Below are 144179 nucleotides of genomic sequence, written 5' to 3'. Positions count from 1 at the left end.
TTCAAATCTGCTCTCAGACACATACTAGTTTCATGACCCTGAGTCACTTAAGCCTGTTTGCCTCAGTTTGGGGTTGAAGATGACTAAAAACTGAAGATCAAGTATTAAAACAGGGACCATGAGGGATTAGTACTTATATATGTATATATAGAAGGGTTTAAAAGTCTTCTAAATTCAGAAAGAAATGAGGCTAAGGAAATAGGGAGAGGGGAAAGAATAAGGGAAGGATTTTAGAAGAAACACTACTCACATTAGATCTGAGCTAAAGAGAGAACAACAAATAAATTTAGAAGAGAATAAAAACTTCTAAATTTATAAAGAAATAAGAGGGTAAGGGAACAGGATGGGAGTGGTATAGAAGGATATATAGATTAACAGGAATGGGATAAAGAGGAAACTATATATATACATATATGTGTATGTGTGTGTGTGTGTTTGAAAGGCAAGTCTTCTAAATTCTAATATAAATAAGAAGACAAAGGGTAAGAAAGAGTCAGAGGAGAAGATAAGGGAGATGTTTGGAAAAGGTGTAATTTAAGTAATAGGTCAAAGTAATGGGTAAAATAAAGTAAAGCAGAGGAGTGGAAAGGGATAGGAAATAAGAAATACACACAAACATAAAATAAAGACCTGTAGTAGAATTTATTAATTAAAAAGAAGTAGAAGTAATAATTATGATCTCAAAGTGAGAAACCGCTATATGTCAGCCATAATTATCAATATATAAGATTGGAATATTGCTGTGGTGTAAAAAATAATGAGTTGGTGGATTTAGAAAAATATGAAAAAGACTTAGGCTTATGAAGAAAGATGCTATCCACCTTCAGAGAAACAGAGGACAAATAAGCATAGTATAATCTTATGTGCATTTATATGTGTATATGATTATAGATATCTATATGTATGTGTATAGTACACATATATGTATATACACATGTGTATGTATACCTGTTACATAGATATTCATACACCTATACATGGAGGGAGTATCTACACTTAATTGTAGCCTTCTTGAAGAGGTAGGGAGGAAAGAGGGGGAATAAAATGGACATTAGAGAACAAAGTAATGAATGTATAGTATTTATTATATAGGTTTTCTTGAAATAGAAATTATTGCTTTATATTTTAAATTCTGTCATGTTCTCTCATGCATGTGGCATCTTTTTCTCTTTCTATTTTGTATTTAAGTTTCAAATCAATTTTTTTTAAAAAAGAAAAATATTGCAGGGACTGTGAAAAGTAGACTTGGTGATATTAAAGCTGTGGATTGGTACACCCATTTTGGAAGTCAACTTGGAACTATACTAAAAGAAAAGGTAATAAAAATGTTTATTCCCTTTGACCCAGAGGTCCCACAGTTTGGCTATATATACCAAAAAGGCCAAAGATAGAAAATAAAGGTCCTATCAACACCAAGATATGCATAGCAGTTCTTTCTATAATAACAAAGAGAGAAAGTAAGAGCTCATCCATTAGGGAATTAGCTAGGGAATAGTTAAGCAAATTATGGTACATGAACAAAATGAACCTATATAAGGAACTACAAATATAAAGATTCACAGAAATATAGAGTAACTTCCATGAATTGATACTCAGGGAAGTATACATAAAAAAGGAAAAGTGAAACATGATTTATATAATCATGTAAATGAAAAGAACAAAATTAATGAAAGAATGAACAAGTATTTGTTGAATACTTGCATGCAAAGCACTGTGCGAAGCACTAAAAATACATATAGAAAAGCAACACAGTTGTTCACTCCAAAGAAACATATGTTCTAAAGACAGAAGGGAAAAAAACAATTCATAAAGGAGGTTTCAGATGCAATTCAAATGGAAATGCCCAGTGGCCCTGACAGTGCAGCAGCAAATAGATGATAATATATCTTCTTAAGTGTTATTTCCATTAATAAAACTATAACCATTTCTGATGTTGAACTATTTTTTATGAACTATTGTCTTGCCTAAAATCATAGTTATTAGATATTTGAAACAAGATTCAAACTCATATCTTTCTAACAGTGTCTAGCACTTCATTCACTGCACTACTCAATAACTAGTATTTATTTAGCATTTTAAGGTTTATAGCTTTACATATCTCACTTTGACCTCGAAACAATCTTGAATAGTAGACACTTATTATCCCTATTTTACAGACAAGGAAACTGTGGCTGAGAGAGGTTAAATAATTTGCCCTGGATTATATATAAATATTAACTTTAATAAAAGAATATCTAAACTACCCTATTTGTTTCCATGCATCCTCTAATATTTTTCTTCTATTCATTTTCCCCAGATTTTCCCCAGTCATTTTTATATAGCCTTAATGTATATATGGTAGTCTAATCCTGCTTTCTTCACTCTGCATCACTTCCCATATTTCTTTGTATTTTTCATATTTGTTATTTCTTATACACAATTCCAATAACTAATATATGCAAATATTCAGCCATACCTCAATCACTGGGGTCCAGTTGTTAGTTTTTTTTCTAAACCAGTGGATTAAAGCCTTTGGAGATGATGACCATCTGATCACTACCACTTTCTATAGAGCTAATTGCACTAGCTGCACCTTTCCTCTATCATTTCTTGGCTTCTTGGGGCTGATTCCTTTCTGGACCTTTAAAATTATTCTTTCCTATTTATCATAGCTAAATGTAATCTCTGAAAAATGAGCAAAGTAAGCCCAGCTGAATTTCTTGGTAGAGGAATTATGTATAACAAGACGGTTGGCAAGGTTATATCACTCTGTGAAAGCTGTAATTTCTCCCTCCCCCCCAACTCCGCAATTGATTTCCTAAAGATAACTCACTGTTTGCGTGCAGTGAAAGCTAATTTAGCAAGAAAGATGAGTCTCTTCAGTATACCTTGATTGGCAATTGTGATAAATTCCTTTAATTACTATTGACTCACAGAAGGGTTTTCATTTGTTAAGATGTTGCTGAAATGACAGCCCAGTGATGAATTTTAAAAGAGGCACACGCCACTCCCATTTTACCATAAAATACCTGGGAGTTTGGCATGATTACAGATATTTTTGAAATAGAAAAGATGGAGTCTAATCTTGAAAGGGTCTTCCCTTGCTTATTAGTTAGATAACAGCTAAATAACAGATGGAAGTTTCCCAAATGTGCTAAATAATCTTGTTCTCTTAAGGTTCATTTTTCTAACATTGAACTGCAGATACTTATGGGCAGTGTGGGATAGTCTTCACATAATAGAAAGGTGAAAAAACAAAAGGGGTAAAATGTATCATATTCTAATCTAATTTTTATAGTAATTTTGGAGTTTGAAGCTTTATTCTAAGAGTAATTTTTGAATTTAAGAAAAGATCTATTCTAATTTACTACTTTAGTCCAGTACTTCAAAAAGCAGAAGCTTCAACCCATACATACCAATGAATGAGTAGAGCTTTTAATAATATACAACTCCCAGGGGTACACATATACACCCAAGAAAAAGTATACAAGGATACATGTGCTGATCCTTTCTACCACTCCAAGCCATCTTCTTTCTGGAGGTCTAGGAGACGAAGAAGCATACATTATTGTACTAGGAACACAGGTTTGACCAGAGCTGTGTACTTATTCCAAATAACCCATGACTGTTAGGAAAAGCATCATTATGTCTAGGAATATAAAGAGAAGTGAAACCCTTAACAAATGTCACAATCTTCAATAGACCCCAAGGAGTTTCGACTATACTAATTATAAAGAAACTACATAAGGATTTAACGAAGGGGTTGGAAATATTTGTTTAACTTCACATGTGCCTTGTCAATGAAGGAGGAGAGAGAGGAAGGGAGAGAATCTGAAACTCAAAGTTTTAAAACCAAGTGTTAAAAATGGTTTTACATGTAATTGGGAAAAATAAAATATCAAATAAAAAAATAAAATCCTACAAAAATAACAAAGGAGTTGGTAAAATATATGGGCTGTTACAGGGCTGCATTTATGAATTCATCAGTCTTTGTAGGTATTTCCATTTCTGTATCCTTCCTCTCTCTAGTGGAAAGGTGCTCATCCTATGAGAAAACATCAACTAGGAAAATATACATAGTGCTAATTCAAGATATTTTGAAAATGGCTATTTCTTTTTCTCATCCTCCTCAAATCCTTATTCCTTCAAAAATTCATTTATGTAGTAATACTATAGCATTTTTACATTACTTCTCACTTGGACTATTATAATATTTTCTTAATTGGTCTCTGAGCCTTAAGTCTTCTTCTGTACACAAATGACAAAATAAAAATTTTTCTTCAACCACAAGTCTGACCGTGTCACTATCCTGCTCAGTAAATGCCAATGTTTCCCTATTACTGGTAGGATAAAATATAAACTCCTCTTTTCAGTGTTTAAAGCCTTTGACAATCTGGCCCCAAGATACCTTTGAAGATCTTACTACACAGATTCTCCTTCACACTTGCACCTTCTACAATTCAGTGAATCAGACTTTCTTACTGTTCTTCACACATGAACTCTATCTATGATCTACATGCCCTTACATTGTCAGGAGTATTCTTGTTCTTCACTTCTGTACCTTAGAACCCATAATTTCCTTTAAAACTCATCCCAAGACTGTCAGGACTGAATGTGGATCACAACATAGCATTTTCACATTTTTTTTATTATTGTTTGCTTTTTTTTTTTTGTTTCTGTTCTCATTTTTTTCCTTTTTGATCTGATTTTTCTTGTGTAGCATGATAAATGTGGAAATATTTATAGAAGAATTGTATATTTACTGGATTTTAGTTTACTGGATTTACTGGATACACATGATATTCATAAAACTTCTCTCCAGTATGAAGTCTTTTATGTCGGGTAGATTGTGAGTCCCAACAAAATGTCTTTCCACATTCTTTAGGTTTCTCTGCAGTATGTAGGATCTGCTGTTGGATAAAGAATTGTATATTTATTGGATTACTTGCTATTAAAGGGAGAGTTTGGGAGAGGAAAGGAAGAAAAAATTTTGCAAGGGTGAATGTTGCAAACTATCTTTGCATATATTTTGAAAATAAAAAACTATCATTGTTTTTTAAAAAACTCATCTGAAATACTAATTTATTCCTTAACTCTTTACTGATCATCACCACAGTCACTTGTGTCCTTTGCTTTTTTGTTGACTAATTTTTCATTTGTATCCAATTCTCCATGACCTTATTTGAAGTTTTCTTGACAGAGATATTAGAGTGGTTTGATATTTCCTTCTCCCACTCATTTTACAGATCAGGAAATTGAGATAAACAGTTAAGTAACCTACCTGGAGTCATACCACTAGTAAATGTCTGAGAACAGATTTGAACTCAGTCTTCCTGACTTCAGACCCAGAACTCTGTTCACTGTGCCATCTAGATGACCTTACATTCTACTCTCCCCTCCCCATCCAAAAAAAAAAAACCTGTTTATTTTATGTATAACTTGTGTGTATCCATATGTTTTACATGTTGTATATATAAACAGAATGTAAGTTCCTTAAGACCATATACAATTTGTTTACTTTGTATACAAAGGAAGGAAAGGAAAGAAAAAGAGAGGAGAGGAGAGGAGAAGAGAGGAGAGGAGAGGAGAGAGGAGAGGAGAGGAGGAGACAGAGGGAGGGAAGAGGAGCTAAAGAGGGAGGGAGGGAAGGAGAGAGAAAAGAAGAAAGAAACAAAGAAACTATACCTGCTATCAGTGAGCTTAAATGTTCCTAAAAGGAACAAAAACTAATAAACTGTGCTGTGTTGACACAACTCCCTTTAATCTAAAGTTTGTTTTTTGTTCAACTGTTATGTCCTAGCATTGGAGTGGCTCCTTGTACAAAGTAGTATATATAAATGTCTGTCGAATTGAATTAAATTGCATTGAGTTGAATTAAAATTTACTAGAATATCACATTGATGAATTTTTTAAAAACCTAATCTTGAAAATGAAAGTATAATAAACATATGCACAATTTATGATTTGTCCAGCTTTCTAAATGCTATTTGTATAAGCTAAAAAGCTCCTAGTATAAAATCTTTATTATCACACCTTTTGCAAGGTATAACTTAAACAACTTCTAACAATGAGAAAATTATTTTTAAAAAAAAATGTCATTTAAATATGGCCTTTAGTAATATTCCTAGAATTTATTTTAGAGCATCAGGAGTAAATTAGTGACTAAAGTATAAGAATGTCAAATCTTAAAGCTATCAACTAATGATAAGGATCCAGAATTTGGTATCTGAAGACTTAAATTCAAATCTGGGTATGTCCCTTACTACCTGGATGGACTTTGGACAAATCCCTTCCTCACTCTTTGCCTTAGTTTTTTCCTTTTTAAAATGGAGGTGAGATGAGATAACCTCTAAGGTTTCTTCCAGCTTGAAACATTATGATTATCTGATATTCTTTCTTATGCCCAATATACTGTACATCATAGGAACACATGAAACAATGACAGATTAAGACAGCTGACCACATCTGGGTTATTGAATAACAGAATTTAAAATATCTAAAAAATAACTTCTCCAACTGAAACTAAAGGGAATTAAAAACCAACCAGTAGAAAACAAGACTTGATAATTACTATTTTTTTTTTTTTGAAAATAGGCATTTAGTTTTATTTGCATTGTGAACAAGAATCAGGGGAAATGTCATGCTTTGGGATAACATGATATTATATATTTTGTATTGTTTTGTATATTTTGAACTATTTTCCATAAATGGAAATTCACTAAGGATTTCACTGCTCCAGTGGTTCTCTGCACTAGAGACATATGGTAGAAATAAAATGATCATAATGGCAGTGAAGCAGAGAGGCCTTTCTATTCTTAATGAAGCTCTCAAAGGCTATGGAGATGCAAATAAGGGTTTCTACTTGAGCACATGAATCACATATACTTTATCAGTCATGGCTGGACAGAGGGTAATGCAAATAAGGGTTTCTACTTGAGCACATGAATCACATATACTTTATCAGTCAGGGCTGGACAGAGGGTACCAACCAACAATGTTGCTACTTACAAGTCAGAAGCAGGACAAATCTCAGAAAAGCATTGAAAAAAAGAATTAAAGTCAAGAACTCCACTCTGTAGGTAAGAAACTCACCTGTATCAGATAAATTATCCCATCATACAGGTCACTAGCTTCAGTATTAAGTATCTCATCCCACTCTTTAAATTGGGCTAACTGACTTCTAAGAGCTTTTTTGAAATTCTAAGATCTTGACTTTCTGTAACCTATCTCATTGTTACAATTGATTAAGTGACTTATGAGAAGCAATATAGAAAGAACACTAGATTAGCAGTTGTCACAAGAACTGGGTATGAATTTTGTCTGTTATTTCTTCCCTGTGTGATCTTGGGAAAATCATTTAAGTTCTTTGAGTTTCAATTTCCTCATTTATAAAATGAGGGGATTAGACCTAATAGTCCCTAAGGTCCCATCCAGCTCTAAATCCATAATGGCTTTGAATTGCATTCTATGATTTAAATAACCCCTTCATCTCCATTTTTTTTCACTTCACTTTTGCATTTTTTAATAATTTTATTCCATTTGTCTTTACATCACTGTCATTTCTAGGAATAAAATATTCTCCATAACCCTCCCCCCCTCAAATTGAATTCTCCCTTCTGACAAAGAAAATCAACTAATCAAAAGCGTCTACTATCTGGTGATTACAACTAAGTGTATAGCACTCTGCCCCAAGTATTCCTCAGACTCTCTGCCTTAACAGGGAAAATGCTTAGAGTTGGGCTGGATCTATATCTGCCTCAGAAATCAGGGGTTGACTTTGCCACTTTGTTGATCATCTAGATTTAAGAAAGGGATGGCGAAAATGTCAATAATGTAGATAAAACATTAAAAATGTGTTACATGTATATTTTTGAAGAGCTGGATGTTAAATATTTACCAGCACTCCCATAGAAATATATATCATTTATTAAATATCTATTCCCTGGAACCTTCAGTGTTTTTTTTAAATTAACCTAGAATTCAATTTGCTTCTAGTAATCTTTTCATTAAAAAGTCATTGTAGTTATTGTATACATTGTCCTTCTGGTTCTGTTTAATTCTTTTGATATCCATTCATACAAATCTTCTACTGTTACTCAAAATTCTTCATATTTACCATTTCTTCTTGTACAATAATGCTGCACTACATGCATATGTCATGCTTTTTTTTCAGCCATTCCCTAAAAGATGAACATCCACTTTGTTTCAAGTTCTTTGCAAAGAAGATTGCTATCAATATTTTGGTATCATAGGAACTTTGTTTCTGTCTTTAACTTCCAAAGGGTATATGTATGTGTTCAGTGATATATAAAATCATATGGACAATATAGTCACTTTTCTTTAATAATTCCAAATTGACATTAAATAGTTGAACTAATTCATACTTCCACCAACAATGTATAGTGGGAGAATAACTGATAAAAGTTCTGTCCTTCAAGCACTTAAAGAAATTGTTATGCTATATTCCCATGTGTGGAAGCTGAGTAAGCCTGCATCCAGACATGAAATGGAGGGCTCTGTTCTCTTCTTCAGAGCATGCACAAAGATGCCATGACAACTGCACTGTTTACTTCCCTGATGATGATCAAGGAGGATGAAATGCTGTGGATCTTCGTTAGGAGCAGAAAAAAGAGTGAGGGGATTATGGTGAACCAAGACTCCATCTTGTGATCTTTTGAACAACAATGATTAATAACACTCTTCTATAAGTGTCCTTTGGGTGTCTCTGTTCCCATAGAGAAAGTTACAAAGAAAATATAGATGATATATTGGGGAGAAAGTGAGGCACAGAGCTTATTAAGAATTAATTATGTATTTTTTCATTTTTGATTTTATTCAGTAAATATACTCTTGCCTATTATATTAGGGAGTAATCCTTTTGAAACACATGAAATTGGGGGAAAGATTAGAATCTCAATGGGATAGAGGTACACATGAAACAAATTTTGATTATTATTGAGAACATATCTCTACCTTTTTTAAGGTCAAACACAACATTTATTGATTATTTGCTGTTTTGTATGGACATAGTTTGGAATGCTCCACAACAATTACAATAATAATATCAAAGATTACTGGTCACAGATAGCGTAAAAAATATAATGATGATGATGATGATGATGATGATGATGATGATGAAAACATTTTAAATATTCCAAGAATCATCAAAATGTGATGCAGACATGCAAAAAAAGTATTATCTATGAATCTCAATAAAGTGGAAAGCAATAAAATGAGGTATGCCTGTATAGATTCTGTGTATATTGATTTATATGTATTTTGTCTTCCTTAAAAGGATTTAAACTTCTTGAGGACAATAAGGTCAACATACTCTTAGGAGGCATCTGCTATGTGCCAGTCACTATTCTAAGCTCTGAGAATACAAAGCAAAAAAAACAAAACAAAACAAAATAAAACAAAAAAGCCAACACAAAAAAGCCCAAGTCTCTGCTCTGAAGGAACTCACTGTCTAGTGGGGGAGAATGTTTTTTGCTGTTGTTAAATAATGTCCTTCATATCTGACTCTTTATGACCCTAATTTTCTTGGCAGAGATTCTGGAGTGGTTTGGTATTTTCTTCTCTAGCTCATTTTACAGATGAGGAAACTGAAGTAAAGAGGGTTATGTGATGTGCCCAGGATCACAGCTGCTAAGTATCAGAGTCCAGATTTTAACTCGGGAAGAGAAATCTTCATAACTTGAGGCTTGACACTATACCCATAGGGCCACCTAGCTGCCCAATGTGGAAGACTGGATTCAAGTAAATATGCTATATCTTTTAATGAATGAATTTAGACTGATGCCCTTAGAAGGAAAATGAAAATTTCATCCATACATGCACAGAGAGACTAAAAGGGACACCAAATCAGTCAAGGTCCTGATAACACCTGCATAGAGAAAGGAGGCTCTAATAGTAGGAGCTTATAACATCATCTGGTGATTTAGAGATTATATCCTGGATTGTTATTCAGGGCCCATCTCTGCTTCACTGTCAATATAAAGTACTCTTGTGAATGGAAGAAACCTGCCTTTACACAAAGAAAATTATTCATTGAAATTCTGATTTTGCCATTTTGTGAATTACTTGAGTTTAATGATATTTCTTTTTGGATTTTTTTCCACTCACTGAAAAAATATCTTTGATTTTAATGTTTTTCTCCTTTTTCTTTTACTTCATATATTTTCCCTCCCAGTCAAGGATCTGATCTTTGTTTTTCCCATTGGAATTCTCTCTTCTGACCAACCCAAAGTGTCCCATAGTTTGCCAAATATATTGTGCATTTTACAGCCAATGTGTTATTGCCTGCAGTAGTACTTCCTGCTACTAATTAGTATTACTTGGAGTTATGTGTTTTTGATGGCACTGTTGCTTAATTGCATGTGGCATTTATTTCATTGCTATTTCATGCTTTATAGTATTTTATTGCTTATATGAATGATACCAACTTCCCATATATTATATAGTTTATCATTGCATGCTACATACATTAATTGTTTGAACTGGTGTTACTGTTTTTCTGAGTACAGTTTTAATTAACTAGAACCTCAACTAAATGAAGTCTAAAACTTTAAAAATGTTATGTGCAGTAATACACCTAGGATGATACAGAATTTATTTAATTTAAATAAATTTAAATTTGAAAAATTTAAATTAGGATTAGATCTTAAGAATAAGAATAAGGACATTGTGGAGCAGCTGGGTGATGCAGTAGATAGAGCACCAGCCCTGAAGTCAGGAGGACCTGAGTTCAAATGTGGTCTCAGACACTTAATACTTGTTAGCTGTGTGATCCTAAGCAAGTCACTTAATACCAATTACCTTAACGAAGAAGAAGAAGAAGAAGAAAACATTGTAAAGGATAGTAAAGAGCAATATAAATCATTTGAGATGATGTGAACTGATAATACATTTGAAAAGTCAAATAAGACCCTATTTGTTTTTTATACTTTGGAAAATAGAAGAATTCAGAAAATATCTGAAAGAACTGTTTGTCAGAACAAACATCATGGAGTTCAGTAGGCTATACATATTTTCTGTAGAGGTAGTATGGAAAAAGAACAGAAAATATAAGTGTATTATTACTAGCCTTTAAATAAGAGAACTGAAGGGGGATAGTACATTGAACCAATAATTTAAGATGCTATGGTTATCTGCTGGGCAGATAGTGCCAAATCCCTATGGCAAAAGAAGATGAGAGGGTTCACCTGCCTAATAAGATTTCATCAGTTTGAGCACATGCTCCAAGGCTCATTGAGAAGGCAATGTGAGACATGAACTCCATGAAAGTGTTGGTATAACTCAGTGACCTCATTGTCTTTATAAAGGCAGTTGAGGAATATCAGGGAAGACTGATGAAAATGTTGGAGAGATTAAAGGAAGCTTCTCTGCTTCCTTTAACAAACTGACAAATATCAGTTCTACATAGCCTCTATTACCATGTGAGTCACAAAATATGTCAACAAAGTATGAATAATGTCCAAGAAAACAGACATGTGTTTAAGGTCTCCCAAAACCTTCATGACTTAAGGACTGTTCTAGGTCCAAATGGGGATTATCTCAAATTTGTACATACAGTGCTGTAATAATCAAGTCACTCTGATCTCATTCATGGATATTTGATTAAGGAGAACAGCAAGAAAGGTCAGTTTGGTCTGAACTCTCTGAAAGCATTAGAGATTGTTGAGATTAGGAACAGAGCTTCCAAACATTTGCAAATTCCTTCATCCTGTACCATTGCTCCAGAAGACCAGAACAAGCTCTTTGGTCTTCTTGGTAGCAATCTTAAATCAAAAGGGTATTTTCCTAAAGCCTATTTGTTTTAAATGAGAGTCATTACTCCCTAAGTAAAATGGAGTTATTGATTTTGAAATGGGCTGCCTCTAAGAAGTTTAAAGGCTGTCTTTGGTGCAAAATCTACAAATTGAGAACTATCCACTAATTGATATTTGCAAAGTTCCGCTAGTATAAATAAGGGAACTGGAACAGTTTGAGGTTAGGGTGCCATCTGGTGACCTTTTCAAAGATTGCATTTTTAATAGTTATTCCAAAGTCCTATCTACAACCTCTTGGTGCCAGTGTAAAGCAAGTGTTTCTGTCCATTGGAATAACCCCTCATGATGATGGAGATGAAGATGATGGTAATGGTAGTAGGGATGCTTGCATTTTCTAAGTACCAGTTTACTAACATGTTTGTAAACAACAAAGTACTATGTAAATCTTATTTAAAGGGTATTCCCTTCACTAATGGAGTCAATCAATTGACAGGCATTTATTTAAGTGTCTATTATTGCTGTCATTCAGCCATTAAGCATTTATGAAACATCTACTATGTATCAATCACATAGTAGATACAAAAAAAGTCAAAAGACAATCCAATCAGAGATTTTAAAAAATGAAAGAGAACTTGTCCTCAAGGAACTTACATTGTACAGGGAAGGCAGCATGTAGACATATAAATGTATGCAAAGTGTATGGAAAATAAATACAAAATAATTTCATGGGGAAGAGACATTAACAGATAAGGGAAAAAAGATCTCATATAGAAGGACACATTGGAGCTGAGCTTTTGAAGAAAATTAAGGATTCTAAAAGGCAGAGATATGAAGGAAATAAATTCCAGGTATGAAGGAGGTACAAAAGCACATAAAAGGAGCTACAGAAAAACAAGAAAGCCCATTGTTTGACAAGATAGAATGTGTGGAATAATACATAATAAGTGGCAAGATAAGTTTGAGTCAAGAGAGAAAGGTCTTTATATGCCAAATAAAAGAGTTTTGCTTTGATTCTAGAGGATATAGAGAGTCACTGTAATTTACTGAACAGTGAAGTGCTATGTCAGACAGATGCAGATACTAATCCATTCATGCCTTTTCATCCTAAGCAAGTCCTGTCTTGATCCTCCCAGAAATCTTTCACCAAACCTTCCTCTTCATTCATTCTTATTTTTTTAGGTCATGGACCTCTTCCCAAAATAACGTTTTAAAATATATAAAATTATACATATGTGGGGGGGGGGTATAGTATTAGAAAGGAAACCAATAATATTGGAAAAATTATATGTGTGTGTGTGTGTGTGTGTGTGTTTGTGTGTGTGTGTGTGTGTGTGTATAGGTCAATGACTACTTTTGAACAAGAAGTTGCATGAAAAACATCATCCCAGAATGTTAGGATTCTTACAAGGTGCTAAGTAAGAATTGAGGCGACAATGCTTAAATCTAGTTTAGCATTGATTTAATCCTACAAATAATGGTTTCCCAGTGATATAATGATTGATGTATACTCAGTGTACAGCATATGAGCAAGAAGCTCTCAGGGCCAGAAACAGAAGCCCACTAGAAGCTCTGAGCCTCAGCCAGGATTCAGTCAAGGAGATTCATAAGCCAGAGAAGGCAGGCCTCTCAGAACCAAGGAGGGAGATAGGCCTCTAAGAAAGCTAACCAGGCCCTAGGAAAAGAAACAAGACTTTGAAGGAAATAATAAAGGATTTGGACTTTAATCCCTGGCTGCACTTGCAGTGATTACTGGCTGCCTCCAGAAGCCCCCCAAGAAACCTGCTCCCAGAGAATATTATATGTTGAAAAAGAACATTACACCAGAACTACATAATTATATGTATAAATAAATGCACACACATGCATGTATGCAAGTATGTATACATATATGTATGTATGTATAAATACACTAATTCATAGATCCCAAGTTAGGAACCTATACACTAGATCTTCACCTTCCATGGCTTCCAGCATTTTCTCTTCCCTTTCCATCTCAATATGTGACCAGTCCATATTTTATGTAACTTCTTGTATAAAAGTAGTCAATGACTGTAGAGAACCGGAACTTTAGAGAAGTATACTTGAAACAAGATGTTAACTCAGGGGGATTGATGAGATAATGGTTCTCTATTTAGTACGAGATATAATCACTCTAGTTTGATATGATATAATCACTCTAGATTGGCTTATACTCAGTACACTGTAATGATGCAATTGTATTTAAACTGGGGACAAAGTCAGACTCAGAGGGAGACTAGTTGAGACTGGCAGACTGGCAGACTGCTGGATGAGACTGGGTCAGACTGAGACTGGGTCAGACTATGCCAGACACAGACTGTGTAAGAGACAATAAAGACTTTGGACTCTATTCTTTTCTGTTCTCATGATGTCTATTCTTTGAGACCAAGGCCCCTCCAGAGGACCTCCAGAAAGCTAGCCCCAACATTACAATTGTCAATGTGGTTTAACAGGATTTCATCTGTAGCCTCTTGGATCATCCATAATTTTAATTTTTTCAGAGATTGTAGTTTTCCATGATTTTCCAAAAATAAATAAATAAAAGATTTTATGTCAGAAAATAGCTAAAGGATTACTGAAAGCACTGAACAATTTACCAAATACAACCCTACTTAGTTTCTTCCTTCTATTTCATTCTAGGTCCAATTCAATGTCCAAAATATAAGTATTAATGAGATTGCATTTCATAATCTGCATTCTTTGTCCATTTGATTTTCCTTGGGGAATTGTTTATCTGAACTTTTGGGATAGTTGTGGATCTTATTTAGGATATCCTATGCTATTCTTGGGCTTAATACTCTAGGTACAGAAGTAGATATCTGGAGGAGCTAGAATCAAATCCTTCTCTGATACTTACTGTGTGATTATGGCTAAGTCTGATTCATTATCTGAAAAAAAAAAAAGAAAGAAAGAAAATAACAATACCTGGAGCTCTTAACTCATTGGATTATAGTAAGGATCAAATGAGATCTTGTGTTTAAAGTTCTTTATAAACCTTAAAATGCTATGTAAATGTCAGCTCCTCTATTTTTTTTCTTTAGATGGAATTCCTCTCCCATTTAGAATTTTCCCAGAACATCCTCAGTAATGGTTGTGAACAACTTTTTACAAGCAACTCCTCACTGTTTTATACCTCACTTGATACTGATAATCAGAGGATCATTAAACAAGAGTTATATGATTGTTTCTACCAAAAATGCAACCACAGAGTCCTATTCAGAGGAATCAGAATTCTGATTTTTCTGAATCCTCCACAAAGTCCCAATCTGAGGTTTCAGAGTGACCTGAAGATAACTCTGGCTTCAAGAGATTTATTGTATTGTTCATTCATTTTTTCAGGCATGTCTGACGCCATTTTATAGTTTTTTTAATAGAGATACAATAGTTTGTTTTTTTTTTTTTTAACAGATACAGGTCATTTCTCCTTCAGCTGATTTTTATAAAGAGGAAACTGAGGCAAACAGGTTTAAGTGACTTGCCCAGGGTCACACAGCCAGTAAGTGTTTGAGGCTGGATTTGAACTCAGTAAGAGAAATCTTCCTGATTCCTAGCCCAATGTTCAATCCCACTGTGCCACCAGTTTTCTGGCACATTCTATTATGCTAGAAACTTCAAGTAAGAATGTTTCTTCTGTAGGATAAGCAGACCTGTTGTGGGACCTGAAAGAAAATCTCCATGATATAGTCACCAGTCACCAGATGTTTCTAAGGGAAATACACAAAAAAGATGTCTCTAAGTACAAACTCAACTATATTTTCTAATAGAGTTTCTTTTATACAATTAAGCAAAACCTGAAGGAGATACCTACTCCATTCTGTTTTGCTATGATCACAAAGCATTTTTACTAGCAGGCTATGAAATGAATGAAAATAAAAACACTTTTACCTGAGGTAATATTCAATACCTTAAAACCAAGCAATAAATAATATGGGAATTTCAGTCAATCAATAAATAAGCATGTATTAATTTCTATTATGTAGAAGACTGTGCAAGGAATTAAGAATACAAAGACAAAATAACCCAATCCCTGCCTCAGGAAACAATATGTACATATGATGAGGTTAGGGTTCCCATGGTCAGGGAGTTAAATGATGAAGTTAGTGGCAGGTTTGGGGTTCAGGAAACCAAATGAAGGGGTTTGGCTCCCCTCAATACTCTTAGGATTCTGCACAGGGTAGGGAGTTGTGGGAACCCCCTTCTGGTGGCACAGAGGTTCTTCGTAAAGGAATTCACAAACCCAAAAAGCTAGACTGATAAAAAGAAGTTTATTATTGGCATTGGGAAGTCAGCCTTTGCTATGCATGAATAGAAAGACTGAATCCCTTGGTGGCAAGGTAAAGTGTCTAGTGGAAGAGTCCTGGCAGAGAAATGAAGTATCTAGCACAGAAATCCCAACAGAGAGGTATAAAGTCTTATTAGGGAAATAGGTGTGACAGATAAAGAGAGGGTAGTACTGGAAGAGAATATCATTTCAGCGGGCAGAGGGTTGCTGCTATGCATGACATGGCATGTTAGGTCCTCTGCAAGGACTGAATTTAAAATTGGCTCTTTTTGTAATAGAAGCCTTGGCTACAAGCTGGGGTTTGCTCTTAATGGGGGCTGGTCAGCACAGCTTGAGCTGGAATTAGAATAAAAAATCTTGGAATTGAATGGCGGTCTCTCAACTAATCTTCAATTCAATGGGGTTAGAATCTCCAACTCTGGACTCAACTAGCCCCACCTAGATAACAGAATGAAGCTGTTTGTCCTGTTTCCCTTGGGCAGGGTCCTTTACAGAGACCAGAATTCAAGGAGACTTTCATCTTGAGAGAGAAAGTTTCTGGGCTCCCCTCATCATATACATACAAATAAAATAAAAATAAATACAAAGTAATTTCAGGATACAAGAAGAGTGATCAGAAAAAGTCTCATGTAGGTGGAGGTAGTTGGCCAAATTTTGAAAGAAGTTGGAGATTATGAATGAAGTATGACAAAACAATTTATTTCAGGCATGTGTAATGACCCCATGCAAACTCTGAACAAAGACCCCTGTCTCTGTGTCTGATGGAATATTGCAGATGTTATCAGTTTCACTTTCAAATTATATGCAGTAGATTATCACTTACTACATCTAGGACTAATCTCATGTAAATAGAGAGTTGGATCCAAGGGTGTACTGGCCAATGTTCCAACATTCAGCTCTTTACACCTTTACACTCTTAAAAATTATTGAGCACCCTCTCCCAAAAAGCTTTTATTTATAGAGGTTATATCTTTTGATAAATACATTAGAAATTAAAATGTCTTAGTATTATTATGACAAACATTTTGGACTTCACAGAATCCCTGAGTCTCAGAAACACCTGGGAATTCCCAGGTCACACTTTGAGAACAATTAATCTAAATAAAAGATGTCATTATTTTGACTACATAAGATCATATTCAAGTAGTTGAAGGATTATCTCTAAGGAAGGGTATTAGATTTGTTCTATTTAGCACCAAAGGGCAAAAATAGAAGCAAGAGGTTGTATTTGAAAAAAGGAAAATTTAGCATTGATATAAAAAAAAGCTTCCTAACAATGAGAGCTATGTAAAAGTGGAATGATTTACCTAGGAAGGAAGTAAATTTCCTTCAAAGCAAAGGCTGGAGGACCGCTTGTCAAATATAGTGTAAAGGGCATTGTTTTTCAGATACAAGTCAGAATCTATGGCCTCCGAGGTCCTTCACAACTTGGACTGTCTTTGATTCTGTGATTGGCATTCTCTGCTGGAAGCTTACCCTATAGAGAATACTCAGTGTAACACACAAAAACTCCCCAGTCAGTCAAACTACATCCTGCATGCCAACAACCTCAGGACAAAAGGGAGAGAGATGAGTGCCCATCATTGGATAATTTTCCTTGCAAATTGAGCAGGAGTCAATATAAAGCATCTCATATAAAAACAAAAGTCACACATCAGCACTTTCAGAATCGGTTCACGCCCCAGAGAGTGATGTTACTGGATTTTAAGCACCTCCCTAATGTTCTCAACTACTTCCTCTCTCATGGTTGGGGAAACAGCATATTGTCCAAATATCTTCCCAAGCAGGTAATACACTGAACATAATTTTTAAACAAACAGAACTTAGAATACTATAATGTGCTAAAGCAAATTCAAACCAGCTCTTGAGAACCAATTGTTAAATTTTCAGTGTGAGCTTTTACACCTTAGAAATTTGTGAATGCTAAAACTCAGGGCATGATTTATTGTTTTCTTGATTAGTTGGACTTAAGAAAGTGATTGAGTAAATGCTAGCAATGCAAATTAAACTTAGTGTATTATATATACATTTTTCTCCTAGAGAACATGTTGTTAAACTTTTCCCACCACACTTTGCTATGCAGCGGAGTGAAAATGGAAATGTTGAAAGTACTTATCAGTATGGCTAATTCTATCGTCTTTTAGCCAAAACCTCTTTTGGCTAAGTATGAGTTTTCTTTAGGCCAGTGCCAGGTTCCACTTCTTTCTTCCTATTCTCAAGTAGAAGCCCTATTATAACAAAACATGTTATACCTCCAAATCAACTTCATCTCATCTCTTTTCTAGAGGACAATCAAGTTCTGATTCCTTTTTTGCGGGGGATAAAAGAGGGTCAAGGCAGAATAAAATCTGAAGTGAGTGATCCGTAAGCTTTTTTCCAAACCAAGCCAAGCAATCACTCTTGAAATTTTTCAATAATTTTTAAATCACCTCTTTGCACTCTTACATTTTGTTAGTATTTATGTAAATCAAACCATGGTAGGGAATACCTTAAGCATACATGAGTAGTTAAGTTAAAAATAAATTCATGTCACCAATAAAATGAGCATCTCCCAATGTCTGCTGGTTAATGGCTGATTAACCAATAGAAAGGGTTTTGACCTGGTGAAGATACAATAAGATGCCACTCTTCATCAAGTGTAGTTGCTACAACTTTCAACTCAAAAACTGATTAAATTTCTTTCTATACTGACCATAATGAGATAAGAGCAGAGCTCTGATTAGGAGTGTTTGAGGGCAAAGGAGGCAAGGCAGAGACTCTAGAACACCTGCCAGACCATAGCTCAGGAGGCTTCAGGATGCAGGCACAACAGAGGCAGGATTCCAGTGGAACTCATTATAGCCTGCCACTTTGTTGCTTAATACATTATTTATTCTTCCTAACCAAGTGCTGAGTTTTATTGCTTCTAAACTATTGATAATCTTCAGATATTGTCCAAAAAAACCCTCTAAATACGTATACTTTACCTTTACTTAAGCTGTAATTCACCTTATCCATCCAAAGACAATTTTGAAATAAATTGTTAAGTAAAGACCTTGGACATTAAAAGTTTTGCTAACCAACAACAATTAGTCACAGACTGAAAGCTGAAAAACATTGGGTTAGACTATAAAATTTAATGCCAAATTAAGTTTGAGCTTTAGACAACAGAAAGCTGTTGTAAGTATTTTAGCCATTTTAAAGTATTGATTTAGGAAAATTAACCTGGAAGTTAGGGAGGTAGATAAGAAGGCTATTGTTATAATCCAGGTTTGAGGTAATAAGAACCTCAACTAGAATACTAGAAGTAGGAATGAAAAAGAAAGAGTAGTAATAGATTAGTATAAGAATGAAAGAAAGAAAGGAAGAGATACGCATTTATTAAGCATTCACTATGTGCTATACATTGTGCTAAGTGATTTACAATCATAAAATAATTATTTTCCCTATTTTACAATTAAGGAAACTGAGGTAATGACTTCTCCAATGTCATATAGTTAGTATCAAAGGCTAGATTTAAACACGTGTTCCTGACTCCAGGCGCAATGCTCTAGCCATTTCATTGCTCAGTTACCCAATCACCTCCTAAAAGAAAGAAACTCCAAATGCAAACTCTTAGGGACATTCTACTGAAAATCTATAAATTGCAAGTCAAAGAAAATAGAACTAGCAGTTAGAAATAACAAGTTCATATATCAAAGAATCATAGTCTTACACAAGATTTAATAGTTGCCACAATGAAGAAGCAGATGGAATGGAATATGATATGACAAAAATAAGTATTTGAAGAGGAAATGTGGTATAAGGAAGCAGGATTTTCAACGCCCTAATTCCAATTAATGTAATTAGCAAGTTGTTCTATGCCCTTATATTTTTATCAGGTGAGACACCTCTTTGATTTTACAAAATCAATTAATTAATCAAGTGTATAAAATGGGAACAATTCCTAGATATCTCTCTTGAAACAATAATCAAGGATATAAAGTAGATACAAATAATTTAATCAATTTGGAAGGAGTTAAATCCATAATGAAATGCATTGTAAATGTTGAAGAATTAGATCTACTTCAGGGCCTATGTATAGCTCTCAGAAAAGGAAATTCTAGTAGAAGTACTCTAGTAACTATTTTGAAAGAAAAGTTTTGGGAACACTTTGAGGAGCCTTGACTTTGTTCTTATAACTGAGGGCAAGAAATTGAAGGGGTGGGGAAGGAAGGAAGTGAGCCCAGAGAGTCATATTCCCCACTCCCATTGATCATGTCATCAGAGAGATTTGATCAATAATAATACATGGAGGAAAAGCAACTTCAAGATGTATGACCTCTTTGGAGAGGAAAGAAAAGCAACTTCAGGACTCAACAAGGGCCCCAACTTTCAGAGTCTAATAGAAATCTATAAAAACCTCTGAAAGAATTCATGAGGACTCTGAAAAGGAAGAAAAAAACTTCTGTCCAACAAGAGTTGTGAGTTAGTATTTGCCAAGTGTGTTCCCCAAACTTGAGCCCAATTTTTTCTAAACTTAGCATTTATTTGCAGGAAAATGGGCCCCAGACTTTTAGGAAAATGGTTTTGTGCCAATTGTTCTACTATACTACTTCAACTGGCAAGCTAATTAGAATACAAAAGCTGGAGCTTGTGAAAGATATAATATTAGGGACATCATCCCTGAAAGTTATCCCTTGAACTTTGAGGAGAGAAATAGTCTGTCACTCTCTAGGGGCCTGGCCTGGAAAAGCCAGTAAGAGTTGGGAAAACAAAGCAAAGAGGAGATGCAATGATGGGATTGTTGACTTCCTTATCTATATAAAGAAAGAGTTGGACTAGATAATAACTAAATTCAAACATTCCATGATCAAAGATATGTTCATTTAAGATCCATTTGAGGAGACAGAATTCACACATTCAAATTCACAAATTACTAAAGTGTTAAATTGTGAAATAGGATACTAATTTGCTAAAGTGTTAATTGTAGAGATTATTGAACAAGGTACTTTCAAACCCAGAGACTTGGGGAAACAAAGGATTAGTTAAGAATACCTGATTCAGGGAAGAAATGCAAATTAAGACAACTCTGAGATACCACTACACACTTCTCAGATTGGCTAAAATAACAGGAAAAGACAAGGACGAATGTTGGAGGGGATGTGGGAAAACCGGGACACTAATACATTCTTGGTGGAACTGTGAATAGATCCAGTCATTCTGGAGAGCAATTTGGAACTATGCTCAAAAATATCAAACAGTGATTACCCTCTGATCCAGCAGTGTTTCTATTGGGCCTATATCCCAAAAGATCTTAAAAGAAAGGAAAGGGACCCACTTGTGCAAAAATGTTTGTGGCAGTCCTCTTTGTAGTGGCCAGAAACCGAAAATTGAGTGAATGCCCATCAGTTGGAGAATGGCTGAATAAGTTATGGTATATGAATGTTATGGAATATTATTATTCTATAAGAAATATTCAACAGGATGATTTTAGAAAGGCCTGGAGAGACTTACATGAACTGATGCTGTGTGAAATGAGCAGAACCAGGAGATCATTATACACGACAACAACAAAATTATACAAGGATCAATTCTGATGAAAGTGACTCTTTCCAACTATGAGATGATTGATGCTAATTCCAATGATCTTGTGAGGAAAAGACCATCTACACCCAGATAAAGAACTATGGGAACACAATGTAGATCACAACATAACATTCTCACTTTTTTTGTTGTATTCACTTGTATCTTGTTTTCTTATTCATTTACTTTCTTTTTTTGATCTGATTTTTCTTGAATAGCAAGAGAATTATATAAATATATTTATACATATTGGACTTAACATATATTTTAACATGTTTAGCATATATTGGATTGCCTGCCATCTAGGAGAGGGGATGGGGGGAAGGAGGAGAAAATCTGAAACACAAGGCTATGCAAGGATCAATGTTGTCAAATTATCTGTGCATATGTTTTGAAAATAAAAAGCTTTATAAAAAATACTTGATATAGAGAATGCTCAAAGAACCAGGTTCAAATTCTGTCTAGACTCAATGATGAGAGATTAGAGGTATGTCAATTAACCCCTCTGATTCTCAATTTCTCCAACTATAAAATAGGGCTAATAGCCATAGTATCAGTTCCATAGGGTTAATGCATCTCATGCTGACACGAGATGCAACCATTTTATAAACCTCAGAGAATAACACAAATATCAGCTACTATTATTTTTATCATTTCATTTTTATTCTATTCAATGGAGGTTAAATAGGAATGATCTCATAATAAGTCACTGTTCTACTTTTATTGTCTTGTATTTAATATTCTGTGGACTTCTTTATAATTAGACAAAATTTTCCAAAGTATTAGAATGCAAACCCATTTTCTGTTGGCTCATTGAAAACAGGCTTGTTATAACTCTAAGAATTGATACAATAATGGAAATATAGAGAAATAGACAGACAGAGACAAAGAGACAGAGAGATAAATCATCTTGTTACATCCCATTTGATCTTCTCTACTAGGTTTCTATACTTTGAAAGTTTTTCATTCAATTTGACTTAGAGATTATTAATATTTGGTATGACAACATTTATGTAAAATGTTGTCTTAAACTAGAAAGCAGGTAGGTGATGCAGTGGGTTGAGTATGGGCCTAAAGTCAAAAAGATATGTTTTCAAATCCAGCCTCAGATATGTCTTATCTATGTGATCCTAAATAAATCATTCAAAAAAAACCTCTGCTTCAATTTCCCCAATTATAAAGCACAGATATTAATAGCCCCCCAGGATTGTTGTGAAGGTCAATGATACAATATTTATAAAGGACTTAGCATAATAGGTATTTAATAAATGCTTTCCTCCCTTGCCCTCTTTTGGATAATGATGGTGGTGGGGGTGGGGGTGGGGTGGTAATATTAATTTGGTGATGATTAATGTGTTTATATTCAATTCAATTTTTCCAACATTTACAAAGCAGTTATTATCTACAAGTCCTTGCTCTAAACAAAGTTTAAAAATCACTTTTTTCCCCTCAAAGATATAATTCAGTGAAAAGAGCTTTAGATGCAGTTAGAAGACATAAATTCAAATATCTGCTTTGTCATTTGCTATCAATATGACTTTGAAAAAATCACTTACTTCCCTGGGCTTCAGTTTCCTCATATATAAAATTAGGGGGTTAGAATATTAGATCTTTGAAGTAAGTATCTTTCCTCCTTTAAATCTCTGCTCCTAACCTTACAGTCTAATGGCCAAGATAAGGCATGTATACAGATAAGAGTCTGCTGTGATAACAGCAAAGAAAAGATTCAGAAAAATTTGAGGAAGGAGAGAAGAAAACATTTCAGTTGGGAGGATAAGGGAAGGCTAGATAGAAAAAGTGTCACCTTAGCTGATCATGAAGGAAGGGATAGATTTAAAAGGCAAAAAACAACATGTTCAATCATAGGAGATGATATCTTGAGCAAATTCCTGGAAGAGGAAAGAATGGAACAAAATTAGGGAGCAAATAGTCCAGTTTTGCTGGAATGAAAAAAATGTAAAGGGAGCTTTATAAAATAACAATGGAAGAGTAAAGAGGGAAAACAGATTATGAAGGGCCTTGAATGACAAACAAGAATTTGTTTTTTAACCTGAAGGCAATAGGGAGCCACTGAAAATCTTAAGAAGTGAACAACATGATTGTGCCTTAGGAAGACTAATATGATAACTATTTGAAGGATTAATTAGTAAGTGGAGAAAAAAAGTAAGAGAAAAAAGTTACAATGATTTAGACATGATTTTGAGGTGAAATTTTTCAAATGTAGTTTTAGGAAAGCAGGTAAAAGGGTAAAAGAATTTTAACCCATCAATACCTATTAGCCTGGAGACAAAGTTTGGAGGTATTAGACCCACTGCTGACACTATTTATAATTGGTCCACCATTGCTTTCCCATGAGACAGGAAAGAGAAAAAAAAGAAAACAAAAAGTCTCTTTCCTCCCCACCAAAAAATTTTAAATACACATGGTAAATAGTAGAGAATATGTATAAAGCACCTTAAGATTTACAAAGTGCTAAATATATGGTATCTCATTTGAACTTCACAACAACTCTGTAAGTTAGGTGCTTTTATCTCTCCTTTACAGATAAGGAAATTGAGATTGAGAAAGGTAAAGATCAGCAGGATTTTAACTCAAGTCTAACCAATAATTCACTGACCTATCTGGGTGCCCTAAACAGATGCTCTAATCCAGCCATCCCAGTGCATAGAGGTTTATGGTTAAAAATCAGCAGATATCTGTTTCAAGGATGGTTAGTTGAATGGCTAGTTAAGAGAATTTTTCATAGATACCTTCCAGATCTTGAATTAATTATTTCAAGAAGCTTTTCTCTTAAAACTGGGATGAGGGGATCACATTTATGTGTGTCTAGATAAGCAGGAGAAACATGGTGGCACATTCCTGACTCCTATGGAAAATTGAGTATATTCAGCAATGCTGTGAAAGAATGACTAGCTGCTTAACCTGACCAATCAATCATGATAGACCCAAAGACATCTTCTTGTCTAACCCTGGATTGTTTTTAATGCACCTGAGTACAAAATCTTTTCTCAGCACTAACTCATTCTATGATCTGAAAGAAGCTGCTTTCCTTCTCCATTACCTAATCTGTAAAATTGTTAATAAGACTTTTACTGTATATCTCATAGGGTTTTTATAAGGAGAGCATTTTATAAACCTTAAATCCCTATAGAAGTGTGGTAGTTTTATTACAGGCTACACAGATCACTGTTTTGCATATCTCTCATGCACTTATCTTGAATAAATGTGTATTATAGTAATTCCTTTTGGTGTTTAACTATCCTACTAAACTGTGAACTTCTAGAAAGTGAGTTCTATGTATTACCTAAAGTTTGTGTCTCTCCCTGCCTAAAAACAGCATTTTGCATACAGCAAGTACTTAATAAAATGTTTGTTATATTGCATTGTCACTATATAATAGCAATTATAAGTGGCAACTTATTTTTTATATATGTTTACTATGTAACTTACTTATAAGTATATGTATATACTTATAGTATGTTTACTATGTAACAATTGAATCCAATCCAATAAACATTTATTAAGTGCCTGCAATGTACTAAACACTATAGTAAGTGCCAGGCATACAATCAATTAAAAAAAAAAATGACATTCTCTGCCCTCAATGAGTGTGACTTCAAGCCAATAATTTAATCTTTCTATTTCCTCAATTGGGAAATAAGGAGTTTAGATTATATGAATTCAAAGTTTCTTCCAGCTATACATTTTATGATCTTCGGGTATATACTAAACGATATAATTCTAACCAGAGACCTGCCTCAGCATTCCTCATCTGAATCAAATGATCATGGATCTAGAGGTGGAAGGGAACTTCAGAATTTGTCTCCCAACAACCTCTGTTTTATTTCCTTTTGGTTTCTTCATAAGAGAAAACTCAGGTTCAGTTGTGTTAAATGATTTGCCCAGAGTCATATCAAAAGCATCAGAAGGAAGATTTAAATCACAGAAGGAAGAATCAATTCTCTTTCCACTGAACCAAACTGTTCCATGACTTTCTGTTCTTTCCATATTTTGATTTCTCTCCTATGGATTTGCTCCAGCTTGAAAACATCCCCCCCTGAACTAAAGGTAAAGTAAACAGCTGGGTCTGGTTCCATGCTCATTTCTCCACACTGCACTGCCTCTTTGACTGCAGAATTAATTGGGTTCTTGCCTAAACTGCAATGAAGCTTAAGGTTGCCCCATGTGGCTTTGATTTTCTGTGAAGAAAAGAGCCATAATGTCATATAGCCATGGGAAAAAAAGAAGGCCACAATACTAACAGACAAATGGAAGAATATAAAAAAGTCAAGGACTGTTAAATAATGGCTACTTGGATTCCAATACCCTTACCACTTACCCAATGATCAGTCCTCAGCCCATACTAACAAATCTAGGCAGAGGATATTAGAAGAAAAATAGGATTCCCTCCAGAGCAGAGAAGACTGAACCTTGGGAGGTCTCAGAAGGCAGTTTAGGCTAGTGGGAAAGTATTAGATCAGAGCAGAGGGCCTGGCCTTGAACCACATCTCTGTCACTAGCCCCTACTTGACTTTAGGCAAGTAATTTAACCTATTTCCTCATTTGTGAAATAAGGAGTTTAGAGTATATGAATTCAAAGGTTTCTTCCAGCTATACATTCTATGATCTGCAGGTATGCACTAAAAGATATAATCCTAACTAGAGACCTGACTCACAAATATTTCTGAGGATAGTCCAAGAAACACATACCTCACCCCCTCAGCTGACCCCACATGGTGACACATCAGGGGTGTTGGATTTGATTTTTTGCCTGTTTTCTTAATATCAAATGAATCTTTATCTCTCAGGCCTGGACTTCCTTAAGTAGATTTGGAATCAAGAACTGTGTTCAGGTTCCAATTCTAATATTTACTGAGTTATAGTAGGCAATCGCTCTAATAGTAAATAATCTCTCTAGGTCTCAGTTTCTTCATCTGTAAAATGAGATAATAAGACTTTCACATCATCCCTACTGATATAAAAGATTGTCCCATGAAAATTCTCCATAAAACAAAAATCCGTATCATGATGATGGGCCACAATCTAGCTACAGAAACAGGGCCCATCAAGGAGTTCTCAATATAGTGATCCAAGGAAGAGGGGCTATTTCTGCAATGACAAAAAAGTAGCTTGCACAGTTAAAAAAAAAAAAGTAGAGATACATTTCTATTTTGTGTTAAACAGAAATTTGTAAACCAACCCTCCATTTAGTAAGGGATAACTATTTATCTATTTCTTCAAGTAGGGGAAAGGAAAATGATTTGTAGGTTTTATGAAATGTTATAGAAAAGTGAACTGTTAACAACTCAGAATGGGAGACAGATGACACTGATATATATCTTCCCTAAATGCCCGTTTTGATGTAATAATATTATTGTTTTCTGTTTCAAACAGTGCAAATAAATGATAAAAAAGAATTATTTTGTGGGATACAATGCATTTAAAGTAATTCAGATAGTAGATTTCAACTTGTACTCTCTAAATCTCTACTCCTCAAAGAGCTGACACTAATCAGACCTAGGAAACACCCCCCATTGCAGCCTCTAAGGGCCCTTGAACCCAGGAAACTTAATAGGCCCTTGTTTTCAATATTCTGCATGATACCTTACAGTATAAAAACTTCCCAGTCCTACTTGTACATCCTCAAAATTTCTAAGACAAAAATGGCTTGAAAAAAAGAAAAGTGTTGTATGTTGACAAGAATAGGGCTATATTGACCTTGTGATACAGACTCATCATTATCAAACCTTTTCATCCCCTCTATCACCAAAGTCTTAGATAGCACAAAGCATACCTTGTAGATACAACTTCCCCAGGGGCCAAAAAATAAAATAAAATAAAATAGAAAACACACAAAAAAGTGAAAATTGCCCAGGAAAATCAGTACTAATAATAATGCTCCTCCATCACAGAGAGTTTACAACTTCTTTGGGATTTAGAGTGGAAAAGAACTTTAGAGATCATCTGATACAAGCCTCTTCCTTTATAAATGAGAAAATTAAGAACTCTTCCCTTTCCTAAGAAAGGAATTACTTCCCTAGTCATATATCAATAAATAACAAAAGTCAAGATTTGAATGCAAGCCTTCTGACTCCTAACCCAGCATTCGTCTCACTACAAAATACCTGACTATTTTTCCTCCCCTTACCTTTTGTCAACATATTAAGCTCTACAATGAGCCATCCTAAAACAAACAACAGCTCAGCTTGACAGAGATTCTGACTCCTCTATTTTTAATCTGCTTCCAAAAGCCATTCCCAGAATGAGAGAAGCGGGTGTCCTTAGAACTATTGGGATGAACTGCTTTTTCCGTCCCTCTCATATTACACCATAGTTCAATTACCCTCACTCCCTGCTTGTGATTATGTTCATAAAAGTCATACCCACACTCCCAGAATGGTCCCTGGCAAGTATGATACAACACAGAGCCTCCCTTTGGTACCTTATACTTATCAGATGACAAAACAGTTTTATAAAAGGCTCAATGACTCCTCAACAATCTATTCAGAAGGGACCTGAATACATCTGATTCTTACTTGAATTCCATTTATTCAGATAATGTAACAGTTCTGAAAATATTAAATTTCATCTGACTCTTCAAACAGAGTCCTCTGGGATTCACTCATCTCCTGTTGGCTAACAAAATTTGTAGGTTATAGAAAGTGAACCAGTGCCTTCAGTCTTTCTATTTCTACTTTTCAGAGGGAAATTCTTAAATCATGTGTGATTAGAACTGCTGCAATCATATGCAGTGGAGGGTCTGTATCCCAAAGAGATTATTTAAAAAGAGGAAAGGACCCACATGTGCAAAAATATTTGTAGTAATCCTTTTTGTAATGGCAAGAGACTGGAAATTGAGTGGATGCCCATCAATTGAAGAATAGCTGAATAAGTTATGGTATATGAATGTTACAGATTAGTGTTGTTCTATAAGAAACAATCAGTAGGATGATTTCAGAGAGGCCCGGAGAGACTTATATGAACTAATGCTAAGTGAAGTGAATAGAATCAAGAAACCATTGTACATAGCAACAAAAAAATTATGTGATGATCAGTTCTGATAGATATGGATCTTTTCAATAATGAGGTGATTTAGACCAATTCCAATGGTCTTGTGATAGAGTCATCTGCACCCAGAGAACTATAGAGACTGAGTATGGACCACAACATAGTATTTTCACCTTTTTGTGGTTGTTTTGCTTTTTGTTTTCTTCCTCATTTTTTTTCTTTTTGATCTTATTTTACTTATGCAACATGATAATTGTAGAAATATGTTTAGAAGACTTGCAAATGTTTAACACATATTGGATTACTTGCCATATAGGGGAAGAGGTGGGGGGAAGAAAGAGAGAAAAAAATTGGAACACAAAGTTTTGTAAGTGTGAATGGTGAAAACTATCTTTCCCTGTGTTTTGAAATAAAAAGCTATAATTTAAAAAAAAGAGAAAAATCATATGTAAGGGGATGGGTGCTAAATTGGGCATCAGAGGACCTAAATCTGAAATCTCGCTCTGCTACTTTCTGTGTGATTTTGAGCAAGGTTCTTTATCTCTCTGAGCTTCATTTTCTTCAGCTATAAAATGAGAGATTTAAAGAAGATAACTCCTAAAGTCCTTTTCATTTCCAAAACTGTCATCCTCTCTAATTCTATTACTTTTCTTATTGCTATCTTTATCTTTTTCTTCTTTTTTGCCATTTACTTTGAACTCTGCTCTGTAATCAGTAAGCTGATTGGAATCAACTGGTTCTGAAATGACTGGTATGTCATAACCAGTCACTTTCTAGTCAGAGGTGGTTTTTAATTAATTATGTCATCAGTACTCAACAGTTTTTTTTATTTGCCAACTCTCTTTCCAAAAGAAGCACATAATACAGTTCATAATGTAGTATTCTGGGAAGAGGCATATTTGAGTCATTTTTAAAATTTCTTCCTCTAAGTCAGCTTCTATGTTAAAGTCTCCAAACATCATTATGTGTGTGTGTGTTTAATTCAGAGAATTTCACCAAATATCTGCATTCTTCTTCCATGATACATGTTATTTTGTAAAATGTATCTATAGAGGCAAGTAGATGGCAAAGTAAGTAAAAGCTTTGGACCTAGAATCAAGAAGATCTGAGTTCAAATTCCAACTCAGACACTAATTTTGTGACCCTAAGCAATACCTGTAACTTCTCAACTTCAGTTTTCTATGGAAATAGTAATATCATCTACCCCCAACGGTTATTGTGAAGATAATCAAATAAGAAAACATATGCACAGTGCCTTGCATACTTTGAGGTGCTATATAAATGTTAGTTTCTATATTGCTGGTCAATTTAATTGTATTTTTTGTGAGTACTGCAAGGCAATTAGAAAGAGTTTTATGAACTGCTGCAAAGCAAAGTAAGCAAAATCAGGAAAATAATAGGCACAATGAATACAATACTATGAATGGAGAGAAAAGCAAAACTTAGTGCTAAGTAATCATCATATGAACAAATCTTGGCTTTGAAGAAGAGATAAGAATGTACCTCCTTCCCCTTTTTGTAAATGTGGGATTCTGTGGGCATGGAATATCTTATAGATAGTCCTTTACATAATATTTTTGCTGAACTGCTTCTTCCCCTCCTTCCCCTCCCCCCCCCCACCGTGTTTCTTTTTTTTTTTCTTTATTACAAGGGAAGGTTCTCTACAGAGGAGAGGGAAAAGAGAGAGATTTGGAAATTAAAGTTATGTGAAAACAAAATATATTAATTTTTAAAAATAAAATGTTATCATATGGAAACACAACCAAACTTATTATATCTGACCCCAGAGGACAGAACTACATCAAATAGAATAATAAAATGCTTTTTAAACCTTAAGATGTTGTGTAAATATGAGCTGCTATTATTTTTCAAGGCTCAATTTTCTACCTCTTCTATGAAATTGCTTTTAAAGTCAGTTCTTCCTCTTCACACTTCTCCTTTGCATATATTTATCATACTCTCCCTGGTTTCATAATTAGCTATGTATATGTGTGTATGTACATATATATATATATATAATGTGTGTATGTGCATACATTTATACACATGTGCATGTATATATACTACATATGTATATTTGTGTGTATGTGTATTACACTGTGGGTCTGGAATCAGGAGACTCATCTTCCTGAGCTCAAATCTGGCCTCAAACACTTACTAATTGTTTGATCATAGGCAAGTCACTTAACCCTGTGTGCTCCTCTGGTTACTCATCTGTTAAATGAGCTGGAGAATAAAATGTGAGATCATTCCATTATCTCTACCAAGAAAACCCTAAATGGAGTCACAAAGAGTCAGACACAACTGAAAATGACTAACAACAAAATAGTGTGTATGTGCCTATATGTCCATATGTGTGGGAAAGGGGGGGGGGGTGAAGGATAATGTAGTTTGAGAGGACTTGCCCAGGTTCTTGGCAGAGCCAAGAGTTGGACCTAGATTTTCTTAATCCAAAATCCTTCTTCTTTCCACTATAGCACAACTGTTTCTGTGCTTGCATTATCTCCTCTCTCTCAACACATGGGATTCCTAGCTTCTTCCTTGTTGCTAAAAGTTCCATATAGCATTGCAAAGAGCAAGACTAAAATTTTCCCTTTCCTTTTCCTCTTCTTCCTCTCCTTTGACTTCTTCCTTTTCCCTTTCCTCTATTTCCTCTCCCTTTTTCTCTTCTTACTCTCCTTTTATACTTTCTTCCTCTTCCCTTTCTTCTTCCTCTTTCTCCTCCTCCCCCACTCATTTGACTGTCTTGCTCCCAAGAAAGGTTATTGCTTTCACATCCAGACATCCCAGCACATCAGCTGGCACCAGATGCCATACTCACTTAAGTATGTTTTGTCTCTTCTTTGGCTGTTTCTTTTCCTCTGTTTCTCTCTTTTGATTCCTCTCTCTTTGGGAGCAGACATTTCACTTGTACAACTTCCTCCCTCCACTCCCTGACTCTCAGACCTCAAAGTTATGGCAAGAGGCCTCACTTAGCAGTTCAAGGAGAAAGAAAGCTGATGGAAGCACCCTTCATGTTCCCATGAAAAAATAATCAATAGAGGGTAATAGACCCTTGCTCATGCTACTGCCTGGGAACAGATAGGAAAAGAGAACCAGCCCCTTTTCTGATACCTTTGCAAGGGTAAATGTTGAAAATTATCCATGCATATGTTTTGAAAATAAAAAGCTTTAATTAAAAAAATGACATGTGTCATGGACTTCCTGGAAAGTCAAATGGATGAAGGAAGTCCACAGCCAGCTGTTCCCCTCTGGGTTATTGAGCTAGGATTTCTGTATTTTAATCCTCCACTCACCAACCTTGAACCTCTTCCTTATTGTCTTTTTGCTTTTGATACTTGGCCCAGGCATCCTGTATCAGCTTACTAGGTTTGTATCCTCTAGGATGGAGTCTGTTAAAGTGGTAGCCCAAGATGGTTGGGCTCAGATCTGTGGCTCCAGTAGCTCTCAGAAGGATTTCAGGCTGGGTCTGCATTGAGGCAAATAAGGAGAGAGAATCTTCTGGCTTGCAGAGAGCAGGGAATGTCTTTTCCATTCTCTTAATGAAGGACTACACTTATATCTATAAGGCAGATGAGAATTAGAGCTAGGAAATGAGAAGGTAAACATTAAGAATCCATAGGATTCAGTGCAGGGCATAGAGGTTCTCATTTTCAACCCTCTCCTTTTACCACTGAGGAGGTAGTAGCAAGGTGTATGTATATATATATATATAGTGTGTGTGTGTGTGTGTGTGTGTGTATGTGTGTAGGCAAATACACACACATATGTTTATGTGAAATTTGGTCCACACAACTACTATATAATTATACTCATATAAGATAAGCGAACTAAAAATCAAAACAGCAAAGTGATCAAAGAACTAGTCAGTGTTAGAAGTGGAATTTAAATGCAGGTCTCTACCAATTCAAATGTAGCATTCTATCCACTATACCACAGAACATTTCAGCAAAATAGACAAGTATAATCGTCCCCCTTTTACAGATTGAGACTAAATAAACTTATAGTCCTTACAAAAAGTCCTTTGAGCTTAGTATTGTTTTTCATTCTTCATTTTCAAAGAGGACCAGTAACATTATAGAATGATGTCTTGACTTGCTTGGATTTAAGTAAGGCAGAGTTAAAGTTGCACAAAGTCATCATCCTTGTTCTCTCTTCCAAAGTTATAAAAGTCCAGTGGGAAGACAAAAGTTAGGCAACTAGTGATGACCCAGGATGCAGTAGATGACTTTCAAGTCTTTGATGATTGACCAAGCTCTAAACTCTCCACAATACCTGCTTCATCTGCCTTCATGACCTTTGGAACAGATTGTTTTCATCTGCCTATTTCACTAGGGGAAGTCTTCACATACTTGGGGTAGACATCCCCTTAACTCAACAACAGGTCTGGAATCTATTAGTTACCCTCAACTTGGTTTAGCCCATCTATCGAAACAGTTTCATGATGTGGCTGTTTGAATGCTACAGCTTCTTAGAGCCACAGGTGAGAGCTGAGTGAAGGTAAACAACAAAGGTAAATAAATAGCCCTGAAAAAGGTTCAGTAAGCCTTCAGAAAAGAGGTACTTATCCTCCCTGGGCATTATTATCCCCATTTTCCAGGTAAGGAAAAAGGTGCAGAAGTCAACTAATATGCCTACACATGACTAGTATGTGTGACATCCCAGTTGAATCCCAAACTTCTGATTCCAGTGTTTTTTCTACAGTACCACACTATTGAGAGATGATTTAAGTAAAGTATATTCAAAGTCCAAATGACATGGGGAAGTTTCTATGGGAATGTAACCATCTTGGGCTACCACTTAGAGTTTAACAGACTCCATCCTAGAAGGATACAAACCTAGTAACCTTGTGCACCTATCAAAAGCAAAAAGACAATAAGGAAGAGGTTCAAGGGTGGTGAGAGGAGGATTAAAATACAGAAATCCTAGCTCACTAACCCAGAGGGGAACAGCTGGCTGTGGATTTCCTTCATCCATTTGACTTTCCAGGAAGTCCATGACACATGTCATTTTTTTAATTAAAGCTTTTTATTTTCAAAACATATGCATGGATAATTTTCAACATTTACCCTTGCAAAACCTTGTATTTCAAATTTTTCCCTCCCTTCCCCTCACCCCCTCACCAAGATGGCAAATAATTCAATATATGTTAAACATGAGCAATTCATATATATATATATATATATATATATATGTTCCTAGAGAGCACTTCCCACATTGGGTGTAGGATTCAAGGTACTGGGCAGTCAGGACAACCAGATCCCTAAGGAGTTAATCAGAATATGAGGTTAGGTTGAGACAAGCCTCAAAATGTGCATATTCTGTGATGTAATCAGAACATTTCTTCTACAAAAATCTTTGTTTTACTTTGCAAGACTGATGTGTTCCTTAAGAAGTACAGCCTGATGAAGATGTAAAACTCAATAAATGCTTTTTCTTGGGTTGGAGACAGTCTGAGCCTGAATTCTTTCAGAAGCAACACTAAGACACTCAAGAAGTAAAAAGTAATCTACAAAACCTTTTCCCCCTCTTCTCTCACTTATATTCCTCTGTCTTTTAAAATGGGATATGTTCCTACCTAGGCCTTCCCTACTTATTTTAGACTTCTCAAGTCATATCCCAATAGCCTAAGTAGCAGAGTTTTCAATTAAATAGTTGTTTACATGTTGTCTCTCTTTTAGACTGAGTTATTTGAAAGATGAGACTTTTTTGCCTTTCTTTGTATTCCCAGTACTTAGCAAAGCATGTGGTAAATAGGTAAATGCTTAATAAGTATTTGTGACTTATGGCACTCTGGCTTTGGACCACCAGCAATAAGCATTTATGAAGTATTTACTGTGTACCAAGCACTGGCTAAGCACTCATATACAAAGAAGGCAAAAATAATCTCTGCTTTCAAATAGTTCACATTCTAACAGGGAGACATGCAAACAACTATATACAAACAAGATACAGATAGAATAAATTGGAGATAATCAAATAAGGGAAAGCACTAGCATTAAGGAAGATAGGGAAAGGCTTTTTGTAGAAGATGGGTTTAAACTGAACCTCAGAAGACCTGAGTTTCAAATCTGTTAGTTGCACTTGTATGACCTTCAATTCATTTTTTGTTTCTGAGTCAATTTCCTCATCTATAAATTAGGGATTCCCAAGATCCTTCCTAGCTACAACAAATGGCATTTATTTATTTATGTGAGGCAATTAGAATTAAGTGACTTGCCTAGGATCACATGACTAATAAGTGGTAAGTATCTGAGGCTAGTTTTGAACTCAGGTACTCCTGACTTCAGGGCCAGTGCTCTATCCACTCACCATCTAGCTGCTCCAAACACTATCATTAGATGTAAGTGTGGGTTGGCCCACTAGGATATATAACCTTTCTTGGTACAATGTATAACACTCAATTACCCCATCATTTACAGGTACCATTTCTTCCAAAAAGTCTTTCCTAAACTCCTAAGTTTCTGCTACCTTTTCAAATTGTAATTTTACATTGTGTTATATTGTAGTTTTATACTTTTATTATAATTTTCTGAGCACAAATTATCCCATGGCTTTTCTGAATATACATTGTATCCCTCAGTATTATACATGTTCCTTGACACTGTTTGGGTTTTGGTCCTTATTTGCCCACTATCTATCACAGAACTTTATACATAGTAAGAACTTAATACTTGTTTGCTGAATTTAATTGAGTAATATATTCCACACTCTCATTTGATGGATGCAGGTTTATAAACAAAGTATTTTCCCTTCACAATATTAGGAAGTGAATAGGCAAGTGACATGTTGCAAATGAGGAAGCTAGAATTCAAAAAAAAATTTAATTTAATTCAAAACAGTTATCAAGTGCTTACTATGTGCTGGTTATTCTATTGGATCCTGAAGACTAAGATAAAAATGAACCAAACCCCTTCCTTCAATAAGTTTATGGTCTCCTAAGGGAAAATATATATACAGAGAAATAAATAATGCATACGAAATAAAAACAAAGTCATTTCAGGGGTAGGGAAAAAAAACTATTAATATTTGGCAGCATGTGAAAAACTTATTCCATGAAATGGTACTTAAGCTGAATCTTGAAGAGAACTGAGGGATATAAAGAGACAAAGAGAGTATTCGACCTGAAGTACTGCCTGGTCAGCGGCACAGAGGGAAAAGATAAATATGTCATATCAAAGAAATTGCAAGTAGACTTGTTTGACTATAACAGAGAATGAAGGAAAGTAGTGTGAAATTAGTCTGGAAAAACAACTTGGGAAGAGCTTTAAATGGTAAGCAGAGGAATTCACAGTTCATCCTATAGACCACAGAGAGCCCTTAAAGTTTCTTATGCAGGGGATTAGAATGGTCAGCCTATACTTTAGGAATGGCAGTTGGGTGAATGAGGGAGAGGAGAGGGAAAAGACTTGAGATAGGTCAACCCCTTAGAAAACTATTGTAATAATCCAGGGGAATGGTGATAAGGGCCTGAATCAATGTGATTATGCTATGAGCAGACAGAAAGAAACAGATATGGCCAAGGTTGGAGGGGCAGAATTAAGAGAATTTTGCTACTACTTGGATAACTGAGTTCAGAAAGAATGAGAAATGATGAGAAGTATAAAATTTTACACCAGGGCAACTGATTAACTCAGATTGAATGTAAATAGAAGTCATTTATGCTTTTGGCCAGAAACCCTGAGGGTTTTCCCTCCCAGATTCATTCATTCATTTATTTATTTAGCTTTATTTTTTGGACAAGTGAAAGAGGATAATCTTTACCTCAGTTGCTATCTAGACTTAATCTCTGAATGAGCACAGCTTCAATCAAATTGAGACCTGTTGAAGACCTTAGGTTAAGATCTCCCATTGCATCCAGGGCCATCTCCAGTTATCCTCTGGCCACTGAAGGCTCTGGAGGGGAAAGTAAGGTTAGTGACCTTGCATTGCCTCCCTCACTCAAATCAAATTCACTTGTGTCCTGGAATCCCCTTGCTGATATCATGATCCTCTTCGAGAATGACAGACAAACAACAACTCGAAGTTAAATGGCATACCAAGACCACACAATTAGTGCATAGAAGGAACATTCTTTCTACACCCTTTAATAAGGGTGTTATCCCTTTAATAAAATAAAATTAATAAAAATAATAATAATAAAAATGCTAAACTTGCACTTTTGCATTTTGGGGTTGGAAAGCACTTTCCTCAAAACAACAATATGCGAAATATTTGCATTTTCATATACAATCTTTTTTCTACATAAATGGAAATAATTATTTTACTTGATGTTTACTGAGTTCCGATTTGTTTTTAATTCAGCATCACAATATCATTAATCTCTAAATTGCTGATAAGAAAATAGATGAAAGGTCAAATGATTTGCCCAATGTCAAGCAGACAAAAAGGGGCACAGAAACACAAGTCTTCTTCCCAGTAAATGTTCTTTCCCCAAGCATCACCACATCCTTCACAACAACAACTCCCCTAAGCTTAAATTCTCTCCTTCATCCTGAGGTGACCAATCCCTCTCACGGAGCAATGAAGCCTAAGCCTTTGATGGATGGGTACAGTGAGCTCAAATCTCTCTTCTAGTTAGGAATGTTTCACTCTGTAAAAGAAGTCAGGACTATTTGACAGTTTCATTACTGGGAATAGAAGTGGAGCCCAGGTCTGTTTCAGCCAGGATGTCACCAGAGATTCGGAAATCATGCTTACTACGGGCCCAGCTTCACAAAGCACCTGGGTTCCCGATGCCAGCAGTGGCGAGCTGTGGACAAGCCAGCCATCTGATGCCAGCCATGGACACACTGCAGCTAGATCCTGGGGAGCAACTGAACCTCTTCGCTTAGGACTGGTGTCCACCAGGTGGCGCAATCTTCAAAATCCAGGTTGCTCAGTAATGCAGGGATGCCTTTGGAATTGAGAGAAAGGTACTTTGCTCTTCAGGAAGAAGCAGCAAAAGGATTCAAATCCAGAGTTATCAATAGATATTTAAAGTCTAGACCAATTTCTTCCATGTTATAAGACAGGAGCAAAGGCAGCTTACTGAAAGAAGAATTGGCGTGCTTGTCCTCTCTCTCCCCCTCTTTCTCCATCCCCCTCTGTCTTTCTGTTTCTGTCTCTTTTCTCTGTATCTGTCTCTCTGTGTGTCTCTCTGTGTTTCTCTATCTCCCTCTCAGCTCTGTCTCTCTTTTTTCCATCTGTCTCTCTGTGTCTCTCTGTGTTTCTCTATCTCTCTCTCAGCTCTGTGTCTCTCTTTTTTCCATCTGTCTCTACCTCTCTCTGTCTTTGTCTTTGTATTTCTGTCTGTCTCACACACATACTCTATCTCTGTCTCTCTCTTTCTCTTTCTTTCACTCTCTTCTTTTTTCTCCACTCCCCCAAGATCTGAATCCAAGGCTAAAATACAAATCACATCTGTAAATTTTTATTTATACACACACACACCATATAAGATCATTGATCTCAAGATTTTAAGATCCCCTACAAGAATGCATGCTTTAGGCTTTAGACAAAAGAACAATTCAGGAAAATACCCTTTACTTGAAGCTCACTGGAGCAAGGAACAGTGAACCAGACCTGGAGTTAGGAAGACCTGATACCAAATATAACTTCAGACACTGACTGGCTAGGTGACTTTGAGCAAGTCACTTAACTGTAATCTACCTCAGTTTCCTCAGCTACAAAGTAGAGATAATAATAGCACCTACTCCCAAGATTGTTGTGAAGATAAAATTAGTTAATATGCATAAAGTGACAAATGCTACTATTATTATTATTAGACAGGACAATGAAATAGATTTCTCAAGTACTTTTCTTTACTTGCTGTACTTTCCTTTTATATACTTTTCCTTTGAAGTAACTTCTCGTTCCCATCTCTAACTCAAACCCTGTCCTTTCTTTTTCTTTTCTTTCCCCAATGTTCAAATGTGAGGCAAAAATCTATAATGGAAAAAGCTTTGACCTTGGAGTTCTGTGGTGTGTTTGTTTCCTAGTTTACATCATAGCTAAAAAACTTCAATTTTAACCAACCCAATTAACTCCTCTAAGCCTCAGTTTCTCCACTCACAAAATTTTATCTTTCAATCATATCTGATACTTTGTGATCCCATTTTAGAGTTTTCTTAACAAAGATACTGGAGTGCTTTGCTATTTCCTTCTCCAGCTCATTTTTACAGATAAGGTAACTGAGGCAAATAGGGTTAAATGACTTGTCCAAGGTCATAAAGCTAGTAAGTGTCTGAGGCCAGATTTGAACTCAGAAAGATAAGTTTTCCTAACTCCAAACCCAAAACTTTATCCAACGTATTACCTAGCTGCCTTACTTGTAAAAGATTTGTAAAAGTGGAAAATAATATTGGCACTAAACCATATCTCTGCCCTTCCTCTTTCTCTGCACTACCACTCCAGGCAGCTGAAACCAGAGCACTTAGGAAAATTTAATAAGATCAAGTTTAATAGAGATAAATGTAAAGTACTATGGTAAATTGAAACAATCCAGTGTACAAGTTCAGGGCAGGGTAAACAACAGAAAGATATGGAAGTTCTAGTAAACTGCAAAGCCAGTAGTGCAATGGAGTAGCTTCCAAAATTCTAAGATTTTCTATTTTAGGATAAAAGGGGTTTGGGTTCATGGCAAACCAACCGTTACATTCCATGAATTGTAGAAAGTTGTATGTGAAGAGAGAGTAGAGGAAGAAACAAGTTAAGGTTTGCAAGGATAATGAGACAGCAAGCCAACAGTTCTAAAACACTGAGCAAGTCTTTCACGTATGCAGCATTTATGTGTTTCCCTTACTGCCATCCCTTTAAGATGCATCAAGGAAGGGGGACTAAGGTGTTATGTAGAGGTTTATAAGTCCCTTCTGCCCACTGTCTAGGAACTAATATATTTGAATCCAAGAGTTTGGGGTTGCAATGAAAGGATGGGGCCAGTTATCAGTTGCTAACTCCCAGTAATATTTTCTAAGCCATTTTTCCAATGATGGTATATTCATCACCAGTCACTGAATCTGAAACAATGCAGAATTGCTACACATCCATTGATGGAATCTTCTCCAGGCCTTTTCCTTTCTATAAACATGATGTTTCAAAAGAATTCTTCTTATTGGGGGGGCGGAGCCAAGATGGCAGAGAGCAGACACAACTTTCTGTGATTTCTTCTGATCTTTCTCTCAAAGCAACAGTAGATTAAGTCTCTAATCTGGTTTTGGAGTGCAGAATCAACAAATATTTGGAGTACAACACATTTCTAGAAGAAGATACCTTGGAAGAACTTCAGAACGGGTCTGTTTCAATTGGACAAGGGGACAGTCTGCTGAGCCCAGACCACTTCACAGAGAGCCTGAAACAAGCAGCTGGGGCAGGGAGTCAGACATCGCTGCGTGAGCAGACCGGGGAACCTTCTGTGAGTCTCTTAGGCTATTCTGGCCCGGTTGCAAGTAGGTGACTTGTTAGATTTGCTGCAAGACATCCAAAAGCCAATACAAAAAGCAAATTGTAAGCCGATGGGGAAGAACTTGGCACTTGGTACTGATTACCCAGTACCAGAAGTCAGTCAGAAACACTGACCCCAGGGCAAACTAAAGCAGCTGTCATTCCTTTGTCTCAAGAGCAGATCTCAATCCTTAAAAAACTAGAAAAAAAGTAAAAAGAACTCTAACTATAGACAATTTTTATAGTGAGAGAGAACAGACCTCAAACCCTGAAGTTCCCAAAAGTAAATCAACTCCAGCTGAAGCCCCAAAGGAATATATGAACTAGTCCCCATTGCACAAGACCTTCTTGGAAAATCTCAAAAAGGATCTTAAAAGAGAATTAGAAGAAAAATGGGGAAAGGAAATAAGATTTTTGCAAGAGGGTATGGAAAAGGAAAAATAGAAGTTATCTGAAGAAAACTCCTTTAAAAATACATCTGATGAAATGGGAAAAGCATCTACCTCCCTATAAAATAGATTTGATGAAATGGAAAAAGTGTATACCCTACAAAATAAATATGAAAAAGATACCAATTCATTGAAAAACAGAATTCTTCTTGTTGTTTGCTTAGAGCTATAAGAATTTTCAGTAAAAAATACATTGACCCGAATCAAGACATTGAATTAGAGGAAGGGGGTATCTGTCCTTTGTTTCTTTGGTGATTCCCAGAACACAAGTCCCATAATCCTTTATGGTCAGCTCTTCCAGGTCAATAAGGTTTCAGCACTTTGCTTTAAAAAAAGAAAAAAAGAAAAAACCCTATACTCCTGGCACATATATTTAATATATTTGGCAGAGGAAAACTGAGTTGAAGAATATTAAGAAGGTTGAAGGAAGAGACTTGGAAAAGAATTTCTAGAAGTGACTTGGAGATGTAATAGAATTATGGATTTTTAGAACAGACACCTTGGAGATCATCTATGGACACAAATATCATCATTCAATGATAGATACACTAAGGCCTAAAGAGGAAAGTTTTGCACAGTGGAAAGAGGTCAGGATTTAGAATTAAAAGATAGATTTAGATTCAAATACCAGCTCTTTCTAATCTTGGGCACGTTACTTTTTTTGGAGCCTCAGTTTCAATGAACATGGAAATGTGTTATAATCTGCACTATCTTTTGATAGTGCTTTTGAAGTGAGTGCTTCATAAGCCAAGATATGCTATGGAAATGTAAGTTATGAGTAATATTGTTATTGTTGCTGATGTTGTTGTCATTGTCCAAACTCTAACAGATAGTTGACTGTCTCAGCAGAGCCCAGTACTCCTGATTCCTATTCCCAGGTCTTTGCCATTTCATCATATTGTCTCCCTAGCTTAAATATTTTCCCTATCTTATAGCTGACATCTCTCCATCACTGGAAAAAAAACAAAGTGGTAGGGGAGGGGAGAAGGAGGCACTAGGTGGCACCATAATGCATGGAATGCTGGGCCTAAAATCAGGAAAATTCATCTTCCTGAGTTCAGATCTGACCTCAGACACTTACTAGCTGTGTGTCCTTAGGCACATCACTTAACCTATTTAATTCAGTTTTCTCAATTGTAAAATGAACTGGAGAAGGAAATGGCAAACCACTTAAATATCTTCGCCAAGAAAATCCCAGATGGGGTCATGAGTCAGACATAATTGAAAAATGACTGAATAACAATTATTAAAAAAAAAATAAAAAGACATAATCTAATCAGCTGAGTTTAGATTACAAACATGAACTCTTAGAAATGATAGAGAATCACAGTTTATCTCTCAGCCTCAATTTCCTCATCTATAAAATGAAAAATTGGACAAGAAGATTTCTAAGGTTCTTTCCAATTCTAGATCTTTGACTCTATGAGCCTGTGAGTCTGTACAAACATGCCAACTGAAAGAAAAGGCCTTCCTGAGTATTTCTTTCATAGGTTCCTACAGCTTGAAAAACTCACTAGTGACCTTAGGAGGAAACAGTTCAGTATTCCAAAAGATGTTCCATTTCACTATTGGATAGCTCTTTCTAAGCTAGGGGATTCCCAATCTGCAGCAGACTACTAGGAAGTAGAAGGTTTATCTATGCATAAAACATTGTCATTTTTGTTTTTATTTAGCTAAATCAAAATATGTATTTGACTCAGTGTGTAATAAATAAGCAAACATACATTCTAGAGAATAAATAATTAATTTTCACTTATATAATTACTATTTTTCAAATTTATGTAGATGTCATACTTAAAATTACAAATTAATATAAAAGAATTTCTGGATTCATTGTCGCTTTTTTCTCATTGTATATTTTCTAAATCAATTGAACTTCATTGTACAACTATTCTCATTTGAAAGTCAATAAAAATTTTGATCATTAAAAAGTATCTTCTTACTCACAAAGCTTGGAAACTATTGATGTAAGCCTTAGTGACTTCCTTCTTATATTTAACCAAAATTAGCCCCAGCTGTCATAGTCTCCTCTCTGATGTCAGGTTAACTGTAAAGTGAAGCTGACATCTTAATATGAATGTGTCAGTGGTTATATATACCAAGAGTATTGCATTTTGAGCCTTATTTCTAATAACCAACAGGAGACTTCTTAACAGTATAAGTATAGAAACCCCCCTCAAAAAAAATCTAAGTTGGCTACTAGGTGCTGTATTTTTTGATCAGTCCCCATTAAATGCTATCTTGAATTACATTAAATAGAAGCATAAAGAGAATGTCGAGAAGGAGGATGGTGACAGCCCACTATCCTCCAAATTGGTCCCATTTAGTCAAAACAAGTCCCACTTGGGATGTCATTTTTAGAAAGAATGTTGACTAGTTCAAGCATATCCATGGAAGTAGGGGAAGTGGGGCAGGATGGTGAGAGCACTAGAAACCATGCCATGTCAAGTAAATATCTCTTGAAGGAAAGATCATTTTTAGCCTGGAGAACAAAAGCCATAGAAGCAACATGATCTTGCTTCAAATTGAGGAGCCATGATGGGAAAACAATTAGATTTCTTCAATTTGGCCCTAAATGTGAAGAGTAAGAGCAATGTGTGAAAGAAAGCTTCAGAAGAGGCACATTTGGACACTATGGAAGGGGGAAATCCCCTAGCCTAAGAGGTATAATTAAAACTGTCCCAAATTCAAATAGTCTATGAATCAAAAGGTAGTTTCCACAGCAGAGGCTAGATGATTGCTTGCAAGAATATTATAGGAAATAATCTTACTCAGGGTAAGGATTGAACTTGGCAAATTTTGTGATTCTATGTTATCGAGAGACAAAACACTGGATTTTGAGTTAGAATTAGAACCACACCTTTACTTCCACCCAGAACCTTCATACCATTTCAACTACTGTGACTAAAATGTCCAATCCAGTGAGAGTATGCTTTTCGTTTGAAATAAAGATGCATCTTATAGTATGATGCCCTTTGAACCAGCAACTCCACTACTAATAAATACTCAAAATCACAAAGGACTAATATTAAAAAAATATTTGTAATAACACTTTTTTTCATTGATTGAAAAATAGCTCAACAATTTGCCATATATAAATATAATTCAACATCATTGGGCCAAAAGTAACAATAAATGTGAAAAATTCAGGAAAATATGGGAAGAATTGGATAAATCAGCACTGATGGGGAAAAAAACAGAATCAACCAAGAAAATGAAATACACGACTAGAATAATGTAAATGAAAACAACATGAGAAAGTAGATGAATTCAGAGTAATTGCAGTAATCAGTCTTGGTCCTAGAGAATAGAGAATGAAACAAATGTCCCACTTCTTGGTAGACAGGTGGGAACTGGAGAGCTATAATAATGCATACAGTACCAGGCACAGGTGCTTTGCTGTTTGATTTCACTTAACTATTTTTCTTTGTTACAAGGGAGTGTTCAGTAGGAAACAGGGAGATATCAGGAAATGACTGTCATGTACATTTTTAAAGACATCAATAAAACATTTTTAAAATAAAAATAAAAGACAGAATGGATTTACATCCCTGGCTTCCCCTCAGTCTACCAAGCTTGAGATTCTGCTACAAAAAATTAGATTATTCGAACAGGATGTATCATTCACAATTTAATTCAGTGCAGTTTCCCCTCGATGCTTTCCTGGCTCTAGGAATTGTTTTAAAATCCATGATTTTAACTAATGTATTCACTAAATATCATTAGGATGTTACCTTCGCCATATAAAGAACCACTGAAAAGCTTAGGAAATTTTTTTTAATTAAATCAATTTAAAATTTAGAGATGTTTATTTAGTCTAGAAAAGAAATAATTATGTAACCATTTATGCAGAGATGATATCCTGATTTCAGTCACTAATTAAGGAGACCTCAAAGTTGTCCTCACATTGTTATGGATCATTTTCATTCACCCTAATCTTACACTTGGACAACTAAGTAGAGCAGTGGACCTGCAATCAGGAAGATTTATTTCCATGAGTTCAAATCTGGCCTGAGATACTTATTATCTGTGTAACTCTGGGCAAGTCATTTAACCATGTTTGCCTCAATTCCATATCTCTAAAATGAGCTGGAAAAGGAAAAGGCAAATCACTCCTGTAACTTTGCCAAGAAAACCCAAATAGCATCACAAAGAGTTGGAAAGAACTCCAGATTTATGAGCTGGAAGGGAATTTAGAGGTCATTAAGCCCAACCCCACTCATTTTGCAGATGAAGAAACTGAGACCCAGAGAAGTATTGATTGTGTAGACATAAGAATTGAGGGGGGGTGGGGTTAGAAATGCAAATTAAACTAAAAAGTGTGCCTTGTGCTAACATTTTTTCCTTCAAATTTTATGTCTAGACAATAAACAAAACAATAATTCAACCTTCTGATCTGTATCATTGGCTGATTTCCAAAGTATAAACACTGAGTAGTCGGCAGTTCAGTCTGGCTAGAATCCAGGTCCTCTGAATCTAAAACCTTTACTTATTCCACTGACCCACAGTATGTTCTCAGTTTTCCAGATTATTAATCATTACTTAGACCTGGTCTAAACCCATCATTGTTAAGATCCTTTTAGCAGCTGGAAAAGTTCCACCTCAAGGATAGGACCCATTAAGTAGTCTTTAAATCCCAAAGATTTAAAAACAATTTAAAAAAAAAACTTCTACTGAAGAAACTTTTCTGAGTTTCTTCATACTCTTTTTTGACCCAATGGACCAAGTAAAACAGTGTCCTTTGCCTCTATGCCTTTCCTGCTATCTGAGCTAATTTTCATTTCATCCTTTCAATTTCCTTGCCATCTGTCCTGTCACCTGCCTCCAATCTACTTTCTAACTCTTCCTTTGGAAATTGAAACTAAATCAATACTATCTTTGCTACTGGAAAGGCAAGGGTGTTCTGGAGCCAGCTGAAAGGGCTTGAGAAAGTCAATTGTTAAATTTTCAACATGAGCATTTATACCTTAGAAATTAGCAAACATTGTAAATCAGAGTTTGATTTACTGTTTTGCTATTTCCAGATTTAGGAAAATATGGGCGAAACATTAATGCTACAAAATAAACTCAAAAGTCTGTCATGTATGCTTCTTTTTCTGTAGAGGTAGTTGCTAAACATTTACTATTATACCACTGTGGAAAGTTTATATCAAACAATTCCTTGTTTCCATTCAATATTCAACATGTCTGTACCTTCTCAAATCAAAATACCCTTCCCTAGCCACTATTTCTAAACACACACACACACTCACACACACACATATATATATATATATATATATATAAAGTACACATATACAGAGAGAGAGAAAGCATATATATGTGTGTGTGTTTGTGTGTGTGTATATATATTTATATACACACACATATGTATATATAGATATATAAAGTGTGTATGTATATTTTTGTTTCCCAAATATGGCGTAAATTCCTTCGAGATAGAAACTGTCTTCACTTTTGTATTTATATCTCTGGCATTTAGTATATGATAATTGCTTAATGAATGGGGTTTTTTCTATTTTTTCTATTGCACAGAAAATCAAAGGGGGAAAAGTGGATTTTCCACAAGGATGACATGAATATCTATAAGAAGCAAAGCAAGAACAACAAAAATCAACAACATCTGGAGGAAAAAATTAGAAAGAGGATAAGTGTTTTAAATGGAAGCCTTGGAAACCAGAATAGACCAAACAAATTAATAACTCCAAGCAAAAAAAAAAATATATGTTAAACTCAAAGATTCAAAACATTAAAAAATGAAAGATGTACTATCAAAAACTGCTTAGTTTTTCTCTGGTCTTACTAGAGTTAAAAACACAAAGATTAACAACCCGAAAAAGGTCAGGATTTACTCCTAACTCAAACAAGAAAAAAAACTTAATGTTACTTGTCAAGAGTGATAAGCTTTTTATCTACTCTTGGACATCAGCCTAGGAACACTTCCCTTCTCTGAATTCTGAATTAATCATTCCTGACTCCATCTCAGGTGAGTGCAAGTGTTCTTAACCTGGAGTCCAGGAACTTGGGTGGTTGGTTTTTTTTTAATATATTGTAATATCTGTATTTCAGTATAATTGATTTCCTTTGTAATGCCCTTATTTTGTTTTATTCACTTAAAAACATCCTGAGAAGAGACCTACAGGTTTCACTAGACTGCCAAAGGGGTCCATAACACAAAAAAATTAAGAAGCTCTGATCCAATCGCTCCCTTTCCTTTTACCTATGAGAAAACTGAGGTTTAGATATGATTCATTGGGCCCAATGTTACACTAATAACTAGCAGTCAAGCCAGAGGTTATAGGATCATAGATTTAAGCTTGAAGAAACCTTAAAGATCATAGAATCCAATCTCAACCATCCAGGACATTTTACAAATAAGAAAGCTGAAGTTGAAAAAGGCTAAATGACTTACCCTAGATCATTTAATTAGTAACTATCCAAGGCTGTCTATTCCAAACCAGGTCTTCCCCACTCAAAGTCAAACACCCACTACCCAGTACACCATGTTGCATCTTAGGTTCCCTAAGTGAACTTCATTATTTCCTTCCACCACTTCAAGCTTCTTTTGAATTGGAGGATAACAGAGTACATATAGTTACTAGGATAATGCATAGGATAGGTCCTTGGACATGAGAATGATTAAAAGTTTCTGAATAATTAAATGAAATCCACAGTGGAGAATGAGAGGGGAGTGAAAGAAGAGGTGTGTGTGTGTGTGTGTGTGTGTGTGTGTGTGTGTGTAAAAGACCTGTATGGAATTAGAGCTATACAGTATAACTGGAAGTGTAGGTATGTTAGTAGATTCCCAATGTAGAAATATTACAGCTGCATGTACGTGACCAACATATAAGCCTGAAAGGGGGAGGGTAGGAATGAGTAAGTGAGATGTCTGTGTAGATTTGGGCTAGGGTGTGTGTGTGTATGTGTGTGTGCGCGCGTGTGTGTTTTGCACGCACACCTGACATATGAAACCTTCCTAGACTTATCACAGCTTAAAATAGCTGTTAACATATCAGCCCCTCTCGGGCAATAACCGTGGTGGTGGCAGCAGCAGCGGCGCAGCGGCAGCAGAGGGGGCGGCAGCAGCCGCAGGAGGTGGAGGAGGAGGAGGAAGAGGAGGAGAGAGAGAGAGACATGGCTGTCTGGTTGGCTTTGCCTGCGCCCATCCCTGAGAGCTAAGACTTCTATCCTGGAACGAGGTAACAGATTGGGTGCGTTTCCCGCTCTTCTGGGTGCTGGGGCTTGGCATGGGGTAAACAGCTTGGGGACCATGGGAGAAAGGGGAAGGGGGGCATCTAGGAAAAGGGCTCGGAGGATGTTTTGTTCCTTTCACTCACTCTCCTCCCTCCCAGCGTCTGTGATGATGGCAGAGGTTGTGGGTCTGCCATGAACCTGTTACAACAGCAGCCGCCTAGGGAGGGGGAAAGGGTGGAGGAGCGGAAGAGACAGACTAAGAAACATCATCAAGACAAGCAGACACAGAGACAGAGAGAGATAGAGACAGACAGGGGAGAGGAGGACAGGCACAGACACACAGAGACAGAGACAGACAGAGAGCCAGAGAGAGTAGGAACCCCTTAGCCTGGCTTTATCCAGAGGTCAGAAATGAAGAGTGTTCAGGGATGGGGTTATGTGTCCAGGGGAGTTACACAATACTGCTTTTCTTGTCCTGACTCCCCAGATCCTTTCCATAGCCAGAAGCTCATCTTCCACCCACAGCCAGAAGCTCACCTTCCTCCCACAGCTAAAGGGAAAAGACTCATGGAGAGTGAGGTAGGGGGCCTTCAGGCCTTTGGAAGCTGAAATAGAGAGCCATTGTCCCAGTTGCTGGGTTTCATTTCCCATCCTTTCTAACTCGGTGGGAAAACAGTGATCTATCCCTACAGAACCTAAATTCCAGGACCCCTTCCTTACTTCTTGTTTCATAATCCCTCCACTTCATAGGAGTGTGGAAAGAGCTCTGTTTTTGAAGTCAGAGAAAGAACCTGAGTTTTGAATCCCAAATTCTGACACTGCTTACGTGACCTTGCACAAATATCTTATGCCTCAGTTTTTTTCCTCTGTAAAATGAGAGAATTGGCCTCAATAGTTTTTAAATATTTCATTATGTGCTCCTATGAATAACACATATAAATAAGAAAGGAATCTGCTTTTCTGACCCAACGGGTAAAGGAGTGCAGGGGACAGGAGAGATGATCTCTCAGCTCAGGGTGGCTCATAGTGGTAGGAAGAATGCTTCAGATGATAAGACTGACATTAGAGAAAGTAAGGCCTTCCCTTGCTGCTTTGAAAAACCAGCCTGTTGCTTAGGTCTGGATCCAGTTCCTTCCTGATCAAAGGAAGGGAAGGAGGGTCCAAGCTGGGAGAAGAAGATGTTCAGGGGCTCTGGCAGCCCTGCCTTTCTAACAATCAACAAGCATATATTAAGTGCCCAGATATGTGTCAGGCACTGAGATTACAAATGCAGAAATGAAACAATCCCTGTTCACAAGGAGAGAGACAGCTTGTGCACGTATGAATCTATTTGGAATCTATACAAAATAACCACAACCTTGTTTGGAAAGGGAAGCCACTAGCAGTTGGGGCGGATCAAGAAAGGCTTCATTATGAAGCCTGGACCAAATCTTGAGGGAAAATAAGGAATTCTCAGGGTAGAGGTAAGGAGGGAACGACAGACAATTTGAAGTAATCACCTATAGCCTAGTGGCCAAGCTTCTAATTGACATTCGTCTGCCAACTCCTCTTTCCAACCCACAGCTCATTCCTCTTCCCCTAAAGGCATAAAGCACAACATCATGCATTGAGATCAAGAGTGGCTCCTGCCAACTCACAGAGTCACAAAATCTCAGAGGCAGAAGAAGTCAGTCCAGCCCAAGCCACTTTAGCTTTCTCTGGTATGAGCTTCTAGAGAACGGTATCTTTCTTTGCTTTTCTTTGTATCCCCAATGCTTAGCACAATAGTAAGCATTTAATAAATTCTTGTTGACTGACTGCCTGATGGGAAGCATAGATTTAGACTCGTGTTCTCCCGCTCATTAGTCATGCAATTCTCCCAGATGTTGCCCACTGTCCTAACACAGAGAGGCATTCTGAGTTGTTGAAGTGTAAAAATTACAGTTAGTGGTTATAGTACATTGGAGTGAAAAGAGAGAGTCAGAGTAGGAGGCCCTGAAGCCAAAAAGACCTGGGTTCTGAAATCCTGCCTGAAACATTGACTGCATGACCCTGAGTCACTTAACCTTAGCCCAAAAGACTTTCTTCATGCAAGAGTTCCCTATGTGAATGAAATCATAGGTCCAGTCTTTATTATATGTGCAATGCTTTACATGCATTATCTCATTTGATCATCATAACAATCCCGTGAGGTAGATAGTCCAAATTATTATCCCTGTTTTACAGATGAGGAAAACTGAGGCTAGAGGCAACCAGGTTGTACAATGGTTACAATTCTGGGTCTGAAGTCAGGAAGATACTTGCTACTTCTGTAATCCTGGGCAAGTCACTTAAGTTCTGCCTCAGTTTCTTCAACTGTAAAGTGAGGATAATAATAGCACCTACCTCAAAGGGTTATTGTGGGGATCAAACCCTCCCTTCCTTTTAGAGAGGAAAATTCAGTTGTCTGTGGCCACACAGGTTCATAGAAGAACTGGAATCTCTTAAACATTGCTAAATATAATCAGGTATAATCATTATTATTATGCATTCTCCCTCCCCTTGCACCTTGCCCTGATATAAAGGTTCCCACCAGATTTAGGATATTTTTCCCTCCCCTGATTTGTGTTGGGGTTAAAGAGGGTAGGTTGTCTAAATGATGAATGATGCCAGACTGGCACAATCTGATCATCAGCCTCTCCCACTCATTAATTCATTCTACAAATCTTTATAGAGCTCTCTGCGATTCCCCAGATGGCTGTCCTACCCATATCCAAAGGGCTCCTAATTTTTCACCATTCCAAAGGCCCAATCATGCCTTCTCTGTTGTAGCCACAAAAGGCAAAAAAGGGTTAGGGGATCCCATCCCCTCAGGCAGAGACCACACATGCCTGACATATCCCATAACTCCAACTGCTGTATTCTTCCTACCATCCATCTCTGCATGTGTCCAACACCCTCCCCTGCATCCCCAACCCCCAGCCCCTCCCTCACACACAAACACACACAAACAAACACATTCCCCTAAGTTCCCTGCCTGTAGTCTGCCAGACAGAACCCATTGCTCACACGCTGGCAAGAGGCCCAGCACTGGGCACCTGCCACCAAGGCCCTGTAGGCGTGTGTGTGTTTGTCTGTGACTGATTGGGGTGGGAGGGAAACGGGAATCCGGCAGCCCAGCTGGGCAGTGCCATCTCCCGTAAACAAGGACATGTGATTCTCCCCATCGCCCTGCCCGGCAGAGCCAACGAAATGAGCTGGAGAAGGCTTTGTCGATTAAGGAAGGGAGAAAAGAAAGGAAAGCAGATCCCTGTGGTAAAGGCCACTTTCCCCATCTCTTTCTTGATCAGGTCCTCTCTAGGACACAGCACAGGTGGCAAGGAGAGAGAGAAGCTACTTCGGCTTTGCTCAGGTGTGTCCACAGCCCAGCAGCAGCAGCAGCAGCTAACCTGCCCACGGAGTAGGTGTTGTCACCGCTCCTTGGAATGTGTCCTGGCAACTGGCTCTGGGCTTCTATGACGTTCATGGCCCGATTCTCCCGGGGTGGCTCCCGGTCACCTGCCCGGACTGGGGGGCACTTGGAGGACACAGCCCCCGTTCAACATCCCCTCCTCAATGTCTTTGAATTGGAGAGGCTCCTCTTCACCGGCAAGACTGCCTGTAACCATGCAGATGAGGTCTGGCCAGGCCTCTACCTCGGAGACCAGTACGTACCTAGAAAGCTCACACCAGTGGGCTATATGTCGTGTGTGTGTGTGTGTGTGTGTGTGTGTGTGTGTATGTGTGTGTGTGTGTGTCTCAGGGTGGGAGGAAAGTGATTCTGAATTGTGCTGGTGACTTTTATTTTTGAATGGGTCATGGAAGGCAGGGGCAAAGTTGGCTATGCATCCCTGGGCCTCAGCTTTCTCGTTGGTGAAATGGAATGAGATGATTTCTAAGGTCCTTTACGATCCCGGATCCTAAGATTTTATGATCCTGGATTACTTGCCTAAGGTTCAGTTTCAATGATATCTTCCTTATTCTCCAAAAGGCTGGTACAACAGTCTAGGCTTGTAGGGTGGGGTAGCAGAACCAAGGTTAGGTAGACAAGAGTATAGTGCACAGGTGAATACAGTGAGGGACACTTTAAGAATAATATGTTTTAAATTCCCTTTTTTTCACAACAGAAAATCTTATTCTCCAAGGTTATAACTACCCATCTTTTGAAAAGTCAAGTCTATTAATTCATGGATTTATACCAAAGACCCAAATCATCCAGTGAACACTAGTGCAATTTTCAAACCTTGCACTTTGCCTAAGGCACAGAAATGTCTTGGCATTGGGAGGTATGGATGTGGAAGGGAAGGGAGAAAGGTGCAGGGGTGTGCTCTTTGGGAGAAGGTGAACAGAAGTGTAATATTAACGTAGCTCTCGTACCTGTGTGATCTAGTCTGTGAAATGAGCAGATCCCTTAAGTTCTAAATCTCTAACCCTAATCTATGAATTGGATTACTAAGAAAGTAATGAGAGAAATGGCAAAAAAAAAAAAAAAAAAAAAAAAATTAGATTTGTCCTGAAATGGGGATATAATTGCATTGGATCAGAGAGGACAGAGATATATCTAGAGCTGAATCTGGATGAGGGTCCAAAAGAAAAACAAATGGAATTGAATTCAGAGTCAGGGGAGACAGAGGCATGAGCAGAGATTAGAATTTGGGGAGTGTAGAGGGAAAATCTGAGTTGGCACTGAGAATGATTGGAATAGACAAGGAAAAGGAGGTCAAATGAGGGAAGCTGTGTCGTATAATGGAGAGAGCATTAACCTAGGAATCTGACCTAGGCCCTTGTCCCAATTTTACTGCTAACCAGTATGTGGTCTTAAGCCAGTCAGAGGATCAGACATATTGAGCCAGAACTTAGATCATTTAATCTAATCCCCTTATGTTACAGATCAAAGTTGCTGAGGTCAAAAAAAGTTGAGTGACTGGACCAAGGTCAAATGATAATAAGTCCCTTACAGCTCTAAATCTGACCTCTGAAGCTTACACAGTGAGAGAAGTAATAAGAGGATTTAAGCTCAGCTTGTCTGACTCCAAATCCAAAATGCTTTCCCCTCCAGCACTCAGGCTTCTCTGGTCCTCAATTTCTTTATCTCTAAAATAAGAGGGTTTCAAAGGCCACTTTCCAGCTTTAATATTATGTAATTATGCTTGAGTAACGAAGTGGAATTAGGGATAGAATAATAATCTTGGAGGAGAAGGAAACTTAATCCTCCTTCTTTTCCTTCCTCCCTCTTAACTTTATTTCCCTACAGGGACATAGCTGCCAACAGGCGAGAGCTGAGCCGGCTGGGCATCACTCATGTGCTCAATGCCTCCCACAGTAAGTGGCGGGGAACACCTGAGGCCTACGAAGGGCTGGGTATCAGATACCTGGGTGTGGAGGCCCATGATTCACCTGCCTTTGACATGAGCATCCACTTCCAGCCAGCCGCTGATTTCATCCACCGAGCACTGAGCCGGCCAGGAGGTAGGACAGGATGCTGAGGAGGGTCTGTTCTTATTCTTTCTTCCTGTTTACACACTTCTCCCCAGCCAACACGCATTTGTTCTTTCAGGGAAGATCCTGGTGCATTGTGCAGTAGGTGTGAGTCGCTCAGCCACCCTCGTCCTGGCCTACCTCATGCTCTACCACCAGCTCACCCTTGTGGAAGCCATTAAGACCGTCAAGGACCATCGAGGCATCATCCCCAACAGGGGCTTTCTGAGACAGCTCCTGGCCCTGGACCGCAGGCTGCGGCAGAGCCGGGAGGCATGAAGTGTTTGGGAAGGGGCCTGGTGAGTGGGTCCCCAGCTCCCAACTAGAGAGCTGGGGACTAGGAAAGCAAGAGGCCCAGATAAACCATGCTTCTCTCTGGGAGGGAGAGTGCTAGTGCTGAGCCCCAACTGGTTGTCCCCACTGGGGGCCATGATGAAGGAGTTTTGTGCTGGGTGAGCTTAGAAAAGGGTTGACTCCATCACAGGCAAGCCAGGTTAAGAAAAGACCAAAGGTGGGAGACCCAGATGAGTCAGAATTCCCTGGATTCCAATGCAGAATCTGCCCATGGCTCAAAAGTAAGTGGATAAGCCCCTTCTCTTCTCTGCCCAAGGTCTCATCTCCACTGTCTGATTTTAAAATGGGAAGAATGTCCTTGGATCGTAATCCACTCAGAGATGTAGAGAGGATGGGTAAAATGGTGTAATCAAAAGTGTGGGTAGCTCAGCTGAGATCAGAAGGAAACACACCTAGGCTTGTGTGTAGGTAATGTGGTTGTGTTGAGGTCTGACCCAGCATTCAAGGGTACCACTCACAGTTGTAAAATTGCAATAATGAACCAGTGGGGGTCTTGAGAAAGACACTCTCCACTAGATAAGTGGAAGAATAACAGGAAGAATAAAGATGGAGAACAAAAAATAGAGTCTCATTAGATCATTGTCTCCCTAGGAAGCAGAAAGAGAACTGAACTTCTCTCCTCAGGATCATAAATGATCATTACCCATGCCAAAACCATCTCTTGCTTTGGGTTGAGACATCAAGCCAACCAACTTCACTCCAGGGCAAAAAAACAAAACAAACAAACAAACGAACAAAAAACAATGGCATGTGATTTTAGAGGAGAAAGAGAAAATCTGATCTGTAACCATTTGGTGGCCAGGGCAGGGAACAAAAGGAACATAGGTTCAAGAGTGAAGGCCAGAACCAGTATGAAGCAATATTGTAAAACAGACAAAGATGTTTTTTCCTCAACTTTCCATTTCCCTGGGTGTCTAGCATTCTCATTCTTCTCTGGTCCCTTCCAATAACCAAGGAAGAATTATATAATGGAAAGAGACTACTTGGCTTAGTAGACAAAATAATAAATTCATTTGAATTCCCCTTCCTGCACTTGCTAACTGGGCAAGTCATCTAATCTCTCTGAAAATTCAGTTTTCTCATCTCTAAAATGGGGATAACAATGGTTGTGAAGATCAAGTGAGATGCTAGCTTTAAACTGAGTTGCAAACCTTAAGGCATCATTTGGGCAACCTGGAAACTTGTTCCAACTCTGCCACTTTTCATTATGTGACTGGTTTTATTATTTGCCTCTTCTGGACTTCCGTTCAGCAAAATGAGACAGCGAGACTAAATGATAACTGAAATTTACCTAGCGCTTTGAAGTTTGCAAAAGGCTTTATAGTATGATACGGTAATTCCCCAAAATTAATGGCATCTTAGACTCTATTGAGAAGTACAATGTCGGAGACTAGAAAGGCAATAACTCAGCCTATTTAGAGCATACTGGAAACACTGTATTCAGTTCTGGAGGCCACATTTTAGGAAAGATATTGCCAAGTAAGAGAGCATTCAGGGAAAAGCTATAATGATTGTTAAAGTGTTCAATATCAAAAGATCATTTGGAAGTAATGGGGGTATTTAGCCTAAAGAAGAGATAGTCTTCACATCTTTGAAGGGCTGTCATGTGGAAGAAGAATTAGATTTGTTCCTCTTGGTTCCATGATTGTAAATTACAAAGAAATCAATTTTATCTCAATGTAAAGGAAAACTTCCTCACAATTAAAGCTGTACAAAAGTGGAATGATAGTCTCATTATGTTGTCATGGAAAGCTCACTACATTTGGAGATGGAGAACCTTGAATCAAGTACTGATCCTCCTGTAAGTTTAATATTGAGCAAGTCTCTAGAAAATGAAGGGATTGAACTGAATAGTCTCCAAGGGGCCTTTGGAATTCCAAATGTGTGCTGAAGAACAAGAGTCAGAAGGCAGGGCCATGTGAGTTTGGGGGCAGCACACTCCCTTCTTTTAGAAATATCTGGGTCTCACAGTTATTTCCTGATCCAGAACAAAAGGGTATGGGGAGAAGGAAGAGAAGAAGATGGGCCTGAACAGTAGTTGCAGGATATTGGAGTACGGAAATGAGGAGAGAAGTCTTCCCCTTTTCCAGTGAGATTTGTCCTTGAGTGTCCTCAGGAACCTTATTCTTCCCCAACAATGTATGGTCATTAAAGGCTTCCTTTCCTCTTCCTCCCAGAATTCTCTAGGACTTGAAGTGTCCAGTCTCCCCAGGAAAAATCTTTTGTTTAAAGAAGTATTTTGCCTTCCTCTCCCCCAAGCCAAATTCACTTTTATTCTCCCATCTCAACTCCTTAGCAGGCACTTTAAAATTCTTGTTGATTGAAAGAATGAATGGGTGGATCCACAATCCCGGCTCATGCCAGGAGTAAGATAGCCTTGTTCTCAGATGGTTCCTTATCTATTAAGGTACCTTACTCTCTGCTAGCGGCCAAGACCCTGCCCCCAAAAGATTCTAGGACCCTGAAATCTTCTCCCCACCCTCAGACTCTACATTCTACATACTCTACATTCTACTCTCTCCCCAGAATATTCTCTCTTTACTTCCTACCACAAATCAGTCCAATATCACCCTAGTTATTTACTTCTGGAGAGGGGAATCTCATTCAAGTGTAAGACTGCTGCAAGAAGGTCTTAATTCATTTTGATATTTTGTAATCACTATACATCTTTTCATGTGCTAACAAAAATAATGTGAGATGATCCTGAAGATCCTTTCCAATTTCCAATCCTGGGGTAGCATGAACCTAAATCTCACACACAGCTAGAGCTACTTGACCAGCTCACTTATGCATTAACTGCCCCTGTTGGAAAGCTAACAGTTGCTAACCTGCAAGACACCTACCCTGGACAGTGTAATTTGTTCAATTACATCCAACTCTTTGTGATTCTGTGGACCATATTGTCCATGGAGACTTTTTGGCAAAGATACCAGAGTGGTTTGCCATTTCCTTCCCCAGTAGATTAAAGCAAATAGGGTTAAGTGATTTGTCCAGGATCATGTAACTAGTAAGTATTTGAGGCCATATTTGAACTCAGGTCTTCTTGACTCCAGATCCAGTACTCTAACCACTGAACCATCTAGCTGCCCAGTTTTCTCATCTGTAAAATAGAAATTAAAATAGTACTTACCTCACAAGGTTGTTATGAAGCTCAAATAAGATAATTTGTGTAAAGCGCTCTGGAAACTTTCAAGCAACACATACGCGACAGCCATTATTGGGCTTTTTGTTGTTGTTGTTTTGGTTTTTGTTTGTTTTGGGTTTTTGGTTTTGGTTTTGGTTTATTTTCATTTTTTTGTTTCTGAACTAGTCTCTACAATCCGGACTGGGCTGTCATTTACAGATACGGTCGCATGATGGTAGCAGAGGGCAAGAAAAGCCATTGCTAACACGCAGAAAGGCTGGGGTTGCATCTGTTCGGATGGTCTCCAAGCCCGGCCCCACTCGGTCCACGCTCCGCCCCGCAACCTTGCGGTCTGCGTTTGAGCTGAGCCAGACGTCCAGCCCACTCTGAAGCTCGTTCTCAACCATCCTAAGCAGAGACTCCTTCTTTTCTACTGTCCGAGGTTGGGCAAAGCTCACGCACACAGAGGGCACTGGAGACCCGCCACCCAATATAGATCGACAGCCTGCGGGCAAAAGTGGGTCCGGCCGGAGAAATCGCAGCACGTTGGGATTGAGTGGTACGGACATCGGTAATCCTACTCCGAGCACTACTCTTGCTCTCCCCCAGGCCCAAAGAGCCAATGGTAATCATTAATTCCATTTAGTTCAATAAACATTTGGTGGGTAAAGTACCAGGGCTAGTCTGGAAGGCTCATCTTCCTGAGTTCAAATCCAGCTTCTTTCTCCTTGTGTGTCACAAGATAAATCACTTGATCCTATTTGCCTCAGTGTTCTCGTTTGTAAGGTGAGGTGGAGAAGGAAATGGCAAACCACTCCCTTATCTTTGCCAAGAAAACCCTAAATGGGATCATGAAGAGTCCTACGCCATTGAACAATAGCAATAAACATTTAGAGAATACACACTCCCCTTATGGAGCTTAGTCAAGTATGAGTAATAGCTGACATTTAAACCTTTAAAATGAGCTTTTAAAACTTTTATTTCTTTTTTAGACAGAAAAGGAGAAATGAAAAGTTGAAGGGATGGAAGGAAGCAGGGGGAGAATGAGGCATTAATGCATTGTCCATGGAGTTGTGAACTACTTCGACCATTCCGTTGAGCAATTTAGAATTATCCCCAAAGGACTATGGAACCATGTGTACCCTTTGACCTAGCAATGTCACTACTGGGTCTGTATCCCAAAAGAGATTTTTTTTTTTTTAAAGGGAAGGAAAAGGACCTATATGTACAAAAATATTTATAGCAACTCTTTTTTGGTGCAACTGAGAGAATGCCATTTGCGGAATGTGAATGGTATGTAATTATGATGGAATAGTATTGTGTTAGAAGAAATGATGAACAGGATGCTTTCAGAAAAACCTGGAAAGTCTTATAAGCTAATGCGAAATCAAAGTACTGTATATAAAGTAACATTGCAAAATGATCAGTTGTGAATAGCTTAGGTATTCTCAGCAATACAATGATCCAAGACAAGTCTGAAGGACTTCCAAACAAAAATGCTATCCATTCCTAAAAAAAAGAACTAATGGTTTCAGAATGAAAATTGAAGTATACTTTTTTAAACTTTATTTTTATTGAGGGTTTTGGGGAGAATGGGGGTCTGTTTTCTTTCACAACATGACTATTATGGAAATGTTTTGCATGGCTACATATAATGTGTAATCTATATTGAATTGCTTGTCTTCTCAGTGGAGCATGGGATGGGGTGGGGAAGGAGAGAATTTGGAATTCAAAGTTTTAAAAAAAACAAATGATAAAAATTGTTTTTACATGCTCAGATGGTCTCCAAGCCATCTCCTGGGATAACTGAGAGAAATTTAAATATTAAATAAATTTTAAAACTTTGAATTGGGATTAGAGTCTTAGACTTAGAGGCACCTACCAGAATTGCTGTGAGAATCAAGAAAAATAATATGTAAGCCTGTATATTTTTATTTATTACTTACTATTTATTATTAGTTGAGCAACTTATGGAGCAGTGGATAGAGTACTGGGCCTGATTTCAAGAAGACTTGAATTCAAATATGGCCTCAGACTCTTACAAGCAAGTCACTTAATCTCTACTTGTCTCAACTGTGAAACTGAAATAATAATAGCATCCATCTCACAAAGTTGTTGTAAGGATCAAATGAGACCTTTCTAAAAAGCACTCATCACAGTACCTGGCACATAGTAAGCACTATATTAATGTGTATTCCCTTCCTTTACTCCCTCTCCCTCCCATCCTCCCCATCCACTCCATCCCTCATAAAAATAATAATAATAATAATAGAAAAGCAAAAGCCCTCTACAAATATGCACAGTCAAGCAAAACAAATTCCTGCTTTGTCTGTGTCTAAAATGTATAATGAGCTTTCCATCCTTCCTCACATTTCATCTGAGGATAACACTGAGCTGGTACTAGCATTCTTATCCCCAATTTAATGAAGAATATGGAGGCTATGTGATATGCCATTCCCTTTGGCAGGATCTGAAATCTCTTGACTCATGCCCTGAATGCTTTCTGGAGTCAGAAGACCTGGTTTTAAATCACACTGCTGATACCAACTAGCTATGTGATCTTTAACAAACTGATTCCTCAGGTCTCAGTTTCTGTCTCTGCAAAAGAAGTTAAACCAACTGGCCTCTCAAGTATCTTCCCCTCATTCATTCAAAGTGCCTGCTCTACAAAAGACATTTTGATTATGATCCCTGGTGTCTGTTTAATTCCAATTCAATGAACTTATTAAAGGTGTAGTATGAGGAAGCTGCTGTATTAGGTTCTAGGGAAGCAAGGATACAAGTGACCTTGACCCCAAAAGAATTAGTCTAATACACCAAAAACCCTGATATAAGGGAAAATGTGATTAATTGATTAATGCAAAGGTGAGGTCTAGGCAGTTTGTGAGGAATCGACTTGATGATTTTTAAGGTGGAGGGACATAATAGTAAATAGAAATAAAAGGCATATTTCAACAGATGGGAGGAGGGCGGACAGTCCATTCCAGTTTTGTTGGGAGGATGTTGTAAGCTGTGAGCCAAGGTTTAGAGCTCTCAAAGGGCAGAATAGGGGAGGAGGAAAAGTAATCCAGTTTAGCTGGAACAAAGAATGTTCAATGGAAAGCAGTGTGAGACAAAAACTGATTAGTGAGATAAGACAAATAAAGCAGATTGGAGCAAACCGACTGGAGTGGACAGATTTGAAAGGCGAGACAGAGATAGAGTGGATGAGGATAAGGATGAGGATGATGATGATGATGATGATGATGAGAGAGAGAGAGAGAGAGAGAGAGAGAGAGAGAGAGAGAGAGAGAGAGAGAGAGAGATTTCTATGCTAGGAATACAAAGTGGATGAAAAGGAATTTAAAAATCATTTTAAGAATAACTGAAGAGATTGAAATACACACTCCTCTCATGGAGCTTAATCAAGTATGAATAATAGCTGACATTTAAACCTTTAAAATGAGCTTTAAAAACTTTTATTTCTTTTAGTAGTCTTTAGTAGGAATAGGAAACAAAGCATGGTTTTGAAAGAAGCCGTTATCACTATTGTCGTTGTTATTCTTCTGTTCCTCCTTCTCCTCCTTCCCCTGCTCTTTCTTCTTCTTAGAACAATGACCTCACAGGTGTTGTCTTGACTTTTATTTAAGTGAAGCGTAATTGTGCATGACTTGTGCAAAGTCATCAGCCTTATTCTCTCTTCCTGAATCATCAATGTCCAATGGCAGACAACTATCAGGACCACTGGACTGGCAATGGCCTGAGTGGCAGTGGACGACCTTGGCATCTTTGACATCTGACCAAGTTCTAAATGTTCCACAGCACCTGCTTCAGCTGCCTTCAGGGCCATTGGAACAAATTATTCTCATCCAGTCATCCTACCAGGGGAAGTCTTCATATGCCTATGGTAGATGTCCCTCTAATTCACTGACTGGTTTGAGGGCTGTTGGCTATTTTCAACCTGGTTTAGCCTGTTTGCTCTGACAGTTTTACTAGGTTGTGGCCACTGTGAATGTTACAACATATTTTTGGAGCCACAGGTGAGAGCTGGCACCACAATGGATATCAAAGATGAATGAACAGTCCTGAGAAAGGCTCAATAAGACTTCACACCAGAAGTTCTTCCTAAATACCCCTATACCTCAGGGAAGTAGGGAAATTACTGAAGCAAAGATGAATAAGAAGTACACTCAAGATGCAGGGGAACTACATGAGCAAAAATGCAGGGGTGGGAGATGGAATGTCATGCAAGGGGAACAGCTTATCATGTAAGGGTCGATTTGATTCACCAGGGCTTAGCACAGTGCCTGATACATAAGTAAGTATTTAACAAATATTAATTGACTGACTGACTGGAACAAAGAGTGTATTACTCTGCTAGCTGAGAAGTTCTGTGGCCCGAATCAATGAGAAGAAAGAAAAACAGGACCCCACTGAGGATTCCTAGATTTGGAACTGGTAAGAGCAGCAAGAGTCCCAACTAATTTAGAGAGCAAGAATGAGAATTACTTCATTTAATCACTCATTCATTCAACCAATATTTATTGCATTTACCATGTGTCTAAGACCATGATAGGTGTTGAGGAAAATATAATTTTTAATTTAGTTTATTTAGTTTAGTTCTACTGACAAATATTTGTTTTCTCCCTCCCACCATCCTAATTGGGAAAAAAAAACAAGATATAATGTTTAGATGATAAGATATAATCCCTGCGATCACAGAGTTTATAGTCTAAAAAAAGGAAAAACAAACATTACATTGTAAGTAGAAAACAGTACTGTGTGAAGTCTGAGAAAAGCAATCATTAAGGACAGTGTTCAAGGAAGGTTTTCTAAAAGCAGAGGAATTTAAAGGATGGCTGAAGCACTGAAGAAGTAAAGAAAGGGAACAAGAACATTCCAGGCATATTGAACAGTTGCAAACAGTCTGAAGGTTGGGAGGGCCCATCATGGGACCAAGAGTAAACCGGTTTGGCTGGCACACAGAATGTGTGCAAGGTAATAATTTTATGGAAAGATGGGGTGGTGGAAGACCCTCAGGTGTCAGGAAAAAGTGTTTAAAAGCTTTCCTCTAATAGAAATATGAAACTACTCATGATATTTGATTAAATGGTTATTTACCTCAATTTCCTTAGGCTTGGGGGAGGGGGGAAGGGATGCTGGAAGTATCCAGTCTCTGAGGAAGAAAATAACTAGGAAAAGAAGGTATGGGGTCTAGTATTACACAGGTGGATGCAAATAATTATAATAACCCAAAAATGAAATGGGATGCTTCCATTTCTAAAAGTTTTTCAACATAGATTAGTGGACTACCTATTAGGGATATTATTGAGATGATTCCTGATCTGGTATAATAGATGGAATCAGAAGTCCTTTGAACTCTAAGGCTCTATTTATTATTCCTTTGAATAGATTAAATCAAGTGGCATGAAAGATAAACTCCCTTCCCCCAGCTCAGTTCTACCAAAGGTAACATTCCCTTCAGCTCCCTTCTTTGCTGATAGACACTAAGGCTAATCCAAGTAAGGAAAGATCAAAGAACCTGCCATTACCTGGCATTCCCCTCAGGCAGGGTCAGGACCAGGTGTGGGCAGGTATCCATGCCACATTCCCAGACTCCCTACAACCTTGACAAAGCCAGTGTTCCTAATCCCTGCTAGGGTCAATTGCATTGAAAACACAGGTCAGGGGCATCCAGCCAGAGGATTAGTAAAAACATTAACCTGGGAGGGAAGGCAGGATGTAAGACCAAGGACAATCACTGATATGCTCTGATTAGCTCCCAGAGACAGAACAGAAAGCTGAACATCATTCCAGCCATTCCCTCCTATTCATAGCTATATAGCCTATATATCTCAGACAAGCCATTTGATATCTCAGGGCCTCAGTTTCCTCGAGTGTAAAATTAGGAAATTAGACTAGAAGATCTCTAAAGTTTCTTATTGCCCTAAGATCTATAATGCTATGAACCTATGATCCAATACTAGTCATGGAAAATTCATGTTAAAAATAGCTATTTTTATCATTCATAGCTTGACTCCAATTTCCATTTCATGGCCTATTACATTACTCAAGAGGCCCTCCAAATGTGTTTTCTTATTGTCCTTTATACATAAGATTCTATGTTCTGTGTCTGCCTCTCTACAGACTCCTCTGCCTAGAATGTACCCCTCTCTCATCTCAGATTCAGAATCCTTAGTTTTCTTCAAAGTTATGAAGAAGCACCAACTTCTACATGAGAGCTCTATCACTCCAATTCCTAATATTTTTCTATATTAAAAATTATTTCATAGTTATCTTGTTTTTACTTTTGTATTTATCTTGTGTATAACTCTGTATCTCAAAATTTAAATCCTGGCTTTACATGCTGTCTCTCTCAAATGGAATGTAAGCTTCTTCTGGCAGGTATTTTTCATCACCTTTGTTTTTGTATCTCTAGGACTTAAAACAGTGTCTTACTGTTTCAGTGAGTCTTTAATTCTTGTTGATTGAGTCAAGTGATGTGTATGTGGGGGTGATGAGTATGTATGCTATATGTAAGATACAGTGCTAGGTCCAAAGAGTGAAAAAGAGGCAGGAAAGAGAGGGCACTACAAAGAGAAGACCTGAGTTCAGCTTCTGGCTCTGAAGTGTAACTCTGGTCAGACTGGTGTAGTTATTAATACAAACACTTTCAGCTCACTGAATTTTTCTGGGTCTCATTTTACTCATATTAATACTTGAACTATGCATCTCTTGAAATTATTGTAAGGAAAGTGCTTCATAAACCATAAAGGGCAGACCTGTATAATTAATATTATTATAAAAATTAGAAAAGAAAGAACTCTTCCCTTCAAGGGATGGTGTATATAAAGCATATGTTATGTGGTGAAAAGAGACTGGTTTGTCACAAGAGTACATGAGACTCCTATCCCAGCCCTGGTTTTCATTGGGTGACCTTGACTGGATAAATCATTTCCCTATCTTGTGCCTCATCTACAAAAAGAGTTATTGATGATTACCTCTGAGTCCCCTCTAAGCTCAAAATTCTGTAATCTTTATAACCTTCAGAACTTTAGTTCAACAAATACTCATCAAATACTTAAAATGAGCAAGATACTCCATGCTGAAGATAAAAAGATGGAATAGAAAATAGCTCCTACTCTAAAAAAAGTTGACAATCTAATAAGGAAAAAATTACATGTACAGAAATAAGTGTGAAACAAGACAGAAAGGTCCATACAAAGTGCTTTAAGAAAATTTGACAGATACTTTGCAGTTGGAAAGGTCAAGAAAGATTATCTTGGACATTCTGGCTCCTAAGCTTAGGCTTTGAAAGAGGGGAAGGATTTTAAAAGGAGATGACATGGACGAAGTGTACTTCAAGTACAACTCCTGAGAGGCAAGAGAATTCAAGAAGAGATTGGGAAATAGCTTGCAAGTCTAATTTGACTGAATGTAGAGCTTGGAGATTTAATAGTTTAAAAACAAAAAACACTAGAAAGGTAAACTGGAACCATATCATGAAGGACATTAAATGTCAATCTAAAGAGGATGAATTTATCCTGCAAGTAATCCTGATAGATGTTGTAATTTAGGTGGACAGAACCAAATTTAGATCCCAGAAGATAACTGTAAGTCTGCCATTTGATGTGTCTTAACCTTTCAGATCTCTAGGCAACTCTCTAAGACTGTAAATTGCAGAGAATATGCTAACCGGCTTTACTAGAAGGAATTTCCTCATATAGAGAAAGAGGAAAGAAGATAATAAATATTTTAATTTATTATATTTCTATTATGTGATTATATTTAAATGTTATTTTATTTTTAATTTATGGAATAAAATAATCATTTCCATAAATAAAAATACAATAAAAACATAAAAAAGATGATTGCACAGAAAACTTTAAATCTACTATTCTTTACAAATATTATCTCATTTGATCCTTACAACAACCCTGTGAGGTAGGTGCTGTTATCACACCAATTTCATAGGAACCTGAGGTAAACAGAAGTTAAATGGCTTGCCTGGAGTCACATATCTGGAATCTGAGGACCCATTTGGATTCAGATTTTCCTGATTTCAGGCCCAGCACTCTATCCACTGTTCCCTGTCTTGTAACACTCATCAGTGTTCCCTTTACCATTGACATCACAGGTACAATCCATATCTATGTTCCTGTCTCTGCAGGTAATAGGGAGCCACTGGTGTTCTCTAAACCAGAGAATGACATTGGAGAATCTGTAAATTAGGATTAGGAAAATTCCTTACACAACAGTACAAGTATTGATTCAAGAGAGGATTAATTTAGTAATGAAAGCATTCATCCAGGCAAGAAGCAATCAGACTGAAGGATCTAAGGGTTTCTTGAGCTGAGAGATTTTCCCGGAACAAAATCAGTCTCCAAAACTTGGTAACTAATTGAATATGGGAGGTAAGTGAAAGGGAAGAGCTAAAGATGACTGCCAGTTTTCAAGCAAGAGTAGCTAGAAAGATTATGATACCAATAGGAAAAATAGAGACCTTACTTAGAAGGAGGAGAACATAATGGAAGGAGGGAATAAATTCTGATCTGGTTGGATTTGAGCCAACAGCACTAGCAGAATATTCATGTAGATACATACAATCTGGGAGTGATTGGAATTAATGATAATAGATTTTTTCTTTTTTTTAATTTTATTATAGCTTTTTATTTACAAAACATATGCATGGATAATTTTTTAACACTGACCCTTGCAAAACCTTCTGTTCCCAATTTTCCCCTCCTTTTCCCAGCTCCCTCCTCTAGATGGCAGGTAGTCCAATACATGTTAAATATGCTAAAATATATGTTAAATCCAATATATGTATACATATTTATACAGTTATCTTGCTGCACAAGAAAAATTGGATCAAGAAGGGAATAAAACCTGAGAAAGAAAACAAAAATTCAAGCAAAAAACAACAAAGAGTGAAAATACTATATTGTGAACCACACTCAGTTCCCACAATCACTCTCTCTGAGTATAGATGGCTCTCTTCATCACTGAACAATTGGAACTGGTTTGAATCATCTCAGATAATAGATTTTTTTTAAATGATCTGCATAAAAGCAACAATTGAAGCCAAGGGAGTGGTTAATATATGAAAAGGAAAGCGGGTAGAAAAAAATACACATAAACTACTATTATTGGTATCACTATCATTATTATTGTTGGCTACTTGTTCCCCATATATCTCTTGCTTCTTTGAATCAAATCACTGCTTGAAAAACATTGTAGAAATCTGTTTCTAACACCTCACCATTTTTTTCTGATTTGGGTTAGGAATGAAGGGTGCCCAAATAAAAAGGCAATAGTGCAAGACAAGAAGTAATCAAAGCCTGAGTGGATGATAGCAATGGCAATAGTTTCCTTTTCCTGACCTGGAACATAGTAGAACTAAGACTAACATAAGTGCCCCTCTTGTCACTGAGTAATTGTCTCCCATCCTTGAAATATATTTCCTTCTTATTGTAACTTGTTGAAATCTTCCCTTCCTGCCAGGCTTTGGTACCATATCTTCCAAAAAGTTAATGAGAATTTACATGCTTTACTCAGGGTTATACTCCAATAGAAAATATGATTCAAATATCCAACCAATTTTTTTTTAATTTGAGGAAATGAGAAGAAAGCATAGGGGATAGAATTTATTTTGTGGGCAGTCATGATAAAGAAGAGAAAAAAAAAAAAACAATGACTATGAATTTAGAAAACCTCTTTAACCTGGAAGACTATAAGTTACTTGACAAATATAAACTGGGCTAGACATTTCTTGCATTGGCCTTAGTTTCTCCTGTGTTCCAGAGCAGAAAATGGAATCCTATAAAGAGACAGATTCCTCTTCTGTAGGTAAGATGTCTATCACAGTGAAGGGAAACATTAGGCTACATATCATCTTCAAAGTCAACCTCCCACTTCCCTTAAAGAAGTCCTTATAATGTTTGGAGTCCACAAAGGAGAAGACAAGGATTTCTCCAGGGTTGTAGAACAGAAATAGACTGTCCTTTTCAAATTTTGTTTTTGTACAACACTGGTTCTTAACATTTTTGTTCTCAGGACCCCTTAATACTATTAAAAATTAATGAAGACTTCAAATTTTTTTTCAATGTTAAATCTATCAATATTTGCTGTATTAGACATTAATATTTATAAATGTTTAAAAATGTAGTTATCATTTTAAATGATGACAATTCCATTATATATTATTATTCTATATTAGCATAAATAATACTTTATGAAAATAACATTTTTTAATTGAACAGTAACATTGTTTTACATGCTTTTTTTTTCAAATCTGGCTTAAAATTTAACTGTATTCATATCTGCTTCTGCACTTGTTACAATATTTTGTTTCAATTGAAATATATGAAGAAAATCTAGCTTCTCACTGATAGGTAGTTGGAAAAGGGAGGATTGTTTTAAAAGGAAAATAATACTTAGTATTATTATAAAAATAATTTTGACCTTCTGGTCCCCTTTGTCTCAGAGAGCTTTCCAGGGACTCACAGACCACAGTTTAATAGCTGGTGCCATAAAAAAAACTTGGACTCTAGGTATCTTGATTCAAATACTCTATGTTTTCCTAAATAAATGACTTATTTCACCTCCCCTCCATAAAATAGCTGACACTCCATCTTTTAGCTCTGGGTCTTTGTTACTTGCTGAATCCCATACCTGGAATGCTCTCCCACCTCATCTCTGCCTCCAGGTTTCTCTGGCTTCCTTCAAGGTCCAGCTATAATCCCATCTTCTTGGAAGGATTTCCCAATCTCTCTCTTCATTCTATTGCCCTCCTTTGAATACTATTTCTTTTTTATTGTGTATAATTTGTTTGTGTACAGTTGTTTGCATCTTGTTCCCTCTCCCCCCCATTCTCCTTTCTGGCAGGACTTTCTTTGTATCCTTAGCAAAGTGACTGTCACACAGTAGGTACTTAATAAATTTTTATTATTGACTGACCTTCCTTACAAATGATGAGATAATGGACATGCAGAACCAGACTAAAACCTCTTCCACACAATATTGCTCAAACATTTAACACACTTAGCAAGTCTCTGCTCAACCTTTTCCTCTCTAGGCTAAACTTTCCCGGTTCTTTTAATTGATCCTTACTCAGAAATTTAAGTTCCTTCATCATCCTAATCATTTCCTCTGTACCTGTAATAGGTCAGAACTTTCTCTTTTTTTTTCACATTTATTTTTCTTTAAAAATTGATTTTTTTAAAAACCAATTATTTAGAAAGTGGATGCCCAAAGCAAAAGCTAGAAGGTGGAGAAAACAGAAAATTTGCTCATTAATCTCCTTGTATCAAAAGAAATGATACTAGATGAAACAAAGTAGACCCACCACTTTCAATCTAGTTTTTCCCTTCTCTGGCAATGCATCTGGTCTTGCATGAACTATAGATAAGAAATACGATGATGTTATGAAATTGAACACAGAGCTCCAGATGTTATCTGATGAGGGAAAAGTCTAGTGGGCTATTACCTCCTTATTCCTGGAAGCTGTGCTTTGCTTAATGCAATCTAAAATCACATCATTAGTGAGTGGAATCAAGAGAATGTTTTACACAGTAAAAGCAATACTGCACCATGACCAACTGTGAATGACTTAGCTATTCTCAGCAATACAATGATCCAGTTCCAAAAGACTCATGATGAAAAATGCTATCCATGCCATCCATCTCCAGAGAAAGAAAAGACAAGAGTCTGAATGTAAATCAAAGCTTACTTTTTTCCACTTGTGTGTGTGTGTGCATGTGTGTGTATGGTTTTCCCACTTCTTGATGTGTTTTTTCTTTCACAACAATACTAATATGGAAATATATTTTACATAATTACACATATGTAATCTATAGTGTCTTGGGAGGGAGGAGATGAAAGAGGGAAGGAGAAAAATTGGAACTCAAAAAAAATTTTTAATGAATGTTAAAAATTGTCTTTACATGTAAGTGGGGGGAAATAAAATACTGTTTAAAAATAAAATAAAATCATGTCATCTTTTGGGGTTGCTACATTACATAACTGACCCATACTGAGTTTGCAATCCAAAACTTAGATCTTAGATCTTTTTTCAGATAAACAGCTATTTTATTCCTTTTCAGTCCATATTTGAGAAGCTAATTTTTGAACCCCAGCATAAGAACTTATAAACTAAAACAAATCAATTAGCAAACATTTATGTAGAACTTATAAACTAAAACAAATCAATTAGCAAACATTTATGTACAACATAAGAGCTGGACTCTGGGGAAACAAATATAAAAGTGTATGATTCCTAGCCTTAGTGAGTCTACATTCTATTGAGGCCTATGTGCTCCAACAGTACATGTGTACATTTATACATATGAATATAGCCAAAATTTATACAAAGTCAATATGTCATTTCAGGGGAGATACTAGTTTGAAGGCAGGGGGAGTCAGTAAAGCCCTTATGTAGGAAATAATGCTTAAACAAACATAAGATTTGAAGATGGAAAGGGACTTTCTGAATGCACATTGAAGAAGTGAATTCCAGGCATAAGGGGATGACAGCCTGCATGGTGACTAGAGAGAAAGATTGTGTGTGAGGAATAGCAAAAAGGCCAATTTGTCTGGACTGGAAAGTTTGTGAAAACTAGTATTATGTAATAAAGCTAGAAAAGTAAGCTGGTGCCATGTTGTGACAGGCTTTAAATGCCAGTTGAGGGAGTCTGAATTTCATCCCTAAAGTAAAAGGAAGCTCTTGGAGCTTGTTGGTCAGGAAAATAATATGGTTAAACATGAACTTGAGAAATTTTATACTTCCAAAAACATTTTCATAAAAAAAACTTCCAATACAAGCAACTGTTGAGTATTCGTTCTTACCAGTACCAAATTTTAAGATCCTTAAGTATAAACAGCAGTATAAAGAGTACTGGAATGAGAGCCACTATATAGTAAAGAGAATCTAGATTCAAATTCTTATTTTGCTACTTACTCCCTTCTATAGATTGTTCCTCATCTGAAGATGAGAAATTGGGATGAAATTATCTCTAAGGTTTCCTACTAGCTCTAAATTTTATATTCATTCAGTGGCATCATTATATCAGTGGAGTCAGTTGGCACTTCATGAATGCTTATAGAATGTTAGAGCTAGAAATAACTTAATAACTAATTGTTAATGGTGCTGCTGATGAAGAATAAATCAGGAAGTATACACATAGTTGTTAAACAAAAAAAAAAGGAAGGAAGGAAAGGAAAGGAATAAATATTTATTGATCTATGTGCTAGATACATTGCTAAGTGCTTTACAAACATCTCATTTAATCCTCATAATCACCTTGTGAAGTAAGTACTATTATTATCCCCATTTTACAATTGAGGAAACTGAGGCAGACAGAGATTTTTTTTTTTTTTTTTTTACTTGCTAAAGGTCACACAACTCAGGCTTCCTTGAATCAGGTCTCATCCCACTCCAATTCATTGTGCATTCAATCATCAGGGTGTAAGTCTGATCATATTATACCCACTCAGTGATTTCCAATAAACCTTTACTACTACCTTTAAAATCAAATATTAAGTCCCATCTGGCCTTTAAAGCATTTAAAACCTGGTCCCTTCACATTTTTTTCCAGGCTTCTTAAATCTTATTCTTCTTCCAATACTAGTTTTGGTTTGTTTTTTTTTTTTTTTTTTAACATGTCACTCCTTCTGATTCCACATCTTTGCACTGCCAGTTCTCCAGGATTGGCGTGCTCTCCCCCTTCATCTACAATCCCTAGTTTCTCTGGTTTCTTTCAAGATTCAACTCAAATCCCAGCTTCTGTAGGAAGCTCTCTAGCCTCTCTACCTCTGGACTTCTCCTTTCAGATTATTTTATATGTAACCTAGTTATTTACATGTTGTCTCCTCCTTTAAAATGCATGCTTCTTGAAGGCAGGAAATATTTCTTGCCTTTATTAGTATCTCCTCTGACTTAGCATCTCCTGGGTACAAAATAAGGATTTAATAAAATAATTGATGAGGGATACAATAAAATAGCCAAAAAACATTTCCAGCACTCAATATGGGAGATTCTAAGTGGGAGAGCCAATGCATACATATAAGGAAGTGGTTTAACTAGCAGAGGTATTTTGGGTTGGAAAATTACAGGAAAGACTAATAGAGCCATATGAATAGTAGATTGGCACATCTTCCAGTATAAATGTTAGTGTTAATTGGATTATGATTCTAGGAATCATAATCTTTCCTCCATATCAAATCATAATGGATCCTAGATTTAGAGATGGAGGGGGCTTTAAGAGGTCATCACATACAACCCCTTCATTTTTACAGATTCCTTTGTACAGTCTACCCTTCCTCTCTCCCCCTACTTGAATACTTTCACTCAAGAGTTACACTTTTTGGAATTCCTAATTCCATCAAACTTTTACAAGAAGCCTTTACTGATAACCAAGTAGTTACCTCCTTCCTTTTTTGAAATCACTTTGTATCTATGGTGTGTGTGTGTGTGTATTTATGTGCTTGCTTAGCTCTATACAAGTCCTACACTCTACTCTCCTCCAGAAATCCCCCAGGGCAATCTCTATTTTATCTTTATTCCTAGAGCCTAGGATAGTCACCCACACACTAGAGGTGTTTTAATAAATGCTCAATGATCTTAGAAAAACATGAAATAATGAAGAGCAAAATGAGCAGAACCAAAAGAACACTATATAGACTAACAGCAAAATTGTTTTGATGATAACTTTAAGTGATTAAGTTATTTTAACTATTAAAATGCCTTATGAAAATGCTATCTGCATCCAGAGAAAGAACTGATAAATAAAAGTATATATAGAATACACACGTTTGTGTCTACTGGAAGGCATCTCTGGGGAAAGGAGAGAAGAGGGAAAGAGAGAAAAAGAAATTTACACGATAATTTTATTATACATTTAAAAGAAATAGCAAATTGTACATAATAGATTTGCTGTTTCATGTGCAATGAACTTTTATACTGTTGCGGAAATGCTTGCTTTATTCTATAAATAATATATATTTTTTAAAAAGAAAAAAATAAATACTTGTGGAATCTGAATTGAATTCTGATTCCAAAGCTAGTATTCTTTCCTTTATACTACATTGTCTCTAAATTTCATCTCTCTCGAACTGCAGCTCTTAGTACGTTCTGCACACAGTAGTGGCTTTAGTCGAACGAATGAATAAATTGTGTTCAATGAGCGAAGGGGCTGGTATATGTTGGAGGGGAAGGGATTGAGAAAAAAAAATTAAGGAGTAATTTTGCCTCATTCCTCCTGTTCCTCCATCCCGACTTCTCTGCCCCTGATGTTCTTCTAACCATGAAAGCCCAACTATATCCAATGTGGTGTATACTTGGTCAAAAAGCTTGGTCCAGTATAGAAGGGCAGTCGGACTGTCCCGGGTCAGAGACTAGGTTAGAGATCCAGACTCTGAATCCGTCCAAAAGGCTTACCAAAGGAACTATAGAAATGCTAAACAGTAACAGATCTCCGGGCGGAAAACAATGTGGCTTTAATTGTTTGTGTTCTTCAAGGTCCCAGCCTGAGACTATCTCCCTCCCTCCCCCCTTCCTATTCCTCCTTTCAGCTTCTCCCGGCAGCTGGCTTCCCTTTAAACTTGAGTCTCCCAGATGCCAAGAGAAGGTAAATGAGGAAGAGGGTGGGGGCGAGCAAACTATTACTCCCTCTAAGAAACTAGGGTCCGCCAGCTAATAGAAGCGAAGGAGAGGGAGAGAAGGAGGAGTGGGAAGGGAGAAAACGGGGTCCCATTGGATGGAAGAGGTTGTGACGAAGAGAAGAGGGTGGAGATTTCCCGGAGTGAACAGGGATGGGTGGGGGGAGATCGAGGAGGAGTGGGAGGGGAAAGCAACCCCTGTTCAGTTTCTGGTCCTGTGCTTCAGGGCCCCCTGAGATTGGGATAGGATCCCAGGGACTGAGGTTCTGGGCTCGGCCTCTTTCCTTGCTCTGCTGGCTGGCGGGAGGAAGCGCTCGCCAGCTGGACGCCCCCTCCCCCTCCTCTGCCTCGCTGCCACCCCCACCCCGGCTGGAGTCCAGCTCTTGCATTTCAACTGTTGGGTTTAGCTCTTGGGGACTTTTTTGTGTTTGTATATTTCCTCCTCTTTCTCCTTTGTTACTCCGAAAATCCTTCCAGGCTGGAGGGAGGGACGACCGGGTTCTCATGGAAGGCTGCTGCCGCTAAGTACCCCCTCCTCAGCCTTGAAAGTACTCGAGGGAAAAAAAAAAAAAAGGCTCCCCCTACTCCCCGCTCCGACCCGTTGCCTGCTTTCTCTCCGCTGTAGCCAGCTGCTACAGCTCGGGCTTCATTGATGCTTAACGGTGAGTAGCAGGGGGTGGGCATCAGGGTGAAGGGGAAAGCGCCGCAAGTCACATATTTGCAGAGAATCCGAAGGGGTGTTTAGACGGATTAAAGATAAAACTCGCTGTTCTCCTGAGTGTCCCTCTTTCTCCTTCCTTTTCTCCCCAAATCTGGGCCAAGTTTTTTTTTTTTTTTTGGGGGGGGGGGTGAAGGAACAGAAATACTCCCAGAAACGCGAACCCCGTATGTCCCACCAATCCCTGAGATCGGCTTTGGCTTTCCTGGGATCTATGAGAGTATCTGAACCCCTCTCAGCCTAAAATGTGAACCCGAGTGGAAGGTCTAGGACCTGAGCAGAGCCCCGGCTTTGTTTCCCCGATTCCCTCCCCAGCCCCCTTCTCCCTGCCTTTGTGCTCTCCAACTGTCCTTTGTTGTGGTTGTCGGGAGAGTTAAATCTAAGCATGGGCTGGGATTCTTCCTAGAGGGAGCTCAAGTTCTTGGCAAGAAACTTTGCTGGCAATTTAAAATATGTACAGCATACATATGTTGCTGAAGGATAGGCTCTCTCCCCTTTCTTTGTTGAAGCATCTTTGATACTCTGCTATCAGCTTGGAATATCTAGAGAAGATGCCCACCTCTAATTATTCGTGCTTGTTGGACAAGTATGGCATTTCAAGAGTTTGCCTCAAGCAGACCAAGGATAGTTTCTGTGCTGCCTTCTTGATGGAGCCCCCAGCTTATGACCCAGAGCCAAAGTAATTTTTTCCTGGCTTCTTTGCTCCCCCTGAGATCATTCGTTTCAAATCTGTGAGAGTCACTGAGTTCCTTCCAGCTGAAGTTTTGTTTTGTTTTGTTTTAACTTAGAAGGCAGTGTGAGAATTAGGGTTTTCTCTTTAATAGGGAAGCAGCAGCTTTCTTTAGCAGAACTATATTAAGGGCTGGAATAAAAGTAGAAAAAGCATTTATATAGCACCTTGAGGTTTGCAAAATCTTTTAAGATGTTTTCATTTGGTATTTCCTATGGTATGATGGATGCTATTATCTTCATTTTACAGATCAGGAAATTGAGGTTGTGACTTGTTCAGAATCACATAATTGTCTAAACCTGGATTTCAGTTTAGGCCTTTCACTTTCCAAGTCCAATGCTCTATCCACTCACTGTCCCACCTACCTGATACTTGGAAGACCCTGATTACAAACCAACAGATTTCCATTCTTCTGAGTGTTGCTGGCTGGGTGGCTAGTGAAGAGAATGTTTTCTTAAGTTCCTGCCAGATCTCAGTTTAATGGATTCAAGAAGGTTTTATTTTAAGGCTGGAATGAGGGAATGGTGTCTGTGTCCCATCTCCATTCTTCTTCTCCCTCTCCCCCCTTCCCTCTGTACTTCTCTGAAAATTAAGCAAAATATGATAGAAGGATAAAGCAGTACTAGGACTTGTCCAGAAACTCACACTAAAGATCAATTTTTACTTTCTTTATATCATCATCCCTCCTTGTTATGTCTCAGGAAGATGAGATATTCAAGATCTCTAGGATCCTACTAAAGAAAGCCCCTCCAAGCAATAGGTAGTTGGGGATTCAATAGAAAAAAAAAAAAAAAAAAACCTGCTGGGAAAGAAATCAACTCTGTTGTAATCATGATCTTTTGTTCCCATTTCTTGAATTCTTAGCCTAATTTTCCACTGAGAGTTTCGACTCCCAAGAGTTCATTTCTTCAATTTCTCAGTTCTTAAAATGACCAAGGGAACCAGTTTCTTATATGTCAGAATGAGGTAACTGATCTTGTCTTGTATAAAACATCTGGGGCCCTCTACTTACTTCCTTTCTCTGGGCTCTGGAAGACCAAGTATTCATCTAGCCCTGTGTTCTTGAACAATAGGTTCCATTCAATTCAATTCAGAAATATTAAACACCTACTAAATGGAGAGGTTTGAATGTGCTAGGGATCAAAAACTGAAACTGATGTAGTTAAATTTGAAAAGTGAGCCTTTCAGTTGTGGAATCCTGGAAGACTTTCTAGAGACACCTGAGCAGGATCCTGAATGAGGAGATACAGCTGACCACGAAGCTTTTCTCAATTCTCCCAAACTCCAGGGAACAAGACTGAGGCATTCTGGGCCAGTGAGTCTGTAATGACAAACCACTGTCCATGTTTCAAGAGAGGTATATGGAGAAGAAAATCAGATCTTCAGCAAAAAGTTGGAAGGCTATTACAGATGATATGACTCAGTTCACAAAGTACACAATGGACAAGAAAGTGGTAAGGGAGTTAAGTTCCCAGAGGCCTTTTTTCCCCCAAATAAAATCAATTCTGCTTTCTTTCTCTTCCTGATCCTACCTTTGCTATCTCCAAGAGTCCCAAAGTCTTAATCCTTGACAGTGGAAGTAAAATTTTTTTATCATTTGTGTGTCCTTGGGCAAGCAACTTAAATCTCCCTGCAACCTCCATTTTTTCATCTATAAAATGGGGAAAGAGTTGAACTATGTGGTCTCTGGGGTCTCAACTATCTCTAGAACTATAAGGTCTCTGTTTTCTCCTAACTTCCTCTAACTTCTCTTAACTTCCTTTGCTTCTATTGGGGAAGAGAAGAATTTGGGTGACTCTTAGACACCAGTTAATAGGCTGTAGTTATTGCCAAAAAATTCTCATTTTTTTGGTTATAAGTTATAAATTGATCTCATTTCTCCAAGAATCCTGAGTAGTGTTATAGCAAAATGTGTTCATTGTACTAAGATTTCTAATGAAATCTTCTCCCCTCCCCCATCTCTGCCAAGGATAGATATGAAGAAATGAAATAAAATCAACAACCTCTCCTCATAAAGCAGGAGCTAGCCGACCACTTTTCCTGGAAGATTAGTGCCTTCCCTCTGTGATTATTTATAATTTATCCTGTATGTATTTTGTTATACACAGTTAATGTCTCCTCACCTAGCAGAGGCTCAGTAAGTCTTGCTAAATAGAATTCTGGGCTTGGATTCCACCAAGAAGCATTTATGTGCCACGTACTCTACTAAATGCTAGAATTAGTGAGATAAAAACAAACCAAAAATTCTAGAACTTTTCATTTGATCTTATCTAATGTAGACACTGGTTTTTCTGTGTGTGCCATAATAGTCAAATATTAGCTCCTTAAGGGCAGGGACTATTTTATTTCTGTTGCTCAGCCCAATGCTTGACCAAGCAGCATAATTTAGTAGACATGGAGCTAGTTTTAGAGTCACAAATAACTAGTTTCAAATCTTAGGTAAAAATCCCATGTGTCTATGGGATAGTCACTTCAGTGCTCCAGGGAATTCTCAAAGGTACAGATTCATTTCCTAACTGTGGTCAAAGGAATCTCCACATTAAAAGTTTTGTTCATTGATATCATATATCTGAATCATAGAACCCTATCTTCCCCCTCCCAAAAAAACCAAATTAATTAACAACAAACCTACAGTATCTGGCACATAGGATCTGAGATTTAGAGCTGCAAGGAACATTAGAAAATAGTGAGTGTACACACACACACACACACACACGTTTAGGCACCTAGTCTCACTTTATAGATGAAGAAATGGAGGCACAGGGATTAATGATTTGTCCTTGGTCACAGAGCTGGTAAGTATCTGATGTAGGATTTGAGCTCAGGTCTTCCTCGCTCCAACTACAATGGCACTGCACTGTTGTTCAATGGTTTTAGGAGGGTCTGACTTTTCATGACACCATTTGGGGTGCTCTTGGCAAAGATACAGGAGTGTTTTGTCATTTTCTTTTCTGGTTCATTTTATAGATGAGGAAACTGAAGCAAATAGGGTTAAGTGACTTGCCAAGGAACACACAGCTAGTAAGTGTTTGAAATCAGATCTAAATTCTGGAACATTAGTTCCCTATTCCAGGTATGGCACTCTATCCACTGCCCAATCTAGCCAAGAATGCTGTACGTATCAGAAACTTAATAAATGCTTGCTTATTGAATTGCCTCCCCAGATGGAAATTTGCAGCTTCTCCACCTTTCCTCATTTTTAAAGGCTATCTTTCCTCTTCCTCTGTCTCCCTGTATGAGATATCTGTCCTATCTATTAATGAGAGTGATGAAAGGCTAAACCACATTTTGATGGAGATGTGTGGAAAGAAGTTATTACAAGCCCAAACCAAGAGACAGTCATGGGTTAAGTCAAATAGCTATGACTTCATTCTCACCATACCAAATTATTCCCCCCAAATTCTACAAATTCTGGTATCTAATCCTGAAATGGATTGGGATGAACTGGAAAAGGATACTTAACCAGTCTTCTTTTTCTTTTTTTTTTATCCTTACCTGGCTGGTAGTATTTCCATATGATCCTTCCTAGAAGTATTGGAATGACCTGGAGGAAAACTCTCTTTAGGGGTCCCTGAAAGTCTTTTAATTTTTATCTGTTAAGAATAAATGTACTTAAATTATCAATGTGTGCCTGGTGAATTTAGATGTATAAATATATTTCCTCATACCAATCATATGAGGCAAATAATGTGAGTATTATTTTCATTTTGTGGATGAAACTGAGCAACCCAGAGAGGTGACCTAACTTGCCCACAGTAATACAGTTAGTTTTTTATTTGTCCATGGTCATATGGCTAGTTTTAAGAACTCAGCCTTCCTCATATGGCTAGTTTCAGAGCCAAGACTTGGACCCAGGTCTTCTGACTAAGGCCAATGTAAACAATGTAAGGGAAAACTTCCTGGCTTCCTTCAAGTCACAGTTAAAGCCTCATTTAAAGCCTTACAATCTACAAAAAGCTTTTCCTGATCCCCCCTTAATGCTAGTGCCTTCCCTCTGTGATTATTTACAGTTTGTCCTGCATATATCTCATTTATACATATTTGGTATCTCCTGACCTAGTGGAGGCTCAATAGTCCAGTGAATAGAATTCTAGGCTCAGAGTTGGGATAACCTAAGTTCAAATATAGCTTAATACTTCCTACTGTTGTAACCCTTGGAAAGTTATTTATCTTCTGCCTGCCTCAGTTTCTTCAACTGTATAACAATAATAGCAATTGCCTTCCAGGGTTGTTATGAGAATCAGATGCAATAATATTTGTTAAAGTACTTAGCACATAGTAGGCTCTTAAACTCTTGTTTCCTTTCCCCCTCATTAAATTATAAATTCTTTAAGAATAGGAACTTTCTTTTGCCTTTCTTTGTGTCCCCAAAACTTACTACAGTATCTGACATGTGGTAGACTAGTAATAAATGCTTATTGTCTAACTGACTAGAATATATCCAGAAGTAGTCTTGCTTAGGAGATTGTGGGTACCCTAGAGGTCGTTGGGCAAAGGCCTAATGTCTGCTCTGAGGATTCTTTCTAGTTATGGATTGGACAAGATTGAGGGTTCTTAACTTTTTGGTGACATAAATCCTTTTATAGTTTAGTGAATCCTACAAACCCTTTCTCAAGAGTTTCACTTATTGACTATATTCACAATTGAAAGAAAGGTAAATGGTAATTAGAGGTTAGTGAAAATAAAGATTTTTTTTTCTCATTCAAAATATGGGCTTCTTAAAATCTATGCACAGACCAATCCATAAACCCATCAACAATCCTAGTCTAGATGGACTAGATCTCTTCCATTTCAGATCTTTTTTATTCTATATTCTTTTATCATACCATGTACTCTATCAAAATGAAGAGCCCAATCAAGCCATCCATTGAATCTGTGATTTGGTCATTTTCAGTATAATGTCTTCTTTTTTTCTTGGCAAAAATACTGGAATGGTTTGCCATTTCCTTCTCCAGCTCATTTTACGGATGAGGGAACTGAGGCAAATTGACTTAAGTGACTTGCCTCATGTCATAATGGCTAATAAGTATTTGAGATTTGAACTTGTGTCTTCCTGACTCCTGTCAGCATTCTGTCTACTGCCCTGGAGTCAGATAGCTTCAAAATCCTTTTCTAACCAGCCCTTGAATGAACCAGCTAGCCAATCTAATAATAGTATTAACTAGTGTGTGTGCGTGTGTGTGTGTGTGTGTGTGTGTGTGTGTGTGTGTGTAGAGGGGAGGGTTGCCACTCTACCTATTGAGGGGACCATTGAGCCCCATGAAATCTATGATCCTATTTGTAGGAGCTGAGGTACCCTCTGTTTCATCCATAACATTATCTCCTCTCTTTCCAGGATGTGCCTGCAGCCTGGGACTGATCTACAACAACAGGTCGTGCACAATGCCCCCCATCAGTTTCCAGGACCTCCCGCTCAACATCTACATGGTCATCTTTGGCACAGGCATCTTTGTCTTTGTACTCAGTCTCATCTTCTGCTGCTACTTTATCAGGTGAGTAGAGAGAAGAAGAGACTGGAGAGCTTAGGGAGGCTCCTCTTGAAGATTCAGACTTAGGCTATGTGTATTCTCATGCTGCCGGGGCTTATAGCCCACTCTGTCATCTGTGTCTCCTTTAGTCTCTCTTGCTGTATTTACCTGGCCCTGTCACATTATTCCAGGGGGTTTGGCAGGTCATCCCACAACTTGTCTGATTCCTGGGTTATTCTAAGGGCATCAAACACTGACTTGTTGTGATAATGTTAATGATACCTTAAGAAATACCCTTCTGATTCCCCCCTCCCCGCCTTCCCTCAGAGGGTGACAGGAGGCAGATGGGCATTAGTCACACCAACAGTACCTCCCTCTGTACTCCTGGGAAATCCCTTCTCTTTCACTATTGGTCCAGGGGCTAATTTTAGAAGGAAGATGTCTGGGGAGTATCTTGTTTATTCCTCCTGAGCCCTTATTTTTGAGATGGAAAAACCAAAAGCAACACTTGTTCTCTATTGTTCTGGGATCCAGAAGAGCATGTGAGATTGTCAGGAACCTCTGAATGCCAGGAATCCCTTTTCATTGAAATGCAAGAGTGGAGGGAAGGAACACAGCTGGTATTACAGAAGGTCTTCTCCAGGGATGACCTGGAGATGGACATCAGAACAAAGCATGTGTGCAGCCTATTAGGCCATAATCCAATCTCTACTCAGATGTTCCAGAAGTCAGGGACACTGAATGAGATGAAACTGCAGAAGAACTCGGGACCTAGGGTAGTTAGGAAGTAGTAGACAGAACAACAGATTTAGAATTAAAGGACCTAAGTTTGAATTCCATTTCTGTTACTCACTAGCTATCTGGAATTTTGGCAATCACTTAATTTCTTCACCTCTATTAAGGGATTTAGCATAGGTAATTCTAAGATCTTTTCTATCCCTAAATTCTATGATTTTAGATTTCTAAATAGGCTTTTGGATACTTCAGATGGAAGAAGCTACTGAGAAAAGTCACTGCTATAACCCTCCCGAGAGAGAGGAAGTATTCTTGTGACTTATAGTATTGACCCCAGGTCTGACATTACTTTTTTTCATTCTCTTAACTTGTAATTTTTCAGATACATGTCCCTAAGCCTGGAATCTTCTAGTTTAGGGTTTCTGCAGACAAGATCATGAAATCATAGAGAAAGAAGGAACCTCTGAAATCATTTTGTCCAGCTCCTCTCAAAGTACAGTGGAAGAAAAAGGTCCAGAGGGGAAAATTGAATTGCCGTAGGTCAAACGGCCAGTTATATACCAGAACCAGGACAACAATTCAGGTCAAGACCGTGGTTTCTTCTTTCCTCTTGTACTATTTATTTGATCCCAGTCATTTGGGAATGTGAGACCTGAAGAAGGAAAAAGTAAGAACAACATCTATGCTACTTCTTCACAAGTGGCTCTTTTTCTATCTGAATTCAGTTTGTTTCCAGTTAATAAAAAGTTGTCCCACTGCCTACCTCTAACTAAGAGCATTTGGAGGAGAAAAGATCATCTCAGGGAAGTCCCCAGAGAGAAAGAGGCAGGCTAGAGAAATACCATGGATGATTTATTTATCATGGGGCTTAGAGGACTCTGTGAAAACCAACTCTGTTGATGCTTCTGCCTCACACCCCACCCCCATCCTACAGGGATAGACTAGAGAATGAAGTGATCAGCATAATATCCTGGAAAGAACATGGTCAGAGGAGTCAAGAGTCTTGTGTTATAGGCTTAGCCCAGCCACTAACTAAAATGGGAGACCTCTAGAGTCATAGTTCCACTCTTGGCTTCGGTTTCAACCTCTCAAATTAGGACTTTGTACTAGATGGTTGCCAAGAGAGAGTGATAGTGTAATGTAGGGGAGCGAGTGTTGGATTTGAATTCAAGCTCTGGGTTCAAATCCTATCTCTGATTACTTATCATTTGTGGTAATAAGTAATTAAGTCCAAGTCATTTGATCTTCTTTTGACTTGGTTTCCTCAATTTTAAAATGAGGAACTTGAATTATGATTTCCAAGGTCCCTTAAAGCTTTGGTTCTCTAATTGCTAAGGTTTTGGGGTTTTTTTAATTCTCCAAATCCTATAAGCCTCTTCTTTCCCCTTCCCATTTCCTCCCCAATCCCTCTTTTCTCAAGAGGCTATGGAATTTTTGATTTGGTTGGAAGATGGTTTGAAGGACCAAGGAGTACCCATCGTTGCCTATGGCAAGCTGGTGACTAAGGGCTGGTATTAACAAGGCATAGAGGGGAGCCTGGGGGGCATGTGTCGCTGGCACTATTTACTGCTTTGGCTAAAGGTAAAAGGACAGCTGAATAGCCACAGGATGCCAAAACCTGCCCAGTCCTCAGTGGCATTAATACCACCTGTCCCTGGAGCAGCAACCTTCCCAAATGCTCATCCCTGTTCCCCTTAACAGCCTCAGTGCCACTGGTGTCTGGCATTTCTGGAGTCTGTGTGAGACAGACAGATAGACGGAACGAAGAACAGAGAGAGGGGGAAGAGAGAGCTGAAGAGGGAGAAAGTGGAGAGAAACAGAGAGATGGAGAGATTGTGTGCCTATGTATGAATGTGGGATTTTGTGTGTCTCTTTATGTGTATGTGGGAGAATAGTGACTGGTGTGTATGTATATGAGAGAAAAAGAGAGATTGTTTGTGTGTGTGTGTGTGGTAATTCATGTGTTTCTGTGTCTATATTTAGAAAGAGACCCAAGCTTAGAAGCCACTTCCTTTCCAGCCTTCTCAGTTTCCTTCTCAGCCAAAATGGGACCATGGCCACCTACCCCCAAACCATGAGCTCATCAGCACACAACTAGAAGCTGGTTCCCTCGTTGCCCTTCTTCCCTGTCTTTCCCTGGCTCATTCTTCTGGCTTCCCTGAGGGCCTCCCTGCTTCTGTTCCCCAGGCAGGATGAGGGGGACATCAAGGCAGGAAGTGGCAGGAAGGGGACGATTATGGGGCGGGGGGAGGGCTGGCCTTATTGTTTCTGAGGGAGGAGAGGAGCCTGCTGACTGTATTTTTAAATGGCCCTATTGAAACCAGAGGATATTTTTAGATGCCTTGCTCATCCGACAGCTGAGAGGGCCACCTGCCCAAAGCTGTTGGCACTACATTCCCAGTTTGGTACCCTGTTGCCCTTGCTCATCCTGTCCTTCCCCCTCCCCATCCCCTAGCTAAACCTTTCCCAGAGTGGAGCCTGCTTTTTTCCATTCCAGCCATCAAGCAACCTCCCTCCTCCACATTCCAAGAGGTAAAATTTATCCTGTTCTCCCCTAGTGGCAGCAAAGGGAAAGGGTCGGGGTGGGGGGCGTAACAGTTGCTTCAAGCCCAGACTTCACAGAACAAAAGACATGAGAGATTCGTACTAAAAAAAAAAAATCGATCCTCAAACCCTGAGATTAGGGTTCTAACAAGTACAAGCATCCGGGGCTTCCCGTAGCCTCTGCAACTAGTGGAATCGCTGGGACTGCTGGCAGTCTGATCTCGTTCCCTCTGCCTCCCAACTTTGGCAAAGTGGGCTTTGCTAAGCTTTCTGCCATCTCCACTTCTGCCTTGTCAGTTTTCCCCCTTATCCTTGTCTGGGGCCTCTTCAACAGTCTGAACAGTTGTGGGAGTGGAAAACTGGCTCTGCTTCCCTAGCAATCACTAGATAAATAACTGCTATATAACCTAAAACTCTTTCCCTCCTCTACTTCTTTCTTCCCACAGCAAACTCAGGCACCAGGCACAGAGTGAGCGGTATGGATATAAAGAGGTAATACGGGCTTACACATGCATGCACGGGCTTACACAAAATCACTTTTGCTTGGGAGAGTACCCAAAGTGAACATTAAAGGGAGGGGACTCTAGAGGCAAAGGACTGGTACTCAAATCCCAATTTTGATGCTGATTAGGACTTGTGTGATTCTAGACACCCACCCAACTCCTCTAGGATAAGATGAGACATTCCTTTCAGATTCAGATCCAGAATCCTATGGGTCTAGAACTCAAAATCTCCAATCTGTCGCACTTATAGCTTGCTCGTAGGCAGCCTCACTATAGTCTGGAGGTTAAATTCCCCTTCAACCATTTCCAATTGCCCCAGACATGAGAACCTTAGACCTGAAGTCATTGCCTATTGATGAGAGGGAGAGACCATGGGATTCTACAGCCCTTTTTAGAGGACCACTTTCTCCATATCTTCATGCAACCCTTGTTCTTCATCAACAAGTATTTATTAAGCACATTCCTATGTGTTCAAGTATTATGTTAAGTGCTTGGGATACAAAGAGAGACAAATACAGTCCCTGCCTTTAAAGAGCTCACAGTTCTGGTGGGAAGATAACATCAAACATCTGTGTGGATACAAAACAGTGTAAAGAGGAGATCATCTCAGATGGAAGGTACTAGTAGAAAAGTCTTTTGCAGTCGGGAGGATTTGAGCTGATCTCAAAAGGGAAGGAGGAGGGCATTCCATGCCTGAGGAAACAGCTAGTGAAAAAGCCAGTTTGGGAAGGTGGAGTCTCATAATTCAAAGAGTAACAAGGAGTTCACCATATCATCACTGGATAGAGTCCTCAGGGTGGAGAAAAATGGAAGAAGACTGGAAAAGGGGTTAGGTTATAAAAGAGTTTTAAAAGCCAAACCTGATAGTCCTTTTCTTCCTTTCAGGTGGTACTGAAAGGTGATGCTAAGAAGTTACATTTATATGGGGTGAGTGCATCAAGGAAGCAGAAAGACAATGCTAATTTGTATGGAGACCTTATTTATTCCCTTTTGTCCCTCAGCCCACTGTGTCCTTGGAGATAGAGAGAAAGCCGTGGTTTTTCTTACCCCTTACATGAAAAGAGACAAATTCCTTTTTATGTCTTCTGATATTTGATAAGCTTTGTTGTGATCTATATGAGAATTCTTTCCATTAGATTACAGCCCCTCCATGCCTAGTTTCAGGGAGCTGGATGGCACACTCTATCCATTGTTCTTCTGAATTCATCTTCCTGATTTCAAATCTGCCCTCAGACACTTACTAGCTCTGTGACCCTGGGCAAGTCACTTAACCCTGTTTGCCTCAGTTTCCTCATTTGTAAAATGATCCAGAGAAGGAATGGCAAATTTTTTTCTGTATCTTTGCCAAGAACACTTCAAATGGAGTCACAAAGAGTTGGACATGACTGAAAAATGACTAAACATGCCTAGTTTCATGAATAGTTCTGATGGGGAGAAAATTATTCATCACCTGGTGGCCAGATTTTGGTAATTTGTCTTCCTACTTTTAATCAGAATATCCTATCACCAAGCTCTTTCTAATTTGGAAGAACTTACCAGCTCTTTGTGCTTCATTTGACATATGTAGCCTTTAGAGAACTGAGTCACTTCCACACCCTCATGGTAGCACCTCAGAGTAGACCTGAAGAGAGATACTCCTTCCTTTATTTATTTAACTCAAGAAATAACATATTTAGTATCTGCCATATGCAGGGCCACGTATAAAGGCCAAAATGAAACAGTGTCTGCCTTCAAGGAGTTGATATTTTATTTTCTACTTTACATATTGTGCAATGTGCTGAGAATGATGCGCAGTTTAAATGAGACAGTCTCTGACCTCAAGGAGCTCACCATGTAGTAGATTCTGCCTATTTCACAACAGTGGATAAGTTTATGAAACTTATTATATGATGAAGATGGAAAAAATAGAATTTAATTCTAAAAGGATTTTTAAAAAAGCAGATTTATGGATAAAGAATCATTAACAGTTACAAAAAGAAGCTAGACTATATACCTTATCATTAAAATTTATGTCAATCTTAGCTGTAAGGCCTTCTTTTTTCAGGAAAATACTGAGCTTTCATGACATGATGTCATGAAAAAACATGGAGTCAGAGCCCCTGGATTTGAATTCCATCTTACCACCTTAGTAATGTGGGCTTGTAATCCCAATTTTCTGTGTTCAGTGTCCTCATCTGTAAAATGAGGGAGTTGACTAAATAACCTATAAACTCCCTTCCCACTCTGTCAGTGACCATGAATCAAGCACAACATGACAATTCCTGCTCCCTCCACTGCCCTTTCCCTTAGACCAGTCCTTCTCCCCAGCTGATCCCTTACTTTAGATATTCTCCCATGGCTAACCCATTTCTCACTCTTTCCCCTTCCATCTTAAGAGGAAAATCATAGGCCAGGTTATTCCTGGATCTATTGCATACACATACTTACAATTGGCTCCAGTTTACTATTTCCAAATTGATCCATTTTTATCTACTTTAAGTAACTCTGGAAAAGTTGATAGTTTGCTAAAATATTCTCTTTTGACCATTTTTCCCCTTGGAGGGTGGGTGGTAGTAGAAGAAAGATGAATGATCTGTGTGTCTGTAAACAACATATACACAGAGTTCTTCAGGGAGTAGGAGGTGTGACTAGACAGATGGCTGAACAGACAGGACTTCCCCTCACCCCATTCTTTTCTCCCAGTGTGTTCTGTTTTGTTCGAACAGTGAGCAAATGTCTTTTCCCTTGGCCTCTGCTTGCTCACCTGTAAAATGAGAGCCTAAATGATCCCCAAACTTCTCTCAGGGCTCTGAAACCTATGATCCTAAGTTCACAGATAAACCCCAGAATAAGACTGATGTCTTCTTATTCTATGCACCTGGCCACTAGCCAGTATTCCTCTAGAATAAGTTCAGTAGTTGGGGGCAGGGTAAGGCAGTGGAGTGGGGGAAATAAAACAATCTAAGTTTGGACTGAGTGAAATCATACAATTCACACTCCCCTATTCCCTTCCCCCTCTCTGTCCACAGCAGACTTGTGCTGTCTGCCTAGAAGACTTCAAGGGGAAAGATGAGCTTGGTGTGCTACCTTGTCAACATGCTTTCCACAGGAAGTGAGTCATCGCCATGGGGACCTCTTGATGTGGGGGATACTAAGGGGGTACCTTTTCAGCCAGGAGACACATCGTGCTTTCCAAGCGTTCCCTCCCCATTTCTTTCCCACTGAGGTGGAGGATGGAGGACAATGAGGAAACCTGTTTCTCCTACAGTGTTCTTGGCCCTGCCTGCAGCAGACCTGTGCCTAGTCTGGGAACACTGCCATGCCAGGCAGTCCTAATGGTGGGGAAGGACTGGCAGGACTAAGGCTAGGGTTCTGATACATCCTTAGTGTTGTGATACAGTCAAGAGATGTGAATTAAAATCCTAACTCTGCCACGTACTTTGTGACCTCAGCAAGTCAAATTAATACTTGTGTTCTGTGTAATAGGATAACTACTTATCTCAGAGGTCCCTTGTAGGGAAAGTACTTTGAAAACCTTAAAGGACAACAGAAATATTAATAAATAACAATTAATATTGTTCTTCTGGGTCTTTTGCAGGGCAGTGCTGGGGGAAGGGCCATGTAGGGAGAAGGATGGTATCAGGAAAAAAGAATAGTGGGTTGAGGGTAGAAATTCTAAGCTAAGCAGTGAAAGAAACCTGTGTCCTCTCCCTTCAGGTGTCTGGTGAAGTGGCTGGAAGTCCGATGCGTCTGTCCTATGTGCAATAAACCCATCGCTGGCCCCCCAGAGGCCACTCAGAGCATTGGCACCCTCCTGGATGAACTGGTCTGAAGACCGCCTTTTCCCGAGGACTCAGACACCTAAATGCCAAGTGCCTGCCTGGTCTACTCTTTAACTGCATGGCCTACAGTGTAGCAGGTGCCCCTTGGGGCCGTCCCTTTAGCTGGAAAGAGAATGGGCAGGCTGGTCCTTGCCCTTCCTTATGAAGGGGTAAAGTCCAGAGCCTCCTTCTCCTTCTGTCTCCCTTCTCCAGCGCTCTGACACCTCCTTCCCTGCTACTCTACCTTGTTGATGTCGCTCACAGGTCAGGGTTGCTAGATTGTGGTGCTGGACTTTCTACTTGTCATTTGCTGTAGAGAAATTAGACATCTCCTGACACAATGAAAGGTTTGGGTCTGAGCAAAAAAAAAGACCAGGGGCCATCAGGGAAATCAAGCCCATTATTCTTCAGGATGATCAGGACTAGGCTAGTCACCCCACCCAGGCAGGAACTTCTTCATTAGATTCTCACAGTTGTTCCTTGATGGGGAGGAAGGGATGAGGCAGGCCCTGTCCCCATTGGTAATTCTTCCTCTCTTTCCTCACCTACCTTCAAGCAGATATCTGGGAGGAAAGAAGGGGATACAAAGAGTAAGGCACAGGTTGGGGGTGGGGGGTGTAGTGGATAACAAGTTCTGCCTGTGGCAGAGATGATGGAGGGCCAATAGGCCACCTCCATACTTTTTTTTAAAAAAAGTTAATGTTTACATTGGACTTTCAGAAACAGCAGCTGGCTGGCTGAACTGACAAAATGTGGGAGCAAGCACCCTGGCCAGAGCTGGGATCTGTGGGGTCACCAGTTTCTTAACCTGCCCTTTTCCCACTTCCCTTAGTTACTCCTAGAACTCCTCTTCCCACTGTCCTGGGTCCTGAAGGGTTTTGTGCATCTCCCAGCAGAAGATGTATTCCCTATCACCAGGGTGATTTCCAGGGGTCAGATGAAAATAGGTGTTTCTTGAAGGGGGGAAAGTGATGGGGGTGGGGGTGTAGTGTTGAGGATGGAGGAGTCTGGAAACCTTGGACCAGATGCCCTTTTCTCTTTTGTAAATAGTATTTTTATACCTTAGTCTCCTCACTGTCTCAGGCTTTGTACATGGGACACTTGGGGAGTCCCATTTCTCCCCATAGTGGGTGGGGGGGGTTGGGACAAAGGGTGTATGCAAAGAAACAAATAAAGCAGATTGTCTAAATATTGTTGTTGTTGATGCGGTGAGAGCCCATTGGGAGAAGCCAGAATTTTAGGTGCTCTGATCATAATTAAGGAAAGACAAATCCCCCTTTACTTTAGAGCTGTCTTCATAAAAGAAATTATGGTGTCAGTGCTAGTTGATGTATATATTAGCAGCTATGTACACTAGAATGAGACTATCTCCAATATCCAGTAAAAAATCATAGACATGGAAGACTCATCTATATTGCCTTGTCTTAGAGAAGCACATTGGATTTGGAAGTCAGAAAAAATTAATGTGAGTTCTGCCTCTACCACTTACTGCAATTTTGAGCAAGTCATTTAACTGCTTTGATCAATTTATTTCACTATCTGTGGTCCTAGCCTCTCAAGACCTGGACAGACACTGAGTTCATCTTGGAGGACAAGACCCAAATTATTTCCACTCAAGTTAGCCCTAATATAATTTGCTTCTGGAAGATATCAGAATATAGCTCATGTCTCTTATCATCACAGGTAGGGAAGAGGTTTTTCTGGCTGTTGTGTAAGTACTTGAGATAATGAAACAGGATGAACTTTCCTTCACTTTACAGAAAATGTAAAAATAAAATAAAGGACTCAGACTGGTCCAGAAATAGTTTTTCTTTGTTAACAAGTCCTGACTTTCATTAATCAAGTCCTTTTTCTTTTTAACCTATGTAACCCTCTATGGGACTCAGTTTCCTCATTTTCAAAATAAGGGGATTGGATTAGCTCTCTGAGTTCTCTCAGCTCTAAATCTAGTCCTTGAGACTGAGCACTCATCTATGCTTTTTTACTTTCTAGAAAGGAAAAGAATTTGGAAGTTTCTAAGGAGGTTAATGCCTTCTATTCCAGTGAGTTCCAGTTTCTGCATTAGGGACCTATCTGGTCTTGGCATAGCACTACTCAGCATTTTGAAAGGAAATAAACTTGGGGTGGTTGGAGAGATAGGGGTTATCCCCATTCCATCAGATCTGCATTATTCAAATAATCTAACTTCATGATTTCAGTGGGAAAATTTCAGGGGTTTTTTACTTCCCCAATTATGGCTTAGAAAGCTGATCTACCCAGTTAGTTTTATTTGTAATTTTTCTATAAGAGACTGGTGCTGACCAGGAATATACTTTTTTTTTTTCAGTAAAAGTCTCACTCATCAAACTCTCAAGGCTTGGACTTGCTACAGCCTCTTGAGGGTGGAAGGGCCACAGAAAAATTCTTTTATCACCAGAAGAGCAAAAGTGGCCCATTTGCTGTTTCACAAACAATATTACAGATTTAGTTCCTCTACTTTTGAACAGGCTGGCCTTCCCTCATGCCCTGAATGGAATCGTTCCTCAACTCTTAGAACCCTTAACTTTTTTCATTAAGCTCAGCTCAGGTATACTGTCATATGGAAAAAGTTTACTGATTACAATTGAATATTGAAGCCTATCTTTGGTAAGAAAAAAGGAAGTAATTAAGACCTAAAGCTGTGTGTGTGTGTGTGTGTGTGTGTGTGTGTACGTGCAAAATAGGGAGAGGGGGAGAAAGGAAGGGGGGTGGAAGGGATGGATGTGATAAGGTTTAGATTTAGGGAACCAAAGTGAGATTAGGGTTTCTGGTGGTCAGGGAGTTAAATGATAATGTCTAGTGGCAGGTTCAGGCTTCAGGGAACCAAATAGAGAGGTTTGGCTCCTCTGCAACCCTTTGGGATTCAGTGCAAGGGTAGGGAGTTTTAGGGACTTCCTTCTGGCGGTGCAGTTCTCTGTAAAGGAATTTACAGATCCAAAAACCTAGATTGATAAAAGAGATTTATTATGGGGATTGGAAATAAGGTTAGAAAAACTTGACAGAGAGGCGTAAAGTCTGGTTAGGAAATTGGTGAGGGTAAAGAGAGGGTGGTACTGGAAAGAGTATTCCAGTGGACAGAGGCTCCTTGACATCCCAAGCATGGCATAGCCTAGCATGTTTGCAACCTCTGCAAAGAGATGATTCCAGCTTTATTCTTTTATAAGGAGAGATTTAGCTAAAGGGTGGAGTCCCAAGTTGGCTCAGATCCGAGTGGGGCTAGGATAGGCCCCCATCTTCTATTGGAATTCAAAGGGACCAGGATTTGTGATTCAAAAGGTCCTGGATTGATAATGCATCAACTAGGAGGGGTTGGGAATCAGAAAGAAAGGAATAAATCAATTCTTAAAGGGGCCACACCCACATCAGATGGATGGATCTGAAACTCTTCCCACTCAGACCCCATTGTTCCCCTTCTCTAAACTACCTATGCCCTAGCCTCTCCAAAGCTGGGACCAATGCCTTGGAATAATAATAGTTAACATTAACTTAGCATTTTAAAGATTGCAGAGTACTTTCTTTGATTTTCACAACCACCCTATTACAGTTATCCCCATTTTACAGATGAAGGAGAAAAATGGAGAATGATAGAGGTTAAGTAACTTGCCCACACTTACACAGCTAGCCAGTATCTAAAGCATGATTTGGACTGAGGACTTTCTAAATCCAAGTCCAGCTTGCTCTATTCACTACCACTTAGTTGTATTTTCCTAAGATGGAGAGGGGATATGGAGGTGTGGCAAGGAAGGCTTGTGATAACATATGCCAATTTTCCTTGATCCGGCCATTTGTGCCTCCTTGGGGAAGGGGAAAATAATCAAGACTCAGAGTCATGCTTTGATCTGTCCTAGGAAAGGAGGGGGAAAAAGAATAAGGGATAAAGGATTGGATCTGCCATTGAAGACAGCCAAAGGGATCCCAGTGGAAGCAACCAATTCTTACTGTATTCACTAAGATAGTCTCCAGGAGGCCTATGGAACATTTCCCTCCATTGGAAGATAAAGCTAAATATTCCCAAAGCTACACAATTCTGGATAATAAGCTCAGAGAATTGATCGAGAACTCCCTCTGCTAACCCCCTAAATTCACATTTAGAAAGCACCTATTTTCTGAGCTGAGTAGAGAGAAAAGTAAGATCCAGTTTGCTGCTGTCATCAAGCTTACAATGTAGAAGGAAAATATATACAAACAAATAAAATATTAGGTAATATGTGTCTTTTCCCCCTTTGGTACCAGGATTGTACTGCAGAGAGCTCAAATAGCCTCAGGAGAGCCTATTGTTAAGTTTCCATTAGGAGGATTCATATTTTTGAAATCAGCAAATGCTACAAATCAAGCTTGATTAAATGTTTTGTGGATTGTAAAGACTGGAGAAAGTGATAGAAAACTGTTGAAAATGCAGAATAAACTTCAAACTGTATCATGGATACATTTTCCCCCCAAGAGTTGGTTTTTAAACCTTTACCAGCACACTGCTGTCTGGTACAGAATTGTGATTTCCTCTGTGTTGGGAACTCTGCATGTAGGAATCCCCGTCACTTCCTCCATATAGAACCTTCCCTCCACCTCATGCCGATCTGCAACTGATATAGAACCGGGAAGCTAAGTGAGTTGTCTTGGGTCACACAGCTAGTGTGTCAGAAGTAGTGCATGAAGGCAGATTTTTCTGAATCCAAGGCTCCCCTCAAGCCTTTGCACCATGCTGCTTATAGATAAGTGCATTAGAGAAGAATAGGAAACAGGAACAGGAAAGTGTTATATGAAGTTCATGGGGTAAATGGAGCACAAAGATAAGTGTTTTAAAGGTGAAAATAGACATTCAACAAAGAAACAAGAGAAAACATGTGTACAGAAGAGATGCCTGAACAGAGATGGGAGGGAACTGGGAGAGGACAGAATAGTGCAGTTTAGGTGGAACATTGGGTACATAGAGGACTATGTAGAGGAACAAAAGAAATCATTTCAGAAAAATCTGGGAAGACTTGTATCAGCTGACATTAGGAAAGTGAGCAGAACCAGGAGAACAATGTAGACAATGAGAGTAACATTGTAAACACAAACAATTTGAGCTTAAGACCTATGAACAATTTCAATGACAATCCATGACTTCAGAATACCAGTAAGGAAATATGCTACCCACCTCCTGACAGAGAGATGATAGATTGAAAATGCAAAGCAAGACATACAATCTGGGCCAATACACTTTTATTTTTGCTTGACTCTGCATATTGATTTAAATGTTTTTGTTTTTTTCTTTTTCTTTTTCTCAATAGGGGGAGAGGTGAAAGAGAAAAAAAAAGAAGTTTGTTCATTTAAAATAAGGGTATTTTTTTAATTGCTGGATGAAAAAAGTTGGGAATAAGAATTTGTTAAGCAACTATTATGGGCCAGGCACAATGCTAAATGTTTTGCAAATGTTTCATTTGATTCTTACAACAAGCCTGTGAAGTAGGTGCTTATTATTATGTCTATTTTATAGTTGAGGAAACTGAGAAAGGCAGATATTAAATGACATGCCTAAGGTCATTCAAACTGGTAAATGAAAGTCAGGTCTTCAGACCTAGCCCTTTATTGCAACACCTAGCCTCTTCAAGTTTCTTCATCCTAGAGCAGAGACAATGAAATTTGCTCTGTCTCCCTCAGAGAGGATGTATGTGCTCACACTAAAACCTGTTTATAATATAATACATTATATTATTATAATTATATTATATTATTGTTAATTATATAATTAATATTATTATTATCCAATATAATTATAATAGATAATAATATATTATTGTTAATTTTCCTCCAGAGAAAGACTAAGGTAAGGTTTGTAAGATACCCACAGATAAGGAAACTGAGGCACAAATAAATGAAGTAATTTTCCCAGGGTCACAAAGGCTAATCAATGGTTAAGCATGGACAGGAATTCTGACTTCCACAACAATTTTGATACTTTGCCATCTAAGTATTCCAGGGGAAGGAAGAGAACAGAGAGGTAAGAACAGTTTGAGATTCCAAATTGTCAAAAGATCCTCCTCTCTCCCAACTCAATATACCTCCTTTTTCATTGGCTAATCTGTAATCTATTTTAGAGCACCACCAAACAAACCCAGAATGCCTGGAATGTCTCAATACTTCCTCTCCTTTCAAATAGCTTCATTTCCCTCATGGACTAAATATCCATAACATTCTACAAATATTCTTTAATCAATCAATCTATTGAGAATTCTCAAGAATTCTCAGAAATCATTTCTTTCTTCTATGAACATGTTATAGTAGTTACTGATTTTTTTTTTTTTTTTTGAGAATTTGGAGAGGGCAGCTCTCTTCAGTGACTGAGAAAAGGATGTATGTAATTTCTATCATACTTAACTAGTGTTTCTATATAGTCATTTGCAGTTTAAAAAGTGCTGTGCATGTATTATTCTACTTTGTTAACCAGCCCATGAGGCAGGTGTGCACTTATTATTTTCTGCATTTTGCAGCAAAGGAAACTGAAGCACAGTCTAAGGACTTCTCTAAGGTAACAAAGCTAATTTGCATTGGAGGAAAAAAATGGAAGCCAAAATAAAGAATGGTAAAGTCTGGTGGGGGGAGTGATTTTTCAAGCCATATTTTAATCTATTCCCCATGTCTTAGTTCTATTGCTCCCTATATCTCTTCTCTGGAATCCCCCTTCTCTGGATTTTCTAGTCTGGAAACTATCAGGTTTGATTTAACTGACTGGCATCTCCTGGCCTTTTATCTCAAAGGTAGGATTCTATTCCTATGCACACAATAACTAAGCTGCTCTTACCTCTTAACATACCCAGAAATGCAAGTAAGAGTTTGGAGTAATGACTTCCCATATTCTGGAAGCAGTCCCTCACAAGCCTATAATATCCTGACTCTTCTTGCCATGACCCAAAGATCATGGGGCCTAAAATTCCCTAGTGACAATTCTGAGTTTATCCTGTCCCTTTCCTGCCCTTTCCATTCTTCTTTAGAAAAAATAGCATTTTCAACTTTTTTATTATTGCTTCCTTTTTTTTTCTTTCTCATTTTTTCCTTTTTGATTTGATTTTTCATGTTCAACATGATAAATGTGGAATTTGTATGGAAGAATTATACATGTTTAACATATATTGGATTATTTGCTGTCTAGGGCAGGGATTGGAGAGAAAGGAGAGAGAAAAATTTGAAACACAAAGTTTTGTAAGGGTGAATATCAAAAACTATCTTTGCATGTATTTTGAAAATAAAAACAATTGTTAAAAAAAAGAGAGAGAGAAAAAAAAAAAGAAAAAGAAAAAAAAAAGAAAGTGTTGGTATCCTATCCCAAAATATGTATATATACAATTTATGTACATATGTGTATGTATATGTATATATGTGTGTATGTACATATGTATGTACTGGGAATATTATGAGGCAGGGGTAGAGGGCAACAGAGAAGGGAAGAGGAAGGAGGAGGAATCCTGGGAAAGGAAATTAGTGAATTGCCTTAGTATGCCCTAATTTCTTTATCTGTAAAATGAGAATAATAATAGTCCCTACTTCCTCAGAAGGTATATGGGATTACACAAGCAAAGATGGGGGAACGATGATGTTTTTGATTATTTCATTTTTAAAAATTTAATAGCAACTGTTCCTTTTCCTTTCTACTATCCTTTATATGATTAGCCATTAGATTTCTAAAGTACATTTTACACGTTAAGTAGACAGATGAAAAAAGAAAAACCAAAGCTACAAGAGAATAAGAAACCAGACCAAGTTGGTACATGTAGATCATCAGATACTTAGAGTGCATTAACTACATTTACTCAAAAATTCTTGTGTTGGATTTGGTTTAACATCCTAAATTCAAGAAGCTAGAATTATCACTTTATACCATTTTTATTCATCATTTGGAGACAAGAATGCTTTCTCATGATGAAATTAGGTATCATCCTTAATGGAATACAAGATCTTCAACCTGATTATTGTCATTCAAAGCAGACCTTTAGTATCAGAAATATAACTGAGATTTCTTATGCCAGAGGCAAATTCAATTGTAGATAGTTGAAGACAGTGAAAAGGATAGCCCCCCATTTACAGTTAAACCAGAAACAGATATCAAGCAGCCCATCCTAAGAGTCTGCCCCTTGCCCCTAGAACATAGCAAGTGGCCTCCAACCTCCAAACCTGAAAGAGAAGAAGGAAGAGGAAATGAAGCAGTGATTTTTGATGCTACTATTGTAATCATTATAGGATACCATTAACCTGTAACCACGTAAGATGGTGAGCTTAATAGATAAATGTGTGTGTTCTGACTGCTGCATTGACCAACTAATTGTTTCATTTCTCTCCCTTTCCTTTGACCTCCTTATTCCCTGAAACACAATATTGAAATTAGATCAATTAATAACCCTGCAATGGCCTCCAAGTCTTTGAGTGAAGAGTTGATGAATGCAGAAAATTTCATTATTGTTTTATTTCAGTTATCAACTCACCCCAATCTTCCAGAAACCACCACTCTGATCAATCAGTAGCCATCAAGAAAAGACCCTCCACCAGAAAAAAGATTACAGCTTACTCAAGGCTCAGATCATGGTGAGCACGGTTTTTTAAGAAATAAAGTTTGGTTTTTTTGTTTGTTTGTTTGTTTTGCTGAAGCAATTGGAGTTAAGTGACTTGCTCAGGGTCACACAGCTAGGATGTATTAAGTATATGAGACCAGATTTGAACTCAGGTCCTCCTGACTTCGGGACTGGTACTCTATGCACTGTACTATCTAGCTGCTTCAAAATAAAGTATTTTTAATTAAGGTATGGATAGGTTTTTTTAGACATGATACTATTGCACACTTAATAAACTACAGTATTGAATATGCATAATTCTTACATATATTGAGATAACAAAAAATTCATGTGATTTGATTCATTGCAATATTCATTTTATTGTGGTGGCCTGGAACTGAACCAGAATAGCTCTGAGGCATACCTGTACAGCAAATGAGTGAATTGCAATGACGCACAGGATTAGAGAAGGTTTCCTACAGGAAGTTTCATGTGAGTTCACCTTTAAAGTTAGGAATTCAATTGGTGAAATGGAAAAGAAATTCCAAGTTTAGGGAACAGTGTGAGCAAAGGCATACAGGTGGAAAAATATTGTACCTGTATTTTGCTGGGGAGGGGGATGGAAGGTAGTTGGAATGGAACTCCATATTATGTAAAAGAGAGAGGGTATGGAATAAATCTAGAAAACTAGGATAATGTCAGACCCTGACTGCTGGGGAGAAGAGCCTAACTTTTTCTTCACAGGTCTTGCACACATTCAGTGTTTGTTCTCCCATTATCCACTCACCCTAACAATCTGATTCACAGAAGGCAATTGGTTACTTTTCTCCTGGGAGTTCTCAGGTTGACTTTAAGAGAATGAGGTCTTCTAATACTATTATTCACAATTCCTCCTTGAATGTGCTCTTCCCACCAGTATCAATTAACCAGTTGACATCAATTAACTTTTTATGAAAGGATATTTACTGAGAAGATATAGTAGGGACAAAGGTTACAAAAACATCCCCTAAATTGAAGGTTTATGTTCTCCTCTCTATATGAACTGTCTTTTGGGAGATAAGGTTCAAACTTAAAACATAAATGCACTGGGGAATAGATATAGGGAAAAGTCCCTCCACACAGCTCCCACTAAATTTATTTGAGTCATTTTTGAATGGAGTCACTTTTGCTCAGCTGGGTCAGTTTCTCGAGGACACAGTGTAAATTCACTTTTGCATTAGGTCAAGATAATTGTCCCTCAGAACTGGCTCCACAGTAAGTTAAGTCAAGGGAACAAGCATTTATTAAATACTTACTATATGTAAGGTATTATGCTGAATATTAAGGATACAACAAAGGCAAAAACAGTCCTTGTCCTTCAAGTTGCTCATAGTCTAATAGGACAGACAACATGCAAACAACTGAGTACAACCAAGATATACACAGGATAAATAGGAGATGATCAACAGAGGGAAGGACTAGCATTAAGAGGACTTAGAAAGGCTTTTATAGAAAGTGGTATTTTACTGAGGAGACCTCTGGTGTCTTTTGTAATTTTTCTAATTCCATAAGGTAGCTGGGACTTGAAGGAAGCAAAGGAAGCCTGGAGGAAAAGATGAAAAGGCAGGGGAGGGGGGGTTGCCAGTGAAAAGACCTAGCATGCCAGGAAGTCATATTTATTGGATAAAAAACCACAATGGCACAGGAGGGGAAGGTATATGTAATAAGAGTAGAAAGTTTGCAGGGGCCAAATTATGAAAGGTTTTGAAAATATTAACATAATTTTATTGTTTTGGTCTCTAAAGTATAGATGGCTGAAGTCACACAAAGCAAGCCTATAGAGACAGATTTTTAGAGATTGAGTAGTGGTTTAATTAAGTGAGGAATACAATTAGCAAACTGGAAGTTCTCCTGGACAAAAGACCTCTGCCTAAAATGGCAGAGATTTTATATACATATCATAAGTGGGAAGGGAGGAGGAAGGTGGATTACAATACAATAATTTTCATAACCTGAATGGTTTCTCACAACAAGCCCACAAATGCAGGACAGTATAGGTGTTCTCCAGTCTATCCAGTGAGAACTGTTCTTAAGTGATTGTTTCAAAACCCAGGGGTTATTATTTGGTGGAGGACAAAACCAGAATTCTGTAACAGGAGCAGGTTCTGCAATCTTTGATTCACTTCACTTAACATACACAGGAGAGTGTTGTCAGGAATTGATTGATCATTTCAAACTGCTTTGTAGGACTTCGATTCCCAAGTCAGAATTTGCTGGGAAAATTGTAGCTCTGGAAAATCTAGATTATTAGTGTATTCATTACACATATCATATTGATAATTATTAAAGTGATAATTTTCTTCACAAAAGTCAAGCAGATGATTTTTTAATAGCTTTTTATTCTCAAAATACATACAAAGATAGTTTCAACATTCACCCCTGAAAAAACTTGTGTTCCAAATTTTTCTTCCTCCCTACCCCCCACTTCCTCCCCTAGACAGCAAGCAATCCAATATATGTTAAACATGAACAATTCTTATGTACATATTTCCACATTTATCATATTGCACAAGAAAAATCATACCAAAAAGAAAAAAAACCAAAAAAGAGAAAAGCAAGAAACAACAAAAAAGGTGAAAGTGTTATGTTGTGATCCCCATTCAGTTCCCAAGGTCCTTCCTCTGGATGCAGATGGCTTTCTCCATCACAAGTCTATTGAAATTGGCCTGAATCACCTCATTGCTGAAAAAAGCTAAGTCCAACGGAGTTGATCATTGCATAATCTTGTTCTTCTGGTTTTATTTACTTCACTTAACATCACTTCATGTAAGACAGAGGATTTTATATTTGATCCTGGAGATTCCACTGGTAGGAACCAGTGGAATTTACTGAATATGGGGACGGGAGCAGTGTTGATATAGTTAGACCTGCTTTTTAGGAAGATCAATTTAATAGCTGAATGGCAGATAAAATGGAGTGGGAAAAGATCTGAAGCAGGAAGAACAAGAAGACTGTGGCAACAGATCTGAAGGTGATAAGGTAGCAGTGTCAGAGAAGAAAAGGATATAGACACAATAGCAACTGATTGGATATGGGAGATAAGAGAGAGTAAGGTGAGAGATTGACACCTACTTGACAGAATTCCAGTTTTGGCGTTCTCTGTTGCCAGCTCCTTTTACTGAGGGGACATCTGGTATCTCTTCCAATTTTTTCTAATTTCATAAAGTAGTAACTAATCCATTACATCTTTGAGTACTCATTCATCTATCAACAAGAAGGAATAAACAAATAACATTTGTCATAATCATTATGAACACATGAAGGAGAGCCTTGCAGGGAGCTTGCCTGTGCCAACCTGGAGCTCACAATCCTGCCAAAAGAACCAAGTAAAGAGTCATATTGATCCCTTCCTATGAAAACTCAATAATTTTGTCTAGTTTTGTCATCATTCCTTCTAGCTCTGAACCCAACCAAAATCTCCCTTTCTAAGTTTTAAATATTTTATTTTCCCCAATTACATGTTAAAATTTTTATCATCCATTGCTTTTTTTTTTTGTTTTGACTTCCAAATTCTATCCCTACCTCCTTCACCACCCTCCTATCGAAAACAATATGTAATGTGATACAGATTATACACATGCAAGCATATAAAACATTTCCATATTAGTCACTTTGTGAAAAACACTCAATAAAAGAAAGTGACAATAGTATACTTCAGTCTATATTCAGATGACATCAATTCTTTCTCTGGAGATGGATGACATTTCTCATCATGAGTCCTTTGGGATTGTCTTGGATGACTATATTTCTGAGAATAGCTAAATCACAGTTCTTCCTTGTACAATGGTGCTGTTACTGTGTGCAGTGTTATGGTTCTGCCTACTTCACTTTGCATCAATTCATTTAAATCTCCAGTTTTTTTCTAAAATCTGCCTGTTCATTATTTATTATAGAACAATAGTAGGAATCAGCAATAATTGTTATAGTTTAAAAAATAAGGGGAGGAGTGGGGAGGGGATTGATTCATTTTTTAAGTTATATTTTCATTCCTTTGATCTGGATGATCTGCTTAATGTGGAACTCCCCCATCACGCTTCATGGTGGTGAATCTTATTCCCATTCTCCCATCAGTCCTCCTCAGGGTGTCTCCCCAGAGGACTGGGTGCCTCCGAAAATCCCTGATGTGGCTATGCATTCCAGCCTATACTCCCACTCTCCATATGCCTCTTCATTAGCCTCTGGGTGACCTGCAACTCTAATTCTTGGGAGCTTGAGGCATTTTATGACTCACAGTCATACTGCATCCCCGGAAGAATACTGATGTGAAAAAGATGGCCCTTTGTTTTAGGGAGAAGCCTGGGGTCACTGAAAGCACTGCACAGTGTAGAACACAGAAGTCAGTGAGTAGTGAGTGAGCCCTAAAAGAGCATGCTATTTTAGGAAAGTGTGATGGCCTGCTCCAGAGCACCCTGATTCCATAATGGGCAGGGGAGGACTCTACTGAAGGAAATGAAGCCTATGTAATTTGTTTCTAAACCAACAGTGAACTATGCTATTGAATCAGAAGGCTAATTAAACCGGGCCATCTGGAGGCAACATGGAGTAGTGGGAAGTGGATTGGACAATGGACCCAATGATATAGAGGGAAATCTTGAAAAACATCATAACTCCAAACAATGTGGCGATCCAGGGTGACTTCAAAGACTAACAATAAAGTATAACTCTGTCTTGGCAGAGAAGTTCAGAGATCATTGATTTAGTGCTGCAAGACTCTCAGACCCTACAGATGAGAAAAGAGAAAGAAAATGAGCATTTATTAAGCACCTACGATGTGCCAGGTACTCTGGTAAATGTTTTAGAAATATTATCACATTTGACCCCCAGAGTAACAATGGGAGAGAGAGGTTATTATTATCCCCATTTTACAGTTGAAAAACTGAGGCAAAGAGATGTTGAGTGATTTGCCCCAATCTGAGGGATGAACCCAGGTCTTCCTGACTCCATGCCAACATTCTATCCACTGCACCAGATACTTGTTTTTTAGAAAAAGAAAAGAAAGTGTACCAGACCTGGAGTCAGCAACAAACTAAGTTTGAGCTTTGCCTGTGACACTTATTAGTTCTTCAAACTCAGGTCGTTCACTTAATTTTTCTGAAACTCATGTATAAAATGGCATCTATCTATGGTACCAATTGAGACTCAAAGATAATGTATGTTAAGTACTAGAGGATCATGACCTGCTGTCCTTATGGATATAGAGATAGTAGAGGATATCATACATCCATTTGCAAGGTATTTGGATGGTCTGTAAGATCTCCTTGTGGAGTCTAAGGTTTCATAACTATACATAGGAAAGAAGGATTGGATTGGGGCACTTGTCATGGAGCTGGACATTCACACTTTGACTCCCATGAAGAGGGACATATTTCATTCTGGCCCATGCTAAAGGCCCTTCCTTGGTCCCAAGGTCCCCACAGGATGGGGAAAGGTACTAGCAATGCCAGAGGTTGTTTTACTTAAGCAGGAAATGCCACTCAATCTGTAAGCAAAGTCAACAAGTATTTAGTAAAGGTATACTGTATGCCAGATAATTTGGTGAGCTCTAAGGATACCAAGAAAGGCAGAAGACTGTTCCTACTTTCAAGAAGCTCACTACAACTATGTATAAATAAGACACATATATAATATATAATGCACATACACATTCACATAGATACATATGTGTGTATATAGGATAAATATACATGTATACATATATGCACATATATTGTATACCCATATTAATATAAATGTGTACATATACATGATAATTGTTATCAAAAGTCTCTGTGGAACTCAGCAGGGTTGGGGAATAACCCAGGATGAGCTGTCACTGTCCACTGTTTCCCCTGGAGCTAGTCCAGGAATAATGTTACAACCAAATGCTCTTTTAGAGTGAGAGAAGAATTCTTTATTCAGCGATTCTCATGAGAAGCAAGCATATTCATGGATAAGACACATAGAATATTAAACCAGAGTAAACTTTATAATGTTAGATAAATTTCTTATCCCTCCTTTCAAGGTTCAGATTGGTCAGATTTACATTCAGAATTAGTTACAATTGGTCAATTTTACAATCTGAATTACAATTAGGTCGGATGACAGAGTTACAATTGGTCACATTTACAATCTGCATGACAATTAGGTTAGATTACAATCAGAATTACAATTGATTGGATTTACAATCCTCTTTATTCATCTATTCCATATATCAAAAGTTTCTTGCCCTGTCATTGACCCTAGTTGCTTTAGGATATTTAAGCCGGGTCCTTTTGTCAAGAACTATGTTGTTTAGCCAGTTCCTTAACTCACTATAATGATTGGTTGGAGATACCTTAACAAGATATTTCATCTCTCCCTTCATCCTGTTTTGACAATATCTGTGGAAACGCAACTTCTCATACTCCTCATATAATCATCATGGGGAAGGCATTATCATTAAGGATAATGAAAGATTTCTTACAGAAGGTAGCATTTTCTCTCAGACTTGAAGAAGAGATGAGAAAGGAGAGAATTCCCGACATGGGAGACAGTCAATGAAAATGCCTGGAGTCTGGAGATGGAATGACTGTCTTGTCCTTGGAGCATCCAGGAGGCCAGTTTCATTGGATCACAGAGTATTTTGTGGGGAGTTAGGTAGAAGAACTTTGTCATTTTTCTGAGAAGGGGCCCAGGCTTTACCATTCTGCCAAAGGGGTCTATGTCACCAAAAAACAGTTAAAAACATCTAGTTTACAAAGTGTTTTCTTTACAACTCCCTTGTGAGATAGTACAAATATCTACATGCCCATTTTACAGATGAGGAAACTTTCAGACTGGCAAAAACAATTGTTCATAGTCATAGGATTTATAAATAAAGGATCTGGGTCTCAAACCCAGCTTTTCTGACTAAAGATCATCCAAATGAACAACTAATTAATAGGTATTTACTTATCAAATTAGATAGTGTCAAGCCTGAAGTCAGAAAGACTCATCTTTATGAGTTCAAATCTGGCTCAGTGACCTGAGGAAGTCACTGTTTGCTTCAGTTTCCTCATCTGTCAAATGATCTGGAGAAGGAAATAACAAATCACTCCAAGATCGTTGCCAAGAAAACCCCAAATGAGATCACAAATGATGGAACAAGATTAAAACAATAATGTACCAGGCACCACGCTAGGCTAAGATGAATCCATTGCTATTGGCATTCATGATATGAATAATAAACCTAAAGTCAAATGTAGGTTCTAGAAGATTGCAGATCTCTGATCTTATTATGTGCCTGTAGAAATGAATGTAGGATGGTCAACTGATGGAGCAAACTAAAAAAGGAATCTGGCAGATCATGGTTAAAACAAAGAATTTTCAAGCCAAGTTTCTATTTGATGCTTTTAACCTTTTCTGAAATCTATAAATGAAACAATGTGATGTGGTAGGGAGAACCCTGACCTGGATCCTTGCAGGCCTATGTTCTAGTCTTGACTCTAACTTTCATTACTCTCTATCTGTGGGATCCTAGACATTTCTAAAGACCTTTTCTTACTCTATTTCCTCACCTAAGAAGGCAAAGATATTGGACTCCATGATGCCTAAGGTCCCTCAGACTCTTAAGTTTCTATGCCCCTACAGAGTTCTGTACATTAGCTTTTTAGGTAGAGGGTATAGTAGACCCTTTAAATGGTTGAATAACCTGGAAGTGAGAAGGAGTAATATTTGTGTAAAAGTCAAGAGAAAAGGTAGAAGAGAGCGGCAGAATAGCATACGAGAAGTGAAGTTCAAGAAAGAAGTATTTACTGAATGCTTCCTATCAGCTCAGCCTTGTGCTGTGCTGATCCACAAGAGCTATAGTTGGCCCAGGACCTATACCTTTTAAGAGCTTCTGATTTCTTTGGAAGGACAAATTAGAGTTGTACTAATGCAGATAAAAGTTAAATAATAATCTAAGGCAATTTGTGGTTAAGTAACGAGGAGGCTGTTGCAAGAATTCAGAGAAAAAAATGAAGAATATTTGGGCTATTGAGCTTCTTGGGAGAGCTGAGCCTTCAAATTTGTCATGAGAGAAGTAGAGTTTGATAAAGACCAAAAACTAGGGCTAGATAAAGAGAGCACTGTTGAAGGGCATTGCCATTTAGAGAATGCAGACAGCACACATTTCCCTCAGAAGGAAATCACCAAATAGCTCATGGGTACTCCCTCTAGGATCATTTCCACCACCATCCTACTCCCCAATCCCAGGCAACGTAGCCTACATATGTCTTCATATCTCCTCTAAAGATCTCTCTACATTAGCCCTTAACCCAATCTTTGCAACAGAATTTGCCTTGAAAAGTTGAGGACTTACTTAAGGACTTTCTTCACATTACTTGTTCTAGTCAAGTTTTTTAAAGCTTATTCCAAGTGTGAAAAATTCTAATTATAGCTCTAGGTTTTAGACAGTAAGATAGGAAAATGTATCCTAGCAAACACTAGAGAGCATAGGATTAAAAGGAGTTTTCCTAAAAATGATAAGTAGCATCTATCTAAAACCATCAGAAAGCATTATTTGTAATGGAGAAGACTGACCACATAATTCTACTACTGGATCTGTATTCCAAGGAAATCATAAAAGAGGGGAAAGAGTCACATGTACAAAACTGTTTGTAGCAGCTTTTTTTGGTAACAAAGAATTGGAAAGTGAATAGATGCCCATCAATTGGGGAATGGCTGAACAAGTTGTGGTACATGAAGGAATTGAAATATTATTGTTCTATAAAAAATGATGAATAAGCTGATTTTGGAAAAGTGCCAAAAGATTTACACAAACTGATGCTGAATGAAACAAGTAGGACCAGGAATCAGTGACATAGTAATAGTAAGATTATATGATGATTAACTATGAATGACTTAAGTCATTCATAATAATGTCATGATAAGTCACTTCTCAGCGATTCAATGATCTAAGGCAATCCTAATAAACTTTGGATGGAAAACACCATCTGTATCCAGAGAGAGTACTATGGAAAATGAAAGTAAATCAACACATGCTATGTTCACTTTTTTTCTTTTTCCTGTTTCTTTCCCCTCTCATGGTTTTCCCTTTTGTTCTGATTTTTCTCTCCCAACATGATTCAGGAAAAAAATGTATATTAAAAAATTAATAAAATGTATAACCAGAAAAAAGAAAACAATAAAAAAGAAAAGAAAAAGAACAGGATATTAACAAAGATACAAAGTTGAGAAAGACAATATGGTTTGCTCCCAAGCCAAAGGAGGCCATCATAAAATGGTTAAAAGAAGCTTGGATTTAGAGTTAGGAGCCCTGGCTTCTATATCCAGCATTTCCACTTATTGGTCTTTGTCATCTTTGTCAAGTTATTTAATGATGGGCTTCAGTTTCCTTATCTCTAAAATGAAAGAGATGGATTAAAGAGATGATCTTTGAGGCTTACTCTAAAATCCTATCTTTTTCTAGATCTATGAATTAAAAAAAGAAGGTTACTCTTTTGTATTCAAACCCTTTTTAAGATAATGTAATGGCTAGTATGGCCAGACTTCATATACACCAAAGTAGGGAGAAAAAGGATAAAAGTAGTATCTCTTGTCCCTATAAGTAGGAATATATGTATATGTGTGAGTTTGTGTGTCTATAGTTTTGTTTAGTCATCTTTTTGTTGTCTCTGATTCTTCATTATTCCATTTAGGGTTTTCTTGGCAAAGTTAATGGAGTGACTTGACATTACCTTCTCTAGCTCATTTTACAAATGAAGAAACTGAGGTATTTAAGGTTAAGTGACTTATCCAGGGTCACACAGACAGTAAGTAAATCTGAGGCCAGATTTGGACTCAGGAAGAGGAGTCTGTTCCATCTAACTGCTGTATATGTCTGTATGAATGTGTGTAAATGTGTATAGGAGTGTGTGAGAAATCCATTATAGTCTCTTGGTTATTCACCAGTGTCATTTGTAATGTCTGAGTTGGGAGAACCTGCCTAGAGAAAGTAGAGTCTGGAAAAAGAATTATTTGTGTATCAAAGAAAGCAATTAGGGTTTTTTAGCTTGGAGAAGAGATAGCCTGGTAAGTAAGGACCAAAAAGCTAGATATCTTCAAGGGTTTGAGGTTCTATCAGGTAAAAGAAGTATCATATTTACAATCATAAATTTAAAGCAAGATGGAGTCTTACAAGTAACCTAATTCAAATACCTCATTTTTCAGATAAGGAAACTGGGGTTTAGAAGAGATAACACAGTCTGAAATTAGCAGAGGGGGATTCAAACTCAAGCCCCCTTGACCGCAAATTCCAGTGCATAACATCTGTTCTGTTTGGCCCCCATATATGAGAACAAGGAACAGTGGGTCAAATAGGCAGAAAAGTAGATTTAGTGCTGATAAAAAAGAAAAGAATTTGCACCATAATTTTATTTCCTCTGGGACCTTTACTGGAAAAATACAAACTAGGCACTGAACAAAAGAAATTTTATTGATTCATATATTTATAGCTTCCCCAAAGCTGGGGGAAATGTGGATCCAGGACAATCCTAGACAACTTGGATTCTTAATGCCTTTGGGAAGAAAAAGGTTGTGAGAAATGTGGAAACTATTATTGCAGAGGTTTCATGTCAGGAACTTCCTCTTCTCATTGTCTTCCTTTGGGAGATTGGAAAGGAAAACTATTCTCTCCTTTCTCTACTACAAGGAATGGAGCCCAAGGAGCATACTAGGAAATTTTAGAGAAGGGAGGAGCTAGTACAGAGTGTCAATGCCTAAGCAAGGATAGGGGCCAGCCAAAGGGAATGATTAGCTCTCCTCCAAACCCCTAGCTCACACAACTGTTAAAAGTTAGAAGTCAATGTTTGGAGGGAATGATTTTATACTAGAAAAAGCTGCTGTTAAATTTCACTAATTTGGAAACAGCAAATCCTATACTACTGCCCAGCAACATATTGTCACAATGGATCACTAATGGGATTAGACAACTACTACTATCAATGAAAAGGTACAAGTTACTTAGCCTTGAAAGGAACTGCTCTAGAAGAGAGTGAATCCGTAAGAGCTGGAAATTCTGCCAAGATTCCCTTCATCCATAAGCTAGAAGCCTGGACAAAATTTCCAAGTGCTCCTTTAACATTTCTATGGCACAAAGAAATTTCTCATGATTCCCTGTACACAAAGGTGATCCTGGGGGTTCAGTCAAAATTTCTTGGGTGTCACTGCACTTCAGGGCACCTAAATTTTCCTAATAGATTCTTGCCAAAGTCCAGAGCAAGCTAATAGAATTTCAGACACATTCAACACAATAGGACAAGCAAGTTTAGTTCAAAAAGAAAAAACAAATTTGTATGTGCCTCCCCCCAAAAAACCCAACATACATGAAAGAATCTAAGAAGGCATTTGGAGTTGATTGGAATTGGCCCTCAAAAACAGAAGAGTCCTGCTCTCTCCTATATCTCGCCTTAAGAAGAACCATTCAGAGGTTCCCTGTACACAGGAAATGCAGTTTGGACCAGATTCAATCCTGTGGAGACTGACTCTAGTGAGAAGAAGGACCCGTTTTCTTATTCTCATTGATTTAAGTTTCCTACTGGAATTACCCCAAGAACAATTTTAATTATAAAAAATTGCATTATGGTTCACCAGTACATGGGGAGAGGCGTGTCAGCAAAAGGGGAAAAAGCAAAGGAGGTACTTAACGTACAATATGTATCAGGATACAGGAAAGGTAATTTATTCCTCCACACAAAGGAATACTAAGTATAAAAGAGTTCCATTAACATGAAGTATAAGAACAGAATTCAGTAACTTATAAATACTACAATAATTACAATTGTTAGGCTGCAAAAACCATCAGAACACGAAGCGGTTTTCAGAACAACTAGTCAGACATTTTATATTTTGTATCAGCCAGACATCAACTCCCAAATGATTCTTAGTACATATCTGATATTAAAGCAGGCTAAGCTTGGACCAGATGGTTTTTCTGACATAGAAGCCTCCAGAATATCCAACCCAGGATCTTTCAGACTTTTCATCCTTACAAGGTAAACTATAATCCTGAACATGACCATTTTAAAGCAAATGCCTCATTACCTCCTAGAAATAAAGAACTAATACCAGAGAGGGCAACAGCAGGCAACTAGCTGAATACATTGACAAAGTGCCACATATAACATGAGAGTAGAGGAAGGACCTTTCCTCTTCCTTCCCCATCTCTATTGAAGTTACATCACATCAAGAGAATGGCCAGGAAGGAAAAGGGAGACAGAAGGACAATTGGAATTTTTGTACATTTACTAGGTTATCAGATCCTCCCACTCGAAAAGGAGCAAGGTGCTTCTCTTGAGCCCTTTAGCCCTGAAACATATATGGTCCAGAATCTCTCCTCGTGTAGGTGGGAGGTAGAGTAGATGGAGCAATGGGCCTGGAATCAGGAAGCCTGAGTTCAAACCTAGCCTCAGATATTGACTAGCTGTCAAATCATTTAATCTCTGCTTGTCTCAGTTTCCTCAACTATAAAATGGGGAAAATAAGAGGGTCTCAAAGGTTGTTGTGAGGAGCAAATGAGATATTTGTAAAGTGTTTAGCACAGTGCTTGGAATATGGTAAGCACTTGATAAATATTGATTGATTAATTATTGATCATTTCTAATCTATTTTCCATCTCATTCTCCTGCATTTTACAGAGGAGATAACAGACTCAACAAGAAAAGTTAATTTTCCCAGAATCACATAACAAGTTCACAGCAGAACTCAAATCTGAACTTGGGTCTTTTCATGCTTAAGTCTCACCCTGGCAGGCCTCATCTCAAGTGTCTTGCAACTAGTAGGTGTCAATAATTAAATGCACATTAATAAGATTTTTAACAAAAGAAGATAAAGAAAATCAAAAGACAAGAGTACTGAGAACAGAAGGAAACTCAATAATTTATTGTGTGGGTTTTTTATTGATTTCTTCAAAGGTTTTCAGGTGATGAACTACAGATAAAACACTTTCAAAACTATAAAATGCTTGTGGTTGTCCCATTTTCACACATCTCTAGCTCTCCTTTTCTGGGAAACCACCTTAGTTTTTCTTGGGGTCTCCGCTGCCATCTGTTGGTCATAGTTAGTAAATTTCCTCCTATATCCAATGAGTAGGAGGTGAATGAAAACAATGTGGAAGAAACGAGAGACTGCAAGGAAAAAAGAACCATATGAGCTGATTGACTTCAGACATAATAGAGTCCAGATCTCTCCTTTGACCAGTGAGGACATTCTTACACTAACCACTCTGCTTTGCAAATGGAAGCACAGACCCGAAAGCCAATTAAACGCTGCTATAAGAAAAGGGGATGAGTAGGGAAGAGAAAGTGAGGCTGATGCTTTAGACTACCATCTTAAACCCAAACCACTAATTGATTGGTCAACAATAGATCCCAAGCCAAACCTCACTTGGTCTTTGTTTGGACCTTGATTGGCTCTTAGTCAATGTAAATAGCAATTGTTTTTGTTTGGGCCAGAAACCCTGCGGGTCGTCCCACTGGACTTTACCTCAGTCAAACTGGATCTGATAAAAGCTTAAAAACATTCAGTTTTAAAAGGTCAAGATCTCTCCCGTCATGCAGAACCACCTCTAGTCGTCCTGATCTACACCTTGCCACTGGACCCAGATGGTTCCAGAGGAGAAAGTGATTCTGGTATTTTGCTCAATCCTCCCTCTCTTCAATCAAATTCACTTGCCTATCATATCACCTCCCTGAAGGCATAGTCCTTTTTGAGAACGAAGAACCAGCAATAGACCTTTCTTTTAAGATTTGTCTCCTCCCTTTTATAGGTCATTTGCTGTTCCTCAGATGCTAAACCCTTCCGCTCATGTTGCCTTCCCTCCATTCTGTGTAAATCTGTAAAAGTGAATTATACATCATCACCATTAGAATGTATATTCCTTACATACAAGGGTAGAGATCATATTCTACCGACATTATCCAGACATAGTAGGGGGGGAGAAGGGTAAATAGTATTTAGAAAATTAGGTTGTCTGACTGAACAGTCTAGCTTTTTTCCAGCTCTCCCAAGTCATTCTCAATTCTTTCAACTGAGTTTTGCAGACTTGATTGAAAGCTCTTTCCTTCTCTGGGTCTATTTCTCCTGTGATAATGTTTGAACATGTACTTGATTAGCTATTAGCAAACTATAATCCAGAACCCCTGAGATCCTTGGGATCTTTTACAAAGGGCATGGGAGGTCAAAATTTCCACATTAAGACATTTCCCTCTTCCAATATTTCTCCATTTTCCAAATTACACATGTGTAAGGCTGAATGTTCTTCATTCACAACAAACATAGATCACTTGAAAATCCCCAATTACATTAAAGTAACATGCTTATTGTTCCTACTAACGTGAAATAGCCTTGTTGTGTCAAATATTTAAAATGCATCTTAAGATTCGCCAAGAAAAAAAACCTAGGAGTCTCTCATCATCAGCGTGTTGAAGTGCGTATAACAGGAATACGTTACTTGTGAAATCCTTTCCCTCCTTTGCTAGATTCTTTAAGATACTTAGAACGAAAACAGCAATTTCCCAAGAAACGAGTGAGAATACTATCTTAATGGAGATGTATAGAAATACCTCCTGGTTCATCTCAGATGGGTAATGTACCTGTGCGTAACAAGAAACACGTGGGCGGCACATCTCACGCAGGCGCGTGAACACCCAATCATCACATGCATGAACCAGAAGGATCGGCTAACAGCTTTCACAGCAACAAACCTCAGAGTCTGCCATACACTTTTAGCTAAGCACGACCTCAAGGACGCAATACCTACTCAGAATTTGGCAACTCTAATGTTTGAAACAGACAAGATCCCCATGTAAGAATCTTTTATTCATGGTTCCTTTCCATCTGATGAAGATAAAAAAGGAAAGCGCAGAGAAAATAAGGGTTAATTAATCATGTAAATATATTCGACTAGAGACTCCGCCCCCACCTTCCTTCCCAGGGAGGAGGCGTGGCCGAGTCTTACGACTGTGCTGGAAGAAGCCGGCTTGTTGCTTTACGACACCCATTATTCCGTGCCCGAGTGCTCGAGTCCGCCGCAGCCAGGTGTCTTATGGAAGGAGAATTCCCGCTCTCCCGGGCCTGAAGATGGAGTTCTCTTCTTTCTGGCTGCGCTAGGGATCTGCGGAGAGCCGCGAAGCAAGCCGGCGGGCGCTCCTGCCTCCCCCCCCCCCGAGCCGGGGCTTCTTTATCCTTATTTTCCAGCCCCCGCAGCATGGAGCGGGAGAGCGCCCGCGGGGCCTCCCCCGGGCAGCCCTTCTCCGGCCTCCTGCAGCAGCTCGCGCGCCCAGGGACGGCCGGCGCGGAGAGGGCGGCCGGGGACGCGGCGCTGCGGGAGCTGGGCGCCCTCCTGGAAGCCGCGGACTGGCCCGCGCTCCTGCGGGAGGACGCCGGGGTTGCCCCAGCGCTGGGACAGGTGGCCCGAGCTCTGTGCGGCCAAGCCGCTCCGGCCCAAGCGGAGGAGGCGCGCCGCGGCGGGGCCGAGCGAGCCGCCCGCGTCGGGGCCGTGTTTGTCCAGCTCCTGCGGGGCCTGGAGGCGGCCCGAGGCTCGCTGGGCCCGGCCGCGGTGACGGCCGCGCTGCGCCCCGCCGCCCCCTACATCTACATCTTCTCGGTCACGCACCGTCAGGAGCGGCCGTGGAGCAGCCCCGCCTCCCAGCGAGCGGCCCAGGAGGCGCTGGCCTCGCTGCTGAGGGTCACCGGGTGTGGCTCGGTGTCGGAGTTCCTCCGCGGGGAAACTGCGGACCGGGGGGGCCGGTTCCCAGCCGTGATGGGCCTTCTCGGACCAGAGCTGACCAAGTGAGTGGGGCGGGCGCCATCCTGGAAGCTCGGGCGGCCGCTAGCCCGCGGGCAGCCAGGGCAGGGCTCAAACGGTGGGCAAATTGTTTCTGAGCCTGTAAAATCCCCGTAGCCCCTCCCTTCCAGGGTTGTTTAGAGGATTAAATGAAATGATAGTTGTCAAAGGCTCGGCTCGGTGCCCGCCCAGAGATCCCGCACTTAGATGGTGAAGTCGGGAGTTCAGATTCTGCCTCCGACGCTCGTTGTGCGACCTTGACCAAGCCGCTTCAGGAGGACTGGATAACCGCTCCAGGATCTGCCAGAACAACAACAGACTCTGCGGGTCATGCGGAGTCTAAAAGCTCCCGTGAAGAGGAAGCTTTTGGCCGCAGGTCCCGGCCTTTCTGGCTGGCAAACGGGAGGAGAAGGAACGGAACGTGCCAGCGTTTATTCCTGGGCTCGGCTCCCTCGAGCTGGCCGTGCGTGGCTGGGCGAGCAGAGCTCCAAGGGAAGCTGGTGGCCTCAGAATCGGTTCTTTTGAATGATGGTCCTGGAGGGGAGAGCGTTAGGATGGCACTTGTAGACATCCAGGAGATCAGTCAGTCAGTAATTCAAGAAATGAATTCAGGCCATTTACTGGAAAGTTAAATACTCAACCTGGATGAACCTTAAATACGTTGGCCATTTAATGAGAAGATCATTGGGAAAGGCTTTTATGTTGGGAAAAGATTGAAGGCAGAAAATAAATGGGATGGGGAAAGATGAGATGGATAGATGGTGTCATGGAAACAATGGGAAAGACTTCGAGGGGTAGAAGGCCATGATAGAGTCAGACATTGAACTACAAAACCAGCTCCTGATGCATAGTAAGTGCTACGTAAACATTAGCTACTCTTCAAATATGTGTAAAGGAAAATAAAAAAAGGTATATTTGTAAGGTGTTTGGAGACCTTGCAGAAATTCATAAATACAAGACATTTTTGTTAAAGCTCATGAAGCGATTTCCTCACAGCAACCCTATAAAGGTGATTGGGCATATTGCATTATTCTTTTATGAAGTGCCTAGCATCACAAAGCTAGTATAAAACAGAGCCAGTATTCAAACCTTGGTGTCTTCTAGAACTCCACTTCTGTGCTCCTTTCAGGATACCTCCTTGTTTCCCCAGAGGGCACCGAATTATCAGTGAAGGAAGAAAAGGGAATAACCCTATAGTGCCTACCATATGCCAAGCACTGTGCTAAAGTCTGTACAAAGATTTCATTTGATCCTTACAACAACCCTGGAAGGTAGATGAGATGCTCTTATAATCACCATTTTACAAATGAGGAAATTAAGATGCTAGTTAGGTATCTACACCAGATTTAGAAATGTAAATTGTTAATATTTTATTGTAACATTTTACAGATGTGGAAACTAAGACTCAATAAAAATTAGCTAGTTACTTTTTATTTATAAAATTGTATAGATGTTTAATGTTTTTATATAACAGCAGCTTCTGTCACCTCACTAAAATCTCCCTTGTTATCAAGAAAAAAAGGGATACAGTGACCATATCAGTGTATACAACTTCATACACCCATAGCCCCCCATCTCTTCTCCAAAAGTAAGAAAATATGTAATCTGTACTTTTTAGTGGATTTTCTCCACTAGTTTCAGGGCAGGAATAAGACAAAGTCTTTTGATTACTTTCCTAGACTGAGAGATTAACAACAGAACTAGGAGTGATAGGGAGAAGCTTCCATTGGTAGAGGTGACTCTAGGATGAGGTACCTTCCTCTACTTATGTAACATCTTAGTCCCAAAAATGTTGCCTTGATGTTGAAGTGAAGTCACTGCCAAGACTAGACTTGGTCTCCTTGCCTCTATAATAATCTCTATCCAATATGCTATGATTGCCTCTTGGGGCAAGGGAAGCTTCCTAACAATTCAAGTTAAATTTCCCAAATTGGAATGAATTGATTTAGGAGGTAGTAAATTTCCCCCTGCTTGGAGGGCATAAAGCACTGTCTAGAATACTGGTAGGTATTTTTCTTTTTCCTTTTTTTTTTTTTCTTCTTTTTTGTTCAAGCATTCAGGGGTAAGTGGTTTCCCTGGCATCACTACAGCTATTAAGTACCAGGTGTCTAAGGCTGAATTTGAACTCGGGTTCTCCTGACTCTAGAACTCCTTAAGACATAGCTTATATTTTCATTTTTGCACTACTGTTACTTAACTCTTGTGCTACTACTTATCTATCTTCACACTGCAGACATTTGATCAAAAAGTATTTTGAATTTTGTTCCCCTGGCATAGTGTACACATTGCCATTGTAGTCACTTACTTCCACCATCAACACCCATATAGTAAACATATTGTAGTTTATACTAAATAATAAAGCTACTGATTTTTCATTACCAAAAAAAAAAAAACAAAAAAGGGAATTTGACAATAATCAAAACAGGAACATTAGACCTGTCATTTAAATGTTTCCATTTTAGGCTAAAAGATAAAATTTTAATTGAGATGGAAAATGATTTTATGTACTATTTCCCATTCCATAGGTATTCTGATATGAGGATGGGGCAGAATTACTAACAAGTTCAGCCTACTCAGATGTCCCTAGTTGATATGTAGCCCTTTTAAAAATAAAGCATAATCTGTCATAAAAATCTATATTTTTCAAAACTTTTTTTAAGATTTAAAAAATTTAGATTTTAGAAACAATTACATGTCAAAGAAAAAAAAAGACTTTAGAGTATATGTCCAGACAAACATTTTTAAGGGGAAAAAAGACATAATAGAGTCCATATCTCTCCTTTTACCAGTGGGGAAATTCTTACACTAACCACTCACTCTGCTTTACAAATGGAAGCGCTGACCCAAAAGCCAATTAAACACTGCTATAAGAAAAGGGGATGAGTAGGGAAGAGAAAGTAAGGCTGATACTTTAGACTACCGTCTTAAACCCAAACCACTCCTTGATTGGTCAACAATAGATCCCAAGCCAAACCTCACTTGGTCTTTGTTTGGATCTTGATTGGCTCTTAAGTCAATGTAAATAGCAATTGTTTTTGTTTGGGCCAGAAACCCTGAGGGTCGTCCCACTGGAGTTTACCTCAATCAAACTGGATCTGACAAAAGCTTAAAAACATTAAGTTTTAAAAGGCCAAGGTCTCTCCCGTCATACAGGACCACCTCTAGTCGTCCTGATCTACATCTTGCTACTGGACTCAGATGGTTCCAGAGGAGAAAGTGAGTCTGGTATTTTGCTCAATCCTCCCTCTCTTCAATCAAATTCACTTGCCTATCATATCACCTCCCTGAGGGCATAGTACTTTTTGAGATACAGATATTTTCGAAATCTGGCCAGACTTAATTTAGCAAATAAGGGACAGGATTTAGCAAGTAACGTATTCCTGTTATATGCAGTTTTAATTTTCACACGGTGATGATGAGAGACTCCTAGTTTTTTTTTTGGCGAGTCTTAAGATGCATTTTAAATATTTGAAACAACAAGCCTATTTCACGTTAGTAGGAACAATAAGCATGTTAGTTTAATGTAATTGGGGATTTTCAAGTGATCTATGTTTGTTGTGAATGGAGAACATTCAGCCTTACACATGTGTAAATTGGAAAACGGAGAAATATTGGAAGAGGGAAATGTCTTAATGTGGAAATTTTGACCTCCCATGCCCTATGTAAAAGATCCCAAGGATCTCAGGGGTTCTGGATTATAGTTTGCTAATAGCTAATCAAGTACATGTTCAAACATTATCAGGAGAAATAGACCCAGAGAAAGAAAGAGCTTTCAATCAAGTCTGCAAAACTCAGTTGAAAGAATTGAGAATGACTTGGGAGAGCTGGAAAAAAGCTAGACTGTTCAGTCAGACAACCTAATTTTCTAGATACTATTTACCCTTCTCCCCCCCTACTATGTCTGGATAATGTCGGTAGAGTATGATCTCTACCCTTATATGTAAGGAATATACATTCTAATGGTGATGATGCACTTTTACAGAGATTTACACAGAATGGAGGGAAGGCAACATGAGCTGAAAGCTTTAGCATCTGAGGAACAGCAAATGACCTTTAAAAGGGAGGAGACAAATCTTAAAGAAAGGTCTATTGCTGGTTCTTCATTCTCAAAAAGAAGTAGGGTTAGGTGAAGTAAAATTTTACATATTCAAGGTGAAGTCATAAAAAGACATCTTATTTTTCTTTATTTTCCTAAGCTGAGGCAAGGGTGATGCCAAGGAAAGAAAGCTGAAAAACAGTACAATAGGACTTCAATTCAAATCCTGGTTCTACTATGTACTAGCTCTTATCTTTAAACAAGTCATTTTAATTTCAGTTTCCTCATCTGTAAAATGGGTTGAACTAGATGCGCTCAAAGTTCTCTCAATCTGTTATACTAAATATTTATAACAAAACATTTACTAATATGGGGAGAGAGAAAAATGTGAAAATAAGAGGTAATTACTCTATTATTCCCTTCACTACTAGGGGAAATTGAGATTTTCCTAACACTGTCTATATATTGTATGTACAAACCTGTGCTCAGCCTCCAGGGTAGACAACTGTAATGGACCAGTTGTCTCTACACCTCATGCCATGGATAACTGGTCTTAGGAAATGGAAAGATGCTGTTTTGTTCACATCTAGTGCAGAACACCTGAGTTATTTAGTTATAGAAAGTGTGTTAGTAATGGGAGGAAGGCACATGCTCCACTTGGGATGTCCTTTTTGTTCAGCAATTAAAAAGTGTTTTTCATGGCACCTTTTGGTTGTTCTTACCTACAAAATCGATTTTTGCTTCTCCAGGGAATCCTGGAAGAATAATCCTGCCACCAAGTACATATTTTCATGGACTCTATATCAGGTTACTAGGCCCTGGCTGAGCCAGCATCTGGAGAGGATCCTTCCACCCTCCCTGCTCATCTCTGATGACTACCAGAATGAAAACAAAATCTTGGGGGTACACTGCCTCCATCACATTGTGCTCAATGTGGTAAGCAATTACCAGTTTTCAGACTTTCTTAGGAGTAGTAGGTCAGGATGATACTTTGTCAGTGAAGTTTCTACCTTTACTTGTACAAATTGCAAATACCATCTTGGACCTTGCTAATAATAGACTTGTTCTGAAAATCTTCAATAATAAGTCCTCAATATTCTGGAGTATTCCTTTCTTTTTAACATATATTTTGTTTACTTCTTTTTCTCATTACATGGGCTAACCCACCAACCTTTTCTAATCATAAAATCTTTTTTAAAAGATAATTTATTTTGTTAAATATTTCCCAATTACCTTATGAAAAACTTTTATCATTCGTTTTTTAAAATTCTGAATTCTAGATTCTCCCTCCATTCTGCCCTTCTTTTATCCCTTGAGAAGGCAAGCAATAAAAAATCAATTGTATATTGTGAAGTCATGCAAAATATATTTCCATATTAGTCATGATGCAAAAGAAAACATACATGCAAAAACAAGAACAAAGAAAGTGAAAAATATCTGCCCTCAAAGTTCCTCAGTTCTCTCTCTGAAAGTGAATAGCATTTTTTATCGTAGCTTTTTGAAATGGTTATGATCATATTGATCAGAGTAGCTGAGTCTTCTACAGTTGATCATCATACAATTTTGTTATTACTGTGCACAATGATCTTCGGTTTTACTTATTTCCCTTTGTTACTTCTCAGGTTTTTCTGAAACTGTCCTGCTCATCATTTCTTATAGCACAATAGTATTTCCAGTAGTTATGATGATATCTTTTATGCTATTTCTCCTGAATAATTAAAGGTCACACATTTAGAACAAAAAGAGACTTTAGAGCTCATCTGGCTCATTCCTCTTATTTTGTGATTGAAGAAAATAAGGTACTCAGAAGTTAAGTGACTTAGCTAAGCAAAGGCCTCTTGTTGATGCATCAGGGCCTAGCAGATGGGGCACTGGACTTGGGCCTCAGTAAGTCCTGATCTGAATCCTGCCACAGGTCCTGTGTGACTTTGGGTTAGCCAATTAGCCTCTTTGTGCCTCAGGCCCCTTCCAACAGTCAATGAGGTTTTGCTGTGAGATGAAATGTGAATTTATTTCCCTGATGGGTGGTAGTAACTGTAACTAGTTAAATGACCTATAAGAATAGCGGCAGTGTAGTCAAATAGACTAAAAGTCAGCAGATCTGGGCCTGAATTCTGGCTGTGTATGACTTAAGTCTGACTTTGTCACTTTAGACAAGGCATTTCTTTGGATCTTGGATTCCCTCATTTCTCTATAACTAGAGTGTGCAGTAGATGATCTCTGAACCTCTGGTTCAGATTCACTGTGGTTCTACAAGACAGAATCAAAAGTAGCCTCCATAATTTTAGGTGGAATAATCAGGCCTCCGGTAATTAACAAGCGTTCCTATGGTAGGGGAAAGGTGCTTGAAAGGGTGAATATGTAACTCTCTCTTGGCCCTCTTTCCTTTTCTGTTTTCTGTCTCATTGCAGCCAGCTGCTGATTTACGCCAATTTAACAGAGCTCAAGTCCTCTACCATGCCCTATTTAATCATCTGTACACACCAGAGCCTGACCTTATCCAGGTATTATACATTGCTTATAAGCCTAAATCTGGATTTTTCAAGTGTAGACAAAAGATAGAATAGGTGAGAAGTGAAATAGCTGGCAGATGATATACATTTTAGATTCTATCTATTCCAGGTAATGAATAACCAAAAGTTGTTCCCATTTTGATTCTGAAAATCCAGTGAAAATGCCAACTAGAGATAATAGATAAATGCAAGGAGATGGCCCATTCAGAACTCTCCACAAAAGATCATGGTCAGACATTTGCCATGCTTTGTCTCTGTCTTGGGGGGAGTAGTTAGAAGGCTGTGATCATGTAATTAAAACAAATTAAATTTTTTATCACAAAACAGATTGAGAAATATTTCCTTATTCATCCCACATCACTTCTATTTTGTGCAACTACTTAGACACAGTGACCCACCCACCTACTAGGGTAGCTGAAGCTAATGGATCTCTTTAAAGTTTAAGAGGGCCAAGGGACAGTGGGTGAGGTGGAATCACAAGGTAGCCTAGGGATGGACAGGACAGAGCATCCATGCTATTCAGGGTGTTAAAGAAGGGAAGGGAAGAGGAAAGAGGGGAGAAAAGGGAAAGAAGGAAAGGGAGGGAAAAGAAAGAGAAAGGAGGAGGGAATTTGAGACGGAAAGAGGAGAAAGGAAAATAAAATCATGTTTACTGGCTTTGCTAGAATAGTTGCTCTCCTGTAGTTTGTTACAAATCAGAACCATCTTGGATCCCTTTAAGAGGTTATGGCATAAAACTACCATAAAGATCTTATTGTGGAAACATTTGTTGGTTCCATAACATGAGCCCTTAATATTCCTCGAGATCTCATATTTTCCATGGAATATCTCATTAGTGCTAAGAATCAGAAATGGGTAAAGAAAACTTTTGGGTGCCTTTCCTTCTCAACATTTCAGGCAGTGTTAGAGTGTCTGTTGGACTTGTTTCCTGTCCTGGAGAGGCCGCTACAGTGGAAGGCCACTGAGCCCAGATCCAGCGGTCCCTGTGATGATGTGCTGCAACTGATCCTGACCCATATGGAACCAGAGTACCGCCTCCTCCTTCGAAGAACATATGCCAGGAACTTGTCTGCTTTCATAGAGAGGTGAGACTCCTTTGGCTCCCTGCTTTCACTGGCCTTAATTGTGATGTTAATTATCACTATTATTCACAACATGGGTTCTCTTTTAGGTTGGGGATCTTGACAGTAAGACACTTGAAAAGACTGGAGCAAGTGATTATAGGATACCTAGAAGTCTATGATGGACCTGAGGAGGAGGCCAGATTAAGAATATTGGAGGCTCTTAAACTTACCATCAAGCATTGTTGGCCAAGGTATGAAAGCCAGAAAGAAAGGCTTTTTCTATTATTATTATTATTCTCTTACTTTCTAGGAAAACCCTAGTTTTCATCTCTTTAGAACTGTACCTAGAATTATCTACAACTGAAATAATTTAGCATATTCCACTTGAGTTGAGAATTCTTTTTGAAAACAAAAGGACTCAAGGAAAAGGTGGTTAGAGACTGAAAAGCAATTTCTGAGTTATAAGTGCATGGAGCCGTTTTCATGCTAACATTGGCTACCTTAATTTCTCTTGAAACTTTGACACCAAGGGTGCATTCCCAGAATAGGAGTCATAGATCCAGAACCAGCGACCAAACAGGTCACTAAGTCCAACATCCTCATAACTATGTAAGGAAGGAAATGGGTTCTTCCAGGTCAAGTACTCTGCTTGGGCTCACACTGCCAAATAGTAGTTGACTAGACTAGACTTAGTCCTACTCCAGCACTATCTCATTAAGTCAGTGTAGGTTTTGAAGAAATAAAAGCTTAGGAAAATAATGCTAATTCTTTAAGATCAGCCAGCCTGTATGCAGGATATAGATGTATTTATTAGCTAAAGTATGGATTCTTATGGATATTACTATAAAATGTGAAATATAATTTTTAAGTATTCAAACACTATTTTCCTCACCTGTATCACTGGCAATGTAGTGGCAGAGGTATCAGAGAACCTTGAGTCCAGCCTCTGCTAATTTGTGACTAAACCTCTCTGGCTATGGTTTTTGTGGCTCTATAAAAGGAAGTTGGATTAACCTAGGGTCTGCAAATCTGTAGATGTATTTCAGAGAGTACATGAACTTGCACGGGGAAAAGAGTACATTTATTTTCAAGTGAAATTTATCCTTTTAATTACAAATTTAAAAAAATTGAGTCAATCGATTTCAACAAGCTGCCAAAAGAATCTGACATACTTTAACAAAATAAAGTTTGGAACCCCTGGAAGAGACAATCTTTAGTTGTAGATCTGGTAGATAAGACAATCCTAGTATTGAGATTTGACAGTTACCCAGAATTCCCAAGCCAAGGGACTATCAGGTCTAATGAAAGGGCTTGGTTTGAATTCTCTCAGGAAAATTAAGTCTGCCCAGATTTCGAAAAATACAGATCAATATACACAAGATGGCAGTGAGGTAATGGAAAGAACACTGAACAATCAAAAAGCCTGGATTTTAGTTGTACTACTGCCCAGGCAAATCATACTCTCATTAAGTTCCATTAGGAAGCACAGGAAATACTAGGAAGCTGGATGGTTCAGTGGACAGTGGTGAACCTGGAGTCAGGAAGCCCCAAGTTCAAATCTAACCTCAAATACTTATGGGCTGGATGGCTCTGGGCAAATCATATTTCTATTTGCCACAGTTTCTTCACTTATAAAATGGAAATGGCACCCCCTGCAAGGCTGTTGTGAAGTTCAAATGAGGTAATAATTATAAAGCACAGTGCCTGGCCCAGAGTAAGAATTATATAAATGTTAGCTGTATTTTATCCCAAGACTAACAAGTTTGATCACAACTGCTTTTTTGTCTTTGGACTCAGGATTCCTTGCAGACTAGAAATCTTCCTGAAAGCCCTCCTAAAAATGGTGTGTGATGTAGCAAAAGACCAGAGCCTTACTCCTGAGCCCGTGAAGGCAGCTCTGTTACAGGAGGCCACTGACTGTCTTACTCTCTTGGACCACTGCTCTGCTGGGCAGGTGACAGTAAGTAAAAAACAGCCCCTAATTTTCCTCACTTGGTTCTAAAAAGTTATCTCTGGGGAGGAGGACATATAGGACTGACTATAACCTACAAGATGCTATTCAGTGACACCTATTATCACTCACCTATGAGTGAGTAATAGGTCACATTGTCCAGCTTTGGCCCTCCAATTTTTGCTGTTCTGATATTTGAGAAAGTCATACTGAGGTTACTGACCTCTTCATAGCTGCCCTTGTCCCTCCCCAAATATCCATCTGTTTTGAATGGTAGAAGACAAGAGATTAGCAGGAATATATGTGAGAACTACACAGAACCCATGTGGTTACTATATGAAAAAGGATACATGTAAATACTTTTGTTTTATTTTTTAAGTAGTCACACTTAGAACTATAATTAAAACTGGATTTTTATAAACTGGCAAACTGTTTTGAAATCAAGGCTGCATGTGCCCCAAAATTTGTGACCCTAAGTCTTCATAAATGTGGCTAGTGCTGGAAGGTGAAAGTTACTGTATAGTAGGACTTAAAGATTCCTTTCTTTACAAATATTAAGAGTATCTTAGGCCAGAAATTAAAGAGGAGTCAGGATTAGACCACTTTTTCCACAGCAGATTTTTCCTGAGCCAGAGTGCAACAGACATTTTGAACAGTAATTTATGAAGTTTAAATACCATTTTCCTTCATTTTCAATAGAATGATTTTTCATTAAGGAAGAAATATGTGGCACCAAGGGCAAAAATAAGCAAATGTAAGCTCACTAGGCCATGAGGGCCAAGCAGGCTATGCAATGCTCTATATTCTCCCGATCTGCTCCCACTGGGATACTGGTCCATTAGTTGGTTACAGGGTAACTTCTCAACAAAGTTTCATTCAATATCTACATGCACTGTTTTGTTTCAAACTTTTATTAATTTATACAAATCTCAGTGTTCATCATCATTTATGTATTCAAATTCTAGCATGTTAGCTGCCTAATCTCCAAGTGATTCACACAATTGTTGTGTCTGCCCTGGAGGCAGCCAGGGGAATTCCCAAGGTATGCTTTCACATGAAATTAGAACTTGTTCTGATCACTCCAGAAATCACTTGAATAGAATGTCATTTAGTTATTTCCACCTACTGTATAAGAGAAAAGCAGGATAGAGAAAAAACACTAAATCATAACTATGTTTTTCTGTTTCAGAGTCTACTAACCAAAGCTGTCCAGAGTTGCAAAGATGACAAAGTATTAGATTGTATCAGAAAAGTTCAGGAGCTTTCGGGAAGAACAACAAAAGTTGGAACATAGATACATTTGCTTTTTTAAAAAAATAAATATATTTTTTCTTACTTTGAAGATAAACTGTTCCCTTTCCTTCATCATCTATTAACCTGAAGAAAAGGATTCCTGTGTCTTCCCTAATGTTTTTTATGATGAACAAAAAGATTTCCCATTCAGATAAAAAGGGACTGGAGTATGGTAGCCTGTTTCTTTTCCCCCCTTAACTCCATAGGAGCAGGGACCAGGAAGTTTTTTTTAAAAAGGTCTTAATTAAACAAGAAGGGGAAGGAAATCCAAACCAGCTGTGTGGCTCACTGGGTAGAGCACTAGGCCTGAACTCCAGAGGCCTTGCACTTGAACCTGGCCTCCAACACTACCTAGCTGGTCAGCCCTGGCCTAGTTACTTAGCCCCATCTGCCTCCGCTTCCTCCTGAAGGAAGGGGCAGATTGCGACTATGTGTGTACTGAGAGAACCTCACATGAATCAGGAAGAGTCAGATTAAACTAAATGAGAGAAATCAAATGAGAAATGATGACAGGCTATTCTCAAGCTATAGGATGTTTCTGATCAAGCTTATCTTCAACCTATGAACCTTCTTCAGCCCAAACGTTACCTTAATACCTCTGCCTCTCCCATGAAAAGCCTGATCAAGATTTAACGTTTCCTCCAACCCTTCACAAAGCATAAACAAGAGTATGGGGCTGACAGTGTTTAAAAACAAATCCTTTAAACACAAAATGGAGAGCAAGGATCTTTTAAAAGGTAGAAAAATGAGAATGCTCATTCCTGTTTCTGACTATTTACAAAATGCCTAAAAACACTCAGGCTGTCTGGGCTCTGGTCGCTGTCTCCATTTCCTGCTCATATTCTATTTCCACATAGGCTCGCTTTCTCTTCATGGGGCCCTTCAATGGGGCTTTGCCTTTGTGTTTGGCAGTAGTAGGCTTTTCTTCTTCTTCACTGGAGGATTTCTCTTGATCTTCTTCACTGGTAGCTTCTAATTTATCCATATCCTAGTAAAAAGTAAAAGTGACAAGAAAACTTCCAAGTGTGATGACTGCAGGCATGGGCTGACAACTACATACTCCCTCCCACTGTCTCCAGTCAGAGCTCTAGGATTATGCTCCAAAATCTAACAAGTGTCTGCATGAGTGTTCTTATTACTATAAATATCCTCACCTCCCATCTCTTCAACTGCCACAACAGACCCTACATGACTTACCTCAAAATCACTGATGTCACTCTCTTCCACCTCATCATCTTCCACAAATTCCCTTTTGTTCAAGTCCTGAAAGAAATCATGCCTTTTAGTTCAAAACACAGATAGAAAGAAGGTCCAAGGTTGGCTGCAATTGGCCAGTGTCTTTTGTAGCATCTCATCATTCAAAAATCCTACGAGTAAAGCAGTATCTGGCCAGTTTCCACTATTGTTGTTAAAGGAAAGATTTACCAATTAAGAGAAGAATCAACAAGGTAAAAATAGTTTAAATCTTAGGTGTTAAGTCTGCAAATCTGGCTGTTACTGCTAAAACATTTTCTCACTCACCTAACAGATTCTCTTAGAACTAGAAATAAACAAAGCAGGAAAGAACTTTGTGTTAACTGACCAATAGAAAAGGCTCCCAAATGGTTAATATGTAGTCAACTTAAATCAAATATTGGTCACAACAGATATTTTTTTAAGACATATGCCACGTGGTCAGAAACATCTCTTTACTCAACTGGCTCTTCTGTTAAACTAACTTGACTAGTAGGAATAAAGAACTAAAAGAATCTTGATAATTATGCTAGGTAACTACCTTCAACAAACTTAAGTGTAATTTAGGAAATTGATTTCGCTCCTTAGTAACAATTTCAATAAAGAACTATTAAAAAAAAAAATGTAACTATCAGCAACTGCTTTGGTTACATGCAAGGTAGATATGAACAATAATCAGTTCTCAATGATGGCAAAAAAAGCAATCAGAACCAAACAGTTATTTCTGCAAAGAGTCTGAAATTATTCTAGCTGTTTATAAAGATCTACCCTAGAGTTGTGTAAATATTTGAAAAATGTCAATGAAGTTTTACATCTTCATCTTCTTCCTCCTCTTCCTCCTCTTTCTCTTCAGTATCTGAGTAGTCACTTTCAACTTCTTGATGTTCCAAAGCTTTGTCAAAGGCATGAATGGGGAAGTTGTAGATGTCACCATACTGAGGAACACAACATACAGATGTAGATTTAGTTACAACAGAAAACAATGCATGGGATTCTCCTTTCTCACAAACATATTATCTAACCATTTCCTCCTCTTCCTTAGAGCACTGTAGATATGAGGTTGTAGGTGCTACACGTTAAATAGCCTCTCTGGGGTCAAACACCAGACTCTTAAAGTATCTCTTCCTTGTTTTTCAATTATTTAAAGCAAAAGGAAGAAAAGGATTTAGAATATCTTGAATTTTACATTCAATCAGGCCAACCAGTGAATTTTCATGTGGCGAAGTATTTCTATGAAGTTGAATGTGATGTACAAGAAAATGTATAAAACCATCTTAAAATTTTTTCCAGTGGTGAGAGTGGAAGTTAAGATAAACAAGGGTGACAGTATAGTCTTCAAAAATGAAAACAGCAATAATTAAATATCAAAGAAAAAAATAACTCCCATTTAAGGTATTTTTATGACTTTAAAAAAAGCATTTTTACCTTTCTTATAATAACCCCATGATGGAGGTAATGCAATTTTTATCCATGTTTTACAAATGAGAGAACTAATGCTCAAAGTATTCAAGATACTTGTCAAGAGACATAAACATAGTATCAAGAGCCAAAATTTCAATTCAATTCAATTCAGTCCTGCCTCCAATTTTTTTTTTACTATACCCATCAAATTTCCTCTATGGAAGATACTAAAGAAACGAGGGGATTCTTTTCTACCTTCTCATCCTCAGGTCCCTCCCCACCACAAATGCCCCAAAATTTAGAGATTCCAAATTTTCATGGAAACAATCTAAAAAATCTCAATTATGCAATCCCTGTTGTCTAACGTCTTACCGTATCTTGTTTTAACCTTTCCAATAATTCCTTTTCTATTGCATTATCCAGCTGAGCAGCTATTAGTGCTTTTTCCTAAAAGAAAAAAAAAACCAAAGTAGTGCATCAATACAAAGAAAAAATTAGCACCTTTGACTCTGAAAAGCTAAAAGGTTTTAGCAAGAAAGTATTCATATCCTAGTATCAGTAGTAGCAATAACAAGGAACTTGTTTTCCTAAATTCTCCTATAAAACTCAGTAATTTCTACAAAGTTAACACCTAACAAATATCTTTATTATAACACTATAAGACATATGTGAACAAAGCCATTTTACATGCAAAAAGCTTTAATTCTGTGTAAGAATCTCTAGGATTGTGGAGTACAGAGTCCTAAACTTTGCAAAGACAAGGAAGAACCATTATTACAAATGATGTTCTAAAAAATTTAATGGTACTAAGGAATACTAGGGAATTAAAAACTTTTACCTAATGATCTCTGCTTTTACAAAATTTATCATTCAAAGAGAGACAAGGCCCTCCTAGTTTAGTTTTCTAAATGACTATAAAACAGTTTTAACACATTACTAGTGGGAGAGAGGTCTGTAGTTTAGCAGAATCAAACTTTACTTGGGTAAAAGGACATCCCTGGACAGGTATTTTAAAGTATACTAGAAAAGATGTAAAATTTCCTAAGAAGAAATTTCTTCTCCTTAAATTTTCATACTCCTCCCCACCTCTTGTCTATTTTTACCAACCACTAACCACCCTGAAAGAAGATATTAAATTTATGTTCAGTTCAATTTTATGGTGTGCCTACTATATTCAAAGCACTGAGAAAGATACCAATCTCTGTCAATAAGACAGAGTCCTTGCTCTAATGTACCATTCTAATATAAAAAAAGACAAATATATTAAAAAAAAACCAACAAACAAACAAACAAAAGAAATCCTACAAGGTAGATTTTGTTAAATGACGGATGAGTGCTAATTTGTACTTTAAAATTCAAAGAAGTTGGATGCATTAGGATTTGGATAGATAAGAAATGGGGAGCTGGGACAAGAAAATCAATGGAAATAGCATGAGAAAAGACAAACTAAGAAATGTTGGGGAATAATTCAGTTTGGCTGGAACAAAGTATACTTAGAGAATCATGAGTTTTGCACAGAGACTACTTAAGGAACATTGAACTGTCTAGTTTCATATAGCATACAGAGAAGAACAATAGAAGATGAGATCAGAAATTTAAAACTACCACATTACAAAGCAACTATATTAATAATATGAATAATTATAAAACATTTATATTACACTTTAAAGATTTATAAAACAAATGAGCCTCACAGTACACAGTACACACATAGTAAGCATCCAAATGCTGCTTTAAAGTCTGTAAAGCCTTTAGGAATAATACCCTACTTGATCCCCCAAAGAACCCTGAAGGTAGATGCATTTTACAAATTAAAAATGGAGGCAGGCAGAGATGAAGTGATTTGCCTGGGGTCACAAAATTAGCAATGTCAGGTGGAATTTGGGTCTCGGTGTCCTTGACTCCAGATCCAATGGCTTATCTCCAGATTAATGGAAATGAGGAAGTTAATGAGAAATAATATGGAAGATGAAACAAGATGAATGAGGGCAGTTTCAGACATAAGGAGTTTCATATTCTGGTAGGACACCAAGAAAATATGAAACTGGAGACTGGGAGAGAGCAGTCAAAAAGGTACACAATGATAAACTTTTAACTTTATTATAAAAAATAATACTAAATAATCTCAAAAGAACAAACAATTTCAGAACAAACTATTAATTTGGCTTCCCTTCTGATTTACTCCATAATACTCTAAAAATATCAACACTTAAAAGATGAAAATTATGGGACAATAATCTTGGTATCATGGAAAATAAATTTTATCAACACTATGTGATGAAGCAATAAGTTCCCCTCCTTCCAGTCAAAATCTGAACTATAAGTTCACAGAAAAAGCTAATCAAAACATTTTCACAACTTCCTTCCCTGTGCTCCAAAATAATTTTACCTCTCGTCTTTTTTCACGTCTTTCCACCTTTTTGCTCAAGGGAACAAGTTTTCTCCTATAAGAGAAAAATACAAATTAGTTAGGGAAACAATATTTTCTACAAATTCGGGAAACAAAAAATTCTTCTATCTCAAAAATAAATGCGATAAAGACTGACTTTCTAGGGCTTTGCTGAACAGACAAATCCACAACTTCCTTAGAATCCCACTTAGGTGTCGCAACATAGCCTGAAGTGATCCCAATATTTTAAAACTACGGCATCAAGCAGAAACTCTGGCAGGTTCTACCATGTCATAAAGCTTGAAGTTTTGAGTAAGGGCTATATAAATGTCAGCAGTGGCGCTGATAGTAGTGATAGTGGTAGTCATGTGTTGAGAAATGTGTACAATGATCAAGAGGTGAATATTACTGAAGAACCTGAATCATTTCAGTCTTTTTCTTTATATGAAACCTTTAGACAAAAGAGAGTTGTAAAATGAAAAAATGGATCAAAGGTTTTCTTTGGAGAGGAAAATAAAGGAGTTGGAGTTGGTTTCATGTTATTGTATATTCAAATTCAACATGAAATAGTTTTTTATTAGACACACCAATCAACTCACAAGTATACTAATTATGATAAGCATTTACAAAAAAGACAATTATGAAAATAATTGCAGCTTATTCTCCAACATGCTATAAAACATGTTCTTAACTTGGGGTCCATGAATTTATTTTTGTTTTTATATTTTTATAATTGTTTTTCAATATAGTTTGTAGTTCTATATATTCTATTTTCTGCATTAAAAAATATTTTTCTGAAGACGTCATGACTTCATGATACCAAAAACGTTACAGATTGCTGCTACAGAGAATAAACCTTTAAAGGACTTTAAAACACCCTCCTAATTAAAGCAACATATATTTTAATACATAAGATTCAGGTAGAATGGTAAGAGTGCTGGGCTTGAAGTATCACAAAGATCTAGGTACAAATTCCAACTCTAACACATACTAAATATGTGACTCTGATCAAGTTATTTATATTCTGTGTGTCTCAGGTAACTGCCTAGTATTTATCTACTAAGTCACAGATAGGTCGCAATAGGATTTCCATCACAGACAAAATTATAGATTCAAGTGTCGATATATATTTTAATGTTTAGTGACTTCAATGCCATGTTGAACATAAGATAGGGCAGTGAAAAATACCTTGGAAAATACAATTCAGGAGTAGGAAACTAAAACACAAAGATATATAGGCTCTACTGCAGTCTTGTTTGTGCCCATACAACATGAATACTCTGAGAGTTGAAAAGTCAGGTTCACACCAATTCTGGCATCTTTTGACTATAAACAAGAGGACCTAGAAACAATTCTAGGAATAATTTATCCTGAAAAACTGAGTTTAATCCTACAGGGGAGAAAATGGACCTTTAATAAAATAAGACTTTCAAGCATTTCAAATGAAAAGATCAGAGTTGTGGAGAAACCCAAGAGTCAAGACAAAAAAGTAAAATTATTATTGGGATGGAGCGGGGAAGCCTACAGAGGTTGCAATAAAACAAAGAGTATTCAGAACTTTAATGTCTTTAAAGAGCAATGAAGTAATTAAATTAGAAAAACAAGACATGAAGGATTGATTGGTTCTATTCTGAGGGTTTTAAGATGAGAGAGAAGGGAAAAAGAGGGGAAAGAAATCAAGATAGCAGAGTAGCAGGACATAATACAACCTACCTTCACTCCCCTACAAAATGATCCAAAAGATCAAAAAAAAATGCACCAGACTGAATCTTCTGGGGGAAAAAAGTCATAGTAGCATTAGTTTTCCAGCTCAGGTTGGCACAGGAGGACAAGAGAATTCTATGGATATTAGAAAAGGCTGTAATCAAGGGGCCAGAGAGCCGCTGTGCTCCAGAAAAAAAGGTCCCAGCTTCCTGTTAAGGTAGGCCCTGCACAAGACTAGATGCCAAATGGCAGCTTTGGCACCCATTATCCAGTTCCTAGTCACTGATTCAGGATGAAATGAGAAAAGACCTGCACCCTGGGGGGTTGAAAGCAGCCATAGGCCTTAGGCAGAGTAGAAGGTTCAGGAGAAAATGGTAAGGATGTTTTTCTGACCCCAGGAAAAAAGCAGATCTCAGTTTCATCAGGAGTTAATATAACCAAACAATGATAAAGGATTAAACAAGGATAAACTCTGCACCTTTAATAGGAGAAGATGATATATGTGTTCCTTATGAACCTTATTATCATGGCACAGAGAGAATGAGTTTAATTAAACAAGCTCTGGAAGTGGTTCTGTTATGTCTTGATGACCTTAAGGGAAAAAAAAAAAAAAAAAAAGGAAAAATGGAAAGACGAATACACCGGGGGTTCAGGGAGGAAAAAAGGAAGGTTTAGAGAAAAATTATCCTACATAATTTGCATACAGGTAGGCACCCATACAATCAAGAAGGAGTGGACAAAGCAGCTGACACTTCAACTTCCCTCTTATTGAACTGAATAAATGAAGTAAGAATTTGAACACATAAAGAGTTGGGTATGCTTTCATTCAACAAAGAGGTAAGAAAAAAAAGAAGAAAGAAAAAGCAGATTAGTCACAGGATAAATTAAGAAAGGGATTAATCCTAAAAAAACCTCAAACTCTTAACTAAAGATGCATAAAACACCTCTAGCTCTTTTTGAGTTGGTAAAGAATGGGGATCTGAGGGGTGCTCAAATTGGAGAGTGGAAGAACAAACTATACTATAAAAAATGTGATGGAATACTACTGTAATATAAAGTTATGAAGAAAGAGATGATTTCAGAGAAACCTGTAAGACCCATAGTAACTGCTATAGAGTGAAAAGAAAAGGCCAATTACTTTGAAAGAAATAGGAATTCTTATCATCGTAATTCCAACCATGACTCCAAAGAACTAATGCTGAAACATTCTATTCATTTTCTGAGAGAAAAGTAAAGGACTCAGGGTAGATTGGAGTGGGAGGCTCAAAAGGCAGATTTTTGATGACTGAAAAAAATTTTAATTTTTTAAAATAAAAAAATCCATGGGGGAAAAAAAAAGCTCAAGCACTACCTTCTGAGTGAAGCCTTTAATAATCCGCCTAGTTACTAGTTCCCTCACTACCTTATATTCAATTACTTTGTACATATTTGTATTTACTGATTTTATGTTTCTTTTGAATATAATTTTTTTTTTCATCATTAGAACATAAGCTCTTTGCAAGTGCAGACTTGGGGGAAGGGGCAAGAAAAGGCAAATTTTTGCCAAATGAAAAGAGGAGAGGGCAAAAAGAATATACTAAGGTAAACGGAATTTGAGAGGTGGCCATCAACTAGAGAACGAAGTTACAACACACTATATGAATAAAATGTTACATTATTATGCCATAAAATTATCAAAAGGATTCTGAGAAGTAAAAATTAATGCAAAATGAAGGGAACATTTTTTAATAATGCCAAACTCATACTGAAGTTTGAAAAGAAAAAAAACTTCAGTGAAACATTTAAGAACTCCTATTAATCAAGGACCAACTAAGTTTTGAGAGAATCTATAATTTCAAAAGGCTATCCACTTTCTGACAAATGATGATGTTGAACTCAAGATATAAAAAAAGATTTAAGTTTTAGTTATGGCCACTATGTAGATTTGTTTTGCTCGACTATGGTCATGTGTTACAAGCACTTTTCTTTCTCTTTATTTTTAATTTGGGGTGTGGGGAAGTTGAGGGAAGATAAGTAATAAAGATGTCCAAAAAGGGAGTCAACAAAACTAGACCAAATATATATACAAAGAGTAGGTTCATGCAGAATTATTAGAATTTTGAGAACAGTTAAGAAGCAATTTTATAGAAATCTGATGGAAAGGATACCAATGATTGGAAAAAAATTATGACTACTACCCACTCCAAAAAAATAATCCAAAGAATATTAGTAACTACATGGCTTTCTCATCTCTTTTGTTGTTCAATCATTTTCAGTCAGGTCTGATTCTTTATGATCCCATTTGGGGTTTTCTTGGCAAAATTCTGGAGTTGTTTGTCATTTCCTTCAACTCATTTTACAGATAAAAGTGAGGCAAATAGGGTGAAGTGGATTGCTCAGGATCTATCCACAATGCTACCTAGTTGCCCTTTAAACTCTAAAAAAATCTTTACTGATATTTCCAAGATTAAAGCTTTGGTGAACTTTGGTCAACAGGGATTTTTCTGTGAAAGCCTGACATGTCTGCCATTTTGAAGGAATGCTGGTTAGTCACTAAAGTGATATTCTTAGAATAATATAAACAGAGGATGCTAGTAGGGCTAATAGTAGCTTAATGTTTTCAGGAGGTGATGCCTTGAAAAAAATAATGTTCTTCACCAGCACTTTAAAGAAGTATAATAATCATAATTATTCTTTTATAGTTTTGCAATGAAATACTTCAGTGTAAAAGGTACAATCTTAAAAAGAAAATAAGTTAAAAGGGTAAAGTCTTGAAAATCTAAAGACAAATAAGTTGTTTAGCCTCAAATCATTTCCTTTCCTCTATTCAATAACTTGTCAGAAAAGACTACTTAATGCCAAACCCAAAGGTTTCTGAGGGCTAAAGATGCTCATTCGAAGTACAGTAAATCAAGAATCAGAAAGAATAAAGGGAAGGATCATAGCACATACTGTCGCTTTAAAGTAAGTTTCCGGATTCGAATCAGGTACTGGGTGATCTTGGTGAATCGCTGTTTACATTTGTGCCGAAGGAAGCGAGGCCAATAAATGAGATTTTCATCTATTTGCTCCAAAGCTTTCTCATAATTCTTACTGAGTCGGACCTGTTGAACCAAAAAAGAAGTTCAAGGTGGGAATGGAAAATGGAAAGGTCTCATTTTTAATGGCCAACTACAGTTTCTATCAGAAGATTTTCAAAAGATCTTTCAAAGAAATATCAACCAAGGCTTTGCAAGTTGCTTTTAGAGCACCTTGATAAACCGTAAAAAAGGACACACGACTAAAATGACTGAGGGTCAACAGAAGGTAAAACAAGTATGCACTTCTCTTCCCTTTTCACCTTACCCGCTCCCACATGCGCCTAGGGAAAGCTGCTCGTTCTATCACCTTCATATACAAGTAGCACTGACCTAAGAAAGACAAGAGTATATGCCATTATTATTGTCAACACTGACATCTAAAAGTTTACCAAATCTTATCAGGCAATCCATTAAAAAAAGAAAAAACTGGGTTCTGACCTTTCTCTTCTTTGATGGTAGCATACTGGCTGTTTGCTAATGGGCAGGAAGAACGGTTGCATAATCCAGTCAGGTTGTATTCATTTCGACAAAAGTTCTGGGTCTTAGTTCTAGGGGATAGGAGGGAAAGAGACAGGAATATGAGCTGCTGGTATTCTACGAGGAAACCCCACACCAAAATTAGAACTTAGATACTCACTTCATTTTATAAGAACAAAACTGCTTGTTTCCAAGCACATCCCAGATAACCTGCAGACAAAAGGAAAAACAGCCTTTAATTGTTCTGATTGACAGACCCGTTAACAGAAAGAAGAAAGCAGACCTGGAAAAACATCCTCAGAGAGACAATAGTGGGTGGACAGGACCATGACCTCGTGCAAGTACTTTTGCCCTCTAGATATCAATCAGTAAAACGAGAGGGTCAGGTTCTAGAGATACTTGCAGCTCTAAGTGCTATTGTGCCAAGATGAGAGGAAGCAGCTTTGACAAAATGGCCTTACTTGTGAAGAAAAAGAAAAATTGCAGGTCTGATTTCCCCATCCCAAAATTAACATGATAAGCAAAACCATGATCAGAAGGATGTATTATTCTTTATTTGTATGTATAGGAGTTTCCTATATTCAACAACTTAAACATCAAAAGGTATTTAGTATGCATCCGCTGAGTACAGAGCACTGTAATAGGGGCTGGACAAAACACATGCTCTCATGTGTTTACAGTAAGGTAGAGTATATACCCAAGTAATTTGGATGTAAATAAAGTGTAAGTGCATATGCAACTATGGGAAAAGTATGTGATTTTTGCAAAGATAGCTTAGATGAAAGGACTTCCCATAATAGCCCAGTACACATTAGCACCAAGGGTAAATACTGGGGTGTTGCTCCCAAAACACAGAGAGGATAAGTAGCTGTCCAGGACTGCACAGCTAGCACCAGAGGCATACTACGAACCTGGGTCTTCCCCTCAGGTCTCACCTGCTACAACACAATGCTTCAAATATGTAGGATGCTAATTGTAGAGTTGTAATACGTAGGATATGTGCTAATTAAGATCCTAAGAGTAGAAGTCAGAAAGGGAGAAGGACATTTACTGATGGATGACAAGAGGGGAGAAGAGATAACAGGGGAAGCCTTAATGGAAGCAACATTTAAAATGTAAAGGATAGATGGGATTTAGAATCATGGATATCAGAAAAGAAACCCCAGAAATTATCTACTACAATTCTATCTGGCAATTAAAGTGCTTTTTAATCCCCCCCCCCCCCCCCCATCTCTGACTGGAAGATCAGGATACTCTCTCCAGCTGCTAATGCTTTCTCCTTTCAGATAACCATCCATTTTCCATTCAATTTCTTTCTTTCTTTCTTTCTTTTTTTTTTTTTTTTTTGATGAGCCAATTGGGGTTAAGTGACTTGCTCAGGGTCAAATAGCTAGTAAGTGTTAAGTGTCTGAGGCTGGATTTTAACTCTGATCCTCCTTACTCCAGGGCCGGTGCTCTATCCACTGCGCCATATAACTGCCCATATATCTATTGTATGTACAAAAGAATGCAGACTAGACAAAGGCTGGATTGTGAAGCATATGAGAAGATACAACGCATGCTGGATCCTGAGTCATATTCACCCCCAATATCCTGATCTGAAAAATTAGAGGTCTGATCTAGATGATCTCTAAAGGCCCTTCCAATTCTAAATCTAGGACCTCTATTTTGCCATTCTTCCTATACCCCTCAAAGTACAGGAGAGATCATTTCCAAACATCCTGTTAAACAGCAAGCAAGGAAAAAAAAAAGTCTTAGAGATGGCAAATATAAACTAAGGTAGCAAGGATGAGGACATTCTAAAAGAATAGCAATGATAGCTAGCACTTATATAGCACTAAAATATCTCATTTGATCCTCACAACCACCTCAGAAGGGAGATGCTATTATCCTCATTTTATAGATGAGAGAACTGGGAGAAAAAGAGAGTAAATGTCTAGCAAAGGGTCACACTGCTAATTAAGTGTCAAAAGCCATATTTGAAGTCCAGCTGTCTATCCATTGTGCCACCTAGCTATGTGGTGAACAAAAGCTCAAATTTCACACGTTAGGGAAATGGAAAGGATTGAATATTTTTAACAAAAAAGTGGCATAGTTAGATCCAGGCATAAAGTATATTACTCTGTCAACAGTGATAAGCATGAAGCGGCAGTGGGGAAAGAATTTACGTGAGATCTAGATGGCACAGTGGACAATTTGGGGGTTGGAGTCAGAGAGAGCCGAGTTCAAATCCAAATCCAGCCTCAGACACTTACTACCTATGTGATCCTGTCAAATCATTGAACCTGTCCGCCTCAATTTCCTCATCTGCAAAACGGGAATAATAACACTACCTTGTTGTTAGGATCCAAAGACATGATGTTTGTAAAGTGCTTTGCAAACCTTAAAGCACTATATAAATACTACTGCCATGGGAATACCAGCATAGCATCATATTAAGAATAAACTGATTCGAAAGGCCTGGAGAGACTTACACGAACTGATGCTGAGTGAAATGAACAGGACCAGGAGATCATTATATACTTCAACAACAATACTATATGATGACTAGTTCTGATGGACCAGGCCATCCTCAGCAACGAGATCAACCAAATCATTTCCAATGGAGCAGTAATGAACTGAACCAGCTACGCCCAGCGAAAGAACTCTGGGAGATGACTAAAAACCATTACATTGAATTCCCAATCCCTATATTTATGCACACCTGCATTTTTGATTTCCTTCACAAGCTAATTGTACAATATTTCAGAGTCTGATTCTTTTTGTACAGCAAAATAACGTTTTGGTCATGTATACTTATTGTGTATCTAATTTATATTTTAATATATTTAATGTCTGCTGGTCGTCCTGCCATGGGGGGGGGGGGGGGGAGGAGGGGGGGAATTGGAACAAGAGGTTTGGCAATTGTTAAATTGTTAATGCTGTAAAGTTACCCATGCATATATCCTGTAAATAAAAGGCTATTAAAATAAAAATAAAATAAAATAAACTGATTCAACAAACATTTATTAAGCATTTTTTATGTGCCAAGCACGGAACCTGAAGCTTCCAATACAAAAGCTTTTTTTATTAAAAAAAAAAAAATTAAAAAAAAAACCTGTCTTAAGTTCTTTATTGGGTTGACCCGAGTTTGGATCCCGGCTATTCCATGTACCCATGCAGCACTGGCCGAGTCACTTAGCCTCTCTAGGCCTCAATTTCCTCAACTGTGAAATGGGTGCAATTCTCTTGAGGTGTTAAATATAAAATACATCCAGTTAGGAGAATCTAAAGCTGGGAAGATAGTCATGAAGGCGAACGATATCTCTCCCTCATCTCCTCAATACCGGTGCAAAATAAAATGCAAAATTAGCATCAATAACAGTGAAGTTCGCTTGAAGGTTCACCCCAACAAAAATAAATTATACAAGTGTTAAGCTCTATATACACACAGGCATTAATGCATATGTACATATATATACGTATATATACACACTTATACACATTCATTAAGCGTACAGTGGGGAGGGGGGTTCCTCCTTGTCACATGACAATTTAACACCCGGCATATGACAAAGCAGGGCTCCAAGCTGCGCTGGGTTCTGCACGGTTGTGAACCACCAGAATGATGTCACAAAACCCTGAGCGCTTTTATTTTTCCTATTTCCTCTCCCTCTCCTACAAAGAGCTTACTACGCACTAATGAGGCTGTTTCTGCCTCCATCATAAACGGGAAGGCGAAGGTCGGAGGTCAAGAGTCAGGGGTCGGGCCCAAGGCAGAGACAAGGTGTAAAATAGGTGCTCTGGGCAGGGTTCTCTTGCCCAGGGCTGGAGCGCGTGGGCACTGAGCCTTGGAGTGGCTTCACAGCGACTTGGTTTCGGGTGCAACTGCGGAGCCTGCCCCTGCCTGGCTCGGGAAAGGGTCGGGGGTGCATATCCTCTAACACTCGGGGTCCCGGCGAAAGCCGGGGAGACTTACGTCATCTGACTGCATGGTGCCGGCTGGTACCGTTCCTCAACGTGCCGCTCCAGATGGATCAGGGGGTGGCCATGCACGGAAAGAACTTCTTCCGGTGTCTTCGCAGGAAGTCTCGAGTCTCGCGAGAACCGCACGAGGTCACCGGGTTCTCGGGAGCGCCCTCTGCCGAGGACTCCCACGCTGTGCCTATTCAGCCTCCCGATCACTCCTCCCCCCATGCAGACTCAGCTTCCGGCTCCTGCGCCACTATGGGGACTCAGCCTCCCGACTCCTCCCCCCCGTGCAGGCTCAGCCCTCCCGACTCCTCCCCCCCCATGCAGATTCAGCCTCCCGACTCCTCCCCCCCGTGCAGGCTCAGCCCTCCCGACTCCTCCCTCCATGCAAATTTAACCTCCCGACTCCTCCCCCCGTGCAGACTCAGCCTCCCGACTCCTCCCCCCCGTGCAGGCTCAGCCCTCCCGACTCCTCCCCCCATGCAGATTCAGCCTCCCGACTCCTCCCCCCCGTGCAGGCTCAGCCCTCCCGACTCCTCCCCCCCCATGCAGATTCAGCCTCCCGACTCCTCCCCCCGTGCAGACTCAGCCTCCCGACTCCTCCCCCCCCGTGCAGGCTCAGCCCTCCCGACTCCTCCCCCCCGTGCAGGCTCAGCCCTCCCGACTCCTCCCTCCATGCAAATTTAACCTCCCGACTCCTCCCCCCGTGCAGACTCAGCCTCCCGACTCCTCCCCCCATGCAGATTCAACCTCCCGACTCCTCCCACCTGTGCTTGGCGGATGGCCACAAGTGTTTAGTGACTGACGGAAGATGGGTCCTCCCCGCTCCGGGAAGCTGCAAGCACGGAGGCTGCACAGCCGGGGTTTGGGCCCAATTTCACACTGGCTGTCGAACCACAGGCAAGCCCCTAGGTTCTCCCTCCCTTAGGTTCTTGGTTTGTAACCTGGGAATATTTGTATTCGCACTGATCGGTGGGGAAAGTGCTGGTAAAGCCTTACAACGCTAGGGGCGTGCGGCTGCGGGACATCCAGGGCTGCCAATGCAAAGTGTGTGTCTGTCTGTCTCTGACTCAGACCTTCTCTGTCTCTCCTGCTTGTTTCCCCCTTCTCCCCCTCTCTGTCCCCTCCCTTTGTCCCTCCTTCTCTCTCTCCCTCTTTCGTTGTGTTCTTTTTTCTCCTCCGTGGCTCTCTTACTGTCGGTCTCTCTTGTTCTCTCCCTGTTTCTATCTTTCACCGTCTTCATACCTGTGAGTCTCTGACGCTGACTTTTTCTGCCTCCATAAATCTCTCAGTAATAGCTCCCGTTCATAGCATTTACTACGTTCCAAGCGCTCTGCTAAACACTTTCTTTACATTTACTAATCTCTTTTAAACCTCGCGACAGCCCTAGGAGGTAAGTGTTATTGTGACCCCATTTTACAGATGAGGAAACTGAGTTTTGTAGGTTAAATGACTTATCTCCCCTCACACAGCTGGTAAGTGTCTGTGGCCGTATCTGAGCTCAAGTGTTCCTGAATCCGGATTTGGCTTTCTATCCAAACCCGTTTCTCTCTGTCTCTGTTTGCTCGTCTCTTTCTCTTGTCTCTCATTCTCTCAGTGATCAGCAGAGGGCAGCATCTAGTTAAGTTCTCTTAAAAAGATCTGCCAGACCTGTGGAAGGGGAATGAATTTATGACCAAAGAAGAACTAGAGATCATTGTTGATCACAAAATAGAAAATTTTGATTATATCAAATTGAAAAGCTTTTGTACAAACAAAACTAATGCAGGCAAGATTAGAAGGGAAACAATAAACTGGGAAAACATTTTTACAGTCAAAGGTTCTGATAAAGGCCTCATTTCCAAAATATATAGAGAATTGACTCTAATTTATAAGAAATCAAGCCATTCTCCAATTGATAAATGGTCAAAGGATATGAACAGACTATTTTCAGATGGTGAAATTAAAACTATTACCACTCATATGAAAGAGTCCTCCAAATCACTATTGATCAGACAAATGCAAATTTCTCTGAGATACCACTACACACCTGTCAGATTTGCTAGAATGACAGGGAAAGATAGCGCAGAATGTTGGAGGAGATGTGGGAAAACAGGGACACTGATATATTGTTGGTAGAATTGTGAATACATCCAGTCATTCTGGAGAGCAATCTGGAATTATGCCCAAAAAGTTATCAAACTGTGCATACCCTTTGATCCAGCAGTGTTTCTACTGGGTTTATACCCCAAAGAGATACTAAAAAAGGGAAAGGGACCAGTATGTGCCACAATGTTTGTGGCAGCCCTGTTTGTAGTGGCCAGATGCTGGAAACTGAGTGGATGCCCATCAATTGGAGAATGGTTGAGTAAACTGTGGTATATGAATGTTATGGAATATTATTGTTCTGTAAGAAATGACCAGCAGGATGAATACAGAGAGGGTTGGAGAGACTTACATGAACTGATGCTAAGTGAAATGAGCAGAACCAGGAGATCATTATATACTTCAACAGCGATACTGTATGAGGATGTATTCTGATGGAAGTGGATTTCTTCAACAAAGACAAGATCTAACTTAGTTTCAATTGATCAAGGAGGGACAGAAGCAGCTACACCCAAAGAAAGAACACTAGGAAATGAATGTAAACTGCTTGTATTTTTGTTCTTCTTCCTGGGTTATTTATACCTTCTAAATCCAATTCTCCCTGAGCAACAAGAGAACTGTTTGGTTCTGCACACATATATTGTATCCAAGATATTCTGTAACCTCTTTAACATGTATAGGACTGCTTGCCATCTGGGGGAGGGAGTGGGGAGAGGGAGGGGAAAAGTCAGAACAGAAGTGAGTGCAAGGGATAATGTTGTAAAAAATTACCCTTACATGGGTTCTGTCAATAAAAAGTTATTTTAAAAAAATAATAAATGTAGAAAAGAAAAAACAAACAAACAAAAAGATCTGATATTCGACTTAAATGTGACTAGGGGAAAATAGTGGGGAGGGAGGGGGAGAAATCTCATTTAGATAGTACTTAAAAGAGATAGTAAGATTTTTTGATTCCAAGCCGTTTTAGGGAAATGAGATGCGAAGACCCCTCTGACTACTAGGGGTCTAAGAGAGAATGGGTATCAAGGTATTAGGTTTAGACATTGACTAGATCTTCTATTAAGTATGACCAACTATTTAAAAAGAAAAAAAAAAGACTCAATCCTCAGTCACATTCCAAAACTTTATATTTATCAACAAAGTACTGATAAGTTTAGCAAGGAGGAGAAAGGAGAAAGTAGCTGGAAAAGGATCAAGAAAATGCTTCTTTAGGATTGAGGAAATCTGAACAGGTTTTCAGGGAGATTACAGGGGAATCTGCTGAGATAGAGGCAGAAAGGCAGAGACCAAAAAAAGAGACAGACAGACAGACAGACAATACAAACAAGGAGTATATAAGGTTTGGGGAATAAGGTTTTAGAGATAGTAAGGGCAGTGAACTCCAGGATACAGGCAGGATTCACCATGAGTCTTCTGTATGATGTTTGGAAGTCGTAAAGAATGGAGAAGGGAGTTTGAGGAAGCTCATTTCTGATTTCAATATTTTAAAAAACAGATTTTTATTGAAAATTTGTTTTTCTTACACAAATTTTCCCATTCTATCCCACCTTGTTCCATCCCAAAGAGCCAGCCATTCGTTATAACCAAGAATTTTTTTTTTTAAAAAAGGGCAAAAATTGGCAAAATTAATCAACTTCCTCACTGAAATGTATGTCAAAGATAAGACATAAACTAAGGTCTTCGTAACTTAGAGCCTAGTTCTCTTTCATCTTATATTATAGTTATTTGGATATGTTTAACTCTATTGCACCAGCCCTCTCCTTCCCATCTGAGAAAGATGTAAACTCTATAAAGGTAGGGATTTTTTCTTAAATGTTTAAGTTACCTATGACCAAAGACTTCTATCCTCTTTAGCAAATGAGCATCATCTCCAGATTGGCCCTTTAATAGCAGACAGAATCTTCATTGGGCCTATTCTTTTTTTTTTATAGCTTTTTATTTACGAGTTATATGCATGGGTAATTTTACAGCATTGACAGTTGCCAAACCTTTTGCTCCAATTTTTCCCCTCTTTCCCCCATCCCCTCCTCAATGGCAGGTTGACCAATACTTATTAAGTATGTTAAAGTATAAATTAAATACAATATAAGCATACATATCCTAATAGTTATTTTGCTATACATAAAGAATTGGACTTTGAAATAGTGTACTTACTATTAGCCTTGCATTGACTAATATTATAATTTTCTGTTGGTCTATTTGCTGCTTGTCTCTCCTCAGAACTGTCAATCAGTTCTTCATCCAGATGCCAAAATAATCTTTCTAAGCCATATTAGTCTGCTACTCAAAGTTAGAGGTTCTTTGGTGCTACTAAAGACCAAAAAACTCCTAACCCAAATCTAATGTCTTTTTTACATGATTACCTTTCAAATACTTCAAGACAACTATTGTTTCCCTCTATCTTCTATTCACTCCAGTTCATTTAACAGATATTCTCATATCATGAACTTAAAGACCATCTTGGTTGCCTGTGTTTAAACATTTTCCAATTTATTGATATCCCTACTAAGCCATGGTATCTCAAATTAAATAAAATACTCCAGATGTAGTCTAAAAATATCAGTACATTTAATAGTTAATGGTACATCAGTACTATTAACCTCCTATTGAATGGTTGCCCATCAATTAGAGAATGGCTGGGTAAATTGTAGTATATGAATGTTATGGAATATTATTGTTCTGTAAGAAATGACCAGCAGGATGAATACAGAGAGGCTTGGAGAGACTTACATGAACTGATGCTAAGTGAAATGAGCAGAACCAGGAGATCATTATATACTTCAACAACGATACTGTATGAAGATGTATTCTGATAGCAGTGGATATCTTTGACAAAGAGAAAATCCAATTTAGTTCCAATTGATCAATGATGAACAGAACCAGCTACACCCAGAGAAAGAACACTGGGAAATGAATGTAGACTGCTTGCATTTTTGTTTTTCTTCCCAAATTATTTTTACCTTTCTGAATCCAATTTTTCTTGTGCAACAAAAGAACTATACAAATATGACACATATACTGTATTTAAGATATATCTTAACATGTTTATATGGGACTGCCTGCCATCTAGGGGAGGGGGTGGAGGGAAAGAAGGGAAAGTTAGAACAGAAGTGATTGCAAGGAACAATGTTGAAAAATTACCCATGCATATGTTCTGTCAATAAAAAATAAAAATAAAAGACTATCAACTTCTTATTCCTAGAAGCTATGGCTCTCTCAATGTAGCCTAATCTTTTTCTTTAAAGTGCTATCTGACCATATCTATCCTATCCTAAACTTGTGAAGTTATTTTTATAGGTCAAAATGGAAGACTTTATATTTATCCCTATTAGATTTCTTCTCGGATTAAGTCTGATGTTCTATAGTCAGTCAAAATCTCTTGGTATCCTGATTCTATCATATAGTGAGTTAATTATTATTCCCAGTTTTGAAAAGCATGACATCTATTCCTTTCACCAAGTCACGATAATCAGTACTAAGCCAAATACAGATTCTTGGACCCTCCACTGGAGACCTCCTGCCAAGCAGTACTGAATCATTAATGACTAGTCTATTTCAACCATTCCCAAGTATACCTATTTGTATTCTTGCCTAGTTTACATTTTTCCATCTTCTCTTAAGAATAGTATAAGATAATTTATCAAGGATTTGCTAAACTCTCAGTAAGACACTAAAGTGCAAAGGCACTAAAATTAAGAGGGCTTGGGTTAGGCTTCTTGTAAAAAGAAGAATTTTAGCTGGGACTTGAAGGAAACCAGGGAAGCCAAGAAGCAGAGATGACAGAGCATTCTAAGAAGAGATGAAGAGAGAGCAGTGGAGAAAAGGAAGAGGAAGAGGTAAAAGAGAGCGAGAGAGAGAGAAAGAGAGAGAGAAAATATTCTAGATATATAGAATAGCCAGAGAAAACAGCCTTCCCTAGTTTTGAGATCAACTAGGAAAAAATTATAACTAAAAAAAATGTTGTTATAATTATATAATCAGTTTTCTAGTATTTCCTTTATTAGTTAAATCCATTCCTTTTAAGATGAGTTTTACATAATTAAATATTTAATCCTTCCCACATATTGATATGAGAAGATGGATTTTGCACTCTTAAAATGCTGGTATCATTCTGACAAAAGTTCATTTGCTTTTAAACAGACTTAGACTGACTGATGTATTACAAGATCCTTAGGAACAGCAGATTTATAAGATAAAGTTTTCCTGGTGTCCTAGAAACTCAACTAATCAATTCTAAGTGCCCAATCAATTTTTAAGAGCCTCTGATTCTTTTTCCTTTAGTTTTCAACTATGCATACTCGTTCTCTTATTGGATGAGTTTTTAATTCTGCAAAGAGACATGAGAATGGAGATGTAGCCAGCCAGGAACCTTCTGGGGGATCTGACTCCTCAGCATGAAAGGACCCCCAGAGGGGACTATGTTTAGAACATATTTCCTCTTCAATTTGCATCTCAATCTTTATTTTGCTTCAAAGCACAGTTTCCATCACACCTCTCTCAATTAGTCTTCCTTGATCTCTCCCAATGGAATGAGTACATGTATGTATGTGTGTATGTATGTTCTCTCCATTCTCAGATTGTTATAATTTATTTATATGCAATGTTATATAGTCCACATTAAAATGTAAATATCTCAACAGCAGAAATGTTTCATTTTTATTTGGTTGGTTTTTTGAAATTCTGTTCCTCACACTTTAACATTTGTTGAATTGAACTGACAGAACTTACTAGAGTCAACACTTCACTGGCATGGCCTTCAAGAACCTGAGGTCACTTCCATACTGTCAGGTTTAATCAAAGAAGGTTTTTTGTTGTCCTATTTGGCATTTTGTTTCCCCACCTCCTATCACAGCATTCTGTTCACAGTAGATAATTAATAATGTATATTAAGTTGTATTTGAATTCCTTTTATTCAAATTTTAAAGTTAGACGCTAAGAATAAAATCAGGATTATATGATCTACTTTATTTTGATTTAAAATATATATGTTCTTCTTTCATTCTGACCTTTGCAAAAGTTAATATTTGAAAAAACATCATAAATTGATAGAAATAATTTTACTTTTAAATTATAGCAACATCAGTTCATTATTTTTACTATAAACTACAAAAAAAAACCACATTATATAATAGCACTAGTGATCATAAAGGACATAAATAAGAAAATATCACTAACAAGATGTTCCACCAATTCAACCATTCTGGAAAGCAATTTGGAACTATGCCCAAAGGGTTATCAAACTGCTCATACTCTTTGATCCAGCAGTGTCTCTACTGGGCTTGTATCCCAGAGAGATCTTAAAGGGGGGAAAGAACCCACATGTGCTAAAATGTTTGTGGCAGCCCTTTTCACAGTATCAAGAAACTGGAAACTGAGTGGATGCCCATTAGCTGGAGAATGACTGAATAAATTATGGTATATGAATGCCATAAAATATTATTGTTCTATAAGAAATGATCAGAGAGACTTACATGAACTGATGCTGAATGAAGTGAGCAAAACCAGGGAATCATTGTACACAGCAACAAAATTATACAATGATCAAATTCTGTTAGATGTGCTTCTTTTCAACATCAGGTGATTCAGACCAATTCCAATGATCTTGTGATGAAGAGAGCCATCTACACCTAGAAAGAGAAGTGTGGGAACCGAGTGTAAATCACACATAGTATTTTCACTCTTTTTGTTATTGTTTGCTTGCATTTTGCTTTCTTTCTCACTTTTTTCCCTTTTGATCTGATTTTTCTTGTGCTGCATAATATTTATGGAAATTTATATAGAATTGCACGTTTAACATATATTGGATTATTTGCCATCTAGGGGAGGGGATGGAGAGAAGGGAGGGAAAAAATTTGGTACACAAAGGTTTTGTTGAATGTTGAAAATTATATATATGTTTTGAAAATAAAGAGCTTTAATAATTTAAAA

General features: G+C 38.1%; 4 protein-coding genes and 1 non-coding gene across 10 annotated transcripts; 3 read left to right on the top strand and 2 right to left on the bottom strand.

The window, feature by feature from the left end:
• Positions 1-47546: 47546 nt before the first annotated feature.
• On the top strand, positions 47547-57417 carry DUSP26 (dual specificity phosphatase 26). Of its 5 annotated transcripts, none has more exons than XM_023494706.2 (4): positions 47547-47671; positions 50975-51330; positions 52918-53132; positions 53221-55218. In XM_023494706.2, exons 2-4 carry the CDS (start codon positions 51110-51112, stop codon positions 53418-53420), a joined length of 636 nt encoding a protein of 211 aa, XP_023350474.1. In that variant the 5' UTR covers positions 47547-47671; positions 50975-51109; the 3' UTR covers positions 53421-55218. The 5 variants fall into 5 exon arrangements, with proteins under 5 accessions (XP_023350474.1, XP_031806540.1, XP_031806541.1 ...); XM_031950680.1 differs by having other exon boundaries at positions 47560-47683; XM_031950681.1 differs by lacking the exon at positions 47547-47671 and adding an exon at positions 48157-48245.
• Positions 57418-72390: 14973 nt separating this feature from the next.
• On the top strand, positions 72391-87440 carry RNF122 (ring finger protein 122). Of its 2 annotated transcripts, none has more exons than XM_012539960.3 (6): positions 72391-72917; positions 79039-79195; positions 82897-82942; positions 83839-83880; positions 85965-86044; positions 86650-87440. In XM_012539960.3, exons 1-6 carry the CDS (start codon positions 72908-72910, stop codon positions 86762-86764), a joined length of 450 nt encoding a protein of 149 aa, XP_012395414.1. In that variant the 5' UTR covers positions 72391-72907; the 3' UTR covers positions 86765-87440. The 2 variants fall into 2 exon arrangements, with proteins under 2 accessions (XP_012395414.1, XP_003758018.1); XM_003757970.4 differs by having other exon boundaries at positions 72392-72917; positions 85962-86044.
• Positions 87441-109883: 22443 nt separating this feature from the next.
• Positions 109884-109986, bottom strand: LOC111718630. The gene has a single exon (XR_002769150.1). It is a non-coding gene; the product is annotated as a small nucleolar RNA U13 (small nucleolar RNA).
• Positions 109987-110135: 149 nt separating this feature from the next.
• Positions 110136-121962, top strand: TTI2 (TELO2 interacting protein 2). The gene is made up of 7 exons (XM_031950679.1): positions 110136-111100; positions 115881-116067; positions 117543-117635; positions 118542-118729; positions 118816-118959; positions 120506-120668; positions 121849-121962. The coding sequence occupies exons 1-7, from the start codon at positions 110517-110519 to the stop codon at positions 121951-121953; spliced, it is 1464 nt and encodes a 487-aa protein (XP_031806539.1). The 5' UTR covers positions 110136-110516; the 3' UTR covers positions 121954-121962.
• Positions 121010-136313, bottom strand: MAK16 (MAK16 homolog). The gene is made up of 10 exons (XM_003757969.4): positions 136174-136313; positions 132376-132425; positions 132177-132286; positions 132004-132068; positions 131611-131762; positions 126976-127030; positions 124959-125033; positions 123998-124120; positions 123150-123215; positions 121010-122940 (listed from the first exon to the last, which is right to left on the bottom strand). Exons 1-10 carry the CDS (start codon positions 136186-136188, stop codon positions 122749-122751), a joined length of 903 nt encoding a protein of 300 aa, XP_003758017.1. The 5' UTR covers positions 136189-136313; the 3' UTR covers positions 121010-122748.
• Positions 136314-144179: the final 7866 nt, after the last annotated feature.

Source organism: Sarcophilus harrisii, chromosome 2 (assembly GCF_902635505.1).
Source record: "Sarcophilus harrisii chromosome 2, mSarHar1.11, whole genome shotgun sequence".
NCBI classification, from domain to species: Eukaryota; Metazoa; Chordata; class Mammalia; order Dasyuromorphia; family Dasyuridae; genus Sarcophilus; species Sarcophilus harrisii.
This window is presented reverse-complemented; position numbering and strand designations above follow the sequence as displayed.

Bases quoted from the DNA above. Each gene is read 5' to 3' on its own strand.
- DUSP26 (XM_012539957.2), top strand. From the start codon at position 51,110: ATGTGTCCTGGCAACTGGCTCTGGGCTTCTATGACGTTCATGGCCCGA. The intron at 51,331-52,917 runs GTACGTACCTAG...ATTTCCCTACAG, and splicing joins GGCCTCTACCTCGGAGACCA to GGACATAGCTGCCAACAGGC. The intron at 53,133-53,220 runs GTAGGACAGGAT...TTGTTCTTTCAG, and splicing joins AGCACTGAGCCGGCCAGGAG to GGAAGATCCTGGTGCATTGT.
- RNF122 (XM_003757970.4), top strand. The intron at 79,196-82,896 runs GTGAGTAGAGAG...TTCTTCCCACAG, and splicing joins TTCTGCTGCTACTTTATCAG to CAAACTCAGGCACCAGGCAC. The intron at 82,943-83,838 runs GTAATACGGGCT...TCTTCCTTTCAG, and splicing joins AGCGGTATGGATATAAAGAG to GTGGTACTGAAAGGTGATGC.
- TTI2 (XM_031950679.1), top strand. From the start codon at position 110,517: ATGGAGCGGGAGAGCGCCCGCGGGGCCTCCCCCGGGCAGCCCTTCTCC. The intron at 117,636-118,541 runs GTATTATACATT...TCAACATTTCAG, and splicing joins CAGAGCCTGACCTTATCCAG to GCAGTGTTAGAGTGTCTGTT. The intron at 120,669-121,848 runs GTAAGTAAAAAA...TTTCTGTTTCAG, and splicing joins GCTCTGCTGGGCAGGTGACA to AGTCTACTAACCAAAGCTGT.
- MAK16 (XM_003757969.4), bottom strand. The intron at 132,287-132,375 runs GTGAGTATCTAA...CCTATCCCCTAG, and splicing joins TTTTGTTCTTATAAAATGAA to AACTAAGACCCAGAACTTTT. The intron at 127,031-131,610 runs GTATGTGCTATG...TTTCTCTTATAG, and splicing joins AAACTTACTTTAAAGCGACA to GAGAAAACTTGTTCCCTTGA.